At 45.0% G+C, this 121,896-nt stretch overlaps 1 protein-coding gene across 3 annotated transcripts; it reads right to left on the reverse strand.

Moving 5' to 3' along the window:
* Window positions 1-12,223: 12,223 nt before the first annotated feature.
* LOC139548970 (multiple epidermal growth factor-like domains protein 6) lies at window positions 12,224-118,231 on the reverse strand. 3 transcript variants are annotated; one of them, XR_011669810.1, is made up of 38 exons: window positions 117,954-118,231; window positions 116,131-116,265; window positions 115,662-115,771; window positions 115,384-115,488; window positions 79,448-79,570; window positions 76,540-76,662; window positions 74,592-74,717; window positions 74,053-74,175; window positions 72,910-73,032; window positions 72,410-72,547; window positions 58,950-59,072; window positions 54,907-55,029; window positions 53,377-53,574; window positions 53,087-53,218; window positions 51,604-51,732; window positions 51,029-51,157; window positions 50,585-50,719; window positions 50,265-50,399; window positions 49,490-49,615; window positions 48,988-49,119; window positions 48,729-48,857; window positions 48,483-48,614; window positions 47,980-48,108; window positions 28,808-28,936; window positions 27,344-27,472; window positions 26,811-26,939; window positions 26,441-26,569; window positions 25,898-26,026; window positions 25,456-25,584; window positions 24,717-24,848; window positions 21,864-21,992; window positions 21,436-21,564; window positions 20,317-20,445; window positions 19,606-19,734; window positions 19,172-19,300; window positions 18,360-18,488; window positions 13,823-14,199; window positions 12,224-13,547 (listed from the first exon to the last, which is right to left on the reverse strand). XR_011669810.1 is itself a non-coding variant. In XM_071358965.1 (38 exons), exons 1-38 carry the CDS (start codon window positions 118,034-118,036, stop codon window positions 13,468-13,470), a joined length of 4,830 nt encoding a protein of 1,609 aa, XP_071215066.1. In that variant the 5' UTR covers window positions 118,037-118,231; the 3' UTR covers window positions 12,224-13,467. The 3 variants fall into 3 exon arrangements, 2 of the variants coding, with proteins under 2 accessions (XP_071215066.1, XP_071215065.1); XM_071358965.1 differs by having other exon boundaries at window positions 14,071-14,199; XM_071358964.1 differs by having other exon boundaries at window positions 12,224-14,199.
* Between the last annotated feature and the right edge of the window lie 3,665 nt (window positions 118,232-121,896).

Below are 121,896 nucleotides of genomic sequence, written 5' to 3' on the forward strand. Positions count from 1 at the left end.
AGGGTAGTGTGTGTATGAATGTGATTAAGTGTGTGTGGGCGGGGGCGGGGGGTTAAGGGGGCATGGGTCCTGGTTTGGCAGTGTACCCTGTTGGGCTCCTCAGCATTGCTAATTTGATCATGGTGGATTAGCACATGCCAGTGTCGCCCATGTCTCGGCTCACACTTAATCCACACACTGAGACCCGTTATTACCACCATTAACCCACAGCTCCACATAAAGACCTCTGTGTGTGTGTGTGTGTGTGTGTGTGTGTGTGTGTGTGTGTGTGTGTGTGTGTGTGTGTGTGTGTGTGTGTGCGTGCGTGCGTGCGTGCGTGCGTGCGTGCGTGCGTGCGTGCGTGCGTGCGTGCGTGTGTGTGTGTGCGCGTGTGTGTGCGCGCGTGTGTGCGTGTGCATGCATGCATTTCCCAGGCTGGGGTAACACAGAACAGCAGTGTGGATTAGTTAATGTGATCTGGTTTATTTAATTGAGGTGTGTGTCAAAGAGGCGGGGTGTGTGGTGCCCCCGTGGGGTGTGTGTGTGCGTGTCAAGTGTGTGTGTGTGCGTGGGCGTAGTAGTGGGCTGTGGCGGTCCTCTCCTCAGTAGGGCTGGGAGCCACTCAGCTAATGGGGAAGCTGGCAGAGGCTCAGAATCCATCAGGACTCATTATGGTCTAGGCCCCCCTCCCTCCTCTCTCTGCTGCCACGGCCACCCGCCCAGTGGGCCCTTGTGTGGCACACTGTCGCCCGTTCACTGGAACATACATCACACCCCAGAGAGAGAGAGAGAGAGGCAGCTGGCTCTCATACTGATTAACTTGGCACCCCTGCTGACTCAGATGCCAGGGGAAACATCGTTGAAGAGGAAGGCATGGGTGTGTACAGTACAAGGGGCGTGGAGGTATGGAAAGGAATGTGCTTGCTTACAGTTGGCACCAAGCGACAGCCAAAAACGGGGGAACTCCAACAAATCATCACACTGAGTTTTTGTGTGGTTGTTCAATAGTGGCAACACCCCCAGTGTTTCACTACATCCCTGGGTACTTGTGTAGTGAAGGGATAAGCCAGCCATCCAGCCTGGTCAGGCTTCAGACAGGACAGCCTACCCAGGCAGCTCCTTTCCTCTCTGGGAACAGAGAGCTGCTGAGCTCCTTAAGACTCCTGGTGGTTTCATTACACTACTTGTTTTTCTCCCCAGGGGCTATGGGTCATTAATGTTATTGATGGGGGCTCAGCACAGGACAGCTAGAGGAATCAGCTAGGGGAACAGACCAAGGGAACAGGCTAGGGGAACAGGACAAGGGAACAGGCTAGGGGAACAGGCCAAGGGAACAGGCTAGGGGAACAGGCCAAGGGAACAGGCTAAGGGAACAGGCCAAGGGAACAGGCTAGGGGAACAGGCCAAGGGAACAGACTAAGGTAACAGGCCAAGGGAACAGGCTAGGGGAACAGGCCAAGGGAACAGACTAGAGGAACAGGCCAAGGGAACAGGCTAGGGGAACAGGCCAAGGGAACAGGCCAAGGGAACAGGCCAAGGGAACAGGCCAAGGAAACAGGCTAGGGGAACAGGCCAAGGGAACAGGCTAGGGGAACAGGCCAAGGGAACAGGCTAGGGGAACAGGCCAAGGGAACAGGCTAGGGGAACAGGCCAAGGGAACAGACTAGAGGAACAGGCCAAGGGAATAGGCTAGGGGAACAAGCCAAGGGAACAGGCTAGGGGAACAGGCCAAGGGAACAGGCCAAGGGAAAAGGCTAGGGGAACAGGCCAAGGGAACAGACTAGAGGAACAGGCCAAGGGAACAGGCTAGGGGAACAAGCCAAGGGAACAGGCTAGGGGAACAGGCCAAGGGAACAGGCTAGGGGAACAGGCCAAGGGAACAGACCAAGGGAACATACCAAGGGAACACGCCAAGGGAACAGGCTAGGGGAACAGGCCAAGGGAACAGGCTAGGGGAACAGGCCAAGGGAACAGACTAGGGGAACAGGCCAAGGGAACAGGCCAAGGGAACAGGCTAGGGGAACCGGCCAAGGGAACAGACTAGTGGAACAGGCCAAGGAAACAGGCTAGGGGAACAGGCCAAGGGAACAGGCTAGGGGAACAGGCCAAGGGAACAGGCTAGGGGAACAGGCCAAGGGAACAGGCTAGGCGAACAGGCCAAGGGAACAGGCTAGGGGAACAGGCCAAGGAAACAGGCCAAGGGAACAGGCTATGGGAACAGGCCAAGGGAACAGGCAAGGGGAACAGGCCAAGGGAACAGGGTAGGGGAACAAGCCAAGGAAACAGGCTATGGGAACAGGCCAAGGGAACAGGCTAGGGGAACAGGTCAAGGGAACTGCCATGCACATGGTTTTAATATGACAAGTCTTAATCAGGGCAGGCGTGTCAGCGGAACCACTTTGAGTTTGTTGTTGAATACCGGTAAAAAGACTAGGACTACCAGTTTAAGTACGTCCCAAATGGCACCCTTTTCCCTACATAGCACACTACCTTTGACTAGAGCCCTGCTCAAAAGTAGTGCACTATTTAGGAATTACGGTGTCATCTGGGACAGAGACGATGATTCAGAATAAATACATTCAGATATCCCCTTCACACATCCCTATCTCACACGCGTGCACGCACGCACGCACGCACGCCGCACGCCGCACGCACGCACGCACGCACGCACGCACGCACGCACGCACGCACGCACACACACACACACACACACACACACACACACACACACACACACACACACACACAGTTGTCTCTTGGTCAGGTAGGGAGAGTCAAGTTTATTCGTATAAAGTCTTATTTTTTGCACCATGCTCAGCGCCATCCAGTGGTGGACATAGAACAAGTGCACCAAACTGTGTTTCTAGATGAGATCAATTCACTAGGGCCCCAATTCCCACCTGAGTTAAGCACACATAAAGGGAAAGCTATTCCCTTTTTATGCACTTCTCTCTCTATACTTATTCTGACCTTGAACTGAAGCATGAGAACAGCATGCTATTCCCCCGCTATTCATCAGGGTGGAGATGTACGAAATGAAGGTGTGGCGGAGTTGTCCACAGGAATTTCTTTTTTCCAATAGAAATACACAGCATTCTCCATGCATTATCATTTCTACATGGATAAGAGCTAGTGATAAGAGCTAGGTAAAGGATTAATCCGTTTGGAGAAGGGGATTGTATATACACACATAGTCATTGTTTTAGATCATTTTCCCTTATGATCCCTGGAGATTCATGTGAAACCAGCCACATGGCCACAAACGGAAAATCATATCAACATGACATGTATTGGGCCCCTTTTCCACAGTTAAGTAGGCTATAAATAGATGTGCCATTATTCAGAATTGTAATTGTGTGCCCATAATTTGCGTGGATGAAATTTGGAAACGCAAGATATAGGCTTCTGTAGAGCTGAACCTGCAGAGTTGCTTTAATTATAGCCTATGTCCGGCTTTTCTCCTTTTACAATTTGTATCATGTTCAATATTAGCCACAATCAGTAATACCCACATACATTTTTAACTGTAACTTTAGTGTTCGTTTTCTTCAATTTTTCGCTTCCATTTCACATCATTCCATTCCATGTACCTTTCTTTCCTCTGTCACGTCTGTGTAGTTGTTCCTGAGGGTCACTAGCATTACTGGATCATATTAGGCTGTGTAGTTGTTCCTGAGGGTCACTAGCATTACTGGATCATATTAGGCTGTGTAGTTGTTCCTGAGGGTCACTAGCATTACTGGATCATATTAGGCTGTGTAGTTGTTCCTGAGGGTCACTAGCATTACTGGATCATATTAGGCTGTGTAGTTGAGGTCATAGGATGAGGCACTTCTGTTCAGTAAAATATAATATATGTCGGAGATTAAACCTCTCCGAACAGTAGGATTCGTAAATAGTTTTTCAACTTCAGTCATTTGAAAACGTAGTTTATCGACTTCCTTCTGACTCTCTATGAAATGTTTAAATTGTAGGTACTTTAAAAATCTTTGTTGGGTACGTCAAACTCAGTTTTATCTGTTGGAATGATTTAATAGTGTCCTGAATAAATAAGGGCGTAAGGTCAGCAATACCCTTCATTTTCCAGTCCAGAAGTCCAATACTCCTTATCTTTCCAAGCTAAGAGTGTATTATGTGCTGTAAAAATGTCAGATAAGGCCTGGATTTTTTCAAAGCTATTAATAAATGGGAAGGAAGCTAATGCTCTTGAATGACATGCTACTGATTCCATCCCAACCCAAAGTGAGTGGCATCTGTCTAGGCGCCAACTAATCATGTGCTTGATCTGAGCAGACCAGTAATATAGATGCAGATTTGGCAAAGAGACCCCTCTCTAAATCCTTAGGCTTATTGTCCTAGATATATTTAGATATATTGACATTCATTTTCTGAAAAAAGGACTGCGATAGATGGCAGGGGATATTTTGGAATAGATAATTTAGTCAAGGAAGGATATTCATCCTGACGACATTAATCCTGCCAAAAAGAGAGTTTTGTAGGGTAGACCAGTTAATCAGGTCCTGTTTAATCTTTGTGAGCAAAGGCATATCATTTGAAGTGAACAGGTCTTTAAGATTTGGAGTAACATATATGCCCAAGTATTCTAAGCCTGTTTCAGTCAATTGGAATGGAGATATCATTTATAAGTTGATTGTAGAGGGGATATTCAAAGGTATAGACATGGATTTATCCACGTTAATTTTGTACCCTGACAGGTTACCATATTCAGATATGATGTCCGTTACTGCAGTGACAGAGGTCTCTGGTTTAGACATATAAAAACACATAATCAGCAAATGAAATCCTATGCTCTTCGTCACCCATAGAGATGCCCCTGGTGTTATTACTAGACCTTATTGCCTCAGCCAGTGGTTCTATGACTAACGAGAACAGAGCAGGAGATAAAGGACAGCCTTGACGATAATTTACCATTTGTGTTAACTGACGATGATGGGTCAGAATAGAGTAATTTTACTAAATTAATAAAATGGTCACCCAGATTAACTTTTTCTAATACAGCAAACAAGAATTGCCACTCAACTCTATCGAAGGCCGTTTCGGCATCGAGAGAGACAATGAGTGCAGGTTCTTTAATTCTGCCAAGGTGGTTTATGATATTCAAAGCACGTCTCACATTGTCCGTTCCAAATCTGGATTTGACAAAGCCAGCCTGATGAGGTCTGGATATAGGACCTCCAACCTGCGAGCAAGTGTCTTAGCGACTATTTTAACATCAACTCCTAGCAAACTGATAGGTCTAAACGAAGAGCAGTTTAGTGGGTTTTTGTCCTTTTTAGTATCAGGCTAATCTAATGGATGCAGTTTTCCAGGGGCCTCATTTATAAAACGGACTTACGATCAATTTTGATCTTAAGTATGACTTCACACAGAAAACCACGTATAAGTAGTTATTTATAAAACCTTACTTTGACGTGGAAATGATCTTATCTCTACTCAAAGTCTAGACTTGACGTAGGGTGATTTTCTTGCTGGTTATGTACGGCTTTTCTTTTTATCCCTTGCAGTTTAAGGTCAGACCATTTCTTTTTCACATCAGCCACAGTTCTGTCTTGCTGCCCCACCTCGTTCACTGCAGGGGCAACACACTCCCAAGCTACCTGTTTGGCTTTGTTTGTCAACCCACTATTTAGTCCACCGAATAAATGTGTTGCCTGTCTTCAATCTCCTCTACCATCGCCGTGATCTCGTCTTCCAAAAAGTTTGCTTTTCTCTTTTGGCCCGTGGCTATTCCTGACTAATCCCTCATTTGTGCTAGCATTCTATAAGGGGAAATCGCTGATTGTAAGGCACGTTCAGGTGCCGTCAATTTGAAGTTCATTTGAGATTTAGAGATCACAGGTGCGTAAGTTACAAATGGGCTTCTTAGAACCTGCGTAAGCAAGTTTTTATATGCTCAGTATCTTTTATGAATCGAACATAAGCACACCGTCGGAAATGATCTTACGACTAAGTTGAAGTATAAATCGAATATTTTTTTTAATAAATGAGGCCCCAGGACTCTGGTATGATGTCTCTTTCGAGAGGCGAAAAAAAAGCACACCTATTTAGGCGACGCGTTGGCTAGCGGAGTGGAACATCACCCTGATGAAGACAGCTTGTCTGTCGAAACGTTATCAGGGTGATGAAGACAGCTTGTCTGTCGAAACGTTATCAGGGTGATGAAGACAGCTTGTCTGTCGAAACGTTATCAGGGTGATGAAGACAGCTTGTCTGTCGAAACGTTATCAGGGTGATGAAGACAGCTTGTCTGTCGAAACGTTATCAGGGTGATGAAGACAGCTTGTCTGTCGAAACGTTATCAGGGTGATGAAGACAGGTTGTCTGTCCAAACGTTATCAGGGTGATGAAGACAGCTTGTCTGTCGAAACGTTATCAGGGTGATGAAGACAGCTTGTCTGTCGAAACGTTATCAGGGTGATGAAGACAGCTTGTCTGTCGAAACGTTATCAGGGTGATGAAGACAGGTTGTCTGTCCAAACGTTATCAGGGTGATGAAGACAGGTTGTCTGTCCAAACGTTATCAGGGTGATGAAGACAGCTTGTCTGTCGAAACGTTATCAGGGTGATGAAGACAGCTTGTCTGTCGAAACGTTATCAGGGTGATGAAGACAGGTTGTCTGTCCAAACGTTATCAGGGTGATGAAGACAGCTTGTCTGTCGAAACGTTATCAGGGTGATGAAGACAGCTTGTCTGTCGAAACGTTATCAGGGTGATGAAGACAGCTTGTCTGTCGAAACGTTATCAGGGTGATGAAGACAGCTTGTCTGTCGAAACGTTATCAGGGTGATGAAGACAGCTTGTCTGTCGAAACGTTATCAGGGTGATGAAGACAGCTTGTCTGTCGAAACGTTATCAGGGTGATGAAGACAGCTTGTCTGTCGAAACGTTATCAGGGTGATGAAGACAGCTTGTCTGTCGAAACGTTATCAGGGTGATGAAGACAGCTTGTCTGTCGAAACGTTATCAGTGTGATGAAGACAGCTTGTCTGTCGAAACGTTGGACATAAATATTTTTGCATCTGAGCTCCTAGAGTGTTCCAAAAATCTCCTTTATTTTTTTATGATGTCCCTTTCGAACATATCATTTAGAGCAGGCATGAAGATAGGGCATATCTCAGGCCAGAACTTCTTGTAGAACTCTGCCAAGAAGCCGTCTAGCCCTTAATCCAGATTCAGCCTCCTTGCCAGAAGGCATTGCCTTAATAGTTTCCCAAACCTCTTCAGGAGTAATTCAGCATTTAGTCTATTTCTATGCTCATCTGATATAATGGGCAAGAAAATCTTATTCAGATATTTTGGAATTTCGTCGTTCGATCTTGTACATTGTGAAGTATAAAGAGATTTATAGAAGTTCCCAAATGTATTATTGATAAGCAATGGATCATAAGAAGTGGAGCCACCTGCCATCCTTATAGACTTAATACATCTTTCATTCTGTTCTTTTTTCATTGATGTGCAAATAGACGGCCAGGACGGTTACCGAACTCATAATATTTTTGCTTGGTAACAAACAACCATTTTTTAAAAACTGGCATCAATGATCATGAGGAAGGGGAGGGAACAGCCCAAAACTACACGGCAGGACCTGGTCAATGACCTGAAGAGAGCTGGGACCACAGTCTCAAAGAAAACCATTAGTAACACACTACGCCGTCATGGATTAAAATCCTGCAGCGCACGCAAGGTCCCCCTGCTCAAGCCAGCGCATGTCCAGGCCCGTCTGAAGTTTGCCAATGACCATCTGGATGATCCAGAGGAGGAATGGGAGAAGGTCATGTGGTCTGATGAGACAAAAATAGAGCTTTTTGGTCTAAACTCCACTCGCCGTGTTTGGAGGAAGAAGAAGGATGAGTACAACCCCAAGAACACCATCCCAACCGTGAAGCATGGAGGTGGAAACATCATTCTTTGGGGATGCTTTTCTGCAAAGGGGACAGGACGACTGCACCGTATTGATCTTGGCCAACAACCTCCTTCCCTCAGTAAGAGCATTGAAGATGGGTCGTGGCTGGGTCTTCCAGCATGACAACGACCCGAAACACACAGCCAGGGCAACTAAGGAGTGGCTCCGTAAGAAGCATCTCAAGGTCCTGGAGTGGCCTAGCCAGTCTCCAGACCTGAACCCAATAGAAAATCTTTGGAGGGAGCTGAAAGTCCGTATTGCCCAGCGACAGCCCCGAAACCTGAAGGATCTGGAGAAGGTCTGTATGGAGTAGGCCAAAATCCCTGCTGCAGTGTGTGCAAACCTGGTCAAGAACTACAGGAAACGTATGATCTCTGTAATTGCAAACAAAGGTTTCTGTACCAAATATTAAGTTTTGCTTTTCTGATGTATCAAATACTTATGTCATGCAATAAAATGCAAATTAATTACTTAAAAATCATGCAATGTGATTTTCTGGATTTTATGTATCCCACAGTTGAAGTGTACCTATGATAAAAATTACAGACCTCTACATGCTTTGTAAGTAGGAAAACCTGTAAAATCGGCAGTGTGTCAAATACTTGTTCTCCCCACTGGAAGTAGAGGGCATAAAAAAATGGTCCAATCTAGAATATGAATTGTGGGGTCTAGAGTAGAAAGTATAGTCTCTGACAATAGGATTTAGTTCTCTCCATACATCTACTAAACCAGATAAATCACAAACGCTTCTGAGAGCATTTGAGGCTCTATGATTCGAGACCGGAAAGATCAGAGTATTATTTTATCTACCAGTTGGTGCTGAAACGGAGACGAAGATGCATTAATGGCATTCTTTCATTGATCCCTACTTTCCGAACCCTTCTCTCAATGTATTCTAGTCTGTCGGCAAAATACAAATTAATGGTACACCGTATTTAAGTGATAGTTTAAGATAAATGTACTGCAAATCCTATTGAATGAAAACTCCATGAGAAAATCTGCTGGCTAGCAAGTGGGAGGGTTTTCAGCAGTTGAATTACAAATGTTCAGCGTGCAAGGGAACCACGCCTGCAAAGCCTGTTATGTACCTGTGTAAGGTAAGTCTGAATACCAACTACTGAGAAGCACTTAGTAGTGGGGATGTTGACGTTATAGTCTCAATGAGCAAGGCAGAGGCAAAAAGCCTGATATGGACAGTGATGGTGCAGAGATGGCAGGTGCAGTGGAATAGAGATACTAAGGGCAGGCATTTATTTCAAGTACAGAGGAAAGTCAGGGAGGGGAGGGCAGGAAGGGACAGAAGAGAGGAGGCTATTTTTACAAGATTAAGGGTGGGACACAGCCAATTGAATAAGACCTTAAATGTGGTAAGAAAGCATCCAACAGGAAAGTGTGATTATTGACAGGAAACAGAGACCGGGGAGTATGTATAGAAGGAAAGACAGAGGATGAGACCTAGTATCAAATCAAATCAAATTGTATTAGTCACATGCGCCGAATACAACCTTATCGAGAAATGCTTACTGACAAGCCCTTAACCAACAATGCAGTTCAAGAAAATTACATGACAATAACGAGGCTATATACAGGGGGTATAGTCCGGGTGGCCATTTCATTAATTGTTCAGCATTCTTATGGCTTGGGGGTAGAAGCTGTTAAGGAGCCTTTTGGTCTTAGACTTGTCGCTCCGGTACTGCTTGCCGTGTGGTAGCAGAGAGAACAGTCTATGACTTGGGTGACTGGAGTCTTTGACAATTTTTTGGGCCTTCCTCTGACACCGCCTAGTATATAGGTCCTGGATGTCAGGAAGTTTGGCCCCAGTGATGTACTGGGCCATACGCGCTTACGGTCGGATGCCGAGCAGTTGCCATACCAGGCGGTGATGCAACTGCTCAGGATGCTCTCGATGGTGCAGCTGTAGAACTTTTTGAGGAGCTGGGGACCCATGCCAAATCTTTTCAGTCTCCAGAGGGGGAAAAGGTGTCTTTGTGTGTTTGGACCATGATAGTTCGTTGGTGATGTGGAAACCAAGGAACTTGAAACTCTCGACCCGCTCCACTTCAGCCCTGTAGATGTTAATGGGGGCCTGTTCCGCCCTCCTTTTCCTATAGTCCACGATCAGCTCCTTTGTCTTGCTCACATTGAGGGAGAGGTTGTTGTCTTTGACTTCCTCCCTATAGGCTGTCTCATCGTTGTCGGTGATCACGCCTACCACTGTTGTTTCGTCAGCAAACTTAATGATGGTGTTGAAGTCGTGCTTGGCCATGCAGTCGTGGGTGAACAGGGAGCATAGGAGGGGACTGAGCATGCACCCCTGAGGGGCCCCACTGTTGAGAATCATCGTGGGAGAGTATGAGGGAGAAGGGGATACAGGAAATGAGTTTAAAGAATATATTGTGTAGAACTTCATTAGATATAGTCTCAAATATGTTGTTATCTTTTTTAAGAGAGCGGGTAGGATTTAGTTCCCCCTGTCTCTGGCCCAATCTCCAGTACTGTACTTGGCGGCAATTGGATGCCAACCGCAGATTAACCCCACTGAAGAAGAAGACAACTACTGAGAAGTGCGTAGGAAAGGCGTGCGTAAGAAAGCATTCTCTAAGTCGGAATTGTGCCCTAGACTTTCACACTTATGAGGATTTATTATCATCACAGGGCCTTCTTGATTCAACAGTGAGAACATTCAGTTGTTGGAGTAGATATTGTGGGTTGATTGTGATAATAATTCAAGTAAACTACACACATTGTCAGACTAGAACAGATGAATAAACAAAAGGAAGCCTTTGCATCCCTTGCTTGGTGTTAACAGTCAGAGTGTGGGAGAGTTCCTAGATACCCATCTTTTAGCAGGCTTGGCATTTCACATTTATTTTCCTACGCAACAACCAAACAAATGGCGCAGGACAACGCGTTAAAATGATTTCCCCCTGGTGTTTTATCGGAGCCGCTTGCTTTGTCAGTTCCAGTTCAAATGACTTGCCCTCGTGAGATCTTACTGAACACAGAGGGAGAGAGAGAAGTAGGCAAGTAATCTTCACGACGTAAGACAACGAAGTGATAGAAATCGCTCTTTGCCGAGAGAGTGGAGTGTACGCTTAATTACAGCGAAAAATTACCCAGATGTGATCTTACCTTGCAACGGGCTATTTCATCGCCGGTTTCCTGCCTACCCTCCTCCTAACCCCCTCCTGCTCTGATCACCCTCACTTGGCCCTGAAAACTCTGCCTGCTCCCACCATGACCACAGTGCTGTTGTGTTCAGGCCTGGCACAGCTCAGCACAGCCTCTGTCTAGCCCAGAGAGATTACAGTAGATCTGAAGTGAAGGGGTAGTAGTACGGTGCGTTGGGGGATGAGAGGTGGGGAGGGGATGGAGGCCTGTAGAGGTGGGGGCGGGGGTGAGAGGTAGATCAATGATGTGTAAGGAGCCCTTTAGCGATGGGAAGGAAGAGGTGGATAAAATATGGAATTAGGGTTGAGGAGGATGGATAAAATACGGGATTAGGGCTGGGGATGGAGGGTTGCTCAGGGGGGACTGGGGGATGAGAGGTGGATTAGAGATGAGGAGGGAGCTGTGTGATGGAAAGGGTTGGGTATTAAAGATGGGGAGGTGGATAAGGGCTGGGAATAGAGCCCTCTGTGGCCACCCAGGTCTGGGAGGATGGATGGCCTCTGTGGGGCTGTTTGACTGGAAACAGGTGTGTGTCATCTGAAGATGAAGGCCCGGCTGATAAACATTATTGGAGAACATCTGTTGCTTGTCACAACACGGGTCCAGGCCGAGTAGCCCCCCATCCATCAGCCAGGGGCTCGGTCTTGCGCTTGCGGCCCAGCTTGCACATCACTCACCCGGGGACGGAGGCGGCCGATGTGGGCTGCCTGGTCCACGCCTGGTCCAGACACCTGCCCGGCTGTGGATGCTGGAGACGCTCCACTGCACTTGAGAAATGCCTGGGGGACAGACGGACGTCCCAGCCACCCCCTCCTCCCCTCCACCTCTGCTACACTCAGGTGCCCCCACACCCCCCACACACTTTCTGACAGGTTTCGTACCAGGTAACGGTCTGGCTCATTGCTCACCTCTTGACCTCCCTGGCTGATCTGTGGAGAGCCTGTGCTCCCTGGTCTCCAATCCTCCATCACTGCTCTGTGACAGGCCATCTCAGACCCCCTCTCCCCCATTCCTACCACCCCCACACCCCACTGACATGCCTTTCTCTAAGCTCCCAGGCAGAGGACCCAATACCATGCTACACTGCTCCCAAATAAAATGGCATCTCTCCTAAATGTGGTGATGTGATATTAAGGACAGAAATAACAGACAGATGTACCACATTTAGTAAAAAGAGAATTTGATAGAAATTCAAGATGTATCAAAATAGCACCATTTACATAAAGCCTGCCATCAGGCACATAGTACAGTAAATGTTATGAGTGGTATGAATAGCAGCATCCTGATGTACAGTTCAAATGCTTTGCAATATTCTAAAAACCCTTCTACATGAAAATATACTGATTACTTGGCTAAGACTTCTATAGGTCATAGTGCCATTGAACTGATACACTTACAGTAACAGGCAGTAACAGCAGTAATGAATTGATATGTGACTTTCCTGATCTGACAGTACAGTAAGTGATCTTATCAAATCAAACAAACAACCAAAAGCAATTTCTAAATATATTAACACTTTATGACAAGCAATCAGGCACACACTGTCAAAAGAAACCAGTAAAATACAACACAAAATAGTCTCACTGTATATGATATGATAGTATGACAGAGTACCGTTCAACAGAGAGACAGTACCAGTGGACACTTTGGGAGTGATGGCTGTTGCTCCCATGTCAGTCTGACCAATGACTCTGAGGCTAGGCCACGGGTAAGCAATAGGAGGCTGCAGGCTTTTGTTCCAGCCCAGCTCTAACACACCTGATTCCACTAATCACCTAATCATGGTCTTTATGAATCATGTGTGATAGTGAAGGTCTGCACACACTGTGCCCCTCCAGCACCGTAGTGCCCACCCCTGTACTAGGCTGCCCAAAGCTGCATTGGGGTGAGGACAGAGACGTTGTGAATGTACAGGAAGTGTTTGACCTGTGGTTAATGACAGGCTAGAACAGTTGACTTGGGGCAGGGGTCCAGTCCTGAGACAATCAGGCAGGGAGCACAATAGAGCTCAGGTGACATTTCCAATGTCCACCACCCAGAAGCACATCAATGTTCCAGGTCCTTGTGTAGATGCTCTCTCTCTCTAACTAAACAGGCATTCTGCACCATTCTGCAGGCTCCCAAAAAGCCACCGCACATGTCTCAACCAAATGTGCAGAATACAGGTGTAGTCATAAGAATACATTGCCTTGTGTGTCTGGTACAGACCTGAATCCCATTCTGGCTGTATACCTCTGTCCATCTATCCATCTGTCCAACTGTACACAGCCTTCCCTTGACTCCCTAGGATCCCTGATTGCATATTTAGGGAACCTTGCTGAGTGTTCAGTGTTTGAGACGTCTTGCGGGGGTATTTGGGACGTCTAGTTTGGGATGTGGGGCCTCCAGCACGCTACGAGTGGGAAAGACCAGACGGCTTCTTCAGGGAGGGAGAGAAGCCCAACGCTGGGACCTCTGCAGTTTCTAGTAGTCCTGAAAAGAGGGAAGAGGCAGACAAAAATACATTTGGCACCTTCTAGAAATCAAAAGCAAATGTTCTTTGGCATTCGGGGAGTTGCTGGTGAGCGAGGGTGTTTTCTGGTCGATCTGGACGGTCTCCCGTAAACTGGGCTTGTGGGGGAAACCGAGACAGCTTCAAGCCAGACACCCCTCTGGGTGTGGATTAAAATAACTGTCAGAGGCCGGAGCGGCTATTGAGGGAGACAGGGAGACACACAGAGCTGAAGGCCTGAGGCTAACACACTTACCAACGCACTATTTCATGAAAACCTGGTTCAGCTTTACAGCTCTGGTCCTTGGTGTCTGCTGTGATGGGCGGTAGGTATCATTCACTCATCAGGGCGATGTGTGTGTGAGGTGTGTGTCTGTGTGTGTTTGCATTTGTGTTTGCGTGTGTGTGTGGCTGTGTGTGTATGTGTACGCATGTGTTTGTGTTTGCATGCATGCATGTGTGTTTGTGTTTGCATGCATGTGTGTTTGTGCATGTATACAGCACCTTCTGTGCATGTGGGGCCCAGCCAGGTAACAGGACACAGGCAGCGGCCATTACGAGCGTCACACTGGGCCTGATGGGAACACTGGCACTGCAGGGAGCAGTCCGGACCAAAACGATCTCTTCCACAGTCTGAAGGACAGACAGGCGAGACGGAGAGAGAGAAAGAATGACAGAAAAGAGTGGAAAGAGTGCCAGAAGAAAGACCGACACAACGAGAAAAAGATGGAGGGAGACAGCACACAAAAAATAAAATGGCAGATTTAAATACAGTAAATGACTAGTCATTTTTCTATTAGGTATAGGCATATAATCAAATCAAATCAAATTGTATTTGTCACATGTGCCGAATACAACAGGTGTAGACCTTACAGTGAAATGCTTACTTATAAGCCCTTAACCAACAATGCAGTTTTAAGAAAATACCTAAAAAAAGTAAGAAATAAAAGTAAGAAATAATGAAAGAGCAGCAGTAAAATAACAATAGCGAGGCTATATACAGGGGATACCGGTATAGAGTCAATGTGCGGGGGCATCGGTTAGTCGAGGTAATTGAGGTAATATGTACATGTTATTAAAGTGACTATGCATAGATAATAACAGAGAGTAGCAGCAGGGTAGAAGAGGGGGAGGGGCAATGCAAGTAGTCTGGGTAGCCATTTGATTAGATGTTCAGGAGTCGTATGGCTTGGGGGTAGAAGCTGTTTAGAAGCCTCTAGGACCTAGACTTGGCGCTCCGGTACCGCTTGCTGTGCGGTAGCAGAGAGAACAGTCTATAACTGGGGTGGCTGGAGTCTTTGACCATTTTTAGGGCCTTCGTCTGACACCGCCTGGCATAGAGGTCCTGGTTGGTAGGAAGCTTGGCCCCAGTGATGTACTGGGCTGTACGCACTACCCTCTGTAGTGCCTTGCGGTCGGAGGCCATGCAGTTTCCATACCAGGCGGTGATGCAACCAGTCAGGATGCTCTCGATGGTGCAGCTGTAGAACATTTTGAGGATCTGAGGACCCATGCCAAATCTTTTCAGTCTCCAGAGGGGGAATAGGTTTTGTCGTGCCCTCTTCACAACTGTCTTGGTGTGCTTGTATCATGTTAGTTTGTTGGTGATGTGGAAACCAAGGAACTTGAAACTCTCGACCCGCTCCACTTCAGCCCTGTAGATGTTATTGGGGGCCTGTTCGGCCCTCCTTTTCCTGTAGTCCACGATCAGCTCCTTTGTCTTGCTCACGTTGAGGGAGAGGTTGATGTCTCTGACTTCCTCCCTATAGGTTGTCTCATCGTTGTCGGTGATCAGGCCTATTACCGTTATGTCATCGGCAAACTTAATGATGGTGTTGGATTCGTGCCTGGCCATGCAGTCATGAGAAACAGGGAGTACAGGAGGGGACTAAGCACGCACCCCTGAGGGGCCCCCGTGTTGAAGATCAGCGTGGCGGATGTGTTGTTACCTATCCTTACCACCTGGCGGCGGCCCGTCAGGAAGTTCAGGATCCAGTTGCAGAGTGAGGTATTTAGTCCCAGGGTCCTTAGCTTCGTGATGAACTTTGATGGCACTATGGTGTTGAACGCTGAGCTGTTGTCAATGAATAGCATTCTCACATAGGTGTTCCTTTTATCCAGGGGTGAAAGGGCAGTGTGGAGTGGGATTGAGATAGCATCATCTGTGGATCTGTTCGGGCGGTATGCAAATTGGAGTGGGTCTAGGGTTTCTGGGATAATGGTGTTGATGTGAGCCATGACCAGACTTTCAAAGCACTTCATGGCTACAGACGTGAGTGCTACGGGTCAGTAGTCATTTAGGCAGGTTACCTTAGTGTTCTTGGGCACAGGGACTATGGTGGTCTGCTTGAAACATGTTGATATTACAGTCTCAGACAGGGAGAGATTGAAAATGTCAGTGCACACTTGCCAGTTGGTCAGCGCATGCTCAGAGTACACGTCCTGGTAATCCGCCCCCAAACTAGACATCTGTGAATGTTGACCTGTTTAACTTCTAATGGCTGCAGGGGCAGTATTGAGTAGCTTGGATGAAAGGTGCACAGAGGTGCCCATACTAAACTGCCTGCTCCTCAGTCCCAGTTGCTAATATATGCATATTATTATTCGTATTGGATAGAAAACACTCTGCAGTTTCTAAAACTGTTTGAATTATGTATGTAAGTATAACAGAACTCATATGGCAGGCAAAAACCTGAGAAGTTCCACTTCCTGTTTGAATTTTTTCTGAGGTGGCAGATTTTCAACCAAGCGCTCATTGAAATTACAGCAAGATATTGATGAGTTTTCACTTCCTACGGCTTCCACTAGATGTCAACAGTCAATAGAACTATGTCTGATGACTAATGTGAAGGGGGGCCGAAGGAGACAGGAATGAGTAACCACTGCCACGAGCTGACCATGCTTTCACATGCGCCTTCACATGAGGAGGACCTCCGTTCCACCGCTCTTCTGAAGTCAATCTAATTCTCCAGTTGGAACGTTATTCAAGATGTATGTTAACAACATTCTAAAGATTGATTCAGTACATCGTTTGACATGTTTCTACTGACTGTTACGGAACTTTTGGACATTTCGTCACGTTATAGTGGATGCGCTTTGTGACTTTGGAATTGTTTACCGCTAACGCGCTAACCAAAGTAGATAATTGGACATAAATAACGGACATTATCGAACAAATCAAGCATTTATTGTGGACCTGGGATTCCTAGGACTGCATTCTGATGAAGTTCATCAAAGGTAAGGAAACATTTATCATGTATTTTCTGGTTTCTGTTGACCCCAACATGGCGGCTAATTTGGCTATTGTTCTGAGCTCCGTCTCAGATTATTGCATGATTTGCTTTTTCCGTAAAGTTTTTTTGAAATCTGACACAGCGGTTGCATTAAGGAGAGGTATATCTATAATTCCATGTGTATAACTTGTATTATCATCTACATTTATGATGAGTATTTCTGTTGAAACGATGTGGCTATGCAAAATCACTTGATGTTTTTGGAACTAGTGAATGTAACGGGCCAATGTAAACTCAGATTTTTTGTTATAAATATGAACTTTATCAAACAAAACATGCATGTATTGTGTAACATGAAGTCCTATGCGTGTCATCTGATGAAGATAATAAAAGTTTAGTGATTAATTTTATCTCTATTTCTGCTTTTTGTGAAAGCTATCTTTCGCTGGAAAAATGGCTGTGCTTATTGTGGTTTGGTGGTGACCTAACATAATCGTTTGTAGTGCTTTCGCTGAAAAGCATATTTGAAATCGGACACTTTGGTGGGATTAACAACAAGATTACCTTTAAAATTATATAAGACACATGTATGTTTGAGGAATTTTAATTATGAGATTTCTGTTGTTTGAATTTGGCGCCCTGCACTTTCACTGGCTGCTGTCATATCGATCCCGGTAGCGGGATGCAGCCATAAGAAGTTAAAGGTCTTACTCACATCGGCTGCGGAGAGCGTGATCACACAGTCGCCCGGAACAGCTGATGCTTTCATGCATGTTTCAGTGTTACTTGCCTCGAAGCGATTATAGAAGTTATTTAGCTCGTCTGGTAGGCTCGTGTCACTGGGCAGCTCTCAGCTGTGCTTCCCTTTGTAGTCTGTAATAGTTTGCAAGCCCTGCCACATCCGACGAGCGTCGGAGCCGGTGTAGTACGATTTGATCTTAGTCCTGTGTTGACGCTTTGCCTGTTTGATGGTTCGTCGAAGGGCATAGCGGGATTTCTTATAAGCTTCCGGGTTAGAGTCCCACTTCTTGAAACCGGCAGCTCTACCCTTTAGCTCAGTGCGAATGTTGCCTGTAATCCATGACTTCTGGTTGGGGTATTTACATACAGTCACTGTGGGGACGACATCATCGATGCACTTATTGATGAAGCCAGTGACTGATGTGGTGTACTCCTCAATGCCATCGGAAGAATCCCGGAACATATTCCATTCTGTGCTAGCAAAACAGTCCTGTAGTTTAGCATCTGCTTCATCTGACCACTTTTTTATAGACCGAGTCACTGGAGCTTCCTGCTTTAATTTTTGCTTGTACGCAGGAATCTGGAGGATTGAATTATGGTCAGATTTGCCAAATGGAGGGCGAGGGAGAGCTTTGTTTGCGTCTCTGTGTGTGGAGTAAAGGTGGTCTAGAGTTTTTTTCTGTCTGGTTGCACATTTAACATGCACAAAACAGCTCAAATCAATATGTAGCAGCCGGTGAAGGCTCTCAGTTTTAAAGGCTACCTAAGATCCAGTACTGCCAGAGATAGAGCGCTGTTGCAGTGTAGAGGAGGTCGTACCTTTTTCACATCTCTGTCCAGTCTTCCCTGGGGGGCAGAGACACTGTCCCATGGCTGGATGACAGGGGGCCCCCCCAACACAGTCACATGACTGCTGACAGCCCTCCCCAAACCGGCCAGCCTCGCACCCTGGGACAGACAGACATAGTGAGACATAAACGCGCACACACACACACACACACACACACACACACACACACACACACACACACACACACACACACACACACACACACACACACACACACACACACACACACACACACACACACACACACACACACAGGTCTGTCTTTATTACTTCATTATAGAGGGTAAACTATCTGGCTGTCTTGCAGCTGCTCTGCAGTGCTCAGTGCTCTCCTGCTGGGGCTGAAGTGGGCATGTAGGCCCTCACACTGAGCTGAGGAGCCCAGAGCAGGCAGGAGACAGGAGGCAGGAGGGAGGAGGCCACAGAGATGCAACAGGAATGCATTAAGCAGTCTGTCTCCGCTGTGGCTGCCTGGAAACACCTGTATCTCATCAAATAACCACGTCTGCCTGCCTATCTGCCTGCTCACAGAGAAGTGCCAACAGATGCTCGTATTCATACTGTATGTACTCTCTCTCTATCGTTTTCATAGAGATGCACGCACACACACCCAATACAAAAAAATGCCATCACAAATGCATATGTACAGTATGTTTGTAATACCCACACGTATGGCTTTCCTGTTATTAAAGAGAACTGAAGTGCTGACCCTCCTGTCTCTATATGAGAACAGAGTGTGAATCAGATTGTGTGATCTTCTCCTCTGTCATCCAGTACTCACGTCTCTGACACAGGGAGCCACGGTAGCCAGGCGGACACACACACCGGCCCGTCACATGATCACATGTCTGTCCCGCCCGGCAGTCACACGGATGGGCACAGTTCTGTCCGAAGAATCCAGAGGGACACCCTGGGGACAGGATGACAACACAGGAAAAAGTTTTGTTGTTAGTTTCTCATACAAGAGCGCAACCAATCATCACAATCATGTTCATTTGGCACCAAATGTTAGAAAACAGATTGAAACAAGAAGGGACTAACAATATGAAATGCTCATTTTCCTTTTTTGTTGGAAATGTTAAACATTGTGTGCCCACATGAACACAACCCACCTCCTCCTTCATTAGAAATATAGGGCCAGGAGTTTTTCCTGGACAGGTCACATGGTGAGGAAAAACTCCTTGCACTAACTATAATTTTTTTTAAACAACGTACGGTGTTCACAAGAGTGTCCGTAGTGTCCGGCGGTGCAGCTGCAACAGCCAGTGAAGCGGTCACATGTCCCGTTGTTCTGGCAGGGACAATCCAGTGCACAGTCTGGTCCGTACTTCCCCTGGACACACACTGGAAACACAGACATATGGTAGAGACATACAGTAACAACAACACAACACTCACAACAAACATTCCATCTGTCTGTACTTTTACAACAGGCGGCTGGTGGCACCTTAATTGGGGAGGATGGGCTCAGAGTAATGGCTGGAACGGAATCAATGGAATGGTATGTGGTTTCCATGTGTTTGATACCATTCCATTCACTCCATTCCAGACATTATTATGAGCCATCCTCCCCTCAGCAGCATCCTGTGACCTGTAACTGATACTGCACACATAACAGTGGAATTACCTAATATAAACATAGAGACACACTGTAAGCCAGGGATATGGGAAGTTACTGTTCTCACAGTGACTGCTGGTAGCTACTATTCAAAATAACACAAGTCTTCATTGTTTTGTCATGGCTGTTGGGTCATCTAACATTGTTTCAATGTTGTAACAAACAGAGTAAAAAAACTAAGCAACTTCAAGAACAGACAGGTAAACTAATGTAGTACTGAAACACAATTAAACTCAGCTGACCCTTTGCCCTGCCTGACATTATACTAACGTTATCCTGATGTTGTGTTGATGTCATCCTGAGGTTACCTGTCTCACAGCGTGGTCCCGTCCAGCCCAGCCCACACCTGCAAGTCCCGTCCCTGGGATCACACAGCGCTCCGTTCCGACACACACACGTGTTCCTGCACTGCAGGCCATAGCGCCCCCTAGGGCAAGCTGGAGGAACAGCAAGGCTTTCGATAGTAATCATCATCATCATCATCACAGCACTACCAAGGCCAGCATTACGTGTAGTTCTGTTCTTTAGCTACCCAGCCAGCAGTGAGCCCACCACACAGTTAAACACACAAACTACACACTGACACACACACACACATACAAACACACACACACAAGTTTATTTAAGCAGCAGTTAATTAGCGAAATGGCAAAGTGGTCTCATTTGGCAGCGATATAAAAGAATAATCATGTTTCTCTGGGTAATTTAGATTGGGAAAACAATAAGCGAATCACTTTGATTCTCCTGTTTATTTATTTGTTTTTTTGCCAACGCCATCGACACGGAACATGGAAAACGAGCTACTTATAGGTCTCTGTAAACATTCAACACAGGAACATAAGCAGTGGAACGTCCACAGACGTATGGTGCTCACTAGGAGAGCAGAACGCTTACGAACACCATCATCTGGAATGGATGGAAACTCCCGTTTGCACACCAGTGGAACTACTGATAAAAGGCGAGATTAGGGAAACTCAATAACCCTGCTTCTGTTCTCCAGAAGAATAAGAGCCTCTGATCATTGATATGGAGAATTTGTTAACTAAATACACATTGAAAGCTAATTTGGTTGGTTGGGTGGGTGGATTCCACAGTAGGATGCTGAGGGGAGGAAGGCTCATAATAATGGCTGGAACGGAGCCAATGGAATGGCATGGTTTCCTGGTGTTTGATGTTTTTGATACCATTCCACTCATTCCGCTCCAGCCATTACCACGAGCCCGTCCTCCCCAATGAAGGTGCCACCAACCTCCTGTGGTGGATTCCCAGTTGCCAATCAGACTCTGTGTTCTTGATGAGTTCATAGCCTGCTACAAACATTTACTGGTGCATGACAAACAGTGACGGACCGGGACCCAAAAACTGCTCTTCACATACTCAATGGCCCATAGACACAAGGTTAGTTGTGAGGTAAAAGTCATTATTACCTTGCTGGCAGGACTGCCCGATATTACCTGGGGCACAGATACACCTCCCAGTCACAGGGTGGCACTGCCCTCCCTCCCCACAGGAACACAGATGGCCACAGTCCTGCCCATAGCGCCCCGCCGGACAACCTGTCAGTACGAAGAAAGACATGAAGGCACCATTCAAATGATTTAAAAGTGCAGCTTCTTTTCTTCCTCCCTTCCTTAAAGTAATCACTGATTAGGAATGACTCAACAAGTGAAAGCGGTGTGACGGAGCCCTCGCGTTCATCTGTTTAATCATGTCTAATCCCAACCGTCTTCGGACTGATTCCTAGCAGAACACTGTGTATATCTTTATTCTATATAGAAGATTCTGATTCATAGTCAGAAGATGACTTATCAAAGACTGTTCATTTTCACCCATGACAGGTATGCTGCAGACTCACCAGTGCTGCAGTCAGCTCCTAGGAAGCCAGGTGTGCACTCACAGGTCCCTGTTTTAGTGTCACAGCGACCGCCATTGTTGCACTTACATCTGGCCTTGCAGTTTGGCCCATATGATCCCTCACGACACTCTGGGGTAAGGAGAGAAAGAAAGACATAGGCCGTTTTCACATTGAGGATAGCAAAGGGACATTTTCGAGAGGTTCTCAAGAAGTTCTCGGAGGTCTCGTACGTCATTAGCCCAAAAGTTGCCGTCCTCCGAGCAGGGCAGTGTAAATATAATTTTCTTGTTGAGCTCAACACACTACACTATATATGGTAATAGCAGAGCAATGTTTTTGAAAGCGCTGAAATGTATAGACATTTTCCTTATATTTGAGACTAGTTTTATTGAGTTTTTACAGCCTGTTATATTCTGAAATTGTTGCAGTAGCTGCCGGCTGCACTGAGCCACGTAAAACTATGGAAGCCCATTCCCGCCACCATATCTTTTATGTGTCATCTAGAATAAACATTTGACATGACAGTGCCTTCAGAAAGTATTCACTCCCCTTGACTTTTTCCACATTTTGTTGTGTTTCAGCTTGAATTTAAAATTGATTAAATTGAGAAAGAAAAAATGTCACTGGTCAATAAGTATTCAACCCCTTTGTTATGGCAAGCCTAAATAAGTTCAGGAGTAAACATTTGCTTAACCCTTTGAGCATGGTGAAGTTATTAATTACACTTTGGATAGTATATAAATACACCCAGCCACTACAAAAAAACAGGTGTCCTTCCTAACTCAGTTGCTGGAGAGGAAGGAAATCACTCAGGGATTTCACCATGAGGACAATGGTGACTTTAAAACAGTTACAGAGTTTAATGACTGTGACAGGAGAAAACCGAGGATGGATCAACAACATTGTAGTTACTCCACAATACTAACCTAAATGACAGAGAGAAAAGCGGAAGCCTGTACAGAATAACAATATTCCAAAACATGCATTGTGTTTGCAATAAGGCACTAAAATTTAAACTGCAAAAAATGTGGCAAAAAAAATAGCTTTATGTCCTGAATATAAAGCATGATGTATAGGGCAAACCAGCACAATACATCACTGGGTACCACTCTTCATATTTTCAAGCATGGTGGTGGCTGCATGATGTTATGGGTATGCTTGTCATTGACAAGGACTAGGGAGTTTTTTTTGTTGATAAAAATAAATGGAATAGAGCTAAGCACAGGCAAATTCCTGGAGGAAAACCTGGTTCAGTCTGCTTTCCAACAGACATTGGGAGACAAATTCACCTTTCAGCAGGACAATAACCTCAATCACAAGGCCAAATATACACTGGAGTTGCTTACTGAGACGACATTGAATGTTCTTGAGTGGCCTAGTTACAGTTTTGACTTAAATCGGCTTGAAAATCTATTGCAATACTTGGAAATTGTTGGCTGGCAATGATCAACAAGCAAATTGACAGAGCTTGAAGAATTAAATTTTTTTTAATGTGCAAATATTGTACAATCTAGATGTGCAAAGCGCTTAAAGACTTACCCAGAAAGACTCACAGTTGTAATTACTGCCAAAGGTGTATTGAATACTTATGTTGAATACTTATGTAATCAAGATATATTAGTGTTTTATTTTTAATAATTCATTTTTAAATGTAGGAATTTTTCTTCCACTTAGAGTATTTTGTGTAGATTGTTGACAAAAAATGACAATTAAATCCATTTTAATCCCACCTTCTCCACAAAATGTGGGAAAAGTCAAATTATTATTGATTGAAACACTATGGGATGGTACATTTCATGCTAACATCATGCTTTCATTTGTGTTTGGAGCTCATTATCAGTTTAAATGTTTAAATGTTAACAAGCTAAATGTCCCTTACCTTGAGCTAAGAGCTTGTGGGGCATCTAAGCCCTTGTGGGGCATTTAAGCCCTGAACAATGCCCGACAGGCAACCCTGTCTCTCAGGCTGTGTGCCACCCTCAAGACCACAGCCAATCACATGCAAACAACAATGCAGCTAACTTGGCTTGTCTTGCGAGCAAGTGAGCGAGCCAGCTAGTTAGCTAGGTAGTTTTGTTAGCTTTAATCCCACCTTGTAACACAACAAAATGTGGTAAAAGTCTAGGGTGTAAATACTTTCTGAAGGCACTGTATAAGTTTGGAGATTATGTCTAAGGATAACCCCAAAAAAGATGCTTCTGAACCGAAGAAAAATGTGTTGTCTGACTTTCAGGAAATGGCAGTTAAAGACAAAGACACTGACTTTTGAATACCGATTTTAGACCCAATCACCATCTCTTCAAAGTAAGTAATCTCCAGTTTGTAACATTCTTTACGAAATGGGCTTTTATATTAAGTGTGTTTCAATATAGTGAGTATGATAAACTAACAAAAATATACATTTGTATGAACTTTTTGATATTTTTATTTAGAAAATACTAATATTAATGGACCAGAATACCAAAGAATCAGAAATCAGAGTTTACGGTTACCACAACCAAAATTAACCCGGGGCCATGTTTAGCCTGTCCTGCACGGAGAAACAGAGAGCGAGAGAGAGAGAGAGAGAGAGAGAGAGAGAGAGAGAGAGAGAGAGAGAGAGAGAGAGAGAGAGAGAGAGAGAGAGAGAGAGAGAGAGAGAGAGAGAGAGAGAGAGAGAGCGAGAGAGAGAGAGAGAAAGCGAGAAAGAGACAAAGACAAAGGGAGCGAGACAGAAAGAGCGAGACAGAGACAGAGAAAGACAGACAGTACACTTATTCAAACTCATTCTTCGTATAGTGCACTGCAATTCCATTGTTGAAGCCACACAATAATTTCACAGAAGTAGACTACCCAACACTAGTCACTACTTACTGAGTTCACAGCGGTTTCCATAGTAACCAGGCAGACAGGTACACCTTCCAGTGACAGGGTGACACTGCTCATGGTCCCCAGAACACTGGCACATCTGGCTACAGTTCAGCCCGAACACACCTGATGGACACGCTGCAGGAGACACAAGCATGTACAATAAGGACGGGAGGAGATGGACATAGAGGCACGCCTGCGCGCGCACGTACGCACACACTAAAACACTCAATATGATCTGGTTTACATTGCAACATGGTGCATGCTTGTACATTCATTTCCAAACCCAATCTCTATGCAGACATAATATAATGTAAGTACTCACTCACATTCAAATACCCATTCACAGTCAGACAATGCAGTAGTTCACAGACACTCACATAGTCACACTAGGGAAGATAAATCTATGAAACAAACATGTTTTTTTCTCTCCCTGAAACCACAGCACTTACTGAGGCAGCGTGTAGGACAGATAAGAAACGACTCCAGACTAAAGAGGCAATTACAGCGCTGTCATTATGCAAGTCTGCCTTCCAAAAGCCCTTATCCACCCAGGAGACAAAAACAATGTCTCCTGTTTTACTTGGCAACCCGAGTGTAACGTTTATCAGATGTCTGCTGAGTGTGTGAGAGAAAGGAGGGAGTGGGGGGAGAGGAGAGGGGGAGAGGAGAGAGGAGGGGGGTGGGAGTGTGGGGTGTGTGTGTTTAAAGAGAGGTGGTGAAAATGGTAGTGATGTGCTCTTACTCTCCTCACAGCCGTTCCCAGTGAGACCAGCAGGGCAGCCACATGTCCCAGCAACGTGGTAGCAGGACACCCCAGACTTACACTGGCACCGCTGGGCACAGGAAGCACCGTAGACCCCAGGCAGGCAGGCTGGGGCACATCAGACACACATTCATCACTAACTAATGTATATTCACTTTAAACAGTGACAATTGTTGTTGTGTGTATAACTGCCTTGTTAAAATAAAGATGAACACTCCTTATAATGACAATTCATGATTTAACCTCAAACTGAATGTATCTATCTCAGTCCCAGGTATGCATTCAAATAAAACATGGATGGATTTGAAAAACGAATGTCAATTGTTTTCTACGGTAATTGACCTCTCATAGTATAACTTAAGTATGTATGATTTGATAATGTGTTGTTTCCAAAGGGGCCCTTTCCGGCTCCGACACTCACGTTTGTCGCACTGGGTCCCTCTCCATCCTGGGTGACAGTCACACCTGCCTGTCACATGGTGGCAGCTTGTCCCGTGGTCGCACTGACACCTCTGCTCACACCCTTTTCCATGGAGACCGTCTGGGCAGGCTGCAGCACAGACACATGGGTGGTGTTCAGTAGGGCACAACGTAGCAAGATGGTTTAGAAACGGTCTGAAAACGAACATCTGTGTTCTTATTTGAAAAGTACAGGTAGGACTTTCCCATTTAATTATGTTTCAAAACGTTTTCTCCCTTCAGAACATGACCCAACTGCTCTCTCCTTTAAAGAGAGAAACAGGAAAGGAGGCGGAAATACACATTTGGGTTTATCTCAATAGTCATTAGTGGCTTTCTTTCCTCAACTCCTGTCCTTCATCAACACTGAACAGGGTAGCAGAATGCATGTCTCTACGTTGGCTTCTGAGAGACTGCTTTCACCTATCCAAAGAGATGAGGGAGGAAGCCAGTCTAAACTATTGGGATGCACCTCTTGCATTTGGAAGCAGTGATGTCAGGTTACCTGTCTGACAGTGCTCTCCAGTCCAGCCAGGGGGACAGCTACACCCCCCAGTCACTCTGTCACACGCCCCTCCATTCTGACAGCTGCATGTTTGTGTGCACCCCTCTCCATAGGACCCCTCCCCACAGTCTAGGAGAGGCAGAGAACAGAGGCCTCAGATCACACAATATATCCACCACACAATGAGCTGAATCCTAACCAGGAATCCATGTTACTGACTCGGGCTTTCTAGTAAATCATGCATTGATGTCAATGGGAGATTTGCACAAGAATTCGATCCCAGGTTAGATTTGGACCAAGGTGAGTACAGCTATGAATGCCCTAAATCCTCTGGTTGATTTGACCTCCAGGGACAGAGGGGGGGACTCACCCAGCTCGCAGGCTGCTCCGGTCCACCCTCTGGGGCAGGAACACTGGCCAGTCACGCTGTCACAGAAGCCTCCATGCTGGCACAGACACAGCTGGGAACAGTCCTCTCCATACCTCCCAGCAGGACAGGCTGAACACAGTAGTACACACACAAACACAAACACACACAAAATAAATGTAACCAGAGGATGTCATTGTTCAATACAATTCAGACAGATAGAAATGAGGATGAGGATTCAGTTAGGCTGCATTGAGTTTATGTTCGAAAAAACAACTTACACAGACCAAACACGTACAATTAATGTATTCATACACTCACCAACTGTTGTGATATTTCATCGTAATTGGAATAAATTAATATTAATCACCTATCACTTGCTGTTTTAGGGAATGTTTTACCTAAAGATATTCTGGTAGAAGAGAGATTTCAGTTCCATGCAGAGCTCCTGATGTGCTGGGTTAGTTTAAGGTTAGGTTAAGGTTAGTTTAAGGTCAGACTGGGCCCTATACTGGGTTGACCGATGAGCCACTCACCCTCTTGGCAGCTGGCTCCGGTCCATCCGGCTCCACAGCTGCAGCGGCCGCTGACGTGGTCACAGGTGGCCCCGTTCTGACACTCACAGCTCCGACTGCAGTTCTTCCCAAAACCACCGTCAGGGCAGGCTGCCTCCCACACAGGACAGGATACACAGTCATATACTTAAATAAAAGTCAGCATTTTATACAGTAGCACTCAACATGAAGTGGTCTGCTCTACTGGAAGTCTGGACACAGATATACAGATGTAGTATCTTAATTTGAGCTAGTTTGCTACAGCAGGAAAATAATCCAGTAGCAACAGGAAATGTGAATTATTATGTGGATTATAATTAATCAACATTTTTGTAAGGGGTGATACATTTTTCTTAATGGAATCTCAAGTCTGAAATTTCAAAAGTGGAAAATACAAAGTTCAGAAGCCATTTTAAACCTCAAACACACTACACGTTTTAAATGTCCTGCGTTGCAGGAATGTAATCCTGCAACAGGGTGATCAAATTTAAAACTTTGTGTATTTGAGGTTTAAAAAGTCTTCTGAAGTTTGTAATTTCCACTTTTGAAATTTCAGACTTGACATTCCCTTAAGAAAAATGTATCACCCCTTACAAAAAAGGTCCATTAATTATAATCCACATAATAATTCACATTTCCTCTTGCTGCAGGTTTATTTTTCTGCTGTAGCAAACTGGCTCAAATTAAGATCCTACATCTGTATGTGGTTTAGCCAATTCCTTTTGTCATTCGAGACTGACAAGGGACACGATGGAGTGGTTGACTAAAGCAGAAATATATCTGATCTATGGAGAGATATGGCTTCAACGTACTTGTCTTGTATTTCTTGCTTGAGATATGGCCAAATCCATACGTTTGCGCGTCTGAATAGAGCACATTCATTTGACCTATCTGAACTAGTCGCTAATGATCGATGTCTGAAATTAAATTACATTTGAGTAACGAGAGAGAGATGGGAAACAAACTAACCATAGCAACTTGTCATTAAGCCACGCAAGTGGGTTTGGGCTGACTCTTGGCTTCGGGTAATCAGGACCACAAAACATGCTTTGGGGAGACCAGGCCCTCTCGAATAAGAATTGAGAATGACATGGTCTGAACTTTAAGAGGGCATTTCACTAGATCCATTAAAACTGCATGAAGACTTTAGAGAGCAGTGAATAGAGACTTTGCATGACAGTACCGAGGGTAAAACTGATGGTCCTAAAACGTGGATGTATTTATCCAGAATCTGACGCAATTAACGATGTACGCTGGAGGGACATCCTACCAGCCCCCCTACACCCCTCCCACCCCTTACGCATCCCTAAAAAAGGAATTGGCAGGGTATCGTTAAAAAGATAATTGTTTTCAAACACATGGGAGATGGTATTTAGGGTGAGAGGATGCCGTGATGAGCTGGTAGAGGCTCCCTCACACCCCGTTTTAATGATGTGGCTACCCTACCCAGAATGCAGTGTGGTCCCGACCAGCCAGGGGTGCAGAGGCAGGCTCCTGTGATGTGGTGGCAGCGGGCACCGTTCCTGCAATCGCACATCTGGCCACAGTCAAGACCGTAAAACCCGTCCGGGCACACTGCAAGCCAAGATAAAACATCCTCTGGTTAGGGACTGGCAGCTTCACACACAGAGGTAAGGATGCCAACTTTTTTCTCTCTCTCTGTGTCTCTCTCTCTCTTTCTGTGTCTCTCTCTGTCTCTTTGTGTGTCTCTCTGTCTCCCTCTCTCTCTCGTTCTGTGTCTCTCGGTCTCTTTCTGTGTCTCTCTCTGTCTCCCTCTCGCTCGCTCTTTCTTTGTCTCTCTCGGTCTCTTTCTCTCTCCCTCTCTGTCTGATCTCTCTCTCTCTCATCTCTGTCTTACCACCTACCAAAAATACCATATGAAATTGCAGTACCCTGCTCTAGCGGTTCATTTGTGGAGCGTCTGCATTCTTTAAGGGAGCTCACGTCCCACATGTGAGGAGTATCCGTGCCACATCAAAGCCTGCAGAGACACGGGGGCCGGGCCTCCCCCTGAGGGGGTGGGAGAGAGGGGCACACACACACCAAGGACTGGTAATTAGAACACCTGCTGGGTCCACAGGCCCGTCGTCAGGGTCTAGGAACCCAGCCCAAAACAAAGCCAGGTTACTGCATGCGGGGCGCACACACACACACACACACACACACACACACACACACACACACACACACACACACACACACACACACACACACACACACACACACACACACACACACACACACACACACACACACACACACACACACACACACACAGTAGATAGTGCATAGACACATACAGTATATAATGCATATAGACACTTGCACACATACACACACTCCTGCTACCACTGGTGTTCAGTAATGCCAGTGGCCCAGGCCTGTTTTCCTTTCATAGAGAGAGAGAGAGCAGGGGGAGCTGATAGTTGAAACTGTCTGTGGAGTCAGTAGACAACCATGGAGTTTAGTAAACATATTGTCTATGGCCCAGAACAGGTCCACCAGTGCTGTTATGGAAAAACCTTGTATAAATGTGGAGGGATGAAGAGGGGGCTTTCCCACTGTGCTGTAAACATTGCCTAAACGCTCGACTAAACCGTGAAACAGGCAGGAATGCCCGTGTTTACTCAGTGATTCTCGTTGATTGCTCAATTTGTCACCGAAAAGTGCAAGATCACAGAGCAACAGCTCTAATGACAACACTTACTATCAGTTTGTATGTTAAGAGCAGTTACTACAACACATCATTTATGTCTTTGTTTAGGGAAAAGCTGCGCTCGCTTGACTGTGTTTCTGATTGATTAACAGATGCAGTAGGACACACCTCCTTTTAGCCCTAGTGGTGTGTGGGGAAGGCTGGCACTGGTTTGGGCACTGACTGCTGCTCAGTCAGAACATATCTCTTGTTCCAATTGACCCTATGCCAAATAACCCATCTCATATACTGTACATACAGAGTTTTGGCCTGACCGTGCCTTTTCTCTTAGCCTGGTCCCAGATCTGTTTGTGCTGTCTTGCCAACACCTATGGCCATTGTCACGCCAAACATGAGCAAAGCATAGGAGTAGCCAAGACAGTACAAATACATCTGGGGGATCAGGATACTTTTTCCCAAGCTGCCAATATAATCTGCCTATGTGGTGGTTCTACTATAAAGTTAGACTGTCTCATTACAGCCTGAGCAGGGAAGATAATGCCATGGATCCATCTGTGTGTCTGTGGTGCTGTGTGCCTGTGGTGATGTGTGCCTGTGGTGATGTGTGTCTGTGGTGCTGTGTATCTGTGGTGATGTGTGTCTGTGGTGCTGTGTGTCTGTGGTGATGTGTGTCTGTGGTGCTGTGTATCTGTGGTGCTGTGTGTCTGTGGTGCTGTGTGTCTGTGGTGCTGTGTATCTGTGGTGCTGTGTATCTGTGGTGATGTGTATCTGTGGTGCTGTGTATCTGTGGTGCTGTGTGTCTGTGGTGCTGTGTATCTGTGGTGCTGTGTATCTGTGGTGCTGTATCAGTGGTGTAGGGCTATTTTTTAAGGTGCTGGAGCGCACATTCATTTTTCAATGATGTCATTATTTCTCAATCAAAGTTTGTACCAACAGATACACCTTATTCAATATTTACCAGTGAAATGTCCAAACTCCAAACTGTATATTTTATGCTATTTTTTTATTGAAACTTTATTTAACTAGGCAAGCCAATTAAGAACAAATTGTTATTTACAATGACGGTTTACCAAGAGGCAAAAGGCCTCCTATGGGGACGGGGGATGGGATGACCAATAAAATGTAGGACAAAACACACATCACGACAAGAGAAACACCACAACACTACATAAAGAGAGATCTAAGAAAACAACACAAAATGGCAGTAACACAACATGACAACAACATGGTAGCAACACAACATGGTACAGTAGCAGCATAAACATGGTACAAACATTGCTAGGCAAAGGACAAAGGGCAAAAAGGTAGATACAACAATGCATCACGTGAAGCAGCCACAAGTGTCAGTAAGAGTGTCTATGATTGAGTCTTTGAATGTAGGGATGGAGATAAAACTGTCCAGTTTGAGTGCTTGTTGCAGCTTGTTGCCAATCATTTGATCCCAATCAGTTTCATGGGAATATGAATTTAGATCTTCTTGAATGACTGTTTCTAAGTGAATTAGAGCCGATGGTGTTTTAAACTATTGGCCTTTCTTGTATTTTGTTTCAATCAAAGCATAAGCTGTATCCTACCCAGTGTTGCGCGCTGTTGACTTGTGGCTGCATTAGAACTAAAACTGTGACTATTCAGCTACAACGAGCATCCTTGAAGCTCATGAGCCCCAAGTCCATAACAACTTTTGAGGACAGCCGTTTGTCACGCCCTGACCTTAGTATTCTTTGTTTTCTTTATTATTTTGGTTAGGTCAGGGTGTGACAAGGGGTGGTTTGTTTAGTTTTGTCTTGTCTAGGGGTGCTTGTATGTCTATGTGTTAGTTGCTTGTGTCTGCACTAATATTATATAGCTTCACGTTCGTTTTATTGTTTTGTAAGTTTATTCAGTGTTCATCGTTAATAAAAGTAACGATGTATTCATATCACGCTGCACATTGGTCCTCCGATCCTTCTTACTACTCCTCCTCAGATGAGGAGGACGACGATCGTGACACCGTTTTAGCAACACCTCATAGAGTTTTCTGTCTTTGGCTGTTCTCGTTAGGGAGTGAAGTTTATGCATAATAAGGGTTACATGAATAAAATCGAACCTCTCTGAAATGAAAATGGATGGCCCTCCCTTCAGCAAAATACATTTTTACCTAAACCCGGAACACTTAAAAAAAACAAGTGACCATCCCCTATACCCAAAATAATAATTTAAACATACAGTGAATAGCAGAGAAGATGGCTAAAATGTCTCCTTTATAGTATAAACAGTACATGAATCTATTATCGTATTTGCATGTCAGAGAAAAAAAATAGCCTTTTATAAACATTTCATGCAATTACATTTTTACCAGATTTTTCTTTATATCACACAAATGACCGAAATGACAGGCTAAGAATGGACAGAGAGACATGCCTATGTGTTCATCTTATCATATTTCTCCAATGCCAAATCAGTGTGTCTTGTTTGCAAACGGTCCCTGTTCGCAAATAATTAAATCTGAGACATCATTAGGTATCTGAGCATGCTATGTTCAAAAGTTAGGCCTACCTTTCCACCCCAGACAGAGAAGGGCTACCTTTCCACCCCAGACAGAGAAGGCCTACCTTTCCACCCCAGACAGAGTAGGCCTACCTTTCCAACCCAGACAGAGTAGTTCTACCTTTCCAACCCAGACAGAGTAGTTCTACCTTTCCAACCCAGACAGAGTAGGCCTACCTTTCCAACCCAGACAGAGTAGTTCTACCCTTCCAACCCAGACAGAGTAGGCCTACCTTTCCAACCCAGACAGAGTAGTTCTACCCTTCCAACCCAGACAGAGTAGGCCTACCTTTCCAACCCAGACAGAGTAGTTCTACCTTTCCAACCCAGACAGAGTAGTTCTACCCTTCCAACCCAGACAGAGTAGTTCTACCTTTCCAACCCAGACAGAGTAGTTCTACCTTTCCAACCCAGACAGAGTAGTTCTACCTTTCCAACCCAGACAGAGTAGGCCTACCTTTCCAACCCAGACAGAGTAGTTCTACCCTTCCAACCCAGACAGAGTAGTTCTACCTTTCCAACCCAGACAGAGTAGTTCTACCTTTCCAACCCAGACAGAGTAGTTCTACCTTTCCAACCCAGACAGAGTAGGCCTACCTTTCCAACCCAGACAGAGTAGTTCTACCCTTCCAACCCAGACAGAGTAAGCCTACCTTTCCAACCCAGATAGAGTAGGCCTACCTTTCCAACCCAGACAGAGTAGTTCTACCCTTCCAACCCAGACAGAGTAGGCCTACCTTTCCACCCCAGACAGAGTAGACCTACCTTTCCAACCCAGATAGAGTAGGCCTACCTTTCCAACCCAGACAGAGTAGTTCTACCTTTCCAACCCAGACAGAGTAGTTCTACCTTTCCAACCCAGACAGAGTAGGCCTACCTTTCCAACCCAGACAGAGTAAGCCTACCTTTCCAACCCAGACAGAGTAGGACTACCTTTCCAACCCAGACAGAGTAGTTCTACATTTCCAACCCAGACAGAGTAGTTCTACCTTTCCAACCCAGACAGAGTAGTTCTACCTTTCCAACCCAGACAGAGTAGTTCTACCTTTCTAACCCAGACAGAGTAGTTCTACCTTTCCAACCCAGACAGAGTAGGCCTACCTTTCCAACCCAGACAGAGTAGGCCTACCTTTCCAACCCAGACAGAGTAAGCCTACCTTTCCAACCCAGACAGAGTAGGACTACCTTTCCAACCCAGACAGAGTAGTTCTACCTTTCCAACCCAGACAGAGTAGTTCTACCTTTCCAACCCAGACAGAGTAGGCCTACCTTTCCAACCCAGACAGAGTAAGCCTACCTTTCCAACCCAGACAGAGTAGGCCTACCTTTCCAACCAAGACAGAGTAGTTCTACCTTTCCAACCCAGACAGAGTAGTTCTACCTTTCCAACCCAGACAGATTAGGCCTACCTTTCCACCCCAGACAGAGTAGTCTATCTTTCCAACCCAGACAGAGTAAGCCTACCTTTCCAACCCAGACATAGTAAGCCTACCTTTCCAACCCAGACAGAGTAGGACTACCTTTCCAACCCAGACAGAGTGGTTCTACCTTTCCACCCCAGACAGAGTAGTTCTACCTTTCCAACCCAGACAGATTAGGCCTACCTTTCCACCCCAGACAGAGTAGGCCTATCCGACACAGACATTTATTTTTTACTGTTGGCTACTCTTCCATGGCTTAACCCAATGAGAGGTCACACGTTTTTCCCTAAAAGCTGTCTGGGTTTAAACATTCTATTGTACAGAAAGTAAATAGCTTAATCAATTCATAGTGACAGAATTAGATTACTTCACAAGCAAAGTCCATTCTTTATCTCCTCGGCTATAGAAGGTTGTAGCTCAGCCTCTGAATGTCAAAGAAAGCAAACAATGATATCCCCATATGCATTGGAGTCACGTCTTTGCCGGATATTTTACAGCTTGTTTCTAGTATTGTGGACCGAAGTCCTGTTATAGATCACTTTACATAATCAGATCTGTTTTATTTTCTTCAAATTCTTAAGCTAACAAGAGGTAGGCCTATGCTTTTTCTAATTTTCTTTAATAAAAGGAAGTCCTATGGCATACTCTCTCATTAATTTGAGTCTTGGTTTTAACTTAATAGTCCTTCACTGACACAGAGGTAGGCTATTTAAAGAGTGCATGGTGGGTGGTGGAATTGACCGACAAATCGATGGATATAGCAGCTTATAGCCTAATTCTGCCTGTCAAACATGTAGACCTACCTCTTATTTCTTAAATAGGAAGAAATAGGCTCCAACACAAAGCCCTTTCGTTGTTAGTAAAGTCTAATTAAAATGATGGTTGAAATGAATTTTGCCTTCACGAATTTGCCTACTTTCAGCACCATGAGCTGTCCATTTCTGATTGATTGTGCAGTGGCTGCTGCCTCGAGTTTCAGCACCACAATGTAAATTACTTGAATCTGGCTTATTGTGAGGTTAATAACTCTGATAAATACATCAAGGGCAAGAAACATATTGTTTTTATTCAAATCAATTACAGTAGTAGCAAGCTATTAAAGTTGACATCCGGTCATCCGGTCATCTTCGAGCTCTCCTAAAACTGAACAGAACATAGGCTATAGGATAGTATTGCATTTTCTGGAATAGGCCTAATAAAATAAAAATGTTGGTCAGGCAGCACAAAAGAAATTATGCATCAGCATGATCAGAGCAGGCTGGGGCTCAGGGTTGGAATATCCATTACAGTGTGTAATGCAGCCTAGTTTTATTTACACCATCCCACTGTTGCATAAGACTCAGGACGGAAGTACATTTTCCTTGAAATATAACTTTGCTCTGTGCTTCCCCCGAGCATGCACTTCATAGCCTATAGCCACACTAAATAGCCTATAGGTTTGATATTGTGCGCCCAGCAGAGAATCAGAAATGAGTGGCGATCTATAGCATAATAAGCAACTAATTCTAAAACACTGAGAAATACTGAAATTTCATCAATTACAAATTACAGTGCCTTGCAAAAGTATTCACCCCCCTTGGCATTTTTTCCTATTTTGTTGCATTACAACCTGTAATTTAAATAGATTTTTATTTGGATTTCATGTAACGGACATACACAAAATAGTCCAAATTGGTGAAGTGAAATGGAAAATAAACAACAGAAAAGTGGTGCGTGCATATGTATTTACTCCCGCTGCTATGAAGCCCCTAAATAAGATCTGGTGCAACCAATTACCTTCAGAAGTCACATAATTAGTTAAATGAAGTCCACCTGAGTGCAATCTAAGTGTCACATGATCTGTCACATGATCTCAGTATATATACACCTGTTCTGAAAGGCCCCAGAGTCTGCAACACCACTAAGCAAGGGGCACCACCAAGCAAGCGTAACCATGAAGACCAAAGAGACCAAAGATATCCCTGAAGGAGCTGCAAAGCTCCACAGCAGGGATGGGAGTATCTGTCCATCAGACCACTTTAAGCCGTACACTCCACAGAGCTGGGCTTTACAGAAGAGTGGCCAGAAAAAAGCCATTGCTTAAAGAATAAAATAAGCAAACACGTTTGGTGTTCGCCATATGGCATGTGGAAGACTCCCCAAACAAATGGAAGAAGGTATTCTGGTTATTGAGGTTATTCTGGTTATTATTCTAAAATTGAGCTTTTTGGCCATTAAGGAAAATGCTTTGTCTGGCACAAACCCAACACCTCTCATCACCCCGAGATCACCATCCCCAGAGTGAAGCATGGTGGTGGCAGCATCATGCTGTGGGGATGTTTTTCATCGGCAGGGACTGGGAAACTAGTCAGAATTGAAGGAATGATGGATGGTGCAAAATACAGGGAAATTCTTGAGGGAAACCTGTTTCAGTCTTCAAGAGATTTGAGACTGGGATGGAGGTTCACCTTCCAGCAGGACAATGACCCTAAGCATACTGCTAAGGCAACACTCGAGTGGTTTAAGGGGAAACATTTAAATGTCTTGGAATGGCCTAGTCAAAGCCCAGACCTCAATCCAATTGAGAATCTGTGGTATGACTTAAAGATTGCTGTACACCAGCAGAACCCATCCAACTTTAAGGAGCTGGAGCAGTTTTGCCTTGAAGAATGGGCAAAAATCCCTGTGGCTAGATGTGCCAAGCTTATAGAGACATACCCCAAGAGACTTGCAGCTGTAATTGCTGCAAAAGTTGGCTCTACAAAGTGTTGACTTTGGGGGTGAATAGTTATGCATGCTCAAGTTTTCAGTTTTTTTGTCTTATTTCTTGTTTGTTTCACAATAAAAAATATTTTGTATCTTCAAAGTGGTAGGCATGTTGTGCAAATCAAATACAAACACCCCAAAAATCTATTTTAATTCCAGGTTGTAAGGCAAAACAAAATAGGAAAAATGCCAATGGGGTGAATACTTCTGTAAGCCACTGTACATAATCCTCCTATGGATTAGATAAAACAAATACTAAACCCTCCCCTTGACTGAAATTGAAAAAGCATCACCCTCCCCTATTTTCCTCCAGGTATCCATTCTATAAATTTAGATCCATCTCTTAAGTCGGATTTGGCCCGCTCAAAGTGAGCGGACCAGGAAAGCGCTCGCAACCCAGCGCGTTCCCAATACTCACCCTACTTTTGCCACTTGTTGCTGCAGTTCAGCAGTGGACTCAGCGAATTGGTTACCTCTAGGCTGCTACACATACAGTGCATTTCAGAAAGTATTCAGACCCCTTGACTGTATCCACATTTTGTTACGTTACAGCCTTATTCTAAAATGGATTAAACAGTTTTTTCCCCTTATCAATCTACACATAATAACCCATAATGACAAAGCAAAAACAGGTTTTTAGATTTTTTTGCAAATTTATAAATAAAAAAACGGATATATCACATTTACATAAGTATTCAGACCCTTTACTCAATACTTTGATGAAGCACCCTTGGCAGTGATTACAGCCTGGAGTCTTCTTGGGTATGACGCTACAAGCTTTGCACACCTGTATTTGGGGAGTTTCTCCCATTCTTCCCTGCAGATCCCCTCAAGCTCTGTCAGATTGGACGGGGAGCGTCGCTGAACAGCTATTTTCAGTTCTCTCCAGAGATGTTTGATCGAGCTCAAGTCCGGGCTCTGGCTAGGCCACTGAAGGACATTCAGAGACTTGTCCCAAAGCCACTCCTGCGTTGTCTTGGCTGTGTGCTTAGGGTCATTCTCCTGTTGGAAGGTGAACCTTCGCCCCAGTCTGAGGTCCTGAGCGCTCTGGAGCAGGTTTTCATCAAGGATCTCGCTGTACTTTGCTCTGTTCATCTTTCCCTTGATCCTGACTAATCTCCCAGTCCCTACCATTGAAAAACATTCCCACAGCATGATGCTGCCACCACTGTGCTTCACCGTAGGGATGGTGCCTGGTTTCCTCCAGACGTTGCGCTTGGCATTCAGGCCAAAGAGCTCAATCTATGTTTCATCAGACCAGAGAATCTTGTTTCTCATGGTCTGAGAGTTCTTCAGGTTCTTCAAACTCCAAGCGGGCTGTCATGTGCCTTTTACTGAGAAGTGGCTTCCGTCTGGCCACTCTACCATAAAGGCCTGATTGATGGAGTGCTGCAGGGATGGTTGTCCTTCTGGAATGTTCTCCCATCGCCAAAGAGGAACTCTTGAGCTCTGTCAGAGTGACCATCGAATTCTTGGTCACCTCCCTGACCAAGGCCCTTCTCCCCCGATTGCTCAGTTTGGCCGGGCGACCAGCTCTAGGAAAAGTCTTGGTGGTTACAAACTTCTTCCATTTAAGAATGATGGAGGCCACTGTGTTCTTGGGGACCTTCAATGCTGCAGAAACATTCTGTCTCGGAGCTCTACTGACAATTCCTTCAACCTCATGGCTTGGTTTCTGCTCTGACATGCACTGTCAACTGTAGCACCTTATATAGACAGGCGTGTGCCTTTCCAAATCATGTCTAATCAATTGATTTTACCACAGGTGAACTCCAATCAAGTTGTAGAAACATCTCAAGGATGATCAATGGAAACAGGATTCACCTTAGCTCGATTTCAAGTCTCATAGCAAAAGTCTGAATACCTTTGTAAATAAGGTATTTATTTACATAAGTAACAAAATGTGGAAAAGTCAAGGAGTCTGAATACTTTCCGAATGCGCTGTATTTATTTGGTTTGTCATTCTATCGTTTTCAATGGAATTTTTGTGGTAATTAAATAGAATTCATTTAGAATTTATCAGAATTAATTTTCCTGAAATATTTTGACCAGCTCTGTGTATTCTCAAATTGAAGCGAGTTTGTTTTACTGAGGCAGCACTACAACCCTGGTGCTGTCTCTGTGGAGCTGTCTCTCTGGTGCTGTGTTTCTGTGGTGCTGTCGCTGTGGTGCTGTGTGTCTGGGGTGCTGTGTGTCTGCGGTACTGTGTGTCTGGGGTACTGTGTGTCTGGGGTGCAGTGTGTCTACGGTGCTGTGTGTCTACGGTGCTGTGTGTCTTTGGTGCTGTGTGTCTACGGTGCTGTGTGTCTGGGGTGCTGTGTGTCTGGGGTGCTGTGTGTCTGGGGTGCAGTGTGTCTGTGGTGCAGTGTGTCTGGGGTGTTGCGTGTCTGGGGTGCTGTGTGTCTGGGGTGCTGTGTGTCTATGGTGCTGTGTGTCTGCGTTGCTCTGTGTCTGGGGTGCTGTGTGTCTGCGGTACTGTGTGTCTGGGGTACTGTGTGTCTGGGGTACTGTGTGTCTGGGGTGCAGTGTGTCTGGGGTGCTGTGTGTCTGGGGTGCTGTGTGTCTACGGTGCTGTGTGTCTGGGGTGCTGTGTGTCTACGGTGCTGTGTGTCTGGGGTGCTGTGTGTCTACGGTGCTGTGTGTCTGGGGTGCTGTGTGTCTGCGGTGCTGTGTGTCTACGGTGCTGTGTGTCTACGGTGCTGTGTGTCTGGGTTGCTGTTTGTCTGGGGTGCTGTGTGTCTGGGGTGCAGTGTGTCTACGGTGCTGTGTGTCTGCGGTGCTGTGTGTCTACGGTGCTGTGTGTCTGGGGTGCTGTGTGTCTACGGTGCTGTGTGTCTGGGGTGCTGTGTGTCTACGGTGCTGTGTGTCTACGGTGCTGTGTGTCTGGGTTGCTGTTTGTCTGGGGTGCTGTGTGTCTGGGGTGCAGTGTGTCTACGGTGCTGTGTGTCTGCGGTGCTGTGTGTCTACGGTGCTGTGTGTCTACGGTGCTGTGTGTCTACGGTGCTGTGTGTCTGGGTTGCTGTTTGTCTGGGGTGCTGTGTGTCTGGGGTGCAGTGTGTCTACGGTGCTGTGTGTCTGCGGTGCTGTGTGTCTACGGTGCTGTGTGTCTACGGTGCTGTGTGTCTGGGGTGCTGTGTGTCTACGGTGCTGTGTGTCTGGGGTGCTGTGTGTCTGGGGTGCTGTGTGTCTGGGGTGCTGTGTGTCTGGGGTGCTGTGTGTCTACGGTACTGTGTGTCTGGGGTGCTGTGTGTCTACGGTGCTGTGTGTCTATGGTGCTGTGTGTCTGGGGTGCTGTGTGTCTGGGGTGCAGTGTGTCTACGGTGCTGTGAGTCTGGGGTGCTGTGTGTCTACGGTGCTGTGTGTCTGGGGTGCTGTGTGTCTGGGGTGCTGTGTGTCTGGGGTGCTGTGTGTCTGGGGTGCTGTGTGTCTGGGGTGCTGTGTGTCTGGGGTGCTGTGTGTCTGGGGTGCTGTGTGTCTGGGGTGCAGTGGGTCTGGGGTGCTGTGGGTCTGGGGTGCTGTGTGTCTGGGGTGCTGTGAGTCTGTGGTACTGTGTGTCTGTGGTGATGTGTGTCTGTGGCCCTGTGTTTCTGGGGTGCTGTGTGTCTGTGGTACTGTGTGTCTGGGGTGCTGTGTGTCTGGGGTGCTGTGTGTCTGTGGTACTGTGTGTCTGGGGTGCTGTGTGTCTGGGGTGCTGTGTGTCTGGGGTGCTGTGTGTCTGGGGTGCTGTGTGTCTGTGGTACTGTGTGTCTGGGGTGCTGTGTGTCTGGGGTGCTGTGTGTCTACGGTGCTGTGTGTCTGGGGTGCTGTGGGTCTGGGGTGCTGTGTGTCTGGGGTGCAGTGGGTCTGGGGTGCTGTGTGTCTGGGGTGCTGTGTGTCTGGGGTGCTGTGAGTCTGTGGTACTGTGTGTCTGGGGTACGGTGTGTCTGTGGTGATGTGTGTCTGTGGCCCTGTGTTTCTGGGGTGCTGTGTGTCTGTGGTACTGTGTGTCTGGGGTGCTGTGTGTCTGGGGTGCTGTGTGTCTGGGGTGCTGTGTGTCTGGGGTGCTGTGTGTCTACGGTGCAGTGTGTCTGGGGTGCTGTGTGTCTGGGGTGCAGTGGGTCTGTGGTGCTGTGGGTCTGGGGTGCTGTGTGTCTGGGGTGCTGTGAGCTGGGGTGCAGTGGGTCTGTGGTGCTGTGGGTCTGGGGTACTGTGTGTCTGGGGTACGGTGTGTCTGTGGTGATGTGTGTCTGTGGCCCTGTGTTTCTGGGGTGCTGTGTGTCTGTGGTACTGTGTGTCTGGGGTGCTGTGTGTCTGTGGTACTGTGTTTCTGGGGTGCTGTGTGTCTGCGGTACTGTGTGTCTGCGGTGCTGTGTGTCTGGGGTACTGTGTGTCTGGGGTACTGTGTGTCTGTGGTACTGTGTGTCTGTGGTGCTGTGTGTCTACGGTGCTGTGTGTCTGGGGTGCTGTGTGTCTGCGTTGCTCTGTGTCTGGGGTGCTGTGTGTCTGGGGTGCTGTGTGTCTGCGGTGCTGTGTGTCTGGGGTGCTGTGTGTCTGGGGTGCTGTGTGTCTGCGGTGCTGTGTGTGTGTGTGTGTGTGTGTGTGTGTGTGGTGGTAGTGGCCATAGAGATACCGTGTACTTTTTCATTCTGTGATGGTGGCACAGTACTGGTGGTATTTAGTCAACATCTGGTCAGATGGCTCTGATTGTCTCTAGACCTTGAGCTGCTGGCAGAGATGCAGAGATGCCAGACTGATGCCATGTTTGATGCCGGGGTGTGAGTTGATGAAGAGGGACATTTCACCATGACATTCACCACAGCCCACTTTTTCTGACCAGCAGACTTCTAGTAATTTAGTAACCTATGTAATCTTCAACCAACACAGTTATAGGGTTATCAATTATCTTTATCAATTTACAAAATGTACTTAGTTTACATTGGAGATCAACCAAATCTTCAAATGATCTAAATGGGTCTAAATGGGTTCATTTACTATTCTTAATTTGAAGGGGGAAAAAACTATTTTCTGAATTTTCCTTTACATACACATTTAAAATACATAGATAGATTTTGGATGCTGGTTTGAGGTTACCAAACGCCAATGCCAATCCTTTCCACAAGAAGAGAGCGATTCGGTTCCACTTAATCGCAGGGTGAAGTGTCAATTGAGATTAGCCTGGGCTGGGTTGCTATTTCAACTGTGGGTGGAAGGTTTAAATTGTCTGCTGTGCCTCTGTTTATAGTCAGTACTGGGAGTCCTCAGACTCCACCAGCCACCAGTGTGCTGCTAGCTACATCGCTGATTAAATTAGCTCTTTAAAGGAGCAATCCGGGATTTGAAAAACAACAAACTGGCCCAACCACTTCTTTTGGGTAAACAGCTGAGGGATGGGGTTGGAGAAATGTAACCACTCGCAAATTCATGGATGTAAGGACTGGTCATCCATAGATCAAAATTATAGTTTTAATCATGTTTTGATATGTGGTTTTACAAACAATGGAGTGAAACAAACTCATATTGACAGGGGTAAGAGAGTTGAACTAAGCTCATGAGGCATTTATACGTTATATTCTTTAAGAATCAATGGCTATATGTCATTCATTTAAATGTTCAAAAATGGATGTACCAATCCCTGATTGCTCCTTTAAGGAAGTAATGAGGATTATTTCCAGATCCCAGCCTGTGTGTTAAAGCGTTGTGTTCTGTCAGCCTAGTTAGCCTATAAACCAAGGCAGGAGACCACACAGCCAGACAGACATGGAAGGGGAAACTCTGGCCCTCGCTGACTAGTAGAAATCACTTCCTGACTGCCCTTAAAGGAAGAGGCCCCTGTACAATATGTCGAAACTAGACACCTTATTTAAAGGGGGGATACTTTAGAAACAGAACAGTGGGAGACAGAGAGAGAGAGAGAGAGAGAGAGAGAGAGAGAGAGAGAGAGAGAGAGAGAGAGAGAGAGAGAGAGAGAGAGAGAGAGAGAGAGAGAGAGAGAGAGAGAGAGAGAGAGAGAGAGAGAGAGAGAGAGAGAAAATATATATATATTTGAGTTTCCATGGTCATTTCCATTGAGGCTGATGTCTATGATGTCTATGTTGGAAACCATTGGCTTGTTATGGCTAGGAATTTTAAATCCTGCAGGTCAGAAGGGTGTGTGTTAATGTATCTTATGATATAATGTGACATGACTGTGATTCACGCATGAAACAGGCTATATTTTACAGCACAGGTAACTTAATCTTACACCACAAATTTACTTTAGACCGTTTCAGTCAAAGCCTAATCAAAATCAAATCAATTAGCTAGTCGAGCTTGAGACCAGCTACTCTGGGATATTCACATATAGTTGGCCTTGTTTTACTGTAATTGGACTATGTGTGTGAGACTGCACAGGGACCATCACACATCTACCAGCGCCCTCCAGAGTCTAACATAGGACTTTTCACTGGAAAAGTTTTACCTGAAAAACTAAACCTCAGTGAGCAGCTACACAGATTCTAGAGAAGAGAGTTTGATGATCTCAAAAAACCCAGTCAAATCTTAATCATTAAAGAGTACTTTTAGCAGCTAGAATAGCAAAAAACTAGACCAATACAATAGTCCCACAACTGGAGTTTATAACTTACTGATATTTAATCAAAGGGCCTTGGACAGCTTGACACCAGATTCATTGTCAATTTATTCTCGGTGTAGAGATATGTTATCAGGGGCGCCTTATGGGGGGGAAAAGTTAGGATGATTCTAAGGGCCTGTGACTGTCAGGGGCCCTAAAAAGCTATTAGAACATTAGGTAAAAATTGTTCAATATTAAATTATTCACCTATCATCACGAATAGAATATTTTATTTAAAATGTACTAATAAAACTAACGGTTTCTTTTTCTTTCCTTGTTTTGGCAAAAAGTAAACATCCAGAGAGCCTCTGTATCAATGCAGACAAACTTTTAGCAAGCTATTCATACTAAATCAGCTGTCCCTGCCTCTGCCTGGTGCCAGGCCCAACAGACGCAGCTTCAGGCTCAGCAGCCCTCTCTCCCCATCCCCATACCCCTGAACCAGCCCTACTCCCAACTGAAGGAGGTGAGCAGCATTGTGTTGAATGACATGTCAGTTGGCATAATTGCAGGGGTCCGTGGGATATTTTTATTTTATTATTATGTTTTTTTTTTTTATGATTAAATTCTTTTCAATGACAATAATTCCATTTTTTAAAATAATTTTTCCACATAATGATCATTATATGAAACAAAAACAGCCTATAGTCTATATTGGATGCTGGACAGTTCGAAGCATTGAGTGACTCAGTCTGTATAAGTGACAGCCAATGTTAAAATAATACATTCAAGTCATATGGCCAAGGTATGTCTCCATGGCTTTGATGCAGACTGAAATGTGGTCATTTTCTGACACCTAGTGGTGTTGATACGCAACTTCAGGTAATTTGGGTCAATATTCTGCAGGATTCAGTGCTCTTACATTTGTTTCCGTGGTGCATGCAGTTAATTTAAGTCAACAAAATGGTAGTAACTGAAATGTTGGTTATGATGTTATTACAAATGGCATTATATTAAAGGATATATTATCATATGCGTCATGTACACTCTACAGAGCCAGGACCCTCTTCAAGTGATAGTTTTGTCAGGGAGGAGTGTGGAAGTGGAGGAAGAGGTGAAAGACAGTGCAGGCAATACCAACGCAGATGATGAGGATGGAGCAAATGAGAGAAGGTGCACAGAAATAGATAGACAAAGTGAGGATGTTGAAAAACAAGCTGATCAGCTAGCAAGAAGGCTCAGCGCTGGGTTCTTGGTGAGTAAGGCTGAGCAAGGGCCAGTGATAACTGGTAAATGGCATGGCTATGGATATTGGATCACTACACACATGATGCCCACAGGCTGAGAACAAGACTGAGAACAGACTGAGAACAAGATATGTCTCAAAGTAATGGCTGGATTGCTATACAATTTGTTGTACACAATCAAGACCCCAAGTGGAAGAAACCTAGTGATTTGGTGACCTCTTGACCTTTCCTCTAGCGCATTTCCATATAATTTTTTCCCCCATTTTCCATTTCCACTTTTACAGCTGCTTATTTTCTAGTTGGTATGCATACTTAAAAATCTGCTGCTGATTTTATTATTTTGTTTGTTATATAATTCTATAGATGATAATGTTAATTTATTTTAATTGAAGAGATGAATGTATATTTAAGTTATATTTATTTTAAGTTATTCTTTAATGTTAAGAGAATTCTCCATTCAATAATTTTACCATTAACATTCCATTTAGACTGTAAAATATAGCCTTTAGCACATTTCTTATAGAGGGTATCAGTCTTGCATCAAATAGTGAATTCCACTGTATGCAGAATGTTGCATGCATGTCTGCACAGTGTTATATTTTCACAGCTCACTGTCAGAAAATATCGTACTGTAAATATTGGACTACAAGAGAGTTGCAAGCCTGCAAAGGTAGTGTTATTTAAAGCTATGAATGGGTCTATTGGGTTCTGGAGGTGTGTGGTTACAACAATTGCACAGGGTTGGTATGGCCTGTGGTGGTGGGGCCCAATGTGATATCTTTTCATGGGGCCCAAAATCCCTGGCGGCGCCCCTGTCTGTTATATAGCTGTATATTGTTACGCTAGTCACAGAACTGTAATTCTGAGTGACTTCTCTACTAGACCTTTCATTACTAGACCAATAGAAGAGACCATAAGAGAGGGGTTACCGCCTGGCCTAAGATCATTTAACTGGCGCGCTTATCCATAGCGACTTACAGGAGCAATTAGGGTTAAGTGCCTTGCTCAAGGGTACATTGGAAGATTTTTCATCTAGTCTAATCGGGATTCAAACTTGCAACCTTTCGATTACTGGCCCAATGTTCTTAACCGTTAGGCGACCTGCCGCCCTATAAATGAAGGGTTTGATTCCAAAATGAGATATTTACATTTTCTGAAATTTGGTGAATCAACTTTACTTATAAATGCATATTGTGAAAGAGATAGAGCTGTTGTTTTTGTATCTTACCATGTAATGGGCTAGTGAAAAGACAGACATGATTTGGTATCTTACCATGACATGGGCTAGTGAAAAGACAGACATGATTTTGTATCTTACCATGACATGGGCTAGTGAAAAGACAGACATGATTTTGTATCTTACCATGACATGGGCTAGTGAAAAGACAGACATGATTTGGTATCTTACCATGACATGGGCTAGTGAAAAGACAGACATGATTTTGTATCTTACCATGACATGGGCTAGTGAAAAGACAGACATGATTTTGTATCTTACCATGACATGGGCTAGTGAAAAGAAAGACATGATTTGGTATCTTACCATGACATGGGCTAGTGAAAGACAGACATGATTTGGTATCTTACCATGACATGGGCTAGTGAAAAGACAGACATGATTTGGTATCTTACCATGACATGGGCTAGTGAAAAGACAGACATGATTTGGTATCTTACCATGACATGGGCTAGTGAAAAGACAGACATGATTTGGTATCTTACCATGACATGGGCTAGTGAAAAGACAGACATGATTTGGTATCTTACCATGGCATGGGTTAGTGAAAGACAGACATGATTTGGTATCTTACCATGACATGGGCTAGTGAAAAGACAGACATGATTTGGTATCTTACCATGACATGGGCTAGTGAAAAGACAGACATGGTTTGGTATCTTACCATGACATGGGCTAGTGAAAAGACAGACATGATTTGGTATCTTACCATGACATGGGCTAGTGAAAAGACAGACATGATTTGGTATCTTACCATGACATGGGCTAGTGAAAAGACAGACATGATTTGGTATCTTACCATGGCATGGGTTAGTGAAAGACAGACATGATTTGGTATCTTACCATGACATGGGCTAGTGAAAAGACAGATATGATTTTGTATCTTACCATGACATGGGCAAGTGAAAAGACAGACATGGTTTGGTATCTTACCATGACATGGGCAAGTGAAAAGACAGACATGGTTTGGTATCTTACCATGACATGGGCTAGTGAAAGACAGACATGATTTGGTATCTTACCATGGCATGGGTTAGTGAAAGACAGACATGGTTTGGTATCTTACCATGACATGGGCTAGTGAAAAAACAGATATGATTTGGTATCTTACCATGACATGGGCAAGTGAAAAGACAGACATGATTTTGTATCTTACCATGACATGGGCAAGTGAAAAGACAGACATGGTTTGGTATCTTACCATGACATGGGCAAGTGAAAAGACAGACATGGTTTGGTATCTTACCATGACATGGGCAAGTGAAAAGACAGACATGGTTTGGTATCTTACCATGACATGGGCAAGTGAAAAGACAGACATGGTTTGGTATCTTACCATGACATGGGCTAGTGAAAAAACAGACATGATTTGGTATCTTACCATGACATGGGCAAGTGAAAAGACAGACATGGTTTGGTATCTTACCATGACATGGGTAAGTGAAAAGACAGACATGGTTTGGTATCTTACCATGACATGGGCAAGTGAAAAGACAGACATGATTTGGTATCTTACCATGACATGGGCAAGTGAAAAGACAGACATGGTTTGGTATCTTACCATGACATGGGTAAGTGAAAAGACAGACATGGTTTGGTATCTTACCATGACATGGGCAAGTGAAAAGACAGACATGGTTTGGTATCTTACCATGACATGGGCAAGTGAAAAGACAGACATGGTTTGGTATCTTACCATGACATGGGCAAGTGAAAAGACAGACATGGTTTGGTATCTTACCATGACATGGGCAAGTGAAAAGACAGACATGGTTTGGTATCTTACCATGACATGGGCTAGTGAAAGACAGACATGGTTTGGTATCTTACCATGACATGGGCTAGTGAAAGACAGACATGATTTGGTATCTTACCATGACATGGGCAAGTGAAAAGACAGACTTGATTTTGTTCTAAATATATTGCAAGGTCATTTTATTTTAGAGAGATAAAATGTGCTTACTGACCGACTTTTCGTTACTGGCCCAACACTCTTAACCCCTAGTCTACCGAGCTATTTGGTGACAACGGATAGTTTCTGGTACTTACCTCAAATAATTCAAGTGTACAAACCTACGCTTGTCTCAATGAATCTCAAAGAAACTCAAATGTAATGAATATGCTATTATGAGTTAATTACCATTTTAACAATTTCAAAGTAACTACCTGCTAAATACCAGGACGTAAAATAAAAGGTTACCCATAGAGTATTAGTAATAGGTGCTTAAATGTAGTACAATTTATTCACAAGTCTTACTTTTCTCACAGAAGCTTCCGGTCCATCCAGAGGAGCAGGTGCAGGCTCCACTCACATGGTCACACAGAGCCCCATGCTGACACTGACAGTCCAGGGCACAGCCCCAACCATAGCTGCCCTCCACACACACTGTGGGAACAGGGGAGAGACACATGGTCAACTTCAGACAGAGATATTACCAGCCAAAATATATACGCAGGATTTTAACGTGTAGTCCATCATTTTGCTTGTTCGATGGTTAGGCTATTAGCTGGCCAAAAGTAGTCTACAAGAAAAGTGCAGTACTATTAATATAACCGTGTGTTAGCGTAGGTTTTCAGTGAATTTATGTAAATCACAAAGCTCATCTGCATTTCCTGTGGTGCAGGAAAATTCTCATCAACAAAAGAGTGATCAAATTAAGATCCTTCATCTGCAGAACACTTGCTTGAGCCAGATCTGGTCCAAAGATGTGCTACAGTGTATTACCTAAAGATGGCAGAATTTCCAAAGAAATGTCTTACTCTGTTCACAGTGGTCTCCAATGAAACCAGCCTCACACACACAGCGTCCAGTCACAGCATCACAACTCAGGGCTCGGTCTGCACAATGGCACCTGTTGGAGCACCCAGAGCCCCAGGACCCCTCCTCACAGGCTGTGGAGACACGCACACACACACGCACAACATGTCGTTTTCTTTACCAACCTGTGTGTGTGTGTGTGTGTGGGCGCGCACCTGCCTGTGTGTATGTGTGATAGTGGTGCTTACACGTAGTGCAGTCGTGTCCTGTTCGGCCCGGGGGACATGTACAGTGTCCGGTGACAGGGTCACAGCTGGCATCAGGATGACAGACACAGGCACTCACACAGCCTGGCCCATAGGACCCTGTTGGACACACTGTGAAGCAGAGAAATAGTCAGGGTGAAATATAACAGTGTATAGTAAGGTCTCTCTCACAGTCTCTCTCTTTCCTTTCCCATCACTTTAGCAAGACTGTAGGCTGCTGCCGTTTATTTATTTCACTTACCAGTCTGGCAGAGTTGTTCTGTGTACCCAGGGTTGCAGTCACAGACTCCTGTCTGCGTGTTGCAGGAAGCGCCGTTCTCACACGCTCTACATGGGAACTGGCACTTCAACCCCCATAATCCCTCTGGGCAGTCTACGGGGGGAGGGAAAACTCAGGGCTATAGCTATTGACCAGTTATAGACCAGTTTTGGTGGTCAGTTCATTTGGTCAGGATAAGCCCTAATTGAGATGTATGATCATCAACACCACATGGTTTAACTGACTTCAGGTCATTGGTTTAAGAGCAGATGAAGAGCAGGTCTGATTGGTGGACTGATGTCTTCCAATACTACTGTACTGTTTGAATTTAGATCCTCACCCCAGATTTGAAAAACAGTGAGGGACAATATGGAAGAAATGGCACGCTATTTAAGTGAAAGATAAATACAGTATAATAATGAGTAATAATACATTTAACAGTAATACAGGTATTAAATACTGAGTTATGAAGCATTATAACTACCTTGTTGACAGGCCTTTCCTGTCTTCCCAACAGGGCAGATACACTCTCCTGTCATGGGGTCACAGGGTTCTCCTCCACACACACACGTCCGGAGGCAGTTCTCCCCGAACTGACCAGCACTGCAGGCTACATACAGATACACAGAGGACGGAATGATGGAGGGAGAGAGAGACAGAGAGAAAGGGTTACACAAACCTTTTTTCATTTCCTGTATATCTCCCTCGCTGGGATCGTGTGCAGTAGCAAGGCGATCTCAAAGTGGACTGATGTTGCATGGCCCGCTTTCACAACCTCACGTCAATTCAAAGCTAAACAAAACCATAAAGAGATGGATGATTTGTTTGCTTTAATAAAAGGGAACCTCATGGAGGTCTGGACAATGCATTAGCTCTAAAATAACCCCTCCATGTTATCTTGTCCGGTCTATAGGGAGACAGAGTTATGATTTAAACAGAGCTCCTGAACGTTCTTTAATATCTCTGGACCATAGGAGAGACTAACGCTACTGAAACGTTCCACTGGTCTGTAGAGCAAGCTGCCAGAAGGGGAACACTATTGAAGCCTATTGAGCAAACTAACACACACACATGTACGCATACGCACGCAGGCACTCACACACCCCCATTCATATTTCCACATTCATGAGGGAACAGTACAACATCGCTCTCTCTGAATGTAAGGTCAGGAGTTGTTCCTGAACGGACCAGGAAACACTCCTGTCCCTAGCTACATGCATTGTGATTAGGGAGTCTCCTCCACAAGGTGGTAGGCTCACACAGCTGACACAGGTTCCCATGGAGACCTGCAGGACACCTCCAGGTGCACTCTCCACTCCTAGGGTCACAGGTCGCCCCACCTGGACAGTCACACTGCTGCCCACAGCCACTACCATAGAACCCTGGATCACACTCTGGAGAGAAACACACGCACGCACACACACACACACACACACACACACAAACACACACGTACACACATACATAAACACAAGAGAGGAGCTTCACTATCATCCAGACAACCATGAAACAATGTCATTTTTCTTTTTCAATAACCTCAATATCTGTGTACTGTATTGTCTGAGCCAGAACAGCTAACCTTGCTGACACTGAGAGCCGTGGTGGCCAGGTTTGCACAGACAGGTCCCGTTATTGGGATGGCAGCCCAGGGAATGTTCCAGAGCACAGTCACACTCCTCAGAGCAGCCGACACCATAGGTCCACCTGGGACAAGCTGGAGAAAGGAAGGTACTGTCAGTAGATCTGTAGGATCAGGGACCAAGCTACAGAAAGGGAATTGACATAATTTTCTTCATCCGTCACTACTGCAGTGTTCCTACAATCTGGTGCAAGAGACACAGGCAGTGCATGCTTTTGTTCCAGACCAGTACTAAGACACCTGATTCAACTGAACTGTTTAGTTTATTAGTTGAATCAGGCTGGAACAAAAGCTCCAGAGGGCAGAAGAACACTCCTGTACTACATTAAGATGTCAGTCGTGGTGGCTGCTGGGTACTGTAGTCTAGAGGATATGGGTACTCACGCAGGTGGCAGAAGCGCCCGTACAGCCCCGGGGCACACAGACAGGCTCCATAGAGACGGTGGCAGCGCCCGTTGTTGGGGCAGTTACACTTCCGCCTACAGTGTTTCCCAAAGTATCCTTGTGGGCAACCTGTCAACAAGACACAGAAGAGTTGCACATGTGGTTAGACCAGATTTTGCCCTTCCAGCATGTAGCCTGGTCCCCAATCTGTTTGTGCTGTCTTACAAACTCCTATGGTTATTGTCAGATTGACGAGACAGCACAAACGGATCTGGCACCAGGCTATGTCTACAGGGCAGAGCCAGTGCCTAATCTTGTGGGTGGTGAAATCAACAGGGTCAGCTAAATAGGATTAGCCACTTCAGGCAAGGTGACTGGTCTGTCTGGACTTGTACGTGGTGGAGCTGTGACAGGGAGTGACATAAAAACATGCAGTGGGGAGGAGGGGAGAGAAGTGGTGGGCTACTGGAGTGCCAGTAATAAGGGAAGAAAATGGCTGTGTGTGGACCCCTGGGGGGAGCAGTCGGCTGAGTGCTGAGGAGTGCATGTGTTTGTGTGTGTGTGTCAGTCCCTACCGTCCTCACAGAGCTGGCCCTGCACCCCTGGTGGGCAAACACACCTCCCAGTCACTGGTTCACAGGAGCCCCCATTCTGGCACCGACACAGGCTGTTACAGGCCTGTCCATAGGTCCCTACAGGACAAGCTGGGAGGGGGGAGAGAGAGGGGGGGGGGGGGAGTGAGGGAGAGAGAGAGAGAGAGGAGAGAGAGAGTGAGGGAGGGAGAGAGAGAGAGAGAGAGAGAGAGAGAGAGAGAGGGAGAGAGAGAGAGAGAGGGAGAGAGAGAGAGTGAGAGAGAGAGAGAGAGAGAGAGAGAGAGAGAGAGAGAGAGAGAGAGAGAGAGAGAGAGACATTCTATCACTTGTCTTTCATATTATCTTCTCCACATGAGGGTCTTTCTTAGCTTTTTGCGTTTCCCACATTAATCCCACATGGTTTATATAGAAATTACCACACAGCCCAGCTGGACCTTTTAAATGGGTTCAGTAAAAGCCAGTCAACATTCCATGTCACACTTCTTGTGCACAACTATTTTATGAACTTCTGAGGGAAAATGTGTCAGTTAGCAATTAGTCATGTTTGTAGCCACGTGGCAATATGGCAAGCTAGGCTAGTGCAAAATCAGTACATAACACGTTCTGAGAAAACGGAATATTTTTGGTATAAAGATTTTTACTTGACTTCTATTCCTCTCTGGTTACACTGTATCCAGGCAAACACAGCACTGCCTTCCATATCTAACACATGCTGTCGGGCAAAATGCAATAGCATGTCTACATGAGTGTACATTATGACCACCAGCTCTTTCCATGACATAGCGAAGGGGATACCTAGTCAGTTGCAAAACTGAACGCAGTAAACCCTTGAGGCTGTTCTGGGTGCAACTCAATAGCAGGAAGGTGTTCTTTATATGTTGCACACTCAGTGTATAATAATATTCTCTTCTCCACATGGTAGTTGTCTTCTTCCCAAGCTAACGATTAAAACCTAATGAGATGACAAAAATGGCCGTTCTCTGCTATGTTTTCAATCTTCCCCACTGGTCAGGGAAAATGGCCTCATCATAACCTAACTCTTCTTGGTGTGAATTTGAACACTATCCCAAAGGAGCATGTTTAAATGTATAACAATGACTGATTGTAATGGATTTATCCCCATGTGGCTCCATAATTCCAAACATAATTATATCCCTGGTTCAGTTCCAGCCCAAAGACACTCATTAATCATGCTTGGTTGTGAAACAATGGCTTCTGGTCTCTTTCTAACACAGTGTTTGACAGTGGACATCCCTGGCCTGGGGGCTGTATTCTGTCTATGGGGCACTTGGCCACTCTCCAGGCCAGATCTGGGTTCAAATACCTAACCCTGAGCACTAACCAATCAAATAACTGCCTGCTCAATAATATGCACTGAATAACACTGAAACTCTATCAGGTGATGATTTCCAAGGGTTACAGTGATAATAAGAGACGCTGGGGAGAGGAGAGGACAGCGACTTACTCTCGTTGCAGATGACGCCAGTCCATCCAGGTGTACATTCACAGCGGTCTCTCTCTGCACCACACACTGCTCCGTTCTCACAGTCAGCACAGCTCACACCACAGTCATACCCAAAGGAATCATCTAGACACACTGAGACACACACGCACATAGTCCTGTAACACCATGGCATGATTTACAGTTTTTGCCACATAAGGTAGGTCCAATGTCTGAGAGCATATGTGTCTGAGAGTATATGTGTGATAACGTTGATCAACAACCAGGCATGTATGTAAGCACTGATTCGCTACCTATGTGGCTGACCAGGGTGAGTTCCCCTCTCTGTGCCTCTTCCTCCTGGTCTTCACCATAGGGTGAGTGCAGGGCTGCAGTGTACTGCAGGAGCTGAGGGGGGCGTCGGAATAGCAGATCTGGCAACCTGTGCACTTCCAGATCCTCCTCTGGGTCATCCTCCTCTTCATCGTCATCCAGGTCACTGTCGTACAGCGCTGCATTGGCACAGACAGACAGACAGACAGACAGACAGACAGACAGACAGACAGACAGACAGACAGACAGACAGACAGACAGACAGAGACAGGTAGGTGGGTGGAGAGGAGACATTCAGAACACTTTCACATTCAGCACATTTACATTACATCTAACTATACTATATTATACTATATTATACGATACTGTATTATACTATATTATGCTACACTGTATTACACTATAGTATACTATACTGTTTTATACTATACTATTCTATATTATACTATACTGTATTATACTATACTCTACTATATTATACAAAACTATACTGTATTATACGATACTATAATATATTATACTATACTAGTATATACTAGCCTATACTGTATTATACTATACTATATTATAATATACTATACTATAATATAGTATAATATACTCTAGTATATTATACTATGCTATACTGTATTATACTATACTAAACTGTATTATACTATGCTATACTGTAATATATTATACTATACTCTACTATATTATATTATACTGTAGTATACTGTAGTATACTATACTAAACTATACTGTATTATACTGTACTATATTATACTAGTTTATGCTATACTATAATATATTATCATATACTCTAGTATATTATACTATACTCTACTATATTATATTATACTGTAATATACTGTATTATACTATACTAAACTATACTGTATTATACTGTACTATACTATATTATACTATACTAAACTATACTGTATTATACTGTACTATATTATATTATACTATCATTTACATTAGATTCATTTGAATGCTCAAGGTGATTTTATCATTACTATAGCCTGCTGTTGGAAAACATCACAAAAGTCTCTCAGAGTTACTTTCACATGTTTAAAAACAATGTACAGATATTCACTGTGAAATTACAGCATAGTTTGGCATAGTATAGTAAAGTATAGTATAGTACATCATAGTATATTATAGCATAGCAAAGCATCAGAGGGGTTGGGTTAAATGCGGAAGACACATTTCAGTTGAAGCCATTCAGTGGTACAACTGGAAAGGTCTCCCCTTTCCCTTTCCTATAGTATAGTATAGTATAGCAGTACAGCAGAGTACAGCAGAGTATAGCAGTACAGCAGAGTACAGCATAGTAAAGTACAGCAGAGTATAGCATAGTATAGCAGTACAGCAGAGTATAGTATAGTATAGTATAGCAGTACAGCAGAGTATAGTATAGTATAGCAGTACAGCAGAGTATAGCATAGTAGAGCATAGTTTAGCATAGTATAGTATCATACAGTATAGATTAGCACAGTATAATATTATGATCAAATATCACTCACAGATGCAGGCTCTCTGGTCGTAGTCCAAACGGAAGCCCATTCTGCAGAAACACTCGTAGGTCCCCAGTGTGTTCACACAGTAGTGTTCACAGACAGAACTCTCTGCCAGGCACTCATCAATATCTGAAAAGACCACAGAACAATAGGAAGTACTTTCAATATTTAGAAGGTACTATACAAGTGTTCTATTTGCATTATCAAAACTAGTACAATGAGTTATTAGACACTCTCAATGCATAATCATCTTCTCTGTGATCGATCATCAATCTTGACTGCCACGGTCAAATGGGTGCCTAAACATGCCCCTTCAAGTCTATCAAATCAAATTAAATGTTATTTGTCACATGCTCCGAATACAACACCTTACAGTGAAATTCTGACAAGAAATGGAGTTAAGAAAATATTTACAAAATAAAATAAAGTAATAAAATAAAATAACAGTACCGAGTCAATGTGCGGGTGTACAGGTTAGTTGAGGTAATTTGTACATGTAGGTAGGGGTAAAGTGACTATGCATAGATAATAAACAGTGAGTAGCAGCAGTGTAAAAAACAAAGGGGAGGGGGCATTTGATGAATTGTTCAGCAGTCTTATGGCTTGGGGGTAGAAGCTGTCAAGAGTCTCTAGATCTGTCACGCCCTGGCCTTAGTATTCTTTGTTTTCTTTATTATTTTAGTTAGGTCAGGGTGTGACATGGGTATTTATGTGGGTTTTGTAGTGTCCAGGGTGATTGTAAGCTTTAGGGGGTTTATTTAGAGTAGTTGGCTTTATGTTTAGTATAGTTGTCTAGCTGTGTCTATGTTGTGTGTAGTTGTCTAGGAAAGTCTATGGTTGCCTGAATGGGTTCCCAATTAGAGACAGCTGGTTTCTGTTGTCTCTGATTGGGAGCCATATTTAAGGTAGCCATAGGCTTTAGTTTGTTGTGGGGAATTGTCTATGTAGAACGTTTGTAGCCTGTATGTATGTGCACAACGTTTGTAGCTTCACGGTCGTTTTGTTGTTTTGTTAGTTTGTATAGAGTTTTGTGTCGTGTTCATCTTCGTGGTGTTAATAAAGGAAGATGGCTTATTTTCCAAATGCTGCGTTTTGGTCCGAATCTCTTCCACACGATCGTGACAGAATTCCCCACCACAACAGGATCAAGCAGCATGATCGGAACCAACAACAGCGGCAAAGTAAACAGGACTCATGGACATGGGAGGAGATCCTGGACGGCAAAGGACCCTGGACTCAGCCAGGGGAATATCGCCGTCCCAAAGCGGAGCTGGAGGCAGCGAAAGCGGAGAGGCGGTTTTATGAGGCAAAGGCAAGGCAGAGTAGCTGGAAGCCCGTGAGTAACACCCAAAAATTTCTTGGGGGGGGGGGCTAAAGGGGAGTGTGGCGAAGCCGGGTTGGATACCTGAGCCAACTCCCCGGGCTTGCCGTGGAGTGAGAGAGCGTCGTACTGGTCAGACACCGTGTTATGCGGTAAAGCGCACGGTGTCCCCAGTACGTGTGCTTAGCCCAGTGCGGGCTATTCCACCTTGCCGCACTGGGAGGGCTAGGTTGGGCATCGAGCCGAGTGCCATGAAGCCGGCCCAACGTATCTGGTCTCCAGTACGTCTCCTCGGGCCGGCGTACATGGCACCAGCCTTACAGGTGGTGTCCCCGGTTCGCCTGCATAGCCCAGTGCGGGCTATTCCACCTCGCCGCACTGGCAGGGCTACGGGGACCATTCAACCTGGTAAGGTTGGGGAGGCTCGGTGCTCAAGAGCACGTGTCCTCCTTCACGGTCCGGTATATCCGGCGCCACCTTCCCACCCCAGCTCAGTACCACCAGTGCCTACACCACGCACCAGGCTTCCAGTGCATCTCCAGAGCCCTGTTCCTCCTCCACGCACTCTCCCTATGGTGCGTGTCTCCAGCCCAGTGCCTCCAGTTCCGGCACCACGCACCAAGCCTCCTGTGCGTCTCCAGAGCCCTGTACGCACTGTTCCTTCTCCCCGCACTCGCCCTGAGGTGCGTGCCCTCAGCCCGGTACCTCCAGTTCCGGTACCACGCACCAGGCCTAGAGTGCGCCACGAGAGTCCAGTGTGCCCTGTTGTTGTTCCCCGCACTAGCCTGAAGGTGCGTGTCCTTAGCCCGGTACCTCCAGTTCCGGTACCACGCACCAGGCCTACAGTGCGTCTCAGCCGGCCAGAGTCTGCCGTCTGCCCAGCGGCGCCTGAACTGCCCGTCTGCCCAGCGGCGCCTGAACTGCCCGTCTGCCCAGCGGCACCTGAACTGCCCGTCTGCCCAGCGGCACCTGAACTGCCCGTCTGCCCAGCGGCGCCTGAACTGCCCGTCTGCCCAGCGGCGTCTGAACTGTCCGTCTGCCATGAGCCTGCAAAGCCGCCCGTCTGCCATGAGCCTGCAAAGCCGCCCGTCTGCCATGAGCCTACAGAGCCGTCCGCCAGACAGGAGCCGCTAGAGCCGTCCGCCAGACAGGAGCCGCTAGAGCCTTCCGCCAGACCGGATCAGCCAGAGCCTTCCGCCAGACCGGATCAGCCAGAGCCTTCCGCCAGACCGGATCAGCCAGAGCCTTCCGCCAGACCGGATCAGCCAGAGCCTTCCGCCAGACCGGATCAGCCAGAGCCTTCCGCCAGACCGGATCAGCCAGAGCCTTCCGCCAGACCGGATCAGCCAGAGCCTTCCGCCAGACCGGATCAGCCAGAGCCTTCCGCCAGCCATGACCAGCCAGAGCCGTCAGCCAGCCATGACCAGCCAGAGCCGTCAGCCAGCCATGACCAGCCAGAGCCGTCAGCCAGCCATGACCAGCCAGAGCCGTCAGCCAGCCATGACCAGCCAGAGCCGTCAGCCAGCCATGACCAGCCAGAGCCGTCAGCCAGCCATGACCAGCCAGAGCCGTCAGCCAGCCATGACCAGCCAGAGCCGTCAGCCAGCCATGACCAGCCAGAGCCGTCAGCCAGCCATGACCAGCCAGAGCCGTCAGCCAGCCATGACCAGCCAGAGCCGTCAGCCAGCCATGACCAGCCAGAGCCGTCAGCCAGCCATGACCAGCCAGAGCCGTCAGCCAGCCATGACCAGCCAGAGCCGTCAGCCAGCCATGACCAGCCAGAGCCGTCAGCCAGCCAGGATCCGCCAGCCAGTCCGGAGCTGCCGTCCCTCAGCCCGGAGCTGCCGTCCCTCAGCCCGGAGCTGCCGTCCCTCAGCCCGGAGCTGCCGTCCCTCATCCCGGTGTTGCCCCTTATCCCGGTGCTGCCCCTTGTGTCGATGTTACCCAAAAGATTAAGTGGGGGTAATATGAGGGTGGTCATTTGTAGGGGGAGATATAAGCTGGGATTGACTATGGTGGGGTGGGGACCTCGCCCTGAGCCTGAGCCACCACCGTGGTCAGATGCCCACCCAGGCCCTCCCCTAGACTTTGTGCTGGTGCGCCCGGAGTTCGCACCTTAAGGGGGGGGCTATGTCACGCCCTGGCCTTAGTATTCTTTGTTTTCTTTATTATTTTAGTTAGGTCAGGGTGTGACATGGGTATTTATGTGGGTTTTGTAGTGTCCAGGGTGATTGTAAGGTTTAGGGGGTTTATTTAGAGTAGTTGGCTTTATGTTTAGTATAGTTGTCTAGCTGTGTCTATGTTGTGTGTAGTTGTCTAGGAAAGTCTATGGTTGCCTGAATGGGTTCCCAATTAGAGACAGCTGGTTTCTGTTGTCTCTGATTGGGAGCCATATTTAAGGTAGCCATAGGCTTTAGTTTGTTGTGGGGAATTGTCTATGTAGAACGTTTGTAGCTTCACGGTCGTTTTGTTGTTTTGTTAGTTTGTATAGAGTTTTGTGTCGTGTTCATCTTCGTGGTGTTAATAAAGGAAGATGGCTTATTTTCCAAATGCTGCGTTTTGGTCCGAATCTCTTCCACACGATCGTGACAAGATCACTGTGTTGAATTTCATACTAACCATACTTAACATTCAGTCACCTCTGTCTTATACAATAACGTAAACTCCATCCAGAGTCAATTTGGACAAAGATAATGAGTGGATGCTGGTCAACGTATTATCCTCTTACCATTGCAGCCACAGCCATCCGCGTGGAGCCTGTAGCCAGGCTTGCAGCTGCACTCATAGCCCCCTGGGTAGTTCTTACAGAAGTGATTGCAGCACGCCTCCCCACTCTCACACTCATCACTGTCTGGGGAGGTACAGCAAAAGATGATTGTTCATTTGGGCACGCAACAGAAAACATTTCAAGACATTTTGCAACGGAAATTGAAAAGGAGCACTTCAAGTCCAGGTAGTCCCTACCTGTTTCAGAAGAAATATACAATACCAGTCAAGAGTTTGGACACACCTACTTATTCAAAGGTTTTTCTTTATTTTTACTATTTTCTACATTGTAGAATAATAGTGAAGACATCAAAACTATGAAATAGCACATATGGAATCATATAGTAACCCAAAAAGTTTTAAACAATTAAAAATAGATTTTAGATTCTGCTTTTCCTTCTCTCCGTGGTCCAACTCATCCCAAATCATCTCAATTGGGTTGAGGTCGGGTGATTGTGGAGGCCAGGTCATCTTATGCAGCAACCCATCACTCTCCTTCTTGGTCAAATAGCCCTTACACAGCCTGGAGGTGTGTTTTGGGTCATTGTCCTGTTGAAAAACAAATGATTGTCCCTCTAAGCGCAAACACGATGTGATGGCGTATCGCTGCAGAATGCTGCGGTAGCCATGCTGGTTAAGTGTGCCTTGAATTCTAAATAAATAAGACAGTGTCACCAGCAAAGCACCCCCACACCATCACACCTATGCGGAGATCATCCATTCAACTACTCTGCGTTTTACAAAGACGATCCCGTAGAGCAGTGGTTCCCAAACTTTTTATAGTCCCGTACCCCTTCAAACATTCAACCTCCAGCTGGGTACCCCCTCTAGCACCAGGGTCAGCGCACTCTCAAATGTTGTTTTTTGCCATCATTGTAAGCCTGCCACACACACACTATACGATACATTCATTAAACATAAGAATGAGTGTGAGTTGTTGAACACATCCCGGCTCGTGGGAAATAACAAAGAGCTCTTATAGGACCAGGGCATAAATAAAAATATAATAATAATCAATAATTTTGCTCTTTATTTAGCCATCTTACAACCTTAATTGCTCATCAAAAATTGTGAATAAATCACCACAGGTTAATGAGAAGGGTGTGCTTGAAAGGATGCACATAACTCTGCAATGTTGGGTTTTATTGGAGAGAGTCCACTTTCCACACACAGTGTGTGCCTGTATTTAGTTTTCATGCTAGTGAGGGCGGAGAATCCACTCTCACATAGGTACGTGGTTGCAAAGGGCATCAGTGCCTTGACAGCGCGATTTGCCAAGGCAAGAAACTGAGCACAGCCCTATCCAGAAATCTGACAGTGGCTTCTGATTAAATTAAATTTTCACAGAACCTCTTCCTGCAATTTTGATGAGGCTCTCTTGTTCAGATATCGGTAAGTGGACTGGAGGCAGGGCATGAAAGGGATAACGAATCTAGTTGTCCGTCCGTTTCGGGAAAGGACCTGCATAATTACGCACCCAGCTCACTCAGGTGCTTCGCTATATCACATTTGACATTGTTCGTAAGCTTGAGTTCATTTGCACACAAAAATCATACAATGATGGAAAGACCTGTGTGTTGTCCTTGCTAATGCAGACAGAAAGGAGCTCCAACTTCTTAATCATAGCCTCAATTTTGTCCCGCACATTGAATATACTTGCGGAGAGTCCCTGTAATCCTAGATTCAGATCATTCAGGCGAGAGAAAAAACATCACCCAGATAGGGCAGTCCTGTGAGAAACTTGTCATCATGCAAGTGGTCAGACAAGTGAAAATTATGGTCAGTAAAGAAAACTTTAAGCTCGTCTCCCAATTTAAAAGAGTGTGTCAATACTTTGCCCATTGATAACCAGCGCACTTCTGTATGTTGTAAAAGCGTCACATGGTCGCTGCCCATATCAATGCATAATGCAGAAAATACACGAGAGTTCAGGGGCCTTGCTTTAACAAAGTTAACCATTTTCACTGTAGTGTCCAAAACTACTTTCAAGCTGTCAGGCATTCTCTTGGCAGCAACAGCCTCTCGGTGGATGCTGCAACGTACACAAGTGGTGTCGGGAGCAACTGCTTGTACACGCGTTACCACTCCACTATGTCTCCCTGTCATGGCTTTTGCACCATCAGTACAGATATCAACACATCTTGACCACCAAAGTCCATTTGATGTCACAAAGCTGTCCAGTACATTAAACATATTAGAGGTCGACCGATTAATCGGAATGGCCGATTAATTAGGGCCGATTTCAAGTTTTCATAACAATCGGTAATCGTCATTTTTGGACACGGATCATGGCCGATTACATTGCACTCCATGAGGAGACTGCGTGGCAGGCTGACTACCTGTTATGCGAGTGCAGCAAGGAGCCAAGGTAAGGTGCTAGCTAGCATTTAACGTATCTTATAAAAAGCAATCAATCTTAACATAATCACTAGTTAACTACACATGGTTGATGATATTACTAGTTTATCTAGCTTGTCCTGCGTTGCATATAATCGATGCGGTGCCTGTTCATTTATCATTGAATCATAGCCCACTTCGCCAAACGGGTGATAGAACAAGCCCATTAGCGAAAAAAACACTGTCGTTGCACCAATGTGTACCTAAACATGAACATCAACGCCTTTCTTAAAATCAATACACAAGTATATATTTTTAAACCTGCATATTGCCTGCTAACATTAATTTATTTTAACTAGGGAAATTGTGCCACTTCTCTTGCGTTCAGAGTCAGGGTATATGCAGCAGTTTGGGCTGCCTGGCTCGTTGCGAACTGTGTGAAGACCATTTCTTCCTAACAAAGACAGCCAACTTCGCCAAACGGGGGATGACTTAAAAAAAAAGGGCATTTGCAAAAAAAGCACAATCGTTGCACGAATGTACCTAACCATAAACATCAATGCCTTTCTTAAAATCAATACACAGAAGTATATTTTTTGAAACCTGCATATTTAGTTAACAGAAATCCAAGTTAGCAGGCAATATTAAACTTGTCACGCCCTGACCATAGAGATCCTTTTATTCTCTATGTTGGTTAGGTCAGGGTGTGATTAGGGTGGGCTATCTAGGTTATTATTTGTCTATGTTGGCCTGGTATGGTTCCCAATCAGAGGCAGCTGTTTATCGTTGTCTCTGATTGGGGATCATATTTAGGCAGCCTTTTCCCACTGGGTTTTTGTGGGATCTTGTTTGTTTGTGTGTAGTTGCCAGTGTGCACTGCATCTGACTTCATGTTTCATTTTGTTCTGTATTGTTTTGGTGAGTTTCTTTAATTAAACATGTGGAACTCTACGCACGCTGCGCCTTGGTCCGTTAATTCTACAAACGACCGTGACAGAAGATCCCACCACTCACGGACCAAGCAGCGTGCACAGGAGGAGAGGGTATCCTGGGCCTGGGAGGATATCCAGGAGGTAAAGACATCCTGGACTTGGGAGGATATAATGGCAGGAGACGAAAGCCTTCCATGGAAGCAGACGCAAGCGGTGAAACAAGGACAGCGACAACGCCGGGGTTCGCGGCCACGACGCAAGCCCAAGAAGCAGCCTCCCCCAAAAAATGCCAGCTCCCCATACTCGTCCTGAGGAGCGTGTCATTTGTCCGGTACCACGCACCAGGACTCCAGTGCGCCTCCACAGCCCAGTACGTCCTGTGCTAGCTCCCCGCACTCACCGTGCGGAGTGTGTCATCGTTCCGGCACCATCTGTGCCAGTTCTACGCACCAGGTCTCCAGTGTGCCTCCACAGCCCAATATGTCCTGTGCTAACTCCCCGCACTCACCGTGCGGAGTGTGTCATCGTTCCGGCACCATCTGTGCCAGCTCTACGCACCAGGTCTCCAGTGCGCCTCCACAGCCCAGTATGTCCTGTGCCTGCTCCTCGCACTCTCCCTCAAGTGCGCTTTCCCAGTCAGGTACGTCCTGTGCCTGCTCCTCACACTCTCCCTGAAGTGCGCCTTCCCAGTCAGGTACATCCTGTGCCTGCTCCTCGCACTCTCCCTCAAGTGCGCCTTCCCAGTCAGGTACGTCCTGTGCCTGCTCCTCGCACTCTCCCTGAAGTGCGTATCACCAGTCAGGTACGTCCTGTGCCTGCTCCTCGCACTCTCCCTCAAGTGCGCCTTCCCAGTCAGGTACGTCCTGTGCCTGCTCCTCACACTCTCCCTGAAGTGCGCCTTCCCAGTCAGGTACATCCTGTGCCTGCTCCTCGCACTCTCCCTCAAGTGCGCCTTCCCAGTCAGGTACGTCCTGTGCCTGCTCCTCGCACTCTCCCTGAAGTGCGTGTCCCCAGTCAGGTACGTCCTGTGCCTGCTCCCCGCACTCGCCCTGAAGTGCGTGTCCCCAGTCCGGTGCCACCTATGCCGGCCCCACGCATCAGGCCTCCAGTGCGCCTCCCCAGTCCAGAGCTTCCAGCGACGGTCCCCAGTTCAGAGCTTCCAGCGACGGTCCCCAGTCCAGAGCTTCTGGCTACGGTTCACAGTCCGGAACCTCCTGAGATGGTCCACGGTCCGGAACCTCCTGCGACGGTCCACAGTCCAGAACTTCCTCTGCGCCGATGTCCAGTCAAGGCACGGCGTCCAGTCCCGCGCCAAGGCAGGAGCCTCCAGCGAGGGTTCCTAGTCCAGAGCCTCCTGCGAGGGTTCCCAGTCCAGAGCCTCCAGCGAGGGTTCCTAGTCCAGAGCCTCCAGCGATGGTCCCCAGTCCAGGGCCTCCAGCGACGGTCCCCAGTCCAGAGCCTCCTGCGAGGGTTCCCAGTCCAGAGCCTCCTGCTAGGGTTCCCAGTCCAGAGCCTCCAGCGAGGGTTCCTAGTCCAGAGCCTCCAGCGAGGGTTCCAAGTCCAGAGCCTCCGGCGAGGGTTCCTAGTCCAGAGCTTCCGGCGACGGTCCCCAGTCCAGAGCCTCCTGCGAGGGTTCCCAGTCCAGAGCCTCCTGCGAGGGTTCCCAGTCCAGAGCCTCCAGCGAGGGTTCCAAGTCCAGAGCCTCTGGCGAGGGTTCCAAGTCCAGAGCCTCCGGCGAGGGTTCCAACTGTTGACTCATCCAGCTGTAACGCATATAATTCATTGGCTTGTGTGCAAAGCAGTAATTGTTTCAAAACATCTTCTGCCATGTCACAGATGTGTCGTGAAACAGTGTTGTTTGATGAAGGCATTGTCTGTATAGTGTCACGGTGCTGACTTTTGCCCGTCGCCTGCAGCAAAAGCCTCTATCCCGTCCTCTGGCTAGGCAGAGTACTTTAGGATTTTAGTTACCTCGGTGTAACAAGGGCCTAGCCGTGCGGCCCTACCAACCCTTCTATTTATTCGTACTGGCCCTTCGCGTGAGTTGGGTTTGTTCCTTCGTTCACGTTGTCACTCCCTTATTTCCCCGGTCTAGTGTGGGGCCTTGGATAGATGAGTACTTTATTACTTTATGTTTATAGATTCTTCCTATACTCCCTTACCTTGTGTCTTCCTCTCTTATATATCAATACCTAATAACTAATCTTCCGTTAGTTATTATGCTCGTCAGCTAGTAGTCACTTGGAAACTAGTATTGTTATATGTTTGACTTTTCCAAAGATATATTATTGTCCACACAATTAAATATTCTTTAGTGCTATCACTTTAACCTATAACCAGGGTCACTTTCCGTTTAGCGAAAGTGTCAAAGGCGTTTGCTCTCCAGATAGGTTCTCTGGCCTAGTTGTCAAAGTTTCAAGCTTTTATTTAAGTCACTCTGTTTTTTGTCTTATACACGTTATTACAGTTAAATGGTTATACAGTCCTAATACATCAATAATGCTCAATCAATCCTTAATGCGTTATGCTATGCCAGATACTATTGCAAATATAAATCAGCTTAAACACTTCTTATAACTCTTAAACAAAGCAAATAACAATATATTTACCTTAAGCTCTACTCCCTTGGTCCTTCCCGAAACTGGAGTCTATAAGAGTAATATTGGCAGCCTCTGCTGTGTATAATATTTCAATCTCTTATTGTCTCCAAATGTCTTATGTTTACACTTTTCACTGCCTACTGCCTAGATACTGACTCCTTTTTTGATGACCCTTGGCTCTCTACAAGGCTTACTTATATCTGGGCTTTTTCAATCTTTCAAACTGAAGTTGTCTCTGGTACTCCAAAAGATAGAACTTGTTGCTCTCCAGGAGATTTCTCTCCTACACAACTGCGTCCTTTTACTTTTTTAAATTGAGTGACTTTCCAGGATACAACACAATTCTCAAGATATACCAGTCTATATATTGCTCGTGCCTTAATGTCAAAGTAGTCAATACAAGCAGAGTATAGTGAAAAGTAATTTACCTTGTCTGATGATTCTCTATGTTGTCCATATATCTTCTTCCGCTGGGGCGTCAGTTTGGTCGAGCGGTTCATACCACTCTCCCTCAGCCTTCATGCTGATTGGTTCTTGTTTTATGTCTAGCTCTTTTTGAACCTGTTCATTTGTCTCCTCATACCATTCTCCCTCAGTCTGCATGTCGAGGGGTTCTTGTTTTATGTCCAGTTCTTTAGGTCTTGTTCATTTGGCTCCCTCTGCTGGTTGATTTCCATTGTGGCAGTCATTCCCCAGTCTATAATTGGTCCTAGGGCCCACGGGGGTAGCTCTGGATCTGGCCTGATTTCTTGGGGAGGGGTCTGATTTATTTTACTTTTTGTTACACCCTCTCCAAGATCTGACCCTCCCACAACTCTTTTCCTACTCTTCCTTTTTACTGGGTCTAAATACTTAATTGCTAAAGTCCTCCCATTCTGTGCCTGCACCATCCCGTATAGGTCTTGTTTCTTATCCTCTATATCCATTATGTGCCTACTCTTTATAAACGTCCAATCTCTGGTAAGCCCCTTAGCCACTATTCTTCCTCCTAGCATAAGCTGCGCAAATGTGCATTCAAAAGGCCAAGGTTCCTCCTTGTCCTCCCTATACCATATCTTTTCATCTCTATGACAGGTCATGTCGCAAAAGCAATGCTTACAAAGAGGACTTGTTACTTTACTTCCTGAAGGTGACCGCCTAGTCAATTCTCTTTGGGTGGTCCTCTTACACCCGGTACATGGAAGGTTCCATGTGTCCGTTCTCATGGGTCCACCCTGTGTAATATATTTCATTATTTAGTCCTGATATATAAATTTTTCTAGTATCTCTGTCCCACTCTATCTCCTTTCCTGAGTCTACTATCCTCAGCCTTGCTTCTTCCCTATCATGGGTTACTTCCCATTGGTTTCCCCTCTTTACCATCAATCTCATTTTTGGCCAATCTCTCCCTGTGTCCAGGCAGTTCAAACATACACTCTCTAAGTCCCTGCCTCTCCAGACTAACCTTCCTGCCATTTTCCCACGCACATCTCCAGCACAGCTCCCACACACATCTAGCATGTCGGTTGAGTTCCAACACAACATATGCCCTTCACAACAATCTTCTAGATCTGGTCTGTCAAAACACTGACAATGTTTTACAAATTCTCCCATTTGTGCCATGCTCCATTCTCCTATAATTAATTGTTCGTCACTACTTCGGTCTCCATCTGATTCGTCTCTCGCATCTTTCTCGCATCTCTTTCCTAAAATCAGGGGACAATGGGGTTAGCAATTACTTTCTCCTATTGCCCTTCCTGCCCTTCTCTGAGTTTTTATGTATAGTCCATCTCTTACCCCGTCACTCTCCCCAGGATGTTCCTGCGAGGGGGGTTAGGAAAGAAGATTGGTAAACAAAGTACCCAGATTTGCCTCAACTCACTCACATCCATTCCTTGGTTATTTACTATTCTTAGTCCTATTGCTATTAGTATCCATACTGTTAGCGGTAGGGCCAATTTTACCACTCTCATTTGACTCTCCCTTTTTTTGAGGCGCCTTAGGCTTTTGATTATCTGAGCCATCACTATTATCATCATTAACATCTCCATCCCCCAGCCTGCGTACTTATATCCTGTTATGGACTGGCAGAGGGGTTGCGTTTGATTTGTGGTGTCATTCCACTCTTCAAACTCTCCAATTTGCCCCATCAGTCTAAACACAATTGACATGGTTTCTCCCATGATTACTAGTCCATTATGTTTCCCACATATTTTAAACATTCTTTGTTTTGCTACTATGGGTACCATGGATAACATAACTTCGGTTCCTTTAGTAAGTCCGAATTTAACCACTGCTACTGTACAGGTTAATATCATTGCAAGGGTGGTGACTACACCTTGTCCTTGTCTATCTTTCCACACTACCCCTGACCATATCATTATTTGTAATATTTGACAGCAGATTTTAGCTACCATTTCCTCATGTTGCCCAGGAGCCCGGTCATCAGAGTCAGATTGGCTGGACTAGTTAGCGGCCATGGTTCGATCTCTGCAAGTTCTTGGTCCGGTAGTTCTCAAGATACTTTTCTCTAGTCTAACCCTGCCTTATATTCTCTTCTAACCACTAGTTGTCACCTCCCTTTTTTCAAACTGAGTCTCACTTCTAATAATGCTGACAGTGTTTTTAGAGGCTTGCCTCTTCAAGGAGCCTCTCACGTGTCTTGTAATTACCCTGAGTATTTCTTTCTGCTGTTGCAGTTTTTGGGCTGTGCTGGTGCACTCACCATGCTCCATATAACTAAACCCTTCAGTAGCTTCCAGAACAGTTTTAGAATTAACTTTTCTTTTTTTCCCACCAGTTTCCCTAGTAGTATTACTCCCTTAAGTATCCCTAACCAGAGCGCCCTCAAACCCTGATCTACTGGTAGGCCCAATTTTTTTGCATAGCTGATGGCCATCATTAAACCAATAAATACTAGGATGCCTATGGTTATGGTCAAACCCACCCAAAATTTTGCTTTAACTTTATTCCACCAAATGGTTACGGCTTCCCATTTGCCTGCAATAGCTCTCATCACCTTTTTGACTGGTTCTACCACTAAATCCCTTGCTGCTTTTGTTATGCCCGTAGTAAATCCTCCCCAGGCCATAACTAACCAATTTCCCCCTGTGCCTCCTTTGATTGTAGTATCTTTGTCTCTGTACCACATTATCCCATCTGCTCCTTCTTCCCAGAAGCTTGGCTGTAGGATATTACAGTAATTCTCCTGTCCCAACGTTCTCAGCAAGGTTATTGTTCCTTCAATTATTCTACACCCTGTGGAATTGGTCGAGTCATCCATTAGTTTTCCACAGGTGGATGCATTCCATACTTGGGTTAGGTTGTTATCCCACGCAGAGCCTAATCCCCATAAGTCCTGCCATTGTTGCTGCTCCTTGGGCCACATTAGTTTCAGAGCCCATTCCTTATATCCTTCCATAAACCATCTCCCTGCTGGAGGGTCCATGGTGTATCTAGCCCAGTGTTTGATCTCTGGTTCCCGGTATATCTCCCGGGTTTACATGGAACGTAAGTCCTCCATAGCATGCTAATTGCACATAACCCCCAGTAAGAGGTGTTGGGTCTAGAGGCCTTTTTGCCCATCCCAATGCTATTGGATCCGAAGTTTATATGATATTCCCCTGGTGGTTCCTGTATTGCTAGCTTCATTTTCTCTAATTACGGTTTCATTCACTTCTATGGCCTTTCTTCTCATTTTACCTGTAGTGATATTCCATTTTTGAAGGGTTAAACCATACATCCAAATGAACGAATCCTCGTTCACTTTGCCTATGGGTGGGAAACTGTACCCAAACTGATGCACATGTTCCATTCTATCTTGTGCTCTGATTTCCCTCATAATGGCTCCCCCAACTAACTTTCTAGAGGGGCACGCACCCCTCATGTTTGCCCAATCTATCAGTCGTTGGTTCGCTTCCTCGTCTCTCCCTGCGAATGCTGGAGCTGCTCCCAACATTCCGGGTGAGGGATAATGCCCTCCTGACCATCTATGAAAGTGGGGGATCACTGACTCTTTTAGATTGCCATGGGCTGAAATACAATGATATCTCGCCCAGGCCTCTGTCTTATTTGCGGGGGGTTTAACCCATTGGTCATAATATTGTTGTGCTGTTTTTCCTTTTTTTCTATGGAACATATTGTTTGGTTCTTGTCCCCAGTTCCATAGGGGAGCTCCAGCACACATTTTCTGCGCCATCTCTAGACTAGGTTGATAATTGTCCTGCAAACTTCGAAGGTCTAGAGTGGTCCATGGGGTTGACCTCGGGTAGGCCATTCCCGGGTTTGAACTATTATGGGTCGTAAGACATACCCACCCTGTGGTGGCATATTTTATTGGTTTTTCTCCGGCTTTTGCGGAGTGGGGGATATCATATCCCCACACTCCATACTTCATTCTGTGGAACCTATCCATAGGGCCGCTAATGAATCCTGGGTAGTTATAAGTTCTGTTTTTCGCATATGGTAAAATAATGCCATTGCTCCCTCCTAATATTCTGTTGTCCCACGAAGAGGTATTACCTGGGTGCAAATACAGGACTACATCTGTCAGCCATTTAGTCTCAGGGTTTCCTGAGTTCCGTGCCTTATGGTTCATATTTCTTCGTATTCTATATTTTGCTTTGGTCCCGCTGCCTTTAACACATAACACGTTCAATGTCTCTGTGATTTCCTGCGTTTGTTTTTGTGTCTCAGCCGATGTGTCAGTTGAGGTATTCACACTAGGCCTGTTTCTTGTGCTACTGTGTCTTGAAGCACTTGTGGTTACTGTTGTGCTAGCAGTTGGTGTGGTTAACGCTCGTGTTATTTTCCAAGGCAGTTGGGCTCTGGGGTGTCATGGTAATAGACAGAGTTGCTCATTTCGGAGGCCAGGCCGTGGGGTTCATTGCGGCCTTAGGGCTGCGGCACTCCACCTTTGTCCATGGCTGACCATGAGCAGCTTGATCGTAGATAAATTGAATCTCTTTTGTTCCTACCACATTTCTCCATTTATCCCACGTGGTAGTTGTCACGCCCAGTATTTTCTTTGTGTGGTTAGCTGCCCATAGTTTGTTTAGCTCATTATCTTTAATGATAATTAACTGCCCTTGTGCTAATGCCACTATCTTATTCCAGTATATTTCTAGTAGGGCCATTTTTGCCCCTTCTGATGAGCATTTCATTACTGGGCCTTTTAGCTGTTTACTGTAACATTTCACAGTCCTTTCTGACCCCTCATTGGATACCCACAGGTACCCATCTCTGTCTATGTCTTCTCCCTCTAATTTAATAAAGATCCATAAGGGCACGTCTGGGTTTCTTGGTTCATTAGTTTGTGCTTTTGCTGCCATGGTTTTTAATCCTTCCCATGCAGTCACCATTTCATTATTCCAAATGAATGGCTCTCTTCCGAACTGTTTATGAGACATGTCCATTTGGTCTTCTCTTCTTTGGTGGAGCCCTCTTGGCTACACTGGCCTTTCTTTGTACTATTTGTTTCCATACAAAGTTTAATTCCCCTGTTCCTGCACATGGGTCACTATTTGTCTCAGCTATTTCAATGTAGTCATGTCTATGTTTAACTTCCTCTTAACTGCTGCTTTATTGGCTGTGGTTTAAAACCGGCCTTTTTCGCTTCCGCATCTGCTTCCTGTTGCCGCAGGTAATACGGTCAGTACCAGATATGGTTTCTGTTCCCAAATATTGACTGACTGTCTCAATGTCTCCCTGTTTGCACTAATGAATTTTAAAGAACTCAACATTTCTATGTAGTAACCTATAAGATAATTATATAGTTCAACTTAATTAACCCGATACTCTCAATGATCCTGGGTCACAAAAGATGCCATATATTCTTGTCATCTTTCCACTATTTAAAGACAAACCTTCAAATGATTAGCTAAGGCCAAAACACTGCTAAACATAGCATATGTTGTCTGTACTAATGAAATCTCTCCTTCGGGAGTCCACTGTATTTTATCTAACAATAACCTGGGTTAATCTTAACTCAGTCTCATCAATAATTTTATATGAGTTGCATAATATGGGACCCATTATCTACAGTAATTTATTATCCCTAAGAACTGCAACATATTTATTTTCATATTTAAATGTAATGCTTATAAAATCACTATTTTTCTACCTTCATTTTTTTCTGCCCTGTTGGCTTAAAATATGTCCTAAATACTTAACATGAGTCTACCTGCATGGCTTTCAACATTACACTTGTGTCTCCTAGACTCGTTGGAGTCCCATCCTGTAGCAGCGCCATTGCCATGGGGTACCAGGGCTGTGCATAGAAGGCCACTGTGCCACAATACACACTTACATCCTCTGGCCCCCCTTCTTTTTCTGGGATGACTTTTATTAGACCCAGTTTCGTATTACTACGAGTTCTGCCTGCCTTTACGGTGTTGAAAATAATTCACTTATGTTGCCATATCTTCACCTTGAGGTTTTGTATAAGATTTCCTATTTAGTTATAAACTCTATAGTACTTTTCTTATTTCTTCCTTTACCTTGAGGTTTGTATAGATTTCCTATTTAGTTATAAACTCTATAGTATTTTCTTATTTCTTCCTTTACCTTGAGGTTTGTATAGATTTCCTATTTAGTTATAAACTCTATAGTACTTTCTTATTTCTCAGGGATTTTCTCTCAAAGAGTAGACTCTAACTCGCCATTGCTCTTTACCTTGAGATTTTATTTCGATTTCCTATTTAGTTATAAACTCTATAGTACTTTCTTATTTCTCATATAGTGTGTTACACACTCCATTCTGAGGTTAAAGTTTCCCTTACTTTCTCCCTCAATCGGCAGTACTTTTATTACGGCCCAGTCATTTACTTGGCCTACCATTAGGTCGCTGGGGGCAATATTTCTTTTTACAAAGTTTTTATCCTCCCAGAAGGTCTGTCTGCCTTTCCACCCGACCATTTCTTTTACTGCTGACTGCTCATTTCGTGTTAGATCTTTCCATGGATAACCTGGTACACATACGGCAAATCTACAGTCTGGTAAATTAACCTGTGTCCTGAGTTCCCTTTCCTGCTCCAGACTGCCGGCCTGGGCAGTTAGTTGATCCAGCGTTGCCTGTCCTAGGTCAAGTGCTGTTGCCATAATGCTCTAGTTTCTAGGTCGTATAGGTTCTGTTACTTAATCGCTTTTTAACTCTTCTATCGAGCCCCACGTTGGGCGCCAAGTGTCACGGTGCTGACTTTTGCCCGTCGCCTGCAGCAAAAGCCTCTATCCCGTCCTCTGGCTAGGCAGAGTACTTTAGGATTTTAGTTACCTCGGTGTAACAAGGGCCTAGCCGTTATTTTATAGTTTTATATTCTACAATGTAGAAAATAGTAAAAATAAATTAAAACCTTTGAATGAGTAGGTGTGTCCAAACTTTTGACTGGTACTGTATATATTTGGTGCTTAATGAACAAGACCCATATTTGATATGTTCCTTCTATACTCGCCGTAGACTAAAGACTGAAATTGACTAAATGAGAATGACTAAACCAGGAGTTTTTCCTTACCTTTTGACCTGACCAGGAAAAACTCTGACAAGCTCTGACAATGATGACCCAACAAAGAGTACTTACCCACACAGGTCTTCCTGTCCTCAGCCAGTTGGTATGCTTGGTTACAGGAGCAGAGAGGTCCGTTGGTGGTGTGTTCACAGTGGTGGGAGCATCCTCCGTTGTTCTTCTCACAGCTGTTCACGATCTCCATCTCAATACCTGCAAATAGGAGGATACAACCAGTGAAGTGAAGGCTGGCACCCAACAACAGTATCCCGTTTGCAATAAACCAAGACATTAGCCATCTTTCACACATTAGCCATCTTCCACACATTAGCGTCACAAGAACATACTACAATTAGGGTCAGGGAGATTTTCCCGATCATGTCACCTGACTAGGACAAACTCCTGTCCTTAGTTATAAGCCTACGACGAGGGACCCAGGCTTCTTTTTGGCCTTAACTATGATATTACACAACTGTGATTTTGCCTGCTTTAGTTGAATTTACTGAATGTAAGTCGATTTGGGTAAGAAGAGCATCTGCTAAATGACTCTAATGTAAATGATCATGTGTACTCACGGTAGCACTGTTTGCCGTCAGCGCCCAGCTCAAAGCCAGGGTTACACACACAGCTGAAGGAGCCCAGGGTGTTGACACAGCGATGGGCACACATGGCCTGGCCCGAGCTGCACTCATCTATGTCTACAAAGGATAGCATGATATACTGTAAGTCAACAGGGCACAGTCACAAAGCACAAGCAGAGATTATATTACAGGGATCCCATTTTTATTGATATGAGGCTATGAATGAGGCTAGGAATATAAGCTAGGTACAACATGACCACTTCCTCTGTTTTCGAGGCGGGGAAAATGCTTCTGGTTAAGAAATTTACTTGTGGGTCAGTGATCTGCTCTTGACCTTTCATCACAGTAATGCTAAAGCACAAGCCTGGTGGTGGGCTGCTCCGTGTGATTATGAAGCATACTGCAAACACACACACACAAAGGCACACACACACACACACACACACACCACACACACACACACACACACACACACACACACACACACACACACACACACACACACACACACACACACACACACACACACACACACACACACACACACACACACACACAGAGTGTTGTATTTAATGAAGTTGCCTAAACCCTATAGCCTTCTAGCCACCCCATGTTATAGTAGTAACTTCTAGCCATAGCATTAATCAGCTTTAGGCCCCACACACACAGACAGCACAGTTCCAGTCATGGTACATACGGCCCCGGAGGGCTGGGTCATAAAGTCTCAGCTCTATTGGCCCCGAGACAATGGCAACTCTCTGATGAATGACACCTTTGTTTTGTCCAGCAGCACTGATTTGAAGAATAACAAACGTTTACATTAACAGAGTGTCAGTTAAACCACCATTAAAACCCAATGTTCACAAAGTTCATGAGATGGATAGAGGTGATGGCTATGATTTTTCAGTGGCCAGTTCTCAATGAGGGCTTTAATGGACTAGGCTTGCTTTCTTAAGAGGGTTCAGGTGGTGGAGATTTATAGACAAGTTCGTAAAAGTCTCTTTCACTCTAGGACATTTCTGGGAAGGTTGTCTGCATGTAACAGCATATTGAAATATGATAACCATAGTTTGTGTGTGTGTGTGTGTGTGCATATCAGCGCATTTCCAGACATTCTGTACACGTGTGTGCTCTTACCCTCACAGCCCTGGCTGTCTCTGGCCAGTGTGTACCCAGGTCTGCAGCTGCACTCTGCTTGACCGTCCACAGAATGACACAGCTGAGCACAGCCTCCATTCCTGTCCACACAAGGGTCCCTCACTGAGACAGACAGACAGACAGACAGACAGACAGACAGACAGACAGACAGACAGACAGACAGACAGACAGACAGACAGACAGACAGACAGACAGACAGACAGACAGACAGACAGGGGGCAGACAAATGGACAGACAACCACAGAGGGCAGACAGACAGACAGACAGACAGGGGGCAGACAGACAGGGGGCAGACAGACCAGGCCACAGTCAGCACAGCATGTGACTTTATGACCTTCATGTAACTCAGTGTCAATTTGCTGAGAAAGTTTTACTTAGTCATGTCCTGGTCATGCCAAAACCGAAACCTGCCTCCTGTTCTTTATATGTAACTCTTTGCTCTCCATTCTAACATAAAGATACTATTGTTGTAACTGTTGGGAAGTCAGAGCACCATATCCAATGTAGTCAAGACTCACACTCGCAGTGCTTCCCATCCCTCTTCAACTGGTAGTTCATACGACACTCGCACTTGTAGTGATCGTTGCCCATGTCCACACACTTCTGCTCACAGCCGCCATTCTTCACCGAGCAGGAGTTCACAGCTTCATAGTTGGGACAGACAGAAGGACAGACACAAGAAATGAACAACTTCACATATGACAGACTAGAGAAAAATATTTCTGTGTGCAAATGAAATGATTCGGCAACTGTCAGGAGAGAGGTATTCGACAGCATGGTGAGGTAGTTAGAAATGTAGGATCTTAATGTAATCACTGTTTTGTCGCTGAGGATTTTATGCATGGCAGGAAAAGCAAACTTGTATTGTATTTGAGTTTTAAAAAGGCTTCTAAAGTTTGCAATTTCCACTTTGAAATTTCAGACTTGATTTGCCCTAATAAAAACTGTATCAACCCCTACAAAAATTAACATGAATTATAATTCACATTTTCTGTTGCTGCAGGATTATTTTCATGCTGTAGCAAACTAACTCAAATTAAGATCCTACATCTGTACTTTGGCTAATGTTGTCTTTGATCACCATTTGGTGAGTAAACGAGTAACCCTTCCTAGAGACCTGTCACTAAAGTGTGAATCCAAAGAAGGAAGAACCATATTGTGGGCTACAACAATGTTGGACCAGCTCCATCTTTTCACGAAGCCATAATGGGAACTTGTGATTACAGAAAGCTCTAAAGACTGGAAATTGGAAAATGATGGTTCCAGGTTCCAGCTTCTCCAGAGGGTGCCCCTGGTGGGGTTCTAATGATCTTTCCATCCGCGAGTATCCCTCTTATGATTTACTCATGTGCTGAATAAGGAAGTCAGTGCTGGGCCTTCAGGGTGCCTTAAAGACAGACCAGATTACACAGACGGCCTGTAAAACCAGAGGGGGATAGGTTTGCTTTAACTGTGATGACTTCAGCAGACGCAATTAGGAAGCCAAGCAGAGACACCTCCCCTCTCATCCCCCTCATCCCTCAACCACCACCCACCAATCCTGAGTCTACACACAGGGCTGGAGACAACAGTGAACTTTGTCCTCACTAACACTAATGCTCCCACACAAGTGATATTTGATCAGGTTTTATTGATTATAGGGAGCAGAAAATAGTGAGTGGGTATTGCTTTTTTTCTAAGTTATTTTTTTTGTCCAGCTCCTGTGCCAATAGGTTGGACCTACATAAACACTCTAATTTCCAACGTTGGGAATCTAAAACCTTCTCTTGTCCTACATATGGAGCCTCAAATACTTGATGTAGTTTCCCATCACTATAGACCAACTGGTAGTCGTGTGGTAGAGTAGCTGTGTTCTCTCACGTTGGAACTGTGTGCTGGAGACACAAAACAGAGACACTTTCTCCGTTGGAGGAAGTGTGAATCGCAGTCCAGTCTCCTGGAGTTTCAAAGGCAGCACCAGATGTTAGCTTTGTTAGCTACACAGGCGCAAACCAAAAAGTAGCGTCATTCGAAATGGCAAGAAGCAAAACCTAATAAAATGAATTAGGTAGTAAGCTACGGAACAGATGATGGAAAATGTGTGGAGGAGATTGTTTGGTGAACTGTGCTTGTGTAATGAGTAACCTTGACTGAGACCTGAATATTGGAGTATTAGCTCTCAATGCCTAAACCAATGCCTTTAACTCAGAGGGCTGACTTTAACTCAGAGGGCTGACTTTAACTCAGAGGGCTGACTTTAACTCAGAGGGCTGCCTTTAACTCAGAGGGCTGCCTTTAACTCAGAGGGCTGCCTTTAACTCAGAGGGCTGCCTTTAACTCAGAGGGCTGCCTTTAACTCAGAGGGCTGCCTTTAACTCAGAGGGCTGACTTTAACTCAGAGGGCTGACTTTAACTCAGAGGGCTAACATAATCTTGAGTTGTGCTGACGACCGGGATCGAATCTGGTCTCACATGGTCATTACTCACCAATGCAGGTCCTTCCATCAGTGTGCATGCGGAAGCCCTGGCTGCACTCACAGTGGTAGGAGCCTGCCGTGTTCACACAGGTCTGCTGGCAGCCGCCATTCAGCTCCTCACACTCATTCACATCTACGGAGGAGACAGATGGACAGACAATCAAACCTGGGTTCAAAAAGTATTTGAAATTGTTTAAACTTTGAGCCTGCATGGAGTGCCATATGGGCGGAGTTTTTACTTTTGGTCGTATTCCATTGGTTCCTTTGAGCCAGGCAAGCTGAAAAAGGTATTCTAATGATTTCACATATTATTTGATCCCAGGTCTGCAGACAACATTCTCAGACACTCTCAAAGCAAGTGTGCTGCAGAACAAGTTCATTTTAATAGGAGGTTGTGCCAGTGAATTCCCTCTATGGGCATTGATGAAGGAAGTTTGAAGGAATGCTTTTTTATGATTGAATAATACACAAACCTTTAGACAACATTTGTGACTTGAGCACTCTAACAGACATGAACCAAAAAAGGGCCACATTCATAAGGAGACTAATATGTGTGTTACAGGTATGTGTCCCAAATGGCACCCTATTCCCTATATAGTGCACTACTTTTGACCAGAGCTCTATGGGGCCTGGTCAAAAGTAGTGCACTGAATAGGGAATAGGATGCTATTTGGGATGTAGAGTTTTCATGGGTGTTCCAGAGGAGAGTGTTAAGGCCCAAGTTATAGGGATGCTTGTCATGACCCACGACCGTGTCACACTTAGGAATGCAGTAAAAATGTTCCGGCACTGAAGTTCTTTTTTGTTTGACAACAATCTCTGTGAAGCATAGTTGGACGCTGACGCAATAAGAAGGTTGGCTTGATGATGGAAGTGATGACTTCACAAGAGACTGTTTCAGGAACACAATGTTTATGACCCCTTTATAGACTAACTCACCACTTTGATACAATTAAATCAACCATTAATATTGAATCACCAATTGGACACACATTCTCTTCATCAGTGGAAGTTTGCGTACAGCGCTTTGCTGTTAACTGTAATGACTAGTTCCAGGAGTATGTTCTGACCACATGACCCGATTAGGAAAAACTCATGGACCCTACTTATAGCCCTCTGAATTGGAGTGCAGAGTTCTTCCTGGTCAGGTCATGTGGTCAGGAATTCCTCTAGCCCTAGTATTGATGATTCACCACTGACACTCTTTCAACACAGGTTGTCCACTATGCAGCAGAACTGAGTGTTTAGGACCATTCCAGAACCATTCTGGTCCATCTAAACATATGTTCCATGTTGTTCCATGTTCTAGGGAGCAGATGCATGATGAGGAGACAACATACCTGCGTGCTCCTCCAAGGACAGTCAACGTTTACTACCCATTTGGAGAACACAAACGAGTCGAGCTGTTTCAACTACTTTCTGGTTCCTGCTAATCTCTAGTGGGATTTGCACTGCAGGCTACTACTGGTGATGACAGTAGCACTGATACAGAGTCAGACGGATTTTCACTCCCCCTAATGGTTTATCTTATGATTGGGGCTAAGGTAATCTGATACCAGATCTGGGGTTAAGGGCATTCTCTATTCAACACAGCAGTCTCAGCTCGTGGGAATGTCCTCATAACGAACTAAATGCTACTTTAATTAGGTAACCTCCACTAGAAGAGGCTAAGAGCGGGTCAAAGAGGAGGGCTGTCCGCCGTGTAAGGAGCCTTTTCATAACCGGCGCATAGATTGTGATCAGGTTCAAGGACTGAAAAGTCACATGCCATTCCATTTAGACCAATCCGCTGCCTCGCTGAGTGAAGATACCTGAACGGGAATAGATGCAGCGAAAGTTTGGAAGGCAACATATTTAAGGTTCGTCGTGTGAGAGGATTTCAGCAGGATACAAAGGACATCTTTCATTCAAACGCAAGGCTGAGACTCTGGGAGTTGGGTTGGGGGTTGAATGTCGTCTGAATGTTATTGTGTGGCAGTCTTGACCTGAGCAGAAGAGGCTGGGTCTGCGTGAGAGGCTGACAGCTGTTTGGGGAGGTGTCCGCCCATCCCCCGCATCTCAACTCCAAATCTCCACTCTCCTAGGATTAACACCATCCTATGTGGAGGGTTGCAGACAGAAACATTTAACCCTGGAATGGTCTGTTCCAGAATCAAAAAGGGTTTGTTATTTGCCCCTGAAAGCTGTTACAGAGCACACTAGCCCTGGAACATGGCTCCTACAGACTCCTACACCATTTCTGAGATGTCTTCAGTTTCTCTCTTCACTAGTGTACAGTCCTACACCATTTCTGAGATGTCTTCAGTTTCTCTCTTCACTAGTGTACAGTCCTACACCATTTCTGAGATGTCTTCAGTTTCTCTCTTCACTAGTGTACAGTGATCAAACCCTCACTAGATAGGGACACCGTCCCGTGTCAGGGGTCAAAGGCTAAGGGCACCTGTTGACACCTGCACCCCCTCAGAGTAACAGGGCCATAGCACTGTCAGCTAACTCACACAACTCAGCATGTTTCTGTCAGAACAAATAGGCAGGGTTTTGATTTTACTGGTTGACCAGATCTCCACCCCTGTACAGATTGTGTTCCCTGTGTGTGTGTGTGTGTGTGTGTGTGTGTGTGTGTGTGTGTGTGTGTGTGTGTGTGTGTGTGTGTGTGTGTGTGTGTGTGTGTGTGTGTGTGTGTGTGTGTGTGTGTGTGTGTGTGTGTGTGGTCTGCTAAGCTCTTTTGTGTCTCTGACTCTTCCTGTGTCTCTGTCTGAAGTGGAGAAAACAGCACACCACAGAGCCTGCAAGAGGACATTTGTGGATGACCTACGCCCAATCCTAGAGGAGCATTTTAAGGTTTTAAGGTTTAAGTCCTTCTCTGCCCTCCTGACCACCACACCCACCCAGGAGGCCCAGTTCGCCCTCTTTCTCACCCTGACAGGCCTTGCCATCCGGGCCCAGTCGACTGCCCTCGGGGCACTTGCAGTAGAAGCTTCCAATGGTGTTGCAGCAATGTCCCTCACAGCCGCCGTTAGCTGTCGAGCACTCGTTGACATCTGGGGAAGGAAGGAAAGCCAGAACCTCAGTTTTTATAGCCTACAAACTGCAATGTAAGCAAAACTGAACCCAAATCCATTGTAAACTGTGGAGCTTTGGAGCTTCTCCCTTCTTTGGTTGAATCATTCCCCTCTGTTTTGTAAGACGTTTTTCTCTCTCAACCATAAAGGAAGTCTCTCAAAACTTTCAGTGAGTTCATGTTCTCTCCCTGACTTTGTAGATGTCCCAGCGGTCCAACAAAGGGCCATCTTTAAGACAGACCCGGCTTTAAGACAGACCCAGCTTTAAGACAGACCCAGCTTTAAGACAGACCCAGCTTTAACACAGACCCGGCTTTAACACAGACCCGGCTTTAAGACAGACCCGGCTTTAAGACAGACCCAGCTTTAAGACTGACCCAGTAGTGCTTTGATGACTCTTTCTAGAGAGAAAAACTAAACCATGTCCTAACCTCAGTCCTGTTGTTCATCTGCTGGGGCCAATGTAGCTGGAAGCAAGGCATAAGGAACAGGGGAAGCTAGCTACATAATATAGCTTACATATGCCATACACATTGATAAGGAAGAGCCCGGCAAACTCTTGTTTTGAGGTTCAGAGTCAGTGTAAAACAGGTTAAAGCTAAAGGGTAAAGCCAAAGCACACTCTTTTCATCACTCCACAGACAGATGCTTGGACTTAAATTGCAGTCATTACTTTGCATGAGAATGTAAACAGGTACTTCCAATTAAATGACGATGCTGACAGAGTCAGTCGGGCATGAGAACTGTTTTCATGCTCTTCACATTTTCTCGCTTTCTTTTTTTTCTCCTCTGAAATGGTTTCCAGCTTGTTGCTGCCTGGTTGTTTACCCCTTGTTCTCTTACATTAATACTACAGGCTCTGTGGTGCTGGTATAATGACTCCGATCAGCTCCTTTTTACAGAGATCTTGTGCATGGAGAGTGGAATGTCTTCAAAGGAGATATCATTCAACACAATATACTGCTAATACAATCAAGCTGTGTCAATCAACCACACTCAACATGTGTGAGAGTTTCTCATTTAGATATTATTTGAGTGTGCTCCATTTCAAACCCAAATGTGCATAGAGTAATGGTAAATGTTTGCACAATGTCATAGTTTGTTTCTTTACGTGCACATGGAGTAGCATTTGAGCTTTCTAGCTGAACTAGTACAGCCGTTGTAAGATGGTTCTGAGTTCCACCATGGCTCACTATGGGGACAGACAAGAGGTCCCGGACTAGAGTTAATTTGTCTTCTGTGTGCTGATCAACCGCTGTGTGGTTTGAAGTTCCTGTAGTTGAGATGTATTGGGACAACAGCTTATTGTCAGTCAGTACGGGAATGTGTGGACAGAGGTGTGAGAATTCTCTAATGCCTGTCAAGGGAATCTCAGCCCCTCACACACACACACACACACACACACACACACACACACACACACACACACAGACACACACACACACACACACACACACACACACTGGCCAATCCTCCATCCTGACAGACTCCTATGAGAAGTGTTCCCCTGGTGGGTCATATCTTATGGTGGAGGAAGACGTTTGACATTCTGTCCCTGTCTGTTTGCTAATGATTTACTGTGAACTCGTGGCTATAAATAAACGAATGGTGCCATTGGCCCTTAAATTACCAAACATTTCACAAGAGTGAGAGAGAGTGAGAGAGCGAGAGCGAGAGCGAGAGAGAGAGAGAGAGAGAGAGAGAGAGAGAGAGAGAGAGAGAGAGAGAGAGAGAGAGAGAGAGAGAGAGAGAGAGAGAGAGAGAGAGAGAGAGAGAGAGAGAGAGACAGAGAGAGAGAGACAGAGACAGAGACAGAGACAGAGAGACAGAGACAGAGAGAGTGACAGAGAGGGAGAGAGAGAGACAGAAAGAGAGAGGCAGAGAGAGAGACAGAGAGCGAGAGAGAGGCAGAGAGAGAGAGAGAGAGGCAGAGAGATGGGCAGAGAGAGAGGCAGAGAGAGAGAGGCAGAGAGAGGGGCAGAGAGAGAGAGAGGCAGAGAGAGAGAGAGGCAGAGAGAGAGAGAGAAAGAGGCAGAGAGAGAGAAGGGGGTATAAGAAGTGGAGTCAGCTCTGAGTTAGCAGTCTTTTACAACCATTTGGCTCTTTTTTGTTTGTGTAGATTGAGACCACATGACAAATCAGGGTCTCCCCATAGCAAAACTGTGTATGTTGGAGCCCAGATAATTACTGAGCGCAGTCTTAACTCCCTAACCACATCGCTGCCCGTGGCTCTTCTCGTTCCTATCCGAGGGAAGCAGGAAGCACCACACATTATTACCTTAACCGTATAATAATTATGGTCATTAATGTTTGTTTAGGCAGCTGAGACGTTGACAATAAGGAAGTCTCCTTTTAATCCCCTTTTGAACTTCTAAAGCTTATGCAGCGGGAAATCTAAAGAACGCACAGCAAAGGAGGAGAGTAATACAACAGAGAGCACTGAAAGACACGCAGATGCTTTGGCAATAAAAGATAAGCAGGCTGAGAGCTTGCTAATCTGCTCCTGTTGAAGTGCTCAGTGAGCTTTCACACACGCGTGCTTGACCACACACACACACACACACACACACACACACACACACACACACACACACACACACACACACACACACACACACACACACACACACACACACACACACACACACTGTCCATGAGCCTCTGTGGCCTAGCGCGGAGGGAAGACATCCATCCAACAAGAGAAACTGTACAGGAATTCCAAACAGACATCAGAATGACCATTCCTCCAACTCCGATAGAACACACACACACACACACACACACACACACACACACACACACACACACACACACACACACACACACACACACACACACACACACACACACACACACACACACACACACACACACACACACACACACACACACACACACACACACACACACACACAGGCCACCAGAAACACTATCTATCAGACAGCAAATTATGTTTTATGTCTCTACGAAGTGTTGTTGGTCATGTCAGAGTTTGGTAGCTGGCCATGTCATTATCATTGCACAAATATTATAGGCTGCCATACAGAGGATACATAGCAGCCCAGCCGTTAACTGTAATCAGTAGCAGGCGAGAACAGCAGACCAACTGTAGCTAGACATAGACAGACAGAGACAGAGACAGACAGACTGTAGCTAGACATAGACAGACAGAGACAGACAGACTGTAGCTAGACATAGACAGACAGAGACAGACTGTAGCTAGACATAGACAGACAGACTGTAGCTAGACATAGACAGACAGAGACAGATAATGGAAGTGAGTCACCGCTACAGCCAGAGGGGGAGAGAAGGACAGGAAAGAAGAAGAAACAAGACAGTGAGAGAAATAGAGGGAGGGAGACATATGGATGGACAGAAAACAGCCGTGAGAGAGATGGGGGCAGAGGGAAAGAAGGTCCAAAATATGTTTCTGGACTGACCCAGCAGAGACCATATGTAGCAATCCCTTATGGGTTGAGAGTGCCCTTACTGCAAAGAATTAAGGACTGGTGTGCTCAACTCTGATATCTTTGCATAGAAGCAGTCTCTTTGGCTGCAAGGTTAGAAGTTCATAATATAACCTAAAACTAACTTAAACTGATTAAGGTTGTTGCTAAAACACGTCTGTTCATCTCGGCTCCTAAAAATGAATGAAATCGTTTATGCCTTTTCCCAAAGAGTGTGGTTAGCCATGTGAGACTCATCAAGACTATTTTCCAATGCTGGGATTAGGTCATCCCTGAGCCTCACCTGAGAAACATTGCTTACAAACACGTAATGGATGAAGTGTGTTTAACTGGGTAGTACTGACTATGACTGGAATGTTGTATCCCTGTTGGTGGATTGATCTCTATTCTCAAGTCATTTGATAAATGCTTTCACTTGCATTTGTCTACATGCAAATAAACATTGACTCCATTGAGAATAATTATTTGTGCAATGCAAACGACATGGCCAGCTACCAAACTGTGTTTATGATGGTAAGGGTAGGTAACAACACATCTGCCACGCTGATCCTCAACAAAGGGGCCCCTCAGGGGTGCGTGTTCAGTTCCCTCTTGTACTCTCTGTTCACCCATGACTGCACGGCCAGGCACGACTCCAACACCATCATTAAGTTTGCCGATAACACAACAGTGGTAGGCCTGACAACTGACAACGATGAGACAGCCTATAGGAAGGAGGTCAGAGACCTGGCCATGTGGTGCCAGGACAGCAACCTCTCCCTTAACGTGATCAAGACAAAGGAGATGATTGTGGACTACAGAAAAAGGAGGACTGAGCACACCCCCATTCTCATCAACAGGGCTGAAGTGGAGCAGGTTGAGAGCTTCAAGTACCTTGGTGTCCACATCACCAACAAACTATCATGGTCCAAACACACCAAGACAGTTGTGAAGAGGGCACGACAACGCCTATTCCCCTCAGGAGACAGAAAAGATTTGGCATGGGTACTCAGATCCTCAAAAAGTTATACAGCTGCACCATCGAGGGTATCCTGACTGGTTGCATCCCTGCCTGGTATGGCAACTGCATGGCCTCCGACCGCAAGGCACTACAGAGGGTAGTGCGTACAGCCCAGTACATCACTGGGGACAAGCTTCCCGCCATTCCAGGACCTCTATACCAGGCGGTGTCAGAGGAAGGCCCAAATAAGTGTCAAGGACTCCAGCCACCCTAGTCATAGACTGTTTTCTCTGCTACCGCACGGCAAGTGGTACCGGAGCGCCAAGTATAGGTCAAAAAGGCTTCTTAACAGCTTCTACCCCCAAGTCATAAGACTCTTGAATAGTTCATCAAATGGCTACCTGGACTATTTGCATTGTCCCCCCCCATTTTTACACTGCTGCTATTTTCTGTTTGTTATCCATGCATAGTCACTTTACCTCTACCTACATGTACATATTACCTCAATTACCTCGACTAACCAGTGCCCTCGCACATTAACTCTGTACCAGAACCCCCTGTATATAGCCTCACTATTGCTATTGTTTGTTATATTTCTATTTTAATTAATAAAAATAAAAAATCTAACTGCATTGTTGGTTAAGTAAGCATTTCACTGTAAGGTCTACACCTGTTTCATTTGACTCATGTGACAAATAAAATGTGATTTGATGTCTTTTTGGTGTAACATGATACTCTACTTCAGGGTTTCCCAAACTCGGTCCTGGGTTGGGAAACCCTGCTCTATTGCATAACACATAAATAATACCCAACAGCTCTTGGACAGGTTTAAAATGTGTATGTCCGCACGGCCTCAGAAACCAAGGATGGGTCGCCATATTGTCATTCCAGGCCACACCCACTCTTGGTTTCTAAGGACAAGCAGGGTCACCTGGGAGAGAGAGAACGAAAATAAAAGGTACCCTTGTTACCCCTCCTACTTCAACCCAGCCATACACCACCTCACCAGCACCTGATCAACCCCTAGCCTCTACCCCCTTGGCACTAGATCTGAGAGGATTGGATTGGTGAATCCAAGAGGTAAGAGGAAAGGTGGAGCTATTCCTTCAAACTATCCGATCTATTCAGATATACAGTACTTGAATTGTCAAGGGATAGGGGTGGCTAGTGGTTGATTTGGAGCTCAACGTTTGAGAGTGAAAGTAGTAGTAGTAGGACCTCCCACCCCAACGCTGCCCTACACACCACCTCAACACACACTACCTCAACACACACTGCTCAACCCAACATTGGTTCAGCACATTCTTCCTCAGCAAGTGTTATGTAAGGAGGCCTTCCGCCTAGTGCCCCCCCCCCCCCCACTTCCCTGCTCTTTTCATTAACTCATTGGGAGGTCATATCAGCCCCTGACCCCGTGACCCCATCCTCCAGAGATGCCCACTTTGTTCCCATTGTGCAGACCCTGATGAGCTCTCAATAACAGGTCCCCATCGTTAATCATTATTCTCCAAGAGCCAGGAGCAGGAATAATCTAGTTGACAGATGTCGTGCACGCTCAATTAGCATGTGCTGCTGCTGGGGGAGAGGACCTTAGGAGTGGTGATAGGCAAGAAGTCAGGAAGTTATCCATTGTCTCAAGCAGGAAGAGGTTACTAGTAATAGCAGAGACGGAAGAGGACACCCCATTCACTGTTTTTTTCTGGTTCAATAAAAGTCAATGAACTAAGTAGACCAGACCCAGCTACTACTGTTGCATTGGTGTCTATGCGAGACACACCCAGTTAAGTAGACTGGAACTGACTATTTTATTTCAATGGTAAACTGAGTGAATTATCTTCATTTATCTACAATCTTTGGTAATAGCCAGCAGACATGTGTTGATGGACTATATGCACTGACCCTTTTGACTCATTACATACTATTATCTATCCTGTTGCCTAGTCACTTTATCCCTACCTTTATGTACATATCTACTTCAATTACCTCATACCCCTGCACATCGTCTCGGTACTGGTACCCTGTGTATATAGCTAAGTTATCATTATTCATTGACTCAGTACTGGTGTAACCGATGTGAAATGGCTAGCTAGTTAGCGGTGGTGCGCGCTAATAGCGTTTCAATCGGTGACGTCACTCGCTCTGAGACCTTGAAGTAGTTGTTCCCCTTGCTCTGCAAGGGCCGCGGCTTTTGTGGCGCGATGGGTAACGATGCTTCGTGGGTGTCAGTTGTCGATGTGTGCAGAGGGTCCCTGGTTTGAGCCCAGGTAGGGGCGAGGAGAGGGACGGAAGCTATACTGTTACATTGGTGCTGTGACCCGGATCACTGGTTGCTGCAGAAAAGGAGGAGGTCAAAAGGGGGGTGAATGTAACCGATGTGAAATGGCTGGCTAGTTAGCGGTGGTGCGCGCTAATAGCGGTTCAATCGGTGACGTCACTTGCTCTGAGACCTTGAAGTAGTTGTTCCCCTTGGCTTTTGTGGTAACGACGCTTCGTGGGTGTCAGTTGTCAATGTGTGCAGAGGGTCCCTGGTTCGGGGCGAGGAGAGGGACGGAAGCTATACGGTTACACTGGTACCCTGTGTATATAGCTAAGTTATCATTACTCATTGACTCAGTACTGGTACCCTGTGTATATAGCTAAGTTATCATTACTCATTGACTCAGTACTGGTACCTTGTGTATATAGCTAAGTTATCATTACTCATTGACTCAGTACTGGTACCCTGTGTATATAGCTAAGTTATCATTACTCATTGACTCAGTACTGGTACCTTGTGTATATAGCTAAGTTATCATTACTCATTGACTCAGTACTGGTACCCTGTGTATATAGCTAAGTTATCATTACTCATTGAGTCAGTACTGGTACCCTGTGTATATAGCTAAGTTATCATTACTCATTGACTCAGTACTGGTACCCTGTGTATATAGCTAAGTTGTCGTTACTCATTGTGTATTTATTCCTTGTGTTATATTTCTGTTATTTCTGTTTTTCTCTCTGTATTGTTGGGAAGGGCCTGTAAGTAAGCATTTCACTGTCTACACCTGTTGTTTACAAAGCATGTGACAAATAAAATGTGATTTAATTTGATTTAGAGAGTTAGCATTTCCCATGCATGATGATGAGGACGCAATAATGACCCAACAATGACCCAAATAATGACCCAACAATGACCCAAATAATGACCCAATAATGACCCAAATAATGACCCAATAATGACCCAAATAATGACACAACAATGACCCCAATAATGACCCAAATAATGACCCAACAATGACCCAAATAATGACCCAATAATGACCCAAATAATGACCCAATAATGACCCAAATAATGACCCAACAATGACCCAAATAATGACCCAAATAATGACCCAACAATGCCCCAAATAATGACCCAACAATGACCCAAATAATGACCCAACAATGACCCACATAAAGACGTTAGCAAGCTGTTGCATATCAACAGCTGCAGTTGACAGTTTCTTGATATGTTGAGCATCTATAGATCAATTTGAAGAATTCAAAGAAGTGTGCAGCCAAAAATGTCTGTAGTCTACTATGTTGCTATTTTAAGTGTGGTGACAAGTGGCTTTTATTTAAGTCTACCTCAGATTTATAGTACAGTAACAATCAGTCTGATTCCTCTGGACCAGAAAGTGAGTTTTTGAAAGAGTTCAGTAAAACAAGCAGCTGTTAGTTTAAGTCCAATATCAACACATTGGTTAATGTAATCAAGGCTATGTGCCACGAGGCCTCATAATGAATGGTATAATTTTCAAATAGAGTTGGACTGAATGATACTCAGGTGGGCCAATGCTTAAAAAAGCACCCATATTAAGTGCTAAGAAAAATATATTCCCATTCATAAATTGTATTATGAATGACTCCATAGAGTACACGTGAAACAATTTTAAACAATCTATTAGTGTGGGGCTTTGAGGCAGTCTATTAGTGTGGGGCTTTGAGGCCGTCTATTAGTGTGGGGCTTTGAGGCCGTCTATTAGTGTGGGGCTTTGAGGCCGTCTATTAGTGTGGGGCTTTGAGGCAGTCTATTAGTGTGGGGCTTTGAGGCAGTCTATTAGTGTGGGTCTTTGAGGCAGTCTATTAGTGTGGGTCTTTGAGGCAGTCTATTAGTGTGGGTATTTGAGGCAGTCTATTAATGTGGGTCTTTGAGGCAGTCTATTAATGTGGGTCTTTGAGGCAGTCTATTAGTGAGGTGCTTTGAGGCAGTCTATTAGTGTGGAGCTTTGAGGCAGTCTATTAGTGTGGAGCTTTGAGGCAGTCTATTAGTGTGGAGCTTTGAGGCAGTCTATTAGTGAGGTGCTTTGAGGCAGTCTATTAGTGTGGAGCTTTGAGGCAGTCTATTAGTGTGGTGAAGTATTTGGATCTGAACAAGCTGATCCAAAACTACACAAGAGTACAGAAGGTAGCTGTTCAGTTAAAATCACATGACGGGAATGGCTGTATAAGATACTGTTTATGCAAGACGGATGTCAAGGTAAAAGGCGTCAATCAAAAACACAATGACAGAAAATTTGAGAATTACAATGATAGCTGAGGATATGGTTAATATTATGAGTGAGGTGTAAGGTGTGAAGTGTTAGCGTATAAGGGCTGAGGTGTTGCGTTATTACATGTATGAGGCAGAGTGGCGTGAGTCAAGTTAATATCCAGTTGGGTTGTTGAACATATTCATGATAAGATGCCCATGATACAGGTCCTACATCTGGGTTCTACATTTTCAGTCAGTTGATGAGATGGAGTAGTCACAGTGGGTGTGCAGAGGAAGCCATAATGCAACAGCAGGCTGCAATGCATCATGGAGCTGGGTGTCACATCAGTACCTGCATCCCCTGACGATGACCATCCAGGCCAGGTAACCACGAGTCGTATGGCATCAGAATGTGGAGGGGTTTCGTTATGGATGCCATGCAGCCTAGGTTGGAGTCAGAGGGAAACATCAAGGCAACATAAAGGCACCATTCCTTTTGGCACTCAGCCCATCAATTCTGCCCAGCCTAATGTGCTACACCTCTGCTAACACTATACAAGTGACACACTCTCCCTCTGAAGCTCCCTTAGACCATGCTGAGGTCATACTGTGTGTGTGTGTGTGTTTACATATATACTGTGAAGATAAGTTGGTCTCCATTGAGACAATACAGTACATCCAGGGTCTAGAGGACTACAGATTTGGATGCTATAACACATACCACACACGCTTCAGTCCAGCTTGAAAATCAACAACATCCCATTTATCATCCTTGACATCCACCAGCCATAAAGCACCCAGTGACCCGGTGGGCCTACAATAAACCCACTCTCTGAACCCCTCAACTCTCTTGGGTCTCTTACCTTCCTCTACGTTAACCTTGACCTCCCCTCCCAGCTCACTGTCCACCTCCCTGGCCTCCACTGCACTGGGTTGATCCGCAGGATTCCAAAACCCACGGACCGCCAGTTGCCCATCCCTGCCCTGGGACATTAATCATCCGCTAACTGAAGAACTGAAAGACAGACTGACTGACCCACACTGGTTAGGGCCATTTGAGGAGGTGATGGGGTTTCTACAACAGTTCTATATGGAGACAGCTAAAGAAACACACAAGACTGTCTCCCTGATGCAATGGCTGTTTCTAACTACAGTATGAGCCTGGTTGTAGCCACAGTGTCTTCTGACAAGATAACAGAGGTAACTCCACTTGCTGAGGAAACACACACAAGCCATCTCCTCTCTCTCACGTCCCTTAGGATAAAGGGTTAAGCTAGCCATACCTCAGGGACGCCACTATACAATTTGGATACACTTGTGCTTTCACATCGGTGGAACAAGTCCATGTATAAACCTGTAATAAATGGAAAGTGTTTCTCCCCTGACCGTTCTCTGACAAATGGTGATTACCGCTTCCCATCAGGTCCTGGAACAGAACAGACAGCCGGTGGAACAACACTCCGGTGCTCCAATGCTCTTACATAGACCACAGGCCCTCCTGCTAACCTCATTAAGTGTTATTGGCATTGCCGGCCCGGGCCTCCCCCTAAATCCTTCCCCCCTCCACCCAGGAACGTCTCTCTTCCTTCCCCCAGAAGACTGACCTGTTTGAAGTGAAAGAGCACCAGATAAATCAGGTCCTGTGCTGCTGAATCCTAGCCTGTTAAGTCTCTCTTCACGCAGTGGACCACTGCTGTGCAGCTCTATGGAAACCTGTAGGTCTCAAAACTCAGAGGACAGAACCGATAGCCATACTTTCATTTATTATTCAACTCCTCTGAATAGCTGGAATTTGAACCTCAGAGAGGAATGAATAGGATTTCAAGCACACTGTATGTCTTGAGTTCCCACATTTCTTTTGTAACAGTTTGCTGGAAAAACATAGTCTGGAGATTAAGGGGGAAATATTGATCAGTTGTCATGGCAATATCTGATTTCTAACACATCCTTTAGATCCAGCTTTTTTTCTAGAGAAAGTAGAAAAGGGAAATACAAAGTGAAATAAGTATTCTGATATGATTTGGTCCAGGCGTCGTTATTTCCCCCGAGAACTACTCATCAAAAACAAACACCATTTCTGACAGCTTGTTTGTTCAGTTGTAATGATAAATTATGAAATACGCAAGCATAGCAATCCGACATTTCATAACTCAAATATCCGCTTGGTAAACAACATTTAGAAAGTTTGCATACAGAAAATACAGTGCATTTGGAACGTATTCAGACCCCTTGACTTTTTCCATGTTTTCTTACGTTACAGCCTTATTCTAAAATGGATTAAATAAATAAGAATCCTCATCAATCTACACACAATCCCTATAATGACAAAGCGAAAACAGGTTTTAGAGATTTTTGCAAATGTATATAAAAAAACAGAAATACCTTATTTACATAAGTATTCAGACCCTTTTCTATGAGACTTGAAATGTAGCTCAGGTGCATCCTGTTCCCATTTATCATCCTTGAGATGTTTCAACAACTTGATTAGAGTCCACCTGTTGTAATTTAAATTGATTGGACATGATTTGGAAAAGCACACACCTGTCTATATAAGGTCATTATATATCATTCTTAAATGGAAGAAGTTTGGAACCACAAAGACACTTCCTAGAGCTGGCTGCCCGGCCAAACAGAGCAATCGGGGAAGAAGGGCCTTGGTCAGGGAGGTGACCAAGAACCCGATGGTCACTCTGACATAGCTCCAGAGTTCCTCTGTGGAGATGGGAGAACCTTCCAGAAGGACAACCATCTCTGCAGCACTCCACCAATCAGGCCTTTATGGTAGAGTGACCAGACAGAAGCCACTCCTCAGTAAAAGGCACATGACAGTTTGCCAAAAGGCACCTAAAGGACTCTCAGACCAAGAGAAACAAATTCTCTGGTCTTATGAAATCAAGATGGAACTCTTTGGCCTGAATGCCAAGCATCACGTCTGGAGGAAACCTGGCACCATCCCTACGGTGAAGCATGGTGGTGGCAGCATCACGCTGTGGAGATGTTTTTAGCGGCCCGGACTGGGAGACTAGTCAGGATCGAGGTAAAGATGAACGGAGCAAAGTACAGAGAGAGATCCTTGATGAAAACCTGCTCCAGAGCACTCAGGACCTCAGACTGGGACGATAGTTCACCTTCCAACAGGACAACGACCCTAAGCACACAGCCAAGACAATGCAGGAGTGGCTTCAGGACAAGTCTCTGAATGTCATTGAGTGGCCCAGCCAGAGTCCAGACTTGAACCCGATCGAACATCTCTGGAGAGACCGGAAAATAGCTGTGCAACGACACTCCCCATCCAACCTGACAGAGCTTGAGAGGATCTGAGAAACTCCACAAATACAGGTGTGCCAAGCTTGTAGTGTCATACCCAAGAAGACTCGAGGCTGTAATCGCTGCCAAAAGTGCTTCAACAAAGTACTGAGTAAAGGGTCTGAATACTTATGTAAATGTAATATTTCAGATTTTTGTTTTTAAAACATTTGCAAAAATGAATTCTCTGGCAACAACTCAGTCAGTATGCCAATTGCATGCTCCCTCAAAACTTTAGACATCGGTGGCATTGTGTTGTGTGACAAAACTGCATATTTTAAAATGGCCTTTTATTGTCCCGAGCACAAGATCCACCTGTGTAATTATCATGCTGTTTAATCAGCTTCTTGATATGCCACACCTGTTAGATGGATGGATTATCTCGGCAAATGACAAATGCTCACTAACAGGGATTTAAACAAATTTGTGCACAAAATTTGAGAGAAATAAGCTTTTTGTGCATATGGAAAATGTCTGTTTTTTTATTTCAGCTGATGAAACATGGGACCAACACTTTACATGTTTTGTTTATATTTTTGTTCAGTGGAGATATTTTAATGTCTGTTATCAATATTAATTGTGTTTTTAAAACTATATGAAGCGAGAAAGACAAATTAATTTCTCGCTGTTGGGATAACTTGAATTAGGGTCACACGTGGTGGCGGCCACACATTGCATTCCTCAACACTCTCACTGAGCTCCCGAATGGCTGAACGGACACATCATGTCTTGTTAGGCATGGCGCAACAACCTAATGAACAAGACCATAGGTCAAAGTGCAATGTTAAAATATTCTTGGAGGAGCTGAGGAGCTTTCCAAGAGCCTGCCACCAGGGAGAAATGCACTGAGAGCTCCAACAATCAATCGCCAGTTCAGGGGGAGACAGAAGTAGAATGCAGAAGTTTCAGTCAGTAGAAGCGAAGAATGCCATATCAGGAAGTTGTGGTGAATTCTGTTCCGACTGTCGTAACAATTTAGTCTATCACGAGAGACTAGCAAGGAGGTGATGTCGTCAATGAAAATGCACTTTTGAAAATGAGAAGACGACGGAATGTGTTGCGCTTAAGAAGCCTTGAATTATTGGTGCACTTAAATCTGGTGTAGAACATATGTGGTCACTCATGCAGAATCAATCCATTTTATATGAGTACTCCTCTAGCCGCGCCGTGAAATGAAATAACTTTGAGAAATAAAAACACATCAAATGGAGGGTGGAGGACACAGCTGTGAAGCATTGCCTTAAAGGGGCAATATGCAATATTTACTACTGTTCATGTTTTCCTCATGGACTGTCAGTGCTGTCAGGGCTGCAGCGGTTTGACTGAAAAACGGATCAAGGATTGTGGCGTTAAAGACGACTGTTTAGTTTGTAAATGTGGCCTGCTTCTCTCTATAGGCATAGTCTCTCTCTGTGCTGTAGCGTAGGACATGGATTTAGGACCTAATATAATAAGGATTTTCACAGAGCATATGTTTGAATAAGATTTACAGGATGCTGGTTGTGTGCCGGGCTCCTTACTGTGCACATATTTCCCTCTTTCATTTTTTTTAATGGAGTTCATAAACCTGTATTTGTTTTCTCTGAGTGGTGGACAAATGAGTTGAAGGATGAAAACTGGGGTCTGGGCTTGCCTTTGTATACATAAGCAACATCACACAACTGTCGCCCCTGGGAGATGAAGCACTCACTCATCAAATAAACTGAAGCATATGCAGTAGATCTATGTGAAGAGTTATGGACCGAAGCTTGACAAACACCAGTAGATTTTCCCAGGCCCGGTCATGATATGAATAATACTAGTGTCCCTACACAGTTTGAGTATTCCCTTGTGTGGGCGGTTGGTCATAATAAAACATGGGATGGTTGAAATGTGCAATCAGAATCCAATAAATAATGACGGGCATTGTGACGCGACCTGATCAATCATGTTTGAAGAATGTACAGTATTAATGTTCAAGATTGAACAGCCAAGCATTTTGTTTGTCACACCTAAATATGAAGGCGACAAAACAAGTCTGAACATATAGACCTTAATGCACACCTTAACGTTAGCATGTGTAACGGATGTGAAATGGCTAGCTAGTTAGCGGTGGTGCGCGCTAATAGCCTTTCAATCGGTGACGTCACTTGCTCTGAGACCTTGAAGTAGTGGTTCCCCTTGCTCTGCAAGGGCCGCGGCTTTTGTGGAGCGATGGGTAACGATGCTTCGTGGGTGACTGTTGTTGATGGGACGCGAGGGGACGGACTAAAGTTAAACTGTTACACATGGAACACCTACAATGGAACACCAAGAGCATAACAACTTGAGCTCCCAGTTCTCCCCTTGGCCCCCAGCAGGTTGGCTGTCCATTAAAAAGGAAGCAAACAAACATCTGCTGCCTGTTCAAATGGCCTCTCTAGCTCCAGCTGGGACAACTCTGAACATACAGTACTGTATCTCTTATTTGGATCGGATCAGCCTTCCACTGTGTCTTCCAGTAAGGCAGTTGACCGAGGGGGCTTTGACTCTTCTTCTCACTCCCTAAGAGCCTCTATCCTTCTATCCTCGGCTCTAACACAGGCCCAGTACACCTGGAAAGGCCATTCCGGCCCTACCAATCCACCTGCCAATTCACTGGTAATGTGCTGAGGGCTCAGGAATGGAGAATCGGCTCAAGGTGACGGATTGTTAATGGCTTAGACAGAAAGAACCGGTAGATTTCTTCTGTTTTTGCTACATGTTGTTGATTTATGAGGCGTATTGGAGGCATGTTTTGGAGATTTTTCTCTCTCATGACTGCATCTAAACATGGTCCTCTTTAGTTTCACACACAGGTTGTGAAAGGTAAAGGAAAACTAATAATAGAATGGCACTTTTATTTTACCATGTTTAAACTACCTGTATTGTAATTAGACAGAGAATCCATTCATTAAGCCCGTAGGCTGGCACCAGGTGAGGCTAGGACTGGTTTCAATCAGGTCCTCCAGGATAAGAACCATCAATCAAATTGAACGATCAATTTGATCTGGTGTTCCACCTCTACTGAGGGAATCTCAGCGCAGAGCAGATCGATGGGCATATGGTGAATCTCACAGACGATTACCCAGGATCCTCGCCACTAACGTGGTAAACACAACACCTTAATGCACAGAGAGCAACGAGGAATCTTTTGTTTAGCGTTCAGGCAAGTTCAATGCCATATAGCAGCCATTATGGCCCTAATGATGCTAATGCTAAGCACGTAGCGCACTGGACACTCAGGGTATGCCTGTCAATTCTAGCTAGAGGCTTCTATCTACACTCAGACACATGGTTCCACAGTCCACACACATCCCACATTTACAGCAGAATCGCTTGCAGCTCTCACAACAGGAAAAATATAAATAAAATGTTGAATTTTATCAGTCATATGATGGAATTATGAGATCTATATCTAAGCAGAGTCAGTTCACTGGAGGGTGGATTTGGGTCCCCTGATGCCAGCAGACTTGATCTATCTCTATCAGCTTGGCAGTAAGTGAGATCGTGGCCTGGCCAAGTGACCCAAACCCTCTGTTTCAGCCTGGTCCTCACAAAGCCAACTCTGCACCTGCTTTGCTTTTGAGCAAGAACTGATCTCTTGACTGTTCGTAACCTAAAGATTTTTTTTTCTTTTTCGTAACAACTAACTCTCAGGCTCCGGTGAAGACATACATGGCAGACTGCAGCACTTATCCAATGAGCAAATGAAAGATTAGCAGAGATGTTTTCCGCTATTAACGCCAGACCTCAAACATTAGTGATAATGGAGTCTCTCTCCTGGTGCATGATGGTCCTACGGAGGTGCAGGAGAAGGTACACTATCTTGCGGTGGGAAGCTGGCGGCTTCACGCTAGTCAAAGACATAAGACCTCTACACCTTCCACATCCTGTCGGTCAGAAAAACACTCTTCGCCCGCAACATCTGTGACATCGCTTGTGGGGCAAAAAACGACGATGTTATTCTAATTTTAACACAGCAGCTTCAATTGAAAAGCCAAGCCACCTTGCCTGCCTTAGGGCCTCCAGTGGACCAGCTCTTACACCGCTGAGCAAGCCTTCTCTCACAAAAGCAGATATTCATTACAGCAAAAGAAAACTCAGTCCAGACTCAAACTTCTCTCAAAGATTCTTTGGCACCATTGTAACCATTCAATGTTTTTGCAGCTTTAAATATATACGCTTACGAGGATTCTTGTTTATTTGCTAATGTTTAGTGGTTCAATAATCCGGCCCTATTGCTGGCTCCGTCTCTGATGTGTTTGGTAAAGCCTGTCAGGCAGTGCCCCCAGAAGTTATACAACTCAGCATCAGGCAATTTGTTCCTACAGAGCTGGAAATAATCTGTGTACAGTTAAAGTGAGTAGGTTGGACATGTTTGATTACTCCACATTTACAGCAAGTGTTTCGAAATATAACTGACCATTTCCAAATTCAATGTTGTGCATTACTTGAAAGATATAGTGGGAAGGCAAGTGCCTTAAGATTTTGGGATGTTTCTGACTGACCCCAAATGGTACAAGGACAATAGGGTCTAAGTCGCACCAATTATGTTTATAAATAAAATAGGTAGGCTATAAATGCAGATCCAGATATAAGCCAGGTAAACAGTAATTGTGAAACCATAGAAACTCATAGAAATATTAACTTGTCTGATGTACTAAATAGGAGAGACTAATAAGAATGTTATCCAGTGGTTACAAAACCAAGATGTTATTAAGAAAACTAGGAGGCAAACTTCCAGAGGGAAGTTCATGACGGTTATACCTGCCTTGTTAATTGCAGCTAATCAAGCTGTCAAGTTTTTGGGGGGTTGGGGGCTGTGTCTAGCGGTGGAGGGGTGAGAGGGTTGACGTATGTGTTCAGGAGTTCTGACCAGACCTCAGAGCTGATTTGAACAAGAACAAGGGTGCCCGCCAGCCAACCCACAGACCAACCTGTCAATGGTCATCCAACGGTTCCTGCTAAAGCTCGCTACATAAACAAAGCACATCATGTCTCCTGAAACTTTATCAGCACAGGGCCATGGAACACATTTCTGTTCAAGGAATCTGAAAGACATTCTTGAATTGGCCCAGAACAAACAATGAAACCTGTACTCATTACAACCAGATGCAGGGTATTAATCTTGATCCCAAACACAGGCGGGAGAATTAGAATCACTTCAAGCACTTTAATCTGTTAACTAGGTGCTCCAACTTCCATTTAGCAGTCAGACTGATCAAGAAATGTAACAGAGCTAAGACCGGAGGAATTTGGAGCGTAAATGTTGGTTACGGATGAGATTATGTCATCCCTTTGTCAGCTGACAGCGAGCAACTGCAAACCAATTTCCAAGCCCTTTGAGTTTAAAGGCAAATAAGTCTGGTCTTTTGTCTCACAGTCACAACATTATCAGACCAATAAATGCTCCTGTTACCCAGGAGCCCAAACAAAACACTCAGTTTCCTTCAGAGACTCCTGTGGGAGTGGGACTAACCAGAGAGAAAATCCATAGCAGGCAAAAGACTCCGAGATGAGAGACTGTCCAATCAGTCAACCAACACTCCCACACACACCTGCTGAAGTGAAACAAACTCTCTCACAGACAGTCACAGGCTCTCTCTCTTTATAGAAATCAATAGAGGAATCCAGGGGAATCTTCTCATCATGTCCACTCTGGTATTCCCTCTACTCATAATGCAGGGTTTCCAATCCAAGCTTTACAGCTGTGAGACTAACTATTAGCATGTATGGTTAAATAAGAATGGGTATAAATGGGTCTTAGGGCACATTACAAAATGCCCCAAGACCACCTAGATACAGTCTACAAGGGTTCATTTCCTCAAGGTCTGATTAAGATTGGAATGTTCGGGAGCATAGTCTGACCAATACGCTCCAGAGCCATATTATACACACTCTCTAGTCTACACAGTATGATTCTGTCCAGAGCTATCCAAACATACACACGATCCCACATCATCACAGTCTGAGAAGTGAGGAGAGTCAGGACACCACTAGCAGTTGTCCTCAGTGGTTGCTGATGAACAGCACATGTCAGACCCCAGACAGTGCTACTTGACTATGGTCAGGAAGTCTCCACACACACGCATGTACACACACACACACACACACACACACACACACACACACACACACACACACACACACACACACACACACACACACACACACACACACACACACACACACACACACACACACACACACACACACACACACACACACACAGTCTTGTAGAACTAAACTTGTGGGGTTACACAATTAAGTCCCATTCAAAATCCTATTTTCCCTAACCACTAAACCTAACCTTAACCCTAACCCGTACCCTAACATGAATTCCTAACCTTAACCCTAAACATAGCTCCTAACCCTAACCCTAAAACTAACCCTAGCTCCTACACCTACACCTGCATTACTAGCTGTTTGGGGTTTTAGGCTGGGTGTCTGTACAGCACTTCGAGATATTAGCTGATGTACGAAGGGCTATATAAAATAAAATTGAATTGAATTGAATCCTAACCTTAACCCTAAACCTAACACGTACCCTAACCCTAACCCAAAAACCTAACCTTAACCCTAACCTTAACCCTAGCGCCTTACTCTAAAACTAACCCTAGCTCCTAACCCTAAACCTAATTCTAACCCTAACACTAATTCTAACCTTAACCCTAAACCCCCAAGAAATAACATTTGACCTTGTGGGGACCAACAAAATGTCCCCAGTTGGTTAAAAGAAAAATTGTTTGCTATTCTTGTAAAGACTTCTGGTCCTCACAAGTATAGTTAAACACGTCCACACACACACACACACACACACACACACACACACACACACACACACACACACACACACACACACACACACACACACACACACACACACACACACACACACACACACACACACACACACACACACACACACAGACACACACAGACACACATATGCTTGTAAATGCACACAAACATGTACAGATGTGGACACACACACACACACACATACACACGCAGACACACACACAACCACATATGCACACATTCACACACAGAGAGAAAAATGAGGGAATCCTGGAAAGTAAAAGTCAATGTAGCAGGATGTTTGCCTCTGGGAGAAATAAACGTAGCTGAGAGGGTTAATTTCCTCCAGCTCATAGCCAGAGGAACATTATTCAAGCAAGGTACCACAGAAAGAATTCCCTGGGCAATTTAAATGCAGTGAGTCAGCATATTTTCTGTCTGCTAACTAGCATGTCATTAGGAAAAGACTCCTACTGAGAGACACAAAGAGAGCGAGCGAGGGAGGGAGGGACAGAACCTCTGGGAAAGGAGGAAGGGTGACCTGTTTCTCAATGTATAACTGACAGATCTAGGGGACAATTGAGGACATTAGATGAGCAGTATCAGAATCTTTACAGAGTGATTGATAAAAACAGAATCTCAGTCAGCCAGACTAACACCTGGAACCCCAGTCTCTTACTTGAACGTGATAAATGTAATGCTGCGACACCAGAAATGTTTCTGGTTCTAACAGATAAAACTCATCTGATCAAACTCAGATGGGGTGCAGCTATCAGCTGACTTGGAAGGAACATGTGTGTGAGTGACATGATTGCAGTCACGCGAGTTTGCATTATTGTCTTAGCCCCTAACCACTCTCACCCAGACACACACAGAGCTATCCACATACACACATATCCACACACGCACACATTCACATAAGCACACACACACACACACATACACACACGAATGTGACTCCTTCTGACTACACTAAATGCCAGACATACTATGACTTCAACAGCTCAATCATTTTGCTGCATAATCCACCAACAGCGAGAGCAGCAAATTCCCCAGGCACTGTCCATGAAAGTCTTTTCACAAAAACACCCTGAACAAAATCTGCCTTTTCTGGCTAAAACCAGATGTGACCTGTCCCCAGCATTTCATCGTCCCTGCTCGTTTCCTGTTTCCTTACTTCCTGCAGACCGACATGTCGTTTCACCAAAGCCCGGCCGTTCTAAAGCGTAACGAAGTGAGACAGAGTAGTGTTCACAAGCGCCGTAAACGGAGCCAATAAGACCGGCCTCGGATGTCTCAGACCTATCATGTGTTTAACACGTTGTGGAGAGCACTGAGGCCGTGGCGGGAGAATCGACCCACAACACATAGCATCAACGCTACAAACCGAGTGTCACAATCTGAAGGATTACATTAGAATAGTGCCCTCTGACATCAGTAATTAGAAGCAGGTGGACGATTGGCCCCCACAGCGGCGAAGGAGGCAGTGTCGCAGTGTACCACCACAGCTTGGCGCTCGCACCAAAGAGGGCTCCGTTCAAGAAGTCAAACTTATGATGAGTGTTGAAAAGAAGGAGGAGGGAGAGAATCGGCAGTTTGTACTGAGTCTCCCTAACGTGCTGGCAGAGCCAGGCTTCACTTACAGGCTTCTGTCAGTGTGCATTCTCCTTGGGTCCGGGCCTAGAGAGCGTGAGTTGTGGTGTAACCCAATAGCCTTTCTCTTTCTTGTCACACTCCCTTACTGTCTGCCTCTTTCTCAGGAGCAAAGGTGATCTCAGTATGAGTAACAGACATTCGTTCTAATGGTCCTTCCACACGCACGGGTGTGCTCACTGTTTCCTGATGTGAAAGTACTCTGTGAACATCACACTTTGCATGTTTGAGGGAATTGGCCTGCTAAATGCTGTGCAGAATCACTTATCTATGAATGTTCTTACATCCAAAATAGCTACTTATGATGATATCAAGATCAGTGAACCTGCACAGCACCTTGCGTTGATTGTCTGTATGTCTGTCTGTCTGTCTAAGGGTTAACGGATATACTTATTCCACATTTTGTTGTGTTACAGCCTGAATTCAAAATGTATTTTTCTCTCACCCATCTACCCACAATACACCATAATGACAAAGTCAAAATATGTTTTTAGAACTGTTTGCAAATTTCTTGAAAATGAAATACAGAAATATCTCATTAACATAAATATTCACACCTCTGAGTCAATACATTTTACAATCACGTTTGGCAGTGATTATGGCTGTGAGTCTGTCTGAGTAAGTCTCTAAGAACTTTGCACACCTGGATTGTACAATATTTACCCATTATTCTTTTCAAAATGCTTCAATTGGTCGTTGATCATAGCTAAACCATTTTCAAGTCTTGCCATAGATTTTCAAACTCGGCCACTCAGGAACATTCACTGTCTTCTTGGTAAGCAACTCCAGTGTAGATTTGGTCTTGTGTTTTAGGTTATTGTCCTGCTTGAAAGGGGAATTAATCTCCTAGTGTCTGGTGGAAAGCAGACTGACACAGATTTTCCTCTAGGATTTTGCCTGTGCTTAGCTCCATTCCATTTATTTTGTATCCTGAAAACTCCCCAGTCCTTAACGATCACAAGCATACCCATAACATGAGGCAGCCACCACTATGTTTGAAAAATGGAGAGTGTTGTATTGGATTTGCCCCAAACATAACACTTTGTATTCAGGACAAAGTTAATTGCTTTGCCACATTTTTTGCAGTATTACTTTAGTGCCTTCTTGCAAACAGGATGCATGTTTTGGAATATTTTTATTCTGTTCAGGCTTCCTTATTTTCACTCTGTCAATTAGGTTAGTATTGTGGAGTAACTACACTGTTGTTGATCCATCCTCAGTTTTCTCCTATCACAGCCATTAAACTCTGTAACTGTTTTAAAGTCACCATTGGCCTCATGGGGAAATCCACTAGGTTTCCTTCCTCCCCGGCAACTGAGTTAGGAAGAACGCCTGTATCTTTGTAGTGACTGAGTGTATTGACACACCATCCAAAGTGTAATTAATAACTTCACCATGCTCAAAGAGATATTCAATGCCTGATTAAAAACAAAAGATATACTAATAGGTGCCCTTCTTTGCGAGGCATTGGAAAACCTCCCTGGTCTTTGTGGTTGAAATTCACTGCTCGACTGAGGGACCTTACAGCTAATTGAATGTCTGGGGTACAGAGATGAGGTAGTCATAAGAAAATCATGTTAAACACATTTATTGCACAGTAGAGTGAGTCCATGCAACTTATTATGTGACTTGTTAAGCAAGTTTTTACTCCTGAACTTATTTAGGCTTTCCATAACAAAGGGGTTGAATACTTATTGACTCAAGTTATTATTTCATCTTTTATTTTTTATTAATTTGTTTTAAAAAAATCAAAAAACATAATTCCACTTTGACATTATCGGATAATGTGTGTAGGCCAGTGACACAAATCTAAATGTAATCAATTTGAAATTCAGTCTGTAACACAACAAAATGTGAAAAAAAGTAAAGGGGTATGAATACTTTCTCAAGGCACTGTAATAGACTAGGATCAACCCTCTACAGATCGGTTCAGACCCAAACATATGGGCCTGAGGAACAGACAGTCAACAGGTGCTGTAGTGTACATACCTATCTGTATCGCTAACTGTCTCTGTTCCACAACATCCAAATGAATATACGGACCATAATATACCATTGCGGGTGAGGCCCTTAAGTACATTGGGATGTGGCCCCTAAGGTCCCATAAAGGCTGACTGATTTACCTGTGGCACACTGGCATGAGGTCAGTAATTCATACTTTATATCCAGGGGGTTCCCTGGTGGTTATCTAATGGTTCTCCGGGGGTTCCAGGTGACTCAGGACTGGGTAAAGCGTGGATAAAGCCAGTCTGAGATCCAGAGAAAGGATCGCGTGCCTCCTTGCTGTGTGAGGATGTTATCCAGACATGTGTTCTATACAACACAGACCAGGATTAGGGAACATGGAGGAAAGCAAACATCATAAATCTACATCGGAGAGGTTAGCTCTCTCCCCTCTGTCTATCTCTTTCTTCCCATTTCCCTGTTCCCTCAACCATTGACAAATACAAAATCCACAACAGAATATAAAAGTCTCAACATTATCAAATAATTGTGCCATCTCTCTCATGGTCTGACAATGTGGTCTCATTAGAATACGTCACAATATGGTGGTTGGTACCCCTACACATATCTATCTCTGTCACTCTGTATCCTGCGCATTGTAAATATGGTACTGGAACTGACCCTGTATATAGCTTCTTACTTTCTCCTGTTCTTCTTATTTATTATTTCTTTTCTTGTGTTTTTGTTCTACCTTATGTTATTTTTTTGTGCTACATCGATATTGATTACGGCATTGTTGGGTTTGGAGCTTGCAAGGAAGGCATTTCAGTGTACCTGTGCACATGACATTAAAAACTTGCAACTTGAAATACTATGGTTATATACAGTGTGTCAACATTCTGACATATTTCTAATGATATGGTCTGAAGTCTACCCTACATTCTGCCACCATCGTGTGCCCCTTCACTCAACACTCCTCTCCATCTCCACCATCCAACAGTTTTTCCGACTAGCGGGGCGTGGCTCTCCCTGAGTCACTACAACTGCTGGGTTCATGGCTCCAGGTATGGAACAGAGTTCCAGATCTAAATAAACGTCCCATTCACCCACCAAACCTGGTTTGTATTAGTACTGTGGGGTGGCTCCAAGCTCTGACTACAGTGTGTAAAACTTTATGTAAAACGCTTTGAGCACTTGGTGGAAAGTGCTATAAATGAAATGAATTATATTATCATTACTAAAAGGTAGACTCAGCGATATAACATAGATGCAGAAAGTAAACAGCATAGTGGGTCAATTTCTGCAACAACTAAGAGCGTTGAAGTGTGAGGCTCAACTTCTCCACGGTTTTGGTCCTCTGGCTACCACACAGTAACATGCGAAGATACTGTGTGTGACTGTGAGAGAGCAAAGTATTGCATCTTGCTCATCACAATATCTGTGGTGCTGCTCGTGGCATCAGCATTTCACTGAGTTGACAGAGCTGCATCAACTACCTCATGCTTTAACCCAGATACTGGGTACTGGCTTAGGTATACTTTCTACATCATATAAACTAAACAGAATAAAAAACCTATCTGCTCAAGCTGTGCTGGTCATTGAGACAACACAAAGACTGCACTTCTCTAATCAAGGGAGAATCACCATAGTATTACAACCACCACACTCACATCTTTTTATTTATTTTACCTTTATTTTACTAGGCAAGTCAGTTAAAACTTCTCTGGGATATGTGGGACGCTAACGTCCCACTTGGCCAAAAGACAGTAAAAATCCAGAGCGCCAAATTCTGATTTCAAAAAGGATTTACGGCGAAAGCACACCTTGCGATTATGTTAGGTCAGTACATAGCCACAGAAAAACACAGCCATTTTTCCAGCCAAAGAGAGGAGTAACAAAAAGCAGAAATAGAGATAAAATGAATCACTAACCTTTGATAATCTTCATCAGATGACACTCATAGGACTTCATGTTACACAATACATGTATGTTTTGTTCGGTAAAGTTCATATTTATATCCAGAAATCTGAGTTTAGGCGGGACGCTACTGTCTCACTTGGCCAAAAGCCAGAGAAAATGCAGAGCGCCAAATTCAAATAAATTACTATAAAAATCTAACTTTCATTAAATCACACAAGAAAAATACCAAATTAAAGCTACACTGGTTGTGAATCCAGGCAACATGTCAGAATTCAAATAGGCTTTTCGGCGAAAGCAAACGATGCTATTATCTGAGTTAGCACCATAGTAAACAAAGAGAGAGAAGCATATTTCAACCCTGCAGGCGCGACACAAAACGCAGAAATAAAAATATAATTCATGCCTTACCTTTGACGAGCTTCTGTTGTTGGCACTCCAATATGTCCCATATACATCACAAATGGTCCTTTTGTTCGATTAATTCCGTCGATATATATCCAAAATGTCAATTTATTTGGCGCGTTTGATCCAGAAAAACACTGGTTCCAAATTGTGAAACGTGACTACAAAATATCTCAAAAGTTACCTGTAAACTTTGCCAAAACATTTCAAACTACTTTTGTAATACAACTTTAGGTATATTTTAACGTAAATAATCGATCAAATTGAAGACGGGATGATCTGTGTTCAATACAGGATTAAAACAAACTGTAGCTAGCCTTCTGGTCATGCGCCTCTAACAAACAGGACACAACAAGTGACCCTGATTCAAAATGGCCGTACTTCTTCATTACACAAAGGAAAAACCCTCAACCAATTTCTAAAGACTGTTGACATCCAGTGGAAGCGGTAGGAACTGCAAGAAGGTCAATTAGAAATCTGTATTCCCAATGAAAATCCATTGAAAAGAGAGTGACCTAAAAATAAAAAAAATCTGAATGGTTTGTCCTCGGGGTTTCGCCTGCTAAATAAGTTCTGTTATACTCACAGACATGATTCAAACAGTTTTAGAAACTTCAGAGTGTTTTCTATCCAAATCTACTAACAATATGCATATCTTATCTTCTGGGGATGAGTAGCTGGCAGTTGAATTTGGGTATGCTTTTCATCCAAACGTGAAAATGCTGCCCCCTATCCTAGAGAAGTTTTAAGAACAAATTCTTATTTTTAATGACGGCCTAGGAACAGTGGGTTAACTGCCTTATTCAGAGGCAGAACGACAGATCTTTACCTTGTCAGCTCGGGGATTCGATCTTGCAACCTTTCTAGGTCAAACCAAACCTGAAAGCTATGCTGGAGTGAACCAAAAAAGCATGGAGAACATTGTACAGCATCCCCCTCCCCAGTCTTCTTGTCCTTAATAGGTTTAGCAGTCAGAAAGCCAAGGCATGGTTCTGCAGGGCTAACTCTAATGCAGCAAAGCAGAGACAGGTAGGACAGGAGCTCTGAGCAACACAGCACAGCTTCATTACTCTGAATGAGTTGACAGAGCTCTTGGCAGGTTGAAGCCTCTCTGCTGACCTGGCACACAAAACCAAGGGAAATTTTCAGAAGCAGAGTGACGCAGAAATAGTTTTTAAAGAAATGTTCACATTTCTAATGCAATATCTACGGTGTGATCTAATGAACACAAACCTGGACTGGGTCTAAGAAGGTGTGGATTATCTTAAAGCCTGTGGCATAGTTCATCTGGTGGACATGGGAATATGGTTTCAGCTCTGATAATTAATGCTCCACTGATGGAGTGGGAGATATTCTGAAACTACATGGGAATAACCTTGGAATAGGCTTGGAACATTGGAGCATGTGCATATGAATGGGCATTGCTTTTAGAAAATATACAAAAAGGGGGAAAAGTCTTTCCAGCAGTGAGCTGCATTCAACCACATCCACCAACTCAAAAAGCAGCTCACTTCGATCACACCTTTAATCACAATCACACATTGTATCTATATTTATACAACGGGTGGGTCTAATCCTGAATGCTGATTGGTTAAAAGCGCATTCCAGCCGGTGTCTATTCCATAAGTTACCACTTGCTAAATCTATGACGTTAAAATCCCTATTTACTCTGTTCCATCTGACTGCGCAATCCACTGTCTCATCACCCAGCCAAGCAATTTATAATCTTGATCTCCACTATAAAAAGCATCTAGACATTATCTGACATTACTTTTAGACTAACATTTAGTTTTCAACAGCGGAGATGTCACGTTCCTGACCTGCTTTCTCTTGTTTTGTATGTCTTTATTGGTCAGGGCGTGAGTGTTGGGTGGGTAGTCTATGTTTTGTATTTCTATGTTGGGTTTTGTGTTCGGCCTGGTATGATTCTCAATTAGAGACAGGTGTGTATCGTTTGTCTCTGATTGAGAGTCATACTAAGGCAGCCAGGGTTTCACTGGGGTTTTGTGGGTGTTTGTTCCTGTGTCAGTGTTTGGGCCACACAGGACGGTTGAAGGTTAGTCACGTTTGTTGTTTTGTAGTTTTGTAGTGTCTTGTTTGCTGTTTTCATTAAAAGTATGATTAATCACCAATCCGCATCTTGGTCCGATCCATGCTCCTCCTCGTCTGAGGAGGAGAACAACAATGACTGCCTTTACAGAAACACCCACCACAACAGGACCAAGCGGATTGGAGCCGGAGGAAAGGAACTAAAGCAATGGAGAGAAGAGGAATGGAGTTGGGAACAAATATTCAACGGAGAAGGACCCTGGGCTAAGGTTGGTGTGAATCGCCGCTCGCGGGAGGAGAAGAAGGCAGCCACAGCCCAGGAGCGGTGGATTGAGGAGGCAGCACGTATGAGAGGCTGGAAGCCCGAGAGGCTCACCCAAAAATTTCTTGGGGGGGGGGCTAAAGGGGAGTGTGGCGAAGCCGGGTTGGATACCTGAGCCAACTCCCCGGGCTTGCCGTGGAGTAAGAGGGCGTCGTACTGGTCAGACACCGTGTTATGCGGTAAAGCGCACGGTGTCCCCAGTACGCGTGCTTAGCCCAGTGCGGGCTATTCCACCTTGCCGCACTGGGAGGGCTAGGTTGGGCATCGAGCCGAGTGCCATGAAGCCGGCCCAACGTATCTGGTCTCCAGTACGTCTCCTCGGGCCGGCGTACATGGCACCAGCCTTACAGGTGGTGTCCCCGGTTCGCCTGCATAGCCCAGTGCGGGCTATTCCACCTCGCCGCACTGGCAGGGCTACGGGGACCATTCAACCTGGTAAGGTTGGGGAGGCTCGGTGCTCAAGAGCACGTGTCCTCCTTCACGGTCCGGTATATCCGGCGCCACCTTCCCACCCCAGCTCAGTACCACCAGTGCCTACACCACGCACCAGGCTTCCAGTGCATCTCCAGAGCCCTGTTCCTCTTCCACGCACTCTCCCTATGGTGCGTGTCTCCAGCCCAGTGCCTCCAGTTCCGGCACCACGCACCAAGCCTCCTGTGCGTCTCCAGAGCCCTGGACGCACTGTTCCTTCTCCCCGCACTCGCCCTGAGGTGCGTGCCCTCAGCCCGGTACCTCCAGTTCCGGTACCACGCACCAGGCCTAGAGTGCGCCACGAGAGTCCAGTGTGCCCTGTTCCTGTTCCCCGCACTCGCCCTGAGGTGCGTGCCCTCAGCCCGGTACCTCCAGTTCCGGTACCACGCACCAGGCCTATAGTGCGTCTCAGCCGGCCAGAGTCTGCCGTCTGCCCAGCGGTGCCTGAGCGGCCCGTCTGCCCAGCGGTGCCTGAACTGCCCGTCTGCCCAGCGGCGCCTGAACTGCCCGTCTGCCAAGCGCCATCTGAGCCATCCGTCTCCATAGCGCCATCTGAGCCATCCGTCTCCCCAGTGCCGTCTGAGCCATCCGTCTCCCCAGTGCCGTCTGAGCCATCCGTCTCCCCAGTGCCGTCTGAGCCATCCGTCTGCCCAGTGCCGTCTGAGCCATCCGTCTGCCCAGTGCCGTCTGAGCCATCCGTCTGTCCCGAGCCATTAGAGCCGCCCGTCTGTCCCGAGCCGTCAGAGCCGATAGTCAGTCAGGAGCCGCTAGAGCCAGTCGTCAGTCAGGATCTGCCAGGGCCGCCAACCAGACAGGATCTGCCAGAGACGCCAACCAGACAGGATCTGCCAGAGACGCCAACCAGACAGGATCTGCCAGAGACGCCAACCAGGCAGGATCTGCCAGAGACGCCAACCAGGCAGGATCTGCCAGAGACGCAAACCAGGCAGGATCTGCCAGAGACGCCAACCAGGCAGGATCTGCCGGAGACGCCAACCAGACAGGATCTGCCGGAGACGTCAGACAGTCATGAGCTGCCCTACAGTCATGAGCTGCCCTACAGTCATGAGCTGCCCTACAGTCATGAGCTGCCCTACAGTCATGAGCTGCCCTACAGTCAGGAGCTGCCAGTCAGTCCGGAGCTGCTGCCCCTTATCCCGGAGCTGCTGCCCCTTATCCCGGAGCTGCTGCCCCTTATCCCGGAGCTGCTGCCCCTTATCCCGGAGCTGCTGCCCCTTATCCCGATGCTGCCCCTTTATTTAGGTGGGTTGAGTTGGAGGGTGGTCATTGGGAGGGGGATACGGAAGCGGGGAGTGACTATGGTGGGGTGGGGACCTCGTCCACCGCCAGAGCCGCCACCGTGGACAGACGCCCACCCAGACCCTCCCCTAGACTTTGTGCTGGTGCGCCCGGAGTTCGCACCTTAAGGGGGGGGTTCTGTCACGTTCCTGACCTGCTTTCTCTTGTTTTGTATGTCTTTATTGGTCAGGGCGTGAGTGTTGGGTGGGTAGTCTATGTTTTGTATTTCTATGTTGGGTTTTGTGTTCGGCCTGGTATGATTCTCAATTAGAGACAGGTGTGTATCGTTTGTCTCTGATTGAGAGTCATACTAAGGCAGCCAGGGTTTCACTGGGGTTTTGTGGGTGTTTGTTCCTGTGTCAGTGTTTGGGCCACACAGGACGGTTGAAGGTTAGTCACGTTTGTTGTTTTGTAGTTTTGTAGTGTCTTGTTTGCTGTTTTCATTAAAAGTATGATTAATCACCAATCCGCATCTTGGTCCGATCCATGCTCCTCCTCGTCTGAGGAGGAGAACAACAATGACTGCCTTTACAGGAGATTTGTATAAACCTTGCAGTCTTTCTCACCAACATTTGCAACATTGCTTCAATATTCAAATTCCATCTCCAGCTCTCCCATAGTAATGACAGGCAGACAGCGTTTCTCAGCCAGTCGAAATCATGAATCAGCTGGCATCCTTTTTATGTACAGTTGAAGTCGGAAGTTTACATGCACCTTAGCCAAATACATTTAAACTCAGTTTGCACAATTTCTGACATTTAATCCTAGTAAAATTCCCTGTTTTAGGTCAGTTAGGATCACCACTTTATTTTAAGAATGTGAAATGTCAGAATAATAGTAGAGAGAATTATTTATTTCAGCTTTCATTTCTTTCATCACATTCCCAGTGGGTCAGAAGTTTACATACACTCAATTAGTATTTGGTAGCATTGCCTTTAAATGGTTTAACTTGGGTCAGGTTTGTAGGCCTCCTTGCTGGCACACGCTTTTTCAGGTCAGCCCACAAATTTTCTATAAGATTGAGGTCAGGGCTTTGTGATGGCCACTCCAATACCTTGACTTTGTTGTCCTTAAGCCATTTTGCCAAAACTTTGGAAGTATGCTTGGGGTCATTGTCCATTTGGAAGACCCATTTGCGACCAAGCTTTAACTTCCTGACTGAGGTCTTGAGATGTTGCTTCAATATATTCACATAATTTTCCATCCTCATGATGCCATCTATTTTGTGAAATGCACCAGTCCCTCCTGCAGCAAAGCACCCCCACAACATGATGTTGCCACCCCTGTGCTTCACGGTTGGGATGGTGTTCTTTGGCTTGCAAGCCTCCGCCTTTTTCCTCCAAACATAATGATGGTCATTATGGCCAAACAGTTCTATTTTTGTTTCATCAGACCAGAGGACATTTCTCCAAAAAGTATGATCTGTGTCCCCATGTGCAGTTGCAAACCGTAGTCTGGCTTTTTTATGGCGGTTTTGGAGCAGTGGCTTCTTCCTTGCTGAGCGGCCTTTCAGGTTATGTCGATATAGGACTCGTTTTAATGTGGATATAGATACTTCTGTACCTGTTTCCTCCAGCATCTTCACACGGTCCTTTGCTGTTGTTCCGGGAATGATTTGCACTGTTCACACCCAAGTAAGTTCATCTCTAGGAGACAGAATGCGTCTCCTTCCTGAGCGGTATGACGGCTGCGTGGTCCCATGGTGTTTATACTTGCGTACTATTGTTTGTACAGATGAACGTGGTACCTTCAGGTGTTTGGAAATTGCTCCCAAGGATGAACCAGACTTGGGTGATTTCTTTTGATTTTCCCATGATGTCAAACAAAGAGGCACTGAGTTTGACGGTAGGCCTTGAAATACATTCACAGGTACACCTCCAATTGACTCGAATGATGTCAATTAGCCTATCAGAAGCTTCTAAAGCCATGACATAATTTTCAGGAATTTTCCAAGCTGTTTAAAGGCACAGTCAACTTAGTGTATGTAAACTTCTGACCCACTGGAATTGTGATAGAGTGAATTATAAGTGAAATAATCTGTCTGTAAACAATTGTTGGAAAAATTACTTGTGTCATGCACAAAGTAGGTGTCCTAACCGACTTGCCAAAACTATAGTTTGTTAACAAGAAATTTTTGGAGTGGTTGAAAAATTACTTGTGTCATGCACTTCCCTCAATGAGAACCGATAAGTCTTCAGCATGCACTAAACATTAGGCTACTCTCAATTGTCAAATTACTGTATACTGCATGCCAATGTCTACCACAGAGTAGGTGATGTGACTAAATGTGTTCTTACTATAATTTTCCCTGCAGAATTGAGACTAGGCCAAATAGGGGAGACAGAGTCAAAATTCTGACTGATCAACAAGAGCGGGCTGTGGTCAATTTGGTTCAGGCCATATTCACCTCACAGAAATTCGGCAGCACATCTTGGACAATGACGACATGTTCAACAATGTGAAAGCCATAAGTTTGCCGACTATTGTACTCATGCTGAAAAGGCACCAGGTGTCTCTAAAACAGCTATACCGTGTGCCTTTTGAAAGAAATGCAGACAGAGTAAGTTCAGGTAAGTTCAGGTAAGTTCAGTTTCTTGATGCCAAAAATTCTACATCATTGTAATCAGTCATTGTCTTTCCAAAATGTATTTTTAGAGGGTGATGGAGATGAATGCTGACGAAAACCATCACAAATTCCTCTTTTGGATGAGGCAGGCTTCAACCTGGCCAAGACAAGGAGGAGAGGTCAGAATTTCATTGGCCAGCGGGCAACCATCCAAGTACCTGGATAACACGGGGCCAACCTCACCATGTGTGCGGCTATATCGGAAGATGGTGTGGTGGGACGCAGACCTCGTATTGGATCATATAATGCAGCTCTCCTTGTAACCTTCCTTGATGAGCTAAATCTGGTCTGTAGAGCTGATGGCGTGACCTATGTCATTGTGTGGGATGATGTCAGGTTCCACCATGCTCAAATGGTGCAAGCATGGTTTCAGGCCCATCCACAATTTCCCACCATGTACTTACCCCCATACTCTCTTTTCCTTAACCCGTTTGAGGAATGCAATGACATCACAACAGACCAGTGTCAGGCCTGGATTCGCCATGCCCGAATATTCTTCCCAAGATGTTTGGCTAATGAAAACATCCATTATGATGTGTATGAGAACCTGTGGCCAAATCCACAAGACAGGGTTGATGGAAATATAGAAGTACAATAATCAATCCTTTGTTTTGCTTTTTACAGTAAGCCAGGTGAGGAACACTGCAGTTTACGTTTTACTGAAGTTTTTTTCTGTTTTGTAGCTAATTATTTTTGCTTTGATTCAAAGAAACCTATGTTGTGATTTTATTGTTTTCATCAAAAAATGTCAGATTTTGTACAATGATTCCACTGTGCCTGTAGTATTCTCTCTACTAGTCCTTTTACAGTGATGTATTTATGTGTAGCACCATAATGAAACATGTATCACATATTTTGTACTACAATATTTAATGATTGTATGAACAACTACACAGTGAAACTATCGGTATCTTGTGTGTGGGTGATATAAATTAATGTTCCTATGGTTTTTCATGGTAAATTAGTTATTTGAACCAATGATTCTGCAAGTGCAAGGTTTCTTTAAAGATATGAATGCAAGTGATGACCGTTTTCAGTTGTGTCTAGAGTTTTGAAAAATGAACACAAGGTTCTGAAATTAGTGCCAAAGTAAATGTAAAAAACTGTAAATAAAAAATATTTAAAAAAAGAAATAAAAGAAAAGATCAATTCTTATTTGAATATGTTGGTAACGAAGTACAGTTCGTAAGCCGTTGTATTAAAGTGATAATATCCTCTCCAGCCAGAAGGATTAAAGTGATACCGTCCTCTCCAGCCAGAAGGATTAAAGTGATAATGTCCTCTCCAGCCAGAAGGATTAAAGTGATAACCTCTCCAGCCAGAAGGATTAAAGTGATAACGTCCTCTCCAGCCAGAAGGATTAAAGTGATAATGTCCTCTCCAGCCAGAAGGATTAAAGTGATAACCTCTCCAGCCAGAAGGATTAAAGTGATAACGTCCTCTCCAGCCAGAAGGATTAAAGTGATAATGTCCTCTCCAGCCAGAAGGATTAAAGTGATAACGTCCTCTCCAGCCAGAAGGATTAAAGTGATATAATGTCCTCTCCAGCCAGAAGGATTAAAGTGATAATGTCCTCTCCAGCCAGAAGGATTAAAGTGATAACCTCTCCAGCCAGAAAGATTAAAGTGATAACGTCCTCTCGAGCCAGAAGGATTAAAGTGATAATGTCCTCTCCAGCCAGAAGGATTAAAGTGATAACGTCCTCTCCAGCCAGAAGGATTAAAGTGATAACCTCTCCAGCCAGAAGGATTAAAGTGATAACGTCCTCTCCAGCCAGTAGGATTAAAGTGATAATGTCCTCTCCAGCGAGTAGGATTAAAGTGATAATGTCCTCTCCAGCCAGAAGGATTAAAGTGATAACCTCTCCAGCCAGAAGGATTAAAGTGATAACGTCCTCTCCAGCCAGAAGGATTAAAGTGATAACGTCCTCTCTAGCCAGAAGGATTAAAGTGATAACCTCTCCAGCCAGAAGGATTAAAGGAGGGCAGCAGCTCAGGCCAAGCAGCCATGTTCAGCCAGTTCTCACTGAGAGGGACACTGTACCTCTGTATGGAGTCAAATGCATAAAAAGGTAAAGGATTAAGTTTAGAAGTTGTGTAATTAGTGTAATTCTTTCGACTTCGTCTTGGCCTTAACAACACCTGTGCCAATATATCCTCCAAACACCGGCTTCTCTGACATTATCACTTAAGAATATTCTTGAATATAAAATTACACTAATTACACAACTTCTAAATCGAATCCTTTTTTATGCATTTGACTCCACACAGAGAAACAGTGTCCCTCTCAGTGAGAACTGGCTTGGCCTGAGCTGCTGCTCTTTTTTAATCCTTCTGGAAGGAAAAGAGGATAAATCTACTCTGAGAGGTGGAGGAAGGAAAGATGTTAAGGGAGAGAGGAGGAATAAGAGGTCAAAGCTGCTGTGTTCACAGAGGGAACCGAATCACAGGATGCTAAAAACCTTGACGGGAAAGAGTCAGGCTTATCTGTGTCCCCCTTCCCTGTCACCTGATTATTGTGTGTGTCCCTCTGTTGTTCACCCTTCCCTGAAAACCCAAGCAGCTCTTTCCAAACAAACGAGCGGGACAGACACCAGAAACAAACACTGATGTGTCCCTGTGAAATGTCACAGCCGGAGGAAGAGCAACAAAGAGAGCCCCTGGTAGGACCTTCCTCCTGCTGGGTGTGTGAGGGGTAGGGTTGTGTGTGTGTGTGTGTGTGTGTGTGTGTGTGTGTGTGTGTGTGTGTGTGTGTGTGTGTGTGTGTGTGTGTGTGTGTGTGTGTGTGTGTGTGTGTGTGTGTGTGTGTGTGTGTGTGTGTGTGTGTGTGTGTGTGGTGTGTGTGTGTGTGTGTGTGTGTGTGTGTGTGTGTGTGACAGTGTCACAGTGAGTGTATGTGTGTATGTGTGCGTGCCCGAGTGCGTGCGTGCGTGTGTGTGTGTGTTGTGCCTGAACGTGTGCTTCCCTGAGTGCGTGCGCGCGCGTGTGTGTCTGTGTGTGTGTGTTAGTGTGCATACGTGCATGTGTACATGCATGAGCATGGGAAGGGGTTGTAACTAATTGTTCTCTGTTCTCTCTTGGCGGGAGTCTTCCTAAGAACATCAACTAACAAGCGTTGTCCTGCTTGCTGATTGGCTTGAATAAACATGAACTATGAAGGATGGACCATTGAATGTTGACAGAATACCAGTCATTGGCCCATACTCACAAAGTGTTTCAGAGTTGGAGCTGGTCTAGGATCAGGTTCCCACCTGTCCATATAATCTTATTCATTATGATCTAAAAGGTCAAAGATCCTATTTCAGCACTCCTACTCTATGGGAAGACTTTATGTGGATACGGGCCCTGGTGTCCAGACAGGCAGTGTCTGCTCCATCTGTGAGAACCTCAAACTGCACATGCCCTCATTATCAATCAATCAACCAATCAAATGTATTTATAAAGCCCTTCCTACATCAGCTGATGTCACAAAGTACTGTACAGAAACCCAGCCTAAAACCCCAAACAGCAAGCAATGCACGTGTAGAAGCACGGTGGCTAGGATCCAGCTTGCAGACTGGAGGACAGAGGACCGAGGCAGGGTTAAGTTAGCCCCCTAGCGCCTGGGGCACCAGCCTTCAAAGGACCCCTTTCCTCCCAGAGTGCACTTCTGCCACCCAGCAACCCCCATCGAGCGGCCACTGCCGATCGCAGCCACAGGAAAGGCAAATTGATGTTGTTCAAAGTGAAAGCACAAGGTCTGCACTGTGTCCATTAGGACATTAACAGTATGCTCTCCTTTAAGGATATACATGTAGGTCAGTCTCTGGAATACAACGCAAAGGGGTGGCTAGTAGGTACAGGGTGGACACTGAAGGTTAAAAAACGTTGACCTTTACAATATTGTTGAAGTGTTTAGTCGAGAAAAGGCATCTGTGTTTCTCTCTGGTCTCTCATTCCCTCTTTCTCACTCTCTCTCTCATTCCCTCTCTCTCTCTCCCTCTCTCTCTGTCTCTCTCTCTCTTTACAATTCTCTCACTCCGCCTCCCCCCCCCCCCCCCCAACCATGGCAAGGTGTCTACAACATGTTCTCTTTCTCTGACTCCATGATGACTCACTCACCATACTGGCAGCGTGTTCCTTGGAAGCCTACAGGACACTGACAGATCTGGTCACCTCCCTCATCACACCTGCCCCCATTGAAGCAGGTAGTAGCAGCACACACCCCTGTAGAACACAACACACATCAGTCATTTCAGTAGCACCTGCAAATGCTCAGACACATCAAGGGCATGACAACACATGATCAATTCATTTCATATGTATCGATAGCGCTACATTATTCCATAGGTACATGTGTTAATATGAAAATAATATTCTGTGTTTCTCTTTGAACTCACGGTGCAAACAGCCCCTCTCCTTGCCCCTCTGTGTCCACCCAGGGCAGCACCTGTACACCCTGTGCACATCCATACTGTACACCTGCCTGTAGGCTGTATAGTAGCCTGTTCTGCAGAAAGGAAATGACATACAGGTGAAGGATCTTAATTTGATCACCCTGCTGGAGGAGAACTTTCCTGCAATGCAGGAAATGTTAAACTTGTAGTGTATCTGTAGTGCTTCTGAAGTTTGTAATTTCCACTTTGAAATGTCAGACTTGATTTTCCCTCAAACCCTAATTTTTTTTCCATTATTTATAATCCACATAACAATTCAAATGTCCTGTTGCTGCAGGACTATTTTCCTGCTGTATGAAACTGGCTCAAATTAAGATCCTACATCTGTATGAGCCCAGTTATGATAGGAGAGACTCAGTACAACTATCCAACAACAACAACAACAGGGTATTGGAGAAGACGTGCCACTCACCTCCTTTCGTAGCCAACACACCAGCGGTGGCCAGTGCAGCCTTGCTTCCAGACCTTGACCATCCGAGTGAAGGCCTGGACACAAGGCTGGCGTGCACCCAGCATGGACAACTCCTGCTCCGCACACACATTAGGCCTGCAGAGAGGATGGTTCAGTCTGTAACACTTTACATTAAGTAGCTTGTATACCTGTGTAGTAACACAATAATTACTCTGGGTACGAGGGATACATTGGTATATACCATGTTGTTGTCATCAATTTAATCATTGATTTACAACGGAGTAAAAATGGAGATGAGCGGTTTAGATATCCTTCAAGTGATTAGTGAGACACAGGACAGGAGAGGGTCAGGGTTGAGGCTCAGGAGAGAGAGTTGTTACTCTCCCCCTTCTGACACACCAGAGTTGCTGACCCTCATCACGAACCACCCAGCAGCACCAGACCCTCCAGCGTCTTGACAGGTGCCCAGCGTGTTCCCCCCAGATGAGGTGTGTGTGTGTGTCACCAGGGAGCACGCCGACACAGGGGAAACACTGACACAATCCAAGAGGAAGCAGATGCACACATTCCAACAGACACAGTAACATACATTACCTAGATGTACTATCTTATGTCTATTCACAGCACCAGATAGACCTGGGAAATTAACAATTGGATAGAGTTCAGCAATGACAATTGGCCATTGTTAGGAGTATCTCATTGTTTAGCTCAAGGGACACTATACAGCTTGTGCGTTACCTGCTGTGGTTCCATAATGTAAAGTAAAATCATTCTATCTGCATCTGTAGTCTGGGTTTTGGTCTGTTCTCCTTTAGAATTCCCTAGACTCATGTTCTCAAGTACTCTGCTAGACTTGGACAGTGTTCCAGATACCCAATAAACAACCAATGAAACCCTGCAGGCAATACCAGTTTACAATCTCATAAGAGAAAACATGTCAGAATGTGTGTGTGCTTGTATGTGTGTGTGTGTGTGTGTGTGTGTGTGTGTGTGTGTGTGTGTGTGTGTGTGTGTGTGTGTGTGTGTGTGTGTGTGTGTGTGTGTGTGTGTGTGTGTGTGTGTGTGTGTGTGTGTGTGTGTGTGTGCTCGTGCATTACTTGGTGCATGTCTGGCTGTCCGCCAATGAAAATGCTAAGCAGCTGAATATCTGAATATCTACATACCGTCATAAATATATCAAAATGTTGTTAGAACAGGGATTTATAACACACTTTTGTCCAAAGGTGTATTTCTGCATCTGAACACACCATCTGGGTTCAATAGACAGCAGGCTAGGTTAATTAGCTGAGAGAAGTATAAGGCTCCAACATGAAAAAACACTCCTACATGCGCGTCCTGCACACGCTCATTCTTTTCGGGAAGTCTCTTGAGAAATGCACATTCCTTTACATCCTCAGTATAATAGTGGTCATGTTTGCAGGGTAAAGTATGATATGGTTTATTTTACGTGAGGTGCACAAAGAGCGACGCCTAGAGGACAAATGCATCCAGTTGACTGTTGTGCAGTCAAAAAAAGAAAGAGTAAATGATACAGATATAACGTTAGTATCCAACAGTAGAAAACGGTGACAACAAAGCCTCATAACCATGATTAGAGGTTGTGGTTGATCCCTTTAACCAAAAGTAGGCCGGCCTATTGAAACATGCTGCAATAACACATTTCCATTGAAGAGCCGCAAATACCAAACGAAGCCTTTATTAATTTGACTATTTGCAGACTCTATTTACAGACTCAAATGTTCAAGTGTCACATGAAGGCTATAGTGTGCTCATGTTTTAGATGATTCAACATAAAATAGTCGTGCAACTCTAAAGTCACTCACATGTCAGGTTGTAACTCCAGAGATGATGCGATGCGCGTGGTGTCCAGTGCTATCATACACCAAATTAAAATGTCCAAGAACATTATTAATTCACACAGAGAAGACCACAATGATGTGGTGAAAAGTAAATATCTCCTATAGTCCCGTCAAATAATTATGTGTATCCTGTCTCCGACTGAAAACGCTTCGAAACAAGACTACAATGCTTCGTCTCCAGCCACAAGATTGTACGGTATCTAGAGAGCTTGAGAGAGGGTCTTGTTGTCCCTCAGTTTGCATCCCCCTTCACCGTATGGGCTCCATTCACAAGAGTGCCGGAGTACCACCCACGACCACTAGAGGGTCCCTATCATTACTAATGAGATCGATCTCTACTTAGCTCTACGCTACCTAGAGCTTTTCAACTGTGTATTTTGATCTATGAAAAGTGTAGCCTTTTGATTGGTTTGATTATTGATCCATTCACGGCCTTTTTTTACGAGATCAAAAAAGTGTACCAACCCTAAGACTTTTTGACACCTTCCTGCTTTATTGTTTTTTTTCTCTGGAACCTGTAGGCCTATTTTATAGGGGTTTGTTGGAGTTTATTGACGTTTGTATTAGAACTCGTTGAGTTAGAAACAGCGACCTCCAGTGTTGTTGTCGTGAATTTATTAATAGCTATGTATTACAGGAGACTGACCTACAACGCAAATTTGCCGTTCTCTCATATGTTAATTCAAATGTGTTCAAAGGCTCACAGTACTGAGTGCAGAGTGGTACATTAATGGCTGTGTGTGTGTGTTTCTCTCTCCATCCTGCTCTTTCCCTTCTCAAACTTCTCCCTCTCTCTCCACTTCTTTCTCTCTCTTTTTCTCCCTCTTTCTCTCTTTCATCTTCTCCTTCAATCACTTCCACTCCACTTTCACTTTCTGCATCTCCTCTACCTTCTCCTCGACATCTACTTTTATTTTGTAGAGGAAGAATAAGATTAACATCTCATTCTTTGTCTTTTTACATCCTCTCTCCTGTTCCTGTAATATTATACCTTCTCTTATTCACATCCACTTTCAACCTTTCCACTGTCTTATTTTTTTTATTTTTTTTTTTTTTATTTTTTTTTTAAATCTTTATTTTAACAGGGAAAACAGACTGAGACCTGGATCTCTTTTACGGCTGTGCCCTGTGTAACATGTTGACATGTACAGTTTTAGACATACAGACAAGAACATTTCAAAACATACACAATTCAACAGAAACAATCACAGACAACATCATATTGATCCTCCATAAGCATTTTAAAATGGGCAAGGGACACCAGAGTGTCTAACTTAAGTTGGATCTGCAGTTTGTTCCATGAATAAGGTGCAAAGGAACTGAAGGCAGTCCTACCCAACTCTGTGGAGACCGCAGGAGTCTCTAATGTAATCCACATCTGTGATCTGGTTTTAAAATTAGTACATCTTGTGGAAATTAATGATGATATATATGGAGGTAGTTTTAAAAGAAGTGCTTTATAAATAAACAAGAGAGCATGTTGCTCTCGCCTCACAGATAGAGAGACCCAACCCACATGTTGATATAGGATACAGTGATGAGTTCTGTAACTATCACCCGTGATAAACCTGAGTGCACAATGGTAAATAGCATCCAGTGGTTTTAATGTGTTTGCCGATGCATGCATATAGATAATATCACCATAATCTAAAACGGACATAAAAGTAGCCTGCACAATTTTTTTTCCTATTTACAGAGGACAGACAAGCCCTGTTTCTGTAAAGGAATCCTATCTTGAATTTGAGCTTTTTTCCCAATTCAGTAACATGTTTTTTAAAAGAAAGCCTATCATCTAACCATACCCCTAAGTATTTATATGCAGAGACCTTATTGATTTGAGTACCATCCAAGCTAGTGATTACAAACGTGTTTCTAACTGAGAGTTTAGACCTAGAAAAAAACATGACATTTGTTTTCTTAGCGTTTAAAACAAGTTTAAGCTGTAAAAGAGACCCCTGTAGTATCCTAAAATCAGACTCCAACTGCATTAAAGCTTGGTCCGCTGTTGGAGCAATAGTGTCATGTTTTGTCTTTGATCTTCATGTCTTGTCCCTGTGCTTCCCTCTGCTGGTCTTATTAGGTTCTTTCCCTCTTTCTCTCTCTCTCTCTCCTCCTCCCTCTCTCCCTCTCCCGCTCTCTCTCTCTATCGTTCCGTTCCTGCTCCCAGCTGTTTCTCATTCTCCTAACGACCTCATTTACTCTTTCACACCTGTCCCCTATTTTGCCCTCTGATTAGAGTCCCTATTTCTCCCTCTGTTTTCCGCTTCTGCCTGGTCGGATTCTTGTTTGATGTTTGCTGTTCCTGTGTCCTTGTTCCGCCCTGTCGTGTTTTTGCCTTCTTCAGATGCTGCGTGTGAGCAGGTGTCTATGTCAGCTACGGCCTGTGCCTTCCTGAAGCGACCTGCAGTCTGTGGTCGCGTCTCCTGTCGTTCCTCTCTACTGACGAGAGGATTTCAGTTTCCTGTTATGGATTTACCTTTGATATATCCAGGAGAATCATTGTTTGTTTGATACTGGAATAAAGACTCTGTTACTATTACGTCGCTGTTGGGTCCTCATTCATCAGCATAACAGAAGAATCCGACCAAGATGGACCCAGCGACTATGGATTCTCTCAACACTGCCGTCGAGTTCCAGGGAGCAATGCTCGGCAGACACGAGCAGGAATTGTTTGCTGCTCGTCATGCCGTTGAGACCCTGGCCGCTCAGGTCTCCGATCTCTCTGGACAGTTTCAGAGTCTTCATCTCGTGCCACCAGCTACTTCCTGGTCTTCCGAGTCTCCGGAACCTAGGGTTAATAACCCACCATGTTACTCTGGGCAGCCCACTGAGTGTCGCTCCTTTCTCACCCAGTGTGATATTGTGTTCTCTCTCCAGCCCAACACGTACTCAAGAGAGAGAGCTCGGATCGCTTACGTCATATCACTCCTTACTGGTCGGGCTCGGGAGTGGGGCACAGCTATCTGGGAGGCAAGGGCTGAGTGTTCTAACGATTATCAGAACTTTAAAGAGGAGATGATACGGGTTTTTGATCGTTCAGTTTTTGGGAAGGAGGCTTCCAGGGCCCTGGCTTCCCTATGTCAAGGTGATCGATCCATAACGGATTACTCTATAGAGTTTCGCACTCTTGCTGCCTCCAGTGACTGGAACGAGCCGGCGTTGCTCGCTCGTTTTCTGGAGGGACTTCACGCTGAGGTTAAGGATGAGATTCTCTCCCGGGAGGTTCCTTCCAGCGTGGACTCTTTGATTGCACTCGCCATCCGCATAGAACGACGGGTAGATCTTCGTCACCGAGCTCGTGGAAGAGAGCTCGCGTTAACGGTGTTTCCCCTCTCCGCATCTCAACCATCTCCTCCCACCGGCTCAGAGACTGAGCCCATGCAGCTGGGAGGTATTCGCATCTCGACTAAGGAGAGGGAACGGAGAATCACCAACCGCCTTTGCCTCTATTGCGGTTCTGCTGGACATTTTGTCATGTCATGTCCAGTAAAAGCCAGAGCTCATCAGTAAGCGGAGGGCTACTGGTGAGCGCTACTACTCAGGTCTCTCCATCAAGATCCTGTACTACCTTGTCGGTCCATCTACGCTGGACCGGTTCAGCTGCTTCCTGCAGTGCCTTGATAGACTCTGGGGCTGAGGGTTGTTTTATGGACGAAGCATGGGCTCGGAAACATGACATTCCTCTCAGACAGTTAGGGAAGCCCACGCCCATGTTCGCCTTAGATGGTAGTCTTCTCCCCAGTATCAGATGTGAGACACTACCTTTAACCCTCACAGTATCTGGTAACCACAGTGAGACCATTTCCTTTTTGATTTTTCGTTCACCTTTTACACCTGTTGTTTTGGGTCATCCCTGGCTAGTATGTCATAATCCTTCTATTAATTGGTCTAGTAATTCTATCCTATC

This window comes from Salvelinus alpinus, chromosome 22 (assembly GCF_045679555.1).
Source record: "Salvelinus alpinus chromosome 22, SLU_Salpinus.1, whole genome shotgun sequence".
NCBI lineage: Eukaryota > Metazoa > Chordata > Actinopteri > Salmoniformes > Salmonidae > Salvelinus > Salvelinus alpinus.

Bases quoted from the DNA above. Each gene is read 5' to 3' on its own strand.
- LOC139548970 (XM_071358964.1), bottom strand. From the start codon at position 118,036: ATGTTCTTGGACATTTTAATTTGGTGTATGATAGCACTGGACACCACG. The intron at 79,571-115,383 runs GTGAGTGAGTCA...TTCCTTCCCCAG, and splicing joins AGGAACACGCTGCCAGTATG to ATGTCAACGAGTGCTCGACA. The intron at 26,570-26,810 runs GTGAGTCCCCCC...TGCCTCTCCTAG, and splicing joins CGGAGCAGCCTGCGAGCTGG to ACTGTGGGGAGGGGTCCTAT.